At 35.6% G+C, this 144,179-nt stretch overlaps 3 protein-coding genes across 5 annotated transcripts in view; 2 read left to right on the forward strand and 1 right to left on the reverse strand.

The window, feature by feature from the left end:
• Positions 1-5,519: 5,519 nt before the first annotated feature.
• Positions 5,520-78,970, forward strand: LOC131033001 (uncharacterized). Of its 2 annotated transcripts, XM_057964105.2 has the most exons (7): positions 5,528-5,791; positions 18,827-18,916; positions 70,837-71,097; positions 77,263-77,372; positions 77,471-77,582; positions 78,329-78,464; positions 78,617-78,970. In XM_057964105.2, the coding sequence occupies exons 1-7, from the start codon at positions 5,690-5,692 to the stop codon at positions 78,718-78,720; spliced, it is 915 nt and encodes a 304-aa protein (XP_057820088.2). In that variant the 5' UTR covers positions 5,528-5,689; the 3' UTR covers positions 78,721-78,970. The 2 variants fall into 2 exon arrangements, with proteins under 2 accessions (XP_057820089.2, XP_057820088.2); XM_057964106.2 differs by lacking the exon at positions 18,827-18,916 and having other exon boundaries at positions 5,520-5,791.
• Positions 78,971-111,807: 32,837 nt separating this feature from the next.
• On the forward strand, positions 111,808-114,785 carry LOC131032981 (ribonuclease 3). The gene is made up of 4 exons (XM_057964080.2): positions 111,808-111,981; positions 112,101-112,256; positions 112,349-112,544; positions 114,133-114,785. The coding sequence occupies exons 1-4, from the start codon at positions 111,871-111,873 to the stop codon at positions 114,414-114,416; spliced, it is 747 nt and encodes a 248-aa protein (XP_057820063.2). The 5' UTR covers positions 111,808-111,870; the 3' UTR covers positions 114,417-114,785.
• Positions 114,786-142,342: 27,557 nt separating this feature from the next.
• Positions 142,343-144,179, reverse strand: part of LOC131033017 (1,4-dihydroxy-2-naphthoyl-CoA thioesterase 1) — a 1,902-nt gene continuing 65 nt past the window's right edge. The window contains exons 1-3 of one of the 2 annotated variants that reach the window (XM_057964122.2): positions 144,055-144,179; positions 143,740-143,931; positions 142,343-142,984 (exon numbers count right to left, since the gene is read on the reverse strand). The exon at positions 144,055-144,179 is cut by the window's right edge and continues 60 nt beyond it. In XM_057964122.2, the coding sequence (XP_057820105.2) occupies positions 142,805-142,984; positions 143,740-143,931; positions 144,055-144,179 (497 nt within the window). In that variant the 3' untranslated portion in view covers positions 142,343-142,804. Of the gene's footprint in view, positions 143,932-144,054 lie in introns of both variants that reach the window. The other variant, XM_059211355.1, reaches the window with a different exon arrangement.

Genomic DNA, 144,179 nt, shown 5'->3' on the forward strand with positions numbered 1-144,179 from the left:
ATCAAAATAAATTTGAAACATGCACACACATTCATCTATTAGGACCAAGAATTTGTCTAGGAACTTTAGGCCATAAGAAGACCAATCCCACAACCATCACCATTTACATGCATATATAAGATCTAGGATATTCTGAAAGCTTCTAACTCATCTAATGACCAACTCAACTACCTACATTCTTTCAAGGACTAAAAAACAGGTCCTTTCTAATGTTAGGGACTAAAACCAAGCACTTGATGTACGCACACCAAATTATAGCCTAAACTATCAATGTTTCTTTGTATTTAGGGAGCCACACCCAACCACCCAAAATGAGCATTTTGTTGCACATGACCACATGATGAAAACACTCAAGCACCATGCAGAAGGGTAGTTTCATGAAATTTAATAAGAGAATTAGGTCAACATTATGCTACATGTAACCACATGGAAAATCTATAATGCTCCACCTTTTAAGTTCTTGTAATATTATGTCTTAAAAAACAAGACCAACTAGAAGACTCCCACTCATACAAGGATTAATAATTAGTTGAGGTCTTCTTATAGTTTTCTTCAAGTTTTCCAAACTAAGAAATAAAAACAAAGGAATATCCAAAACCAAATTACCATTGATATATTACATGTACCAACATGAAAACACATGCAAACAACCTACAAGTCCATGCAACTCACAATCAAGAACATGGAAGAAATATACAACTCCATGCAAGTAAATACATCTCACATGCAAGCACATGGAAACCAAGGAACCACCTTGGCTCTAATACCAAATGTTAGGAAAAATATATTCAATATGCAATTCTAGTACCATAAGTTTTACTAAATAGAAACTTGATACAAATGCAAACAAGCTATGCCCATGAAGTGCAATCAAGTTACATATTTATTCACATATTAAACCTTACAACAAAATTGTAGATCTCAAATCTATGCAAATTTCAATAGCATAACAACATACAAATTGACAATTAGAAATGAATACATAAGAGAGAGAGAGGAAGAAGAGTAGACAAAACATACAACATAAGATGTACGTGGAGGAAACCCTTTTGGATAAAAATATCCACAAGTTACTCCAAAGCACCAAAATAATGTGTTATTTAGAAATAAATAATAATTAGAATGTACACTTCTAGGCAATATCATCATTTGATAAATTAGTGGATGCCCTCACCAATTTAGGATTGTAGTTCAATGAATGGGAACGCTAGACATTTGACAGAAATATTCCCTCTCTGATCAAGAATATTCTCTTTGAAGACCAACACAACTTTTCTATTAATCATGCTTTTGATTAATTTATATGCCTTGTGCTTTGATCCCTAGATTAGATGTAAATAGAAGTGTTTAATCTTTATCATTATGATTATTATTCATAATTATTTGATTATGACTAACCTTTATGATGCGAAGTTCCCTAAGTTAAATAAGACCTATCAAATTGATGTTATTTGACAACATGTGGTTGAAGATCCTGTTAGAAATTGAGATAAGTGAAAGGATATGAAAAATTTGAAGTTCAAATTTCTCATCATTATAAGGTAGCTTCTATGCTACCTTTCGCCCAAATGTTCAAGTGTGCCAAAATCCTAATGATGAATATGTATGCTGGGGATGTGTATGGAAGACCCCTTAATGGGATTGATTTGGATCACCTAAGTAAGGCAAAAGAAGGACATATTACATATGACATGGAAGGATTTACTATGGATTTATTACTCTGTGTGTCATGTGTAGGCTTTCCATATTAAGGATGGATTTCTTAAATAATCTTAAGGATTGTTTATAAATTATTCCGAACGATTTTTCCTACAATTATACTAAGAAAAGAGTTGGTTATTGTGAGTTCTTGGTTTTTTTAGAATTCTAAGATGGGAGGCTAGTGTCTGATGTCGAACCTACCACACATGTTTCATTGAAGAAAAATGTGGAAGATTAGAAATTTTTTGAGAGGGGAGGCCTAACTCCCTTTTTCAAGGCAATGAAAGGAAAATATGATGAGGTTTCCTCCTAGTTTATGAATAGATGAAAATGTGCAATTGGGTGGTGTTAGAATTGAAGTTCCTAAGGAATTAATTAGTCAAGTTACGGGTTTGAGCTACGAAGGGGAGAAAGTCCCTCATTTGAGCTAAAAGAATGCCTATGAGGACATTAAATTGTTCATAGAATATGGGGAGTAGATCGAGAGGTACTAGAATGAGTTTAGCCATGAAGACTTCCTTGTGATGTAGGGAGCTGTGACCTATCGCCTTATCAAGTACTTTACTTTGGAGGGTACGTTCACTACTATCCATGGATATCATTTTCCTCTTTTGAACCTAATTAGACACAATCAACCTGTTAATTTTCTGCACTTTTTGTTTTCTTCTTTGCAAAAATGTGTTGTGGAATGTGCTTTTCTCCCTCTCCACTAGGGACTTATGTATGCTTTGTATAATTATTTCCTTTTCGCTACCCCTCTTCTCAACCCCACACCTCCTTATAATCCATTGGCATCTCGACAAAACCCTGATCTCATTAAGGGAAGAAAAAAATATATTTCCTTTGCAGATGAAGCCTCCTCCTCCTCAAAAGCCAAAATTGTTAAAAATACCCTTCTTATCCCACCAAGAAAAAGAAACTCATCTTGGGTCAAGAAGTTTCCCCTCTGATTATTGATTTGGGACCATTAAATTTTCCTCCCTACTCCTCAAGGCAAAGGAAATTTTGTGGCCTCTACCTCTACTAAAAAAAAAAGAAAGATGAAAATTGGAAAAAAGGGAGGTTTTGTGAAAAACAATGTTGAATGTAGCCCAGTGGTGTCCCACCCCCCCTCTTTGGCAATTAATATATCTAATGGGGAGAATACAAAGGATGATGCCACTATGTCATCAAGAGAAAGAATATTTATGAGGTTAGCTAGACTCTTGACAGTTGTTAAGGTTGGTTCAACCCTTAAGAAAACTAGTTTTACAAGGAATAAGGATGAAGATTCTTGTGACCTTGCTTCCAAAGAGGATGAGAGTGAGGATAAGAGTGCGGAGAACTTGGAGGAACCACTGGACATTACCCCTAAAGACTCCCTTTCCCACTCCCCTCCTTATAAGACCCCCTCTAGAGAAGCCCTAGAAGGTCTAAATATCCTTAAAAATCATGATGATGTGGAAGAGGAGGCATCCAAAGAAAAACTAGAAAATGAAAGGATGACCATCAAAGGAGAGACTTGGAAAATTCTATTTTTTTAGATTGAAGACCTCTATGTCCAAATGTATAATATGGAAAATTCCTAAGATTGTATGAGATTTGCTAGTTCCAAGGACAAAATTGTCTCTTTTGAAAATGCCATGGGTAAAATTGTTGAAATTATGACGAAAAGGGTGATCACGAGAGTGGTGACTATGGGGAATAAGATTGAGAAGAGAGCTAAAAAGAAGGAAAAAAAGATAGATCAACAACTCAAAGGAAGGGCAAAGCGGCTACCATTGCTATAGAATGCGAGGATAGTCTAGAGAAGATGGAGATGACTAGGACTCGGTCTACTAGAGTATTGTGTGCTTTCTTTTTTTGGCTGCTTTTGTATGGTTGGTTGTTGTGTTGTTTGTTGTTCTAATGGTTGCTATTTTCAAAAGATGTTATTTTTTGACATAGATACTAGCTATATTTGTAATTCCTAAGGTTAGTTGCTAGTCAATTTTTGTTGGCTTGCCTGCCAAGCTTATCTAGTTGTTTTTATTTTTCTATGAATTGAATCGTATGGGTTAGAGACTCTTCCCATAGTTACCTTAATAAAAAAACATAGAAATATCATCTTGTTTCTCTAGAGGAAATCCAACATCATAATCCTACAATGGAAACTCCTCAATGCCTCTATCTCAAGTCCTCAATATATGGACTGAAGGAAGTCAATAAAACCACTAAAATGCATTACCATGGGCCCAAACAAGGTCCAAATATACTATAGTAAAAATACTCATAAACCATACCCTATTTGGACTCATTAAATAAACTATACTTTGTGATGCATCATAACATGCATAATAAGTGGGTGAAGATTCCTTTTCCACTTTTTAACTCCTTATAATGCATGCTTTTGCATGCATTATAGAATCCATCATAAGTAACTCCTTAGAATAGCTTAATGACATTAGATGCTCTTACATTTTTTCACACACACATCACATAAAGGTACATATATGTCATAATGACCAAGTTATAAGTGGGACACTCCATTTCTCAAATAAGGACAAAACAATTAATAAATATAAATAAATAAATATTTCAAACATTAAGATTACAAGATTCACGACACACCCAAACTCAAAATCTAAAATTTTGGGTAGTGTAAGAATGTTAGATTCACTAAGTAAAATGTGTAGTAAACAAATTTATCTTACATAAATATTCTAGATAAATTAATTAAACCACAATGATAAACAAATCCAACCTAGGATAAAGCATTAGGATAGGAACAAAAAACACATAATTGAATTTATGAAATTTAAATAAACCATATGGTAATATAGTTTAAAATTAAATGGAGGAATATATTGCTAACGATGTTAGGAATTAATTTGTTAATATACAGAAAAATAAGGGCTTGTTGGATGAATGCCTTAGAGTCTATAAACTAAATGTGTTTTTATCTAGTTTAGATCTATCCCTATTAAACTAGACTACATGCCTATAAAAGTGAACTTAACATGTGAAAATAACCCTAACTTGCATTATCAAATTGATAAAAACTCGATGCTTGTTTTATATGCACCTTAGTTTACTATTTATGTGTTTGAAGTATGGTGTTTTTGTGAGGCATTGTATGAGAGCTTGCTAAGTAAGGATTTGTTCTCCTTTGGTCAAGCCTCTAGGTAGACTAAATTAATGACAATGAAGTAATATTGAAGAAAACAAACAATCATGCAATATGTCTATGTTGATGATGCAAGCTAACAATACAATTTTGATGCTCCATGATGTTGTGATGACAATCTCGTGTGATTTTATATGGATTAAATCTATTTCTTAATGATTACAAGTGAACAAGGAGTGTCCTTAAATACAACAACATAATAAACACATTTATACAAATGAACACATTTATACAAATGAACACATTTATACAAATGTGTGCTAAGCTAGTTCACATCAACTAATAGGAGAATATTATTAATGTTCAAAAAAGTTTGTGGTTTAGATCTAAGCACATAGAAGTTACCTAAATCAATTCAACACCAACAAATCTAAATAAGAGTGGTAAATAGGAGATCTAGGTATTGAATTCATTTTCTAGAAATAAATAATGATGACAAGCCAATATAAGACTGTAAGCCAAATTTAACACAAAAATATTCTACTTGTAGTTTTTCTTGTTATTGCATAAATGATCAAAACATAAAAAAAATACATTCATAATTTTTTTTTTTAATGCAATCGAGAATAAACATTTGTAAACTTTTTTTTATCTAATCAAGAATAAACACTCCAGATTTTTTTGGCCACTTTATATTGACGACGCATGATCGTCTTAGATGTGAATAGTAGACCTCTTTCAAGCTTCTCTTTCTTTAGAACATGTGATGCATTTACATTTTAGTAAATTTTTTCAAAGATATTTTTAATTGTGAAATTTTCACCATTATAAGCTGAAAATCTTCAGGAAACTTTGCGCTGCAAGCTGAAACCAAAGAAGCCTTGCTGCCTTTTTAACACGCACATGTTGGATATGCTTCTGTTGGAGAGTTGCAGGAGTCTGACAATGAAAGGCGCGGAAGCAGAATCTAGCTGGAAGATCAATTTGAATCGCCAAATAGCTGAGGTTCGTAAACTGAAACAATCTTAATTTTCTCTGGTTGATACATATGGCACGATTTTATGGCAAAAAGCTCTAATTTTGAAACTAAACAGAACATGCATGGATTACAGAATGCAAAGAGAATTTGTACTATCCGAGTTGGTGTCATCAGTTTCTCTTTGGACAAATTGAAACATCAACCAATTTAACAGCGCCCAAAAGTATCAAGTGGTTATATGTTACTGCAGGCTGAATTGCTTTTAATACTCTTGTTTTACATGTGAAAATAAATGAAGTTAGGATTAAAAAAATTAGACTGGATTTGAGTATCATGATCAAACCATAGAGTATCTTGTTCTTTCCTTGACCCATCCACCATGAGCTTGAATGTTGCATTGACATTCAGAACTCTTTTGCTCTAAGGCAAATGCGAGATAAATAATGCCCGTAGTACTAGAATTTAGAAAAAAACTGGATCTTGCTTTTCTCTTAATCTCATTGATCCACATATGTATGCTAATCACTCATAGATCGGTACAAGCTGATCCAATTGGTTAGGGCAATCCTTTTGTCTAGTTGGAAAATGTGAGACTGTTGAGATTTTACCTTTTGTAGGGATAGGGCGGCTTTTCTTGCTTTTAAGGGTAGTCGCCTGGCCTACAGAGGCTGACCTTTATCTTCTGAGTTAGTTCTCTAGAATGGAGCTTTGGACTTGGCATCCTAGTAAATCTGGGTTTAGAGTTAAGCTTTACACCTCGCCAGCTCAAAATTAAATAAACTTGTTATAGCGAACCTACAGGCCAGCGCCTTCTCATAAGATTTGAAGTTTTCAAGAGCACTTCAAGATGAATTACAGTTTTGGGCAACTGCCACAGCATATTGTTGGTTTGATTTTTTGATTGGCATAGAAATGAATATATACATTGTCTTGCAGTGGGATATACCTGAAAATACTAAATGTTTGTGTAAGCTAATAAATATTTTAACCTGGCATTGAACAGCATAAGTGCTTTTGTGGCATACTAAGTCTTATGGTTTCTAAGAATGAAACTAGAACAAACAAGCTGTTTGAAAATTTGAATTTCTACACGACACTTTATACTCAAAAGCCTAAAATAGTAACTTTTTGTTCTAATTCTTTTAAAGAAAGCGCAAGCTTAATATTTTGGTAAATATCTGCCATAGACTTTTGCTAGTCTAAAGCTTAAATATTTTATGCAGAAGTTAGTTTTTCCAACTATTGCAAACTCTAGATGGAAAAGTTGAATGTGCCTTGTCTCAGGGATTTCCCCTTTTCAAAATTTTGTGTAATTCTTCCTTGATTTTGTGTCAACATGAAAATGTGGTGAAATTGCTTTGTTGTCGTTCAAATTGTGCTTTCACAACCCTTTTTTTCTTTTATGGCTCTTTGAGTAAAGCTTCGCCGAAAATATTTGCTGAAATTGCTTTGTTGTGGTTCCATTTTTGCTTTCATGACCCTTTCTTCTTTTACAGCCTTACGAGCAAAACTTCCTTGAAATCACAAATTCGTGACTTATTGTGGAGAATCAGAAAAATCACAACAATGGACCCCTTTTATCTTTTGAACATTTTTTAGCAAATGGATTCATGAAGTTGGAAATTGCTACTTAAACTGGGAGCATCAAAGACCTTGTTTCTTTTTCATTATGAGAGACTTCCATCATGCAACAACACAATACACAGTGGAGAATTGGAAAATAAGAGCAGATACATGACTTAGATTGAAGAAAATTGGAAATGCTCAAAGAAAAACGACACTTTGAATTTTGGGCAAAATTGCAAGGAAAGGCAAGAAAGTGTGACATAAATGGGGAAATTAGAAAGTCATGTAAAACTGGCCTTTTCTCCAAAAAGGATAGAAGGGTCAGTAAGACACAGAACGTGATTGCTCTTAATTTTAAATAAAACTCCATAATTTTTTGTTTCTTTTTGCATTATGATCTGATTTAAATCCAACAATAACTAACCATGGATAAATTTAAAAGGGAATTTTTGCTTTCTAATGTTTGCTTGGTATGATGTTATAACCTAATCTAAACGCACATGAAAACAACCCAGAAATACTATAGCAATAATTTTATTTTTATTTTTTATGTTTCTTCAAAAGAGTACACAAGCAAATTCAGGCTCATCAAACTGATACAACTTACTAAACATGACCACATGCACAACTAGACACTAATGGTATTCTAGATGTCGGTCTAAATTCTGGTATGCTTTAAGGGTTTATGTACTCAAGAACTCTGATCACTGCACTTGAAGGGTTTCGTCTCCAAGCGACAGCTACTAAAACACAATGTTCAGCCCAGGAATAAAATGTTTTTTGTTTTGTCATATTTTAAGTGTCTTTTTCTTTTCCTCCCAGCACTGCCTATATGATCTATGCTTCCTCAATCACAGGCAATCCCGTCCTCAGTTTATGACAGTCTAACAAACAAGTTACTTCCTCAATGGATGTAATTAACTGACAAATCCATCCTTATTTAACTGATGCAAACTGACACATCCATCTTATTTAACTGGAGAAAACTGACGCATCCACCTTATTTCCTATTTAATTGATCCTAACTGACTTATCCACCTTATTTCACAATATAATTGACCCTAACTATTCTTAAAGTGCCAGTTCACTCACATAATGCTGCAAGTTCAAAAACGGGACATTACGAATCCTCCCTTCAAATTGCTTGCCTGCAAGCAATGTTGTGCTGGATGTCTAAGTATCTTTGGTCTTTCCTAAGTACATCCTTTGTAGGTAGATTCCTCCAATAGACTAGGATCCAAACTCATTATACAAGAGCAATATCTTTCGACTTGAGAGAAGGGAGCTCTGTGCCATTTTCCACAAGTTATATCCTTTGCCATACTATTCAAATTTTGCAAGAATGGTCCGATTGCCGCTGACAGTTGAGGCTCAAAAATTTCTGCAGCTCCCTCAACTATGATAAAAGGTGAGGCTAGCATCTTTAAGATATCTTGTTGCATGGCTGCACGCTTGATGCATCAATAGTGGACCCTGAGAAGTCCTCTGCAAACTGCTTAGGCTCATACTCAACAATATACCCATTTGTTGCAAGCTGCTGTTCTGAATCATCAAATTCATACTCAATTCACATTGTAATGGCTCCATCTTTTCAAGCCTTGATATCTTGACAAATGTTTCTTCGACACTACTAGAAACCATTGGAATTCTCTTTTAAATATTGCATCTTTATTCAACACGCAATGCTGATTTTTGATTGTGTAATGTCCCCTTTTGTAAATGCCCTATTTTTTGCCATAAAATCACAATTTCAAGTATAGTAAGAAATGAAATAGAGTTAGAGATATCATTTACCAATTTAAATTGTTGAACAAGAGGGATTCTGGTTGAGGCCCTACGATCATGTTAGATAATGATTGAAGCATAATTCATAAAATAAATCTTCCCTACTAGGGTTGGGAACATTATCTTAATCATATTATATATCTAATTTATTAATGGAGTTCAACCAACAAGAGGTTAGAATAACGAGACATGATAGGGTGCCCAAAGCGATCCTCTACCCTAGGCCCAAGAGCGGATATACCATCCCTCTTGGCCTCATGTCTTCTGCCATCTCATATGAGATGGTGTACCTAGTGAAGTGTCCTACAGCCATTCTCCCTCATCATGCCATCCTTCTTCACCCTCTTATGATTGAGACTCCCTTGAGTTCATCCCAATAATTGATCAGTGTAGAGGTTGAAGGGGAAGCTACGATAGGGTGTGCCCCAAAGTGATCCTCTACCCTAGACCCAAGAGCAGATATCCTATCCCTCTTGGCCTCAGGTGGCCTTTCGCCATCTCATATGAGGTGGTGTGCCTGGTGAGGAGTCTATAGCCGTTCCCTCTCCTTGCATTCCCTTCCTCACCCTGCCATGATTGATTGTTGCAATTTGGAAATCATATTACTACTTATGCCTAATATTCACGGTGTTAATTGCATTAATATATATATATATATATATATATATATAATATTAGTATATAAGGATTCATGCATCTCTTGCTGCATAAAACACACACACACGCACACACACACATATACATATACATATACATATACATATACATATACATATACATATCTAGACATATACATATATCTACACATATGTGTGTGTGTGTGTGTGTTAGACAATTATTTCTGCATACCGCAAAGAATTAGAGCATCGCAGGTTCAGATCTGATCTGATCACTTTAATGAGAACTCCTGATCCGATTCCCTTTCTGCTGTAAATTCTTTATTTTTTGCCCTTCCTAGTTCTGCACTTCTCTGCTTGATCCTTTATTTATTATTTCCCCAAGGGATGCGACTTCATGAATGATACACCCCCTTGCAAGGGGTAGTTATTTTCAATTTATAGGCACCTGTTCATATTCAAAATTGGGCGCTCCATTAGGGAGGTTGGCCCTTATAAAATATTATCTTACCGTTTTTAACACCAACTGGGTGCCAAGATGGGATCAGCTAGAACAGATTTAATTTAATTTTAAACTGGGTCTGCCAGCAACATGAGTCCGCCCTGATAATCAATATAAATTTATTTAATTAAATGCTATTCAAATTCTTATTTGGGTGCCAATATAAAAGGGGGGCAGCCAACAAATTCATTTGTATTAACTTTAGGTGGGGCATGACAGTCCACCCTTCACAAAATTGTGCAATGCCAATTTTATCCAAATCTTTTCAATGTGAGGGTCCCTAAACTAACCCTTGGAGATTTGTCTTTATTTAATTTGGTTGACCTAGTGTTTGCACAATATTGTAGACATCTCTTAATGTTAAGGCTAGAACTTCATATATTAAGAAGAGGATTAGAAGCATGACACAAATTTATGACCTCAAATGCAATAAATTCACATCTTTTTGGTTCACTCTAGTTGTTCTCATATTCTAGATCAACCAAAAATAAGGATCTCATGATAATAGGAATATGTTTATAGTAATCATAGACAGTCATGGTTTAGACATACTGGAAACACATCAGGTATGAACCAAACACGAAGCATACACATAAAAACACGAAGTATACATGCAAATATACATATTGTTAGATCCTTCTTATTGACTAGAATGTATTCATTGATTTATCTTTACCCTGTAGGCTGGCAGAAACCTGGCTCTAATACCAATTTTAATGTTTTCTTTTGTAAATGCTCTAGTTTTTTGATTTTTCCCTAAAATCACAATTCTAAGTAAAGTAAGAAATGAAATAGAGTTAGAGATATCATTTACCAATTTAAATTGTTGAACGAGAGGGATTCTGGTTGAGGTCCTGTGATCATGTTAGATAATCATTGAAGCATAATTCATAAAGTAGATCTTCCCTTCTAGGGTTGGGAACACTATCTTAATCATATTATATATCTAATTTATTAATGGAGTTCAACCAACAAGGGGTTAGGATAAGGAGACATGATAGGGTGCCCAATGTGATCCTCTACCTTAGGCCCAAGAGTGGATATACCATCCCTCTTGGCCTCATGTGGCCTTCCACCATCTCATATGAGGTGGTGTACCTAGTGAGGTTTCCTACAACCGTTCTCCCTCATCATGCCATCCTTCTTCACCCTCTTATGATTGAGACTCCCTTGAGTTAATCCCAATAATAAATCAGTGTAGAGGTTGAAGGGGAAGTTGCAATATGGTGCCCCAAAGTGATCCTCTACCCTAGGGCCAAGAGTGGATATCCTATCCCTCTTGGCCTCATTTGGCCTTTCACCATCGCATATGAGGTGGTGTGCCTAGCGAGGAGTCTATAACCATTCCCCCTCCTTGAATTACCTTCCTTACCCTGCCATGATTGATTGTTGCAATTTGGAAATCATATCACTACTTAAGCCTAATATTAATGGTGTTAAGTGCATATAAGAACACACATACATGCACACGCACATGCCCACCCGCACCCGCGCCCACCCCCACGCTCCCGCGCGCGTGCGCACACACGCACACAATGTTCGACAATTATTGCTGCGTACCACAAAGAATTAGAGTATCACGGGTTCAGATCTGATCTGATCACTTTAATGAGAACTCCTGATCCGATTCCCTTTCTGCTGTAAATTATTTATTTTCTGCCCTTCCCAGTTCTGCACTTCTTTGCTTGATCCTTTATTTATTATTTCCCAAGGGAGGCAAATTCATGAATGGATATACCCCTTGCAAAGGGTAGTAACTTTCAATTTATAGGCACCTTTTCATATTCAAAATTGGGTGCTCCATTAGGGAGGTTGGCCCTTGCAAAACATAATCTTATTTAATTTTAAAACCATTTTTAACACCAACTAGGTGCCAAGATGGGCTCAGCTAGAACAGATTTAATTTAATTTTAAATTGCGTTGGCCAGCATGTTGATGTAATAGCGTCGGTTGTATCCTTTCATGGCCAACATAGACAACTAAATTGTCTAAGAGGCCTATCGGCCTTAGACAATTTAGTTAAATCAATTTGCTAATATTTATTAATGTGCGATTTGTGTATAACACATAACTCCCGCCACCCTTGTATAAATTGTGTTTGTTATGATGTAACAAATCTCTAACAAAAGGACGTGATGGTTAAATAAGAAGCCGACTTGTAGAAGAGGCGTGTTGATTGGAGACATCCATGCATAGGTATAAAGATGAGTCTCATCTCCTCTCATAAGCTTCGAATCAATACAACCATTACCTTCAGCAGTTCCTATCATCTACAGCAAGCAGATTCGCACTTCTCTATCAGCGATTCATATTGTGTGTATCTCCATCAAGGCTATCTACAGCAGTTTGAGGATCTTCAAGGCAGATCGTAGAATATAGAAGGTGGATTTATCAGCATAGACTGATATACAGTAGTGCAGATTCCTTACTGTTGTCTAGGGTGATCTTGTATCATCACTTAGCTTCAAAGAGTGATGCAACTTCTTGTAAAGACTCTTGTCTTATTGAAGGAATAAATATCTACTTTGTTGCTGGGTTTTTTTGCCTTCAAGAGGAAGGTTTTCCCAGGGTAATCTCTATGCAAGTGTGTAAATTTTGTTTATTTAATGTGATCCAAATTTAACATGGTATCAGAGCAGGCTTAAGAAAAGATCAGATCAGATTCATAGAATCAGGGTTATCCTCCATTATTGCCTTCGAGTTTGATTACATCTATCAATGTCAAGATGGTGAACGAACTTAAAGTTGAAGACAGACTTGAGGGTGCATCAATCTTCGTCTCTTGGAAGTTTAGAGTTATGCTTGCCTTGGAGGAAAACGAATTAGACAAATTTGTGGAGAAAGTGGTACCGGAACCAACCGAAGAGGATGAGAAGCTTCAATGGAAGAGAAAGAACACCAAAGCAAAGAAAATGTTGGTTGACTCTGTGAAAGATCACATTGTGCCAATTATCTCCAAGTTGACGACAACTTATGACATGTTCAAGACATTAGAGGAGATGTATGAGATCAACAACACGAGTCGAGCTCTTGCATTGAAGCAACAACTTCACCATATCAAGATGACGAAAGGAGAATCCATCATCTCATACTTCATGAGGATTACCGAATTGAGAGATCAACTTTCTACCATTGGACGCACTATAGATAACAAAGAATTAACCATGTTGGCACTTAATGGTCTTCCTTCATCATGGGAGTCATTTATACAAGGGATAAGTGCAAGATCAAATTTCCCTAAGTTTGATCAATTGAAGACAGACTGCATTCAAGAAGAGTCAAGATTGGCTACGCGAGGCATCGGCCAAAGCTCTACAAATGAAGATATTCATGTTCTTACCTCTCACTCCTCAAAGAAGAAGGGTAAGAAAGGACCTTTCAAAAGGAAGAAAGATAAGGAATCCAATGGTGCTCCTACATTCAAAAGAAGGAAGAATCTTTCAAAAGTCCAATGCTTTAGATGTGACAAATATGGTCACTACGCAAAGGAATGTCCAACTAGGCCTATGCCTCAAGCTTCCATTGCAAATGTTGGTGAGACTCTTCCACAAAAGGATTCAGATGGATTCATATTCTATTCAGCCCTTTCAAGTTATGTGCCTACCGATCACAATACTTGGTTAATTGACAGTGGTGCATCTCGCCACTTTACTGGATTTAGAGGACATCTAAATGATTTGGTGGAGAGAAATTCAAATGATCAAGTGATCATTGGAGATGATACTAGTTATTCCATGAAAGGAGTTGGGACCTCCTCTCTTCACTTAAGTTTAGGCATTTCCTTGCAATTGAATGATGTACAATTTGTTCTGAGAATTAAGCGAAATCTTGTCTCCATATCAGCCTTGGAAGACAAAGGATATTGAATTGCATTCGTAGATGGCAAAGTCCTTGCATGGCCGAAGAAATCAAACATCAAGACGGGTCAAGTCATTGGAGTTCGTCATGGATGTCTTTACAGACTTTGCACTCATCCTCCTCAAGCCTTACTTCATGACTCATCAAGTACTTGTGAGATTTGGCATAGAAGATTGGGTCACCTTCACTTTCGTGCACTACCTACAATGGAGAAGATGGTTACAGGCCTTCCAAAACTCAACCAGGAGCATGAAGGAACTTGCAAAGGTTGTGCATTGGGTAAGAATACAAAAGGTACATTTCATAGTAGTGAAAGTAGATCCAAATGAATTTTAGAGCTCATTCATTCAGAGATTTATGTGGTCCTATGTCTATTGCGTCCTTGAGTGGTTTCTTGTATTATGTTATTTTTATTGATGACTACTCGAGAAAGACTTGGATCTATTTCTTGAAGAGTAAAGAATCTGAAGAGGTACTTATGAGATTTAAGGAATTCAAAGCTCAAGTAGAGAACATATCCGGGAAGAGGATCAAAGTCTTGAGATTCGATAATGGAGGAGAGTACACCTCCGGTAACTTCCGTAATTTTGCATTGAAGCTGGGATTAAGAGGTAGTTTTGTGCTCCCTATAATCCTCAACATAATGGTGTAGCGGAAAGGAAAAATAGAACTATTGTGGAAGCAGCCAAAGCCATGATCCATGATCAAAATCTTCAAACTTCCTTTTGGGCCGAGGCCTCTAGAATTGCTCTCTATGTTCAAAATAGATGCCCTCGCCGTATTTTGGAGAATAAGACACCTGAAGAAGCATTCATAGGGGTGAAGCTGGATGTAAGTCATTTGAGGATCTTTGGTTGTCCAATGTATATACATATACCCAAAGATAAAAGGACAAAGTTGGAACCTTCTGGAAAGAAGAGAATATTTGTAGGCTATAGTGAAACATCAAAAGCCTACATGATCTATATTCCAGGGCAGAAATTGATTGAGTTAAGTAGGGATGTGATATTTGAAGAGGATGTTGCATTCAGAAAATCCAAGGGCATCCATGAGATGGATAGTGAAGATCAAGAGCCTCCTCAAAATATGGAAGATGACCATACCCCTGAGGTTCAAAGGGAAACTCATGAACATGAAGAAGATGATGATCCAAATGAGCCCTTGAAACCTACTGATGGGCCTACTGACATTGTGATTGGTAAGAAAAGACCTCTTTGGGCGAGGAAAATGATGCAAGAGGCTGAAAGTTTTTCAGCCCCAAGAGGAACATTTAGAGAAAGTAAGGGACCTCATAAGTTCTCTAGCTATGTTGCATTGATGAGTCAAATCATTGAATTAGAACCTACTAGTGTTGAGGAAGCTACTAGACAATAGGTTTGGAAAGATGCCATGGCAGAAGAGTATCAATAAATTATAAAGAATGATGTTTGGGACATTGTACCTAGACTGGAAGGTAAATCTGTTGTTTCTTCTAAATGGCTCTTTAAGATCAAACATGTTGCTGATGGTAGTATTGAGAAATACAGGGCTAGGTTTGTGGCTAGAGGATTCTCTCAGAAGGAGGGAATTGACTATGAGGAAACCTTTGCTCTAGTTGCCCGATATACTTCAGTCAGGACCGTCATTGCTATTGCAGCATCTAAAGGATGGAAGATTCACCAAGTGGATGTAAAGATGACTTTTCTAAATGGTGTAATCGAGGAAGAAGTATATATTGAGCAACCTGAAGGATTTGTGGTACATGGGAAGGAGTCTCATGTTTGCAAGCTGAAGAAGGTATTGTATGGCCTTAAACAGGCTCCACGTGCTTGGTACGAAAGGATTGATTGTTACTTGATGGGCTTGGGCTTCTCCAAGAATGATACAGATTCAAACTTGTACTTCAAGGTAATTAATGGGGAAGCATTAATCCTAATTCTTTATGTTGATGACTTACTTATCACTGGAGAAGATCATCTTATTATCAAATGCAAGGAGTTAGCTTCTGAATTTGAGATGAAGGATCTTGGTTTATTGCACTACTTCCTTGGGTTAGAAGTTTGGCAGAAATCTGATGGGATCATTTTGAGTCAGGGGAAGTACACCATTGACATTCTAAAGAGATTTGGTATGATGGATTGTAAGTCTATGTCCACTCCTATGGAGACCAACTTGCATAAGTTAAGAGAGGCTGCAACTATTTCGGATTTGGTGGATTCTACACTATACAGGCAGATGATTGGATCCTTGATGTACCTAGTCAATACTAGACCAGATATTTGCTATGAAGTGAGTGCACTTAGCCAGTTCATGTGTGAACTAAAGCAAATGCATCTAGTTGCAGAAAAACATATTCTGAGATACTTGCGTGACACAGTTGGATATGGCCTAAGATATTCTTCTGATGTGGACTTGAAGCTACATGGATACACTGATTCTGATTGGGCAAGGTGTGTCATTGATCGGAAGAGCACCTCTGGTTGTTGTTTTAGTTTTGGTTTTGCCATGATTTCTTGGTGCAACAGGAAATAGTCTTCAGTGGCACTAAGCTCTACAGAGGCGGAGTATATCACAACGTGTGTGGGAGCACGAGAAGGAATGTGGCTTCAGAAGCTTCTTGCAGGATTGTTTGGGCAATCCTTAGAGCCTACAATTATCCATTGTGATAATCAAAGTTAACAATACATAAACAAGTTTGTACCATAGAATGCTTCAGTAGAGTCCAATGGATCAAAGGAAAGCTCAAACGCACGAAAATCCATCCTTCAAAAGGTTTTTGATGATTGGGTTATTTACTTTCCATTTGGTGAGTTTGTGTATGAATATATCCCTTGGGGTGGTTTAAATCCATCTTAGTGGAGTTATATAGTATCCAAGTGTAGTGTAGAAGCATGTTGCAGAACTAGATAAGATTGTAGAAGCATGTTGCAGAATAAGATAAGATTGAAGAACATTTCTTGAAGCGAAGCTAATGTTCTTGAAGGCCTCATAAAGTAATGTTACAAGGAGATAGTGGCAAGAAAAGGCACAGCTTTGCTCTTTTGGCATTTTCCTTCATTACATTTTTCTAGGGTAATCTCTTGTGTTGAGCTTTGTGTTTTTGTGTGTTTTAGTTCACTTCTCACTTTCAACATATTTATGTAACCACCCACATTAATAACACTTAAAAATCATCACTGTTCTAAGGCAATTTCAAGTTTCTCAAGCTAACTACTTAGCGCATGGCTAGCTTAATTCATTGAGAAAATTTTACATAAATTGAGATTCATGTTGAGGAGCTAGCTATGAAATATCTATGTTAACTACAGATTATGAGATGTGGTAAACAGAGGATAGCCTATTTGTTTCACTAAGAAATTATGCTTCAAATCTGTTGCAGAGATTTTATATGTAGAGTTGAGATCTCGTTGCAACTCTAATTGGACTTGGACTAAAGTTGTTCAAGTTTGATAGCTTCCAGTCCATTAAAATAACCTTGTAGTGAAAGTTGATTGGAAGTTTCATATACTTAACCACCACCAGACCAGACATTACTTTTGATGTCAGTTTTATTTCTATGTTCATGGTTAAACTTACTAAAGATCGCTAGAGTTCAGCAAACAGGATCCTAAGATACATCAGATTGGCTAACACATATAGGTACATGTTCTGAACTTCTAAGGGTAACAGATTGGTTAGCTTCACAAATTTTGATTGGGTTGGTTTTTTTGTTGATGAAAATTCCAATTCAGATTGTAAATTTTATCTTGGTTCATTAGTGCTCGCTTGTTGTTCCCAAAGGAATCTATAATTTATTACTTTCGCTTTACACAACAGAGGCTTAGTATATTGCAGCAAATTCAGCTAGTTGTGAGGTAGTATGGTTTCACAAGATACCTTGGGAGTTTGCAGTGGCAGCAGGATGTACCTACGTAGGTCTTGTATGATAACAGGAGCACCATTTAAATGAACAGGAACTTGCTGTTTTGTACAGGACTAAGCATATAAAGATTCACGATCACATCATTTTGGTTTTGGTTATGGTTAAGCATGGTCAGATTGAGCTTGCGAATTGCCATATAGAGGAGCAGTTACCAAATATTTTCACAAAGCCATTAGCTCATGATTATTTCACCAGAACTTGTTGGAGTCTCTCCCCAAAGGTTGTTATGGGGGAGAATGTAAGAAATAATGTATTTTGATCTCATAAATGTGAGGAGATAATTATTGTTTATCTGTATTTCTTCTTCAGATAGGAGATATTATTAGCTTCTTATTTTAGTGATGGGGATTTTGTATTCATCTTCACTGTAAAGTTATTTATTAGTTTTTTCATAGTTTAGTGTTGAGGATCTTGTCTTATACTCACATGCCCGTGCTTATAATTAGTTATGATATTGTCTTAGCTTAGTTGAGTCTAGTAGTTACATGAGTTAGGTGTATTTCATATAGATATCTCATCAATTATTAAATATGCATAAATTTCTAATTTATGAATTCATCCATTTTTCTTGTCTTTAAAGTATAGTGCCAAATTTTACTAATCTATAACTATTTTGAGCTTTAGTGTAGATCTTTTCTTGTGCATGTTCATATTGAGAATTAACTCGGTAACATCAAGCTATCATAGACAATCAATATATTTGCCTTGTACATTGCCAAATTTAACAATTTTCATGGTAAAGAGTTTCCTTACATTCACATGCAAATTTAAAATTTATTTTATTTTATTTGCCATAAGAGCCATTGCATGTTAACGAAATGATGTTTTGTAGGTAGAGGTTATAAGGTCAATATATGGAGGAGAAGGGGAATTCGAAATGAACAGCTTAGAAGAAGCTTTTCTAGAAGCTCTCTCTAGCTTTGTAAGTGGATTTTGTTATAAATGGTGTGCGCTTAAAATTTGTCAGTATGTACTTGAAAAACACACCTGAAGTTAATAAAATTTGAGTTTTTGAGTATTCTAATTTGAGTTATGTATACAAGAGCCACTGTACTAATATATAGTACAGGGGCTGTATCTGGGCAGATGTTTAATATGCCATCTTGAGTTATGATCTTTGTTGAAAATTTTACTATCCACAAGAACATGGATTACCCAAATTGATATAATCAGTTAACTCTGATAGATTACTGCTTTTTTCTGAACTCAACCAAGATGTTTGCAGCACTAAGAAGGATTACTATGTTCACTAAAGGTAACTCAAGTGAAGGTTTCTTAGGATCAAGATCAATCCAACTTTATGTAGTCATAGACTCAAGGAAAACTTTTGTGGTTTACTTCAACTACTACAAATCCCAAATCTGGAGCACAATATGGGTGCATGGATTTTGGAAAAACTAACTCAATAGCACATAAAAGTAATAGATGAAACAAAAAATGTGATCTTCAAGAAGCTACTTCAAACTATTTTTTGTAATATGGCAAGTAGTTGCGATGATAACTTTTTATTGGGGGAGGCAATTTATTGTGCAAATTATATAGAACAGAGCTTCTACTAAGGCAACCAAGGGTATTGTGCCACAAAAAGATTGGTGTAATAAGCAAGTTTCCATTGGTCACTCATATCCTTTGATGCATAGTATGGGCACATATAAAAGATGAGAGGCATATGAAGTAACATCTGAAAAGTTTTGTATCTTCATGGGTTATTTGAGCCACAATTTGCATACTGGGATTCATTTAGACTTGGCAACCAAAATTTTTCTCTACTTGGGAAAAATTGGGCAACTTCAAAAAACACTTAAATTTCTTGAAAAACATAAATTTTATGAAAAATATAGTTATAAAATGAGTTTGTTAAACATTGGGGAAGAGTTTTCTATTAGATTTGAATACAAATAGAGTAAAAAATCACATCATTATGTGAATACAAGAGCTAGCTAATGACTATTGTGAATTTATGATGATTGTTTTTGAAATCATCATTGTATATTGCATTATATAGGCAAGTTACAAATTACAAAAAATTACAATTTCCTCTTCTCCATTCTAGTGAAAAATTGGGGAGTGGATCTAATTCTCACACTTAGTTGCAATTCTTTGCTTGGACTAGAAGGTTTCTCTTGCAACTCCCCCTTGGTACTTGTAATGTCCCCTATTTGGGAATGCCCTAATTTAGCACTAAATCTCAATTTCCAATTAAACAAAGCTGGGTTAGAAATACCTTTCACCTGATTGAAGCCCTGTAAAACAGGTTAGAAGCCTTTTACAACAATAATTCAATAAGCAGACCATCTTAATTAAGCATCATTAAGTTCATATCAGAAATACCAATTTAACCATAAGGTATTTAAATATTTTTGGGAAAGCTCAACCATAGGAGAGCATAGGATAAGGTGACTTCGATGGGGTGTCTTGGATTCTCTACCCTAGGTCCAAGAGTGGATATACCATTCCGCTTGGCCTCATATGGCTTGTGCCATCTATTTGAGGTGGTGTACCCAGTGAGGTGTCCACATCCTGTTCCCCCTCATCTTGCCATCATTTCCCACTCCCTATGATTGGACTTCTTGGTTGATTCACCATGATAGATGGATGAGGTTACAAAAGGGTGTCCTGGAAGCCCATCTCTTCTAAGTCCAAAGGCAGTACCCTCTGTACCCCCTTGGCCTCATGGGACCATCTGGTCACCACCATGAGGTGGCGTACCTAGAAGAGTACCCTATCACTGTACCCCTCTTGCAATCCCTCATTTCCTCTACCATAGTTGATTGCGATGAACATTCAGAACGTATGAAGGATCTCAGTATTCTACATATAATATTTAAACTTGCAGCAAATCATTAATCAGATATAATTAATATAGTGTACAGGAAACTCATACCAAACTATAATAATCAGTTGAACTTCTTGTGTATTCAATTTCCCATACAATGCCAAATTTTTCTTCTTCGATGGTGATTTCTTGAATGCTGCCGTGTTCCTCTTATACCCCTCCATTGGGTTTGTAGGGTGGTGACTTTCCTTCAGGGTTGTAACCAATGAGATGGAATGTGTCCATTGGACACCAGTGGCATCCCTTCAGTATCTAACTGCCTCTCTTAATTCATCCTTGTTAAATCTAATTAATCTTAATTGTTTTAGGGAAGATCGCTGTTAGGAAAGGATAAGGAAGGCGATCCATAAGACAATTATTGTTTGCTAGGCAGACAGTAATAATCATGATGCAATCATTGTTTGCTAGGAACACAGTAATGATAATGATCCACACACCATAATAATCACGATCTGTTCACAGTAATAATCATGATCTGCTGCTATTACTTGGGTCAATGTTAGGAATAAGAAACTATGAAGTCTTATTGTCGTAAGACAATTTCTTATTAAGATATGTTGATAATGGGCGTCAGATTGGGGGCATAAAAGTACTAGATGGCACTAACCACCTAATGTTGAGTGTCATCTACAATGATGTCATCCAATCCAATAGCTGATTTTGTTGTACCTCCACTCTCCATAACTTGCCTTTGTTGGAAACAATTGAATCACTCACGCTTTGATACCATGTTGAAGTGAGCACTCAAGATCATTAATTAGCAACATCAAATAATCTCCATAGAGACAAGAGAGAAGCAATAACATAAGATGCTATTCCATCTAATCAAGAATAAAATATGATTGTGATTAGATTGCATTATTAACAATGCTAGAGGTATGTTGTATATGCAAGGTAAGGTCATAGGATTAGACAAGATCATGACATTGTTTTAATCTTATGATATGAGATAACTAGCATAAACAAATATTAAATGACCTAGGACACAAGAAGTAAATGGGACAAGATATGATAAGATTTCATCAAGATGTAATGTTCCCAGTTGGGGATTGGATTATTTGGCGTTCAAGTCCTGCAAACAAACGTTAGTATACAAACAATATGAAAGATAGTTAAACATATATATTTATTTGTGCAATTATACAAGAAAGAATGCTATACGTTATTCTACATATTTAACAAATAATGTTAACTAATTTATTGTTGTCTATAAAAAAGGATACAATACTCAGTTGGACCTTACCTGGATTGACCCAACCCTTTATTGAGAAATTTTTCTCAGTTAGGAGCAACCCAGGATGTCATCCTCCTAAGGTCTCTATTTGGGATCTCTATTAATGAGTGAAATCATTAATGTTCTCAAAGCTTGGCAGAGATCCCACCTCTGTAATGTCCCCTACTTGGTTCAAGATAGTTTTAACCGTAATTAATCGATTTCCAATATATTTATAACTTAACTAAATCGATTAAGAGACAAAACTATCTTACATGAATCCAATCTAGGATGTTCTACCTTTTCTTTAGTCTATCAAGTACTAGCTATCTTACCATACTAAATAATTAATCCTATTTTTGATTTATAAATCATTTACACATTTATTAATTTTTAATTAATAAATGTTTATTATTATCAAATAATTAATAAATACTTTGTTTTGATGATTTAATAAATATTTATTAATTTACTCATTAATGATTACCTTTTTATTATATTAATATTAACTATAATTATTATTTTAATATTTATTATTATCCATCTTTATGTTATCCTCCATTGATCATTCTAATCATATAGTTACATAAATAAGTAAATATAGTAATGTGGCAGACAGATCTGACACATAACAGATCTGGTCTGCCATTCTTATGTTCTTATATATTGGCTTTACATATATTTCACTCTTATGCTAATATTATGTAATTTGCCTATCTGGGAATTTCCTTTATAAGTCTGCTGAAGATCAGTCTAAAGGAATAATTTCTGAGTTATATTCCCACATAATATCGTTAACACTATATAATAATTATAATTGCAGCTTTATTATTATTATTAAAACTATATTATTATTATTAAGTTTATTAAATCCTACATAAGGATGATATCGGGCTCCATATATTATGCATATATATATTAAGCATATTCCCGTGCATACCACAAAGAACAAAGATGCTACTGCCTGCCACTAAATAACAGTTCTGATCTGATCTGATTCATGTTCTTGAGATAAGTCTGATATTCATATAACTCTAATAGGTATACGTATGATGTGTAAATAAGGATTTCAATAACTTTATTTGATCATATGAATTGTCTTCAAATATTTATAATAAAAATCCACTTCCAGTTAAATGATACATTGGCCCGATTACACATTATATTCCTGATTTTGAATACGGATTATTGGTTGCAATCCCTAGATTGCTGTCTATGTTCCAATACTTGTCTATGCTGTTCCCGCCATACTTCACTATTTCAATTCTATCCTCCTCGGCGCTCCCCCCCGTGAATGATTGTAAATGTCTTCTTATATCATATTATTGGAATGATAAGTCATGATACCAAAAAACATGTCTTAATGGCATCTTCTTTCCTTAATGCTAATTGCACCACTAATCGCTGCATTAGATCCTTTACGTTAATCACCTCTCCTTTCATTATGTTATCGATTAGCCTTCTTGCTAATCATGTTCTTCTTAAACAGATCGCTAACTAGAATATTGATATTATTACGTACTTTCTAATTATTGATTAGATAATATAGTTAAAGGATGTGGAATTGTAAACATCTAATGGTAATCGGTATTGTAAGTGTGTGGCAGCCATTAGAAGAGGTTGTTGTTCTTGATCTCATTAATATTCCCTTAATTCTGTATAGACAATCACTCTTTCCTTAAATTGATAGTCTTTATGACTAGTCAACGATATTCAATGCTAATCTTAACCACTCCTTACTGATGCTCGAATCACTATAAGTGTCTTTCGTACCAATAATATTAATTTAGTGTTGCTTAATTCGAATTACTAATTTATTAATCTTAATTAATATCATTAACGATTATTTCCTCCTTAACATATCTTTGATGACCGCCGCCTTATTGCATTATAATTGTTTGATAGTTATTATATAAATAATAATAAATAATAATCATATATAACAATAATAATAATTAACAATCATAACAAATAATAATAAACATTAATAATTATATATTAGAGGAAAAATCGTGAAGTCTCATAAATGAGACGATTTTCCAATATTATTAAATGTTAATATTTGTTTTAATTATCGTATTTATTTAATCCAATATCCAAAGAGGGGTTATGACACAAGACAACTAAAACTTCTAGAAATATTCCTAGGACCTAAGTAAACTTAACACGTGAATAGGACCCACTAGGTGAACCAGTTAGGTAAAACACTCTATTCACACCAACACCCTACTTTAGTGCAACTTAGGGAGGAACAATCCAATGCAAAGATGCAGAAGATGGGTTTCAGCAACAAGGCCAATGAGGTATCCATGTATAAATGATCTCTCACAAGTACAAAAAATGAGAAAAACCCTGTTGGAGAAAACTCTTCTCCAAAAGAGAGAAAATGTGAAGGACTAATAAGCCTCCACAACAATGTCCCAAAAAACAATAGGAATTTGAAGAACATCATTGAAGCACAAAGAAGTTGCAGACAACTGTCAAATGACGACTGATACAGTGCTGTAATTGAAGAACCTTTGCTGAAAACAAGATGAACGTTAGGATCAAGAAGACAACAAGCTACACGAGTGGCCCCAACAACACTACTTGAACAATAATCAAATGGAAAAAAAGGCAAAACAGCTGATAGTTGAAGATACATATGGCACATGAATTTGCACTAGTGACCTCAGTGACACTACTCAACAAATGCAAGTTGAAAATACAAGTGACAATAGTTTGAAGAACATTGATCAATGAGGGTTAAAGGTTACCTCCACAAAGTAGGAATGCAAGAATGTCTAATAACTCACTTCAAAGTGAATACAAGGAAGCATTAGCACAAATAGTGTAATACCCTTTCATAATGCTAATTAGGGGGAGGCATGATAGGTCCAAAGAAGTGACTCAAGAACTATGTCACCATGTAGTGCATGAAGGAGAAGATACAACATCTAAAAGGCACAATAGAGTACCTGCAACTAAAAAAGGGTGTGCAAAAACAAGGCAGACTTGCATGAGGCAAGAGTCATAGAGATCCATTATTGTCATGGAAGGACACTCACTAAACAAAACTGTGACTGACAAATAACAAAGGCACTACAAAACCCCCCATGACACTTTATAATATAGTATGAGTACAATAATATGGCACAATATGATGTATAAAATCCCCAAAAATACATGTACAAGAGTGACATTTTATGTAATGTCCCCTTTCGAGGAGTAGTTGAAGATGACCTGTTTAGCATATTTAATTCTTGTAAGCTAATTTTGGGACATCGGGGAACAAATTATATTAATTAATTAAAGTTGTCCAATAGAGTAAATTTTTTGGATAGCATTATTTTAATAAAGTGACTTAAGTGAAATTAAAAAGGAATTATTAAGAGTCACTTTATTAATGTTTTTTATTGAATTATTTGATACGGGAAGTTCAAAAGTTTTTAGGAATATTCTAAGGAAAATATTAAAAGAAGAATTAGGAGCCCATTTGGACATGCTTATTTTTCTTCTCTATTGTGGATTTTGAGCTTCCTATTGGAGCAAACTCTAGAACAAAAATCCGAAGGGAAATCAGTTTCGGGGGTGAAATATCTTCCCTAGCTGGCTGCAGGTGGAATCATACAGGTTTCATGCTTGGACTGAACGATTGCACAATTTGTGAAGTCTTGCAGGCAAGAGAAATTGTTGGAGAATTGCAGAGGTTTATAGGAAAGTTTGAGTTAGCTGTTTGGTCATGAGATTTCAGATTGGTGGGCAATTGTGACCTTCCTATCTATTCACAAATCATCTGTAGAGCTAGGAATTGGAAAATATTGATTGTTTAGGGGTGTTGGAAAGGATTCAGCTAGTCGCCATTGACTTTTCAAGCTGGGTGTGTGAATCTCAGTGCTGGTTGAGGGTTTATAGCTGTCAAATATTGGAGAAAGGAAGGCGTGGAAGGTTAATGCTGGTCAATTCTCCTTTTTGCAGATGGACTTTGGCTTTTGAGAAGAAAAATAGTACCTTTGGCTGGGCGTTGAAGGTTGTGGGTGGCGTGAGCCTTAGGGTAAATTGATTTGAAGGGTTAGCAGCCATTTTACTCTTGGACATGAGGTTTGAGGGGCAGAAAAATCACAGGCACAGGTCATTATCCAATCTGCTGCTCATATATTGTCAGATTGTTGATGATTAAGGTTGTTTCAGTTTCTTTTAAGATCAAACATGGTTGTTCTTTGAGGTCAGATTCTTATTTACATGTATCTCTGTAATTTTGTCTTATGACAAGGGCCATTACTTGGAAAATATTATTGTTATCAGATATTTAAATCAATGCTATTCTCTCTTATTTCATGCATGAATGTCCAGGCATAGTTATGAATGTTATGTGAGTTCTTGCAAATAAGAAAACTACAAACAACAAACACCTTATTCATATGCATGCAAAATGTTTATTTAGTGAAAGTGGGAAAGTGGAAATTTTGGGATAAAATTGACAAGGATCTTAACAATGGTATCGGAGCAAGTGATCTTGCTAGCCTAGAGGGTTATAAGACAAGTAATTTTTTGAAATTGATTCATCAATGCAAAGGATACAAAATTTATCACTTATAGGAGAAGGAAAGGGGATCTCAGTTCAAATTTGGAAGAAGTATGGTTGATAGACATGAACAATAAATCCCTAGTACCAAAGAGATTTTAAATGATTTGGCTAGAGGATAGCTGCAATTGGTGCAGTTGATGACCCAAATGATGCAAATTGTTGGTTGAAAATTTTGTACACCTAGGGAAATATACAAAATTGTGGCTTCAACCATAGTGTGTCAGTAAAACTCTCCTAATTAAGGGAAGGCTCCCCTTATCTATATCTAATCTAAAACTAAACAGGATGAAACAACAGTCTTTCTTCTTTCTTGAAGAAAGCCAATATCCTTTTCTCTTCACAAAAAAGTGATAGCAAGTTAACTTAAAATAGTAAATATAGAAATGAGACCTTTTTGTGGGATTTTTGGAACATAAAGGGAAGCAAAGTTTCCATGAAGGCACAAAGACCTCCGTCACTTCCCCGGGACGGGAAAACAGAAAGAAAGCTCAAAGTCTTCAACTATCTATTCTCCTATCAGCCTTTTTAGATGATTTTCTGCTAACTAAGCACAATATGTAGCAGCTCAAAGTCTAACTACATGATGCACTTCACCTTACATGCACAAGTCTAAAAAATAGAAGTAGCACAAAGTCTACAAGATATCTTCCCACTTTAGCTTTCCACACTAGTTTCAGATATGATAAGCAGCTCAAAATTTGCAAGACCAAATTTGAAAACCAAACATATAACTCTAAATACAATTAGCAGTTCAAAGTCTGCAAGATTGAATTTAAATCCCTCTTTCACAATAGAACAAAACTCACAATCAACTCTAGAAAATGTCGTCACATAACAACTTGAATTGGCACAAAGTCTCAACACAACTTGCCTCTTTTATTGAAAGAAATCTGATTTACATCTAAGCTCAAAGTCTTAGAGTGCACATACAAATTGGCAAAATTTTGTTGCATTGCCAAAAAGATATCCATTACAATAGACCCCCTCAAGTATTTATAGAGGAGGAGTCATGAGAAAAAGGTGGGAGGATCCCAACTAACTTGAGAAATTCTCTCAACCACCAAGACTTATTCAATAACTAACTATGACTTATTCCAACTACAGTCCCAATTGAACACAACTTGTAGTTGCTTTACATGTAATTACAAAAGTGCAAGCAATGAGTTAACTTGTAATTACAAAGTTATTTTTTTTTTACATGTAACTTGTCAAAACAAAATTACAAATGCATAACTAAAACTATTCCATGTGCCTAAAGATGCGACTCTAACTGCATCATCCTTTGTCTGTGATGATCTTGATGCCGCTTCAGGATGCTAGAACTTGAAGTATTCTAGATCAGTAAAGGCATCTTGAACCGGAATGAGAATTTGCATCCTTAATGATTTTGCTTGGGGTAATACTATCTTTTCAGGAGGGAAAGGGTTGCCTTCCTCTTTTCATGTTATGACCATATTTGTCTTGAAAGCATTCTATGTTCTCAACCATGAATTGTTGTTGTATCTCTTCTTTGTATCATCCTCCAATCTTGAAATCTACTTGCAAAATAAAGCCCATTCCTTAATCTATTGATTTGGTAGGCCGTGTGTGCAAACCGGACTGACAAGGGAAGGGATAAATTGATGCAAAAACGGGCTCACAAATGAATTTCGGGTTCTGGAAGTTGCATTACATGTGTGGGAAAAACAAGGGCATTAACTTGCAATTGTGGAGAACAAACATGCAACTTCATATGTGTAATGGGTAACTACAAGTTTGCACTTGTAATTGGACCTTTAAAACTCATTTACAAGTGTTTTTTTTGTGCATTTTGGACCAATTTCGGGTTCTGGATGGTTGACTGCAGATAGACTTTAAATGGGGAAAATGAATGAAGGTGTGAAATGAGTGGATGAAATGGTGGGAATAGAGATCTTGATATGAGGGAAATGAAGCTTATGACCAAAAACAACAAGTGTGGATGGTTATGAATGCATTTTTGAAGAACTTTTCCATGTTGATCATATGAAAAATGGGAAGAACTTTTACTTGTAATTAAGTTTTAAAAACCTGATTTTGGAAGAATGGGTATTTTTCATCTTTGAAACTTGGAATTTTAACAAAAGATGGTTAAAATATTACAACCATAAAGGAAGATCAATTATTTTCATCTTACATGCAATCGGGTTTTTAAATTCCCGAATGCAAGTAAAGAGGGAAAATGGGGAAAGACAATGGAATTTGCAAATTGGTTTGCAAACTTGGAACAAAGGGGAAAATCTCTCACAAAACCGATTTTAGGCAAGAACAAAACAAAACATATAACTATCGTGAAGAGAAAGAATCCCTTATAGACAAAAGAAGAAGATTCAAACCTTAGCCACGTTTTTGAAAAAACGCCATATGTATCAAAATGCCCATCAAAAGCATGAAGAATCGGTCAAGTAAAGCAACCAACCTCCACGCCTAGGCAAGACAAGTCAAAACGATTTAGGAAAGACAAGATTCGTGGCACTTGAATGAGGCATATCGTGGCATTTTTCAAAAACGTTTTTGCTGTTAAAACACCATAAAACCAGCGATAATGTCTTCCAAATGGCATGAAGAGAGTTGGAAAATGCATGAAAATAGCAAGGAATCCAAAACGCCTTCCTCCTCCTAAGATTTCTCTACAAAAATCAGTGGAAATTGTCAACAAAATCCTCCAATATTGCTGGTCGGGTTTTTGGGAAAGAACGACAAGTTTCATTTTACATGTAATAGTGAAAATCGGGTTTTAATTCCCATATTTCAAGTTTAAAATGTTACTTTTCTCTCAACAAGGCAAAATCGGGTTTTAGAAATCCAATTGCAAGTTTAAAATTCCTCAATTTACACTTTATGGAGAAAATTGGGTTTTTTGGGCACAATAGCAAGTTTAAAATTGTCACTTTATTCCATTTCTAAGCAAAATCGGGTTTTGGAGAGAGAGATGCAAGTTATAAATAACTTGTAAAGGGAAAATAAAATCCCTACAACAAGTTTTAATAACTCAACACGTGTAATAGGGGAATAAAACCCCCATTACAAGCAAAAGACATTAAAATAGGGGTTTTTCAAAAGAATTACAAGTAACTTTTAAATCTGCAATTTAAAATTAACTTGTAACTTATCCAAAAAATCCCTATTATGACTTAAAAAACCAAAAAGCATCAAGGGGGACATAAAAAGTAAGTTACAAGTTCTTTTTTCAATAAAGTGCACTTGTAATTAGCCAAAAATTTCCCTACAAAGACCAAAACAAAGGAAATCATTAAAACTTGCAATTCAAGGAAAATTTCCCACCTGCAGTCAGGGAGAAAAAACCTGAAATTGAAGGAAAGACATAGCAAACGAACCTAGAATGCGATGAAATTTGAAATGTGGTTCGAGGATGGATTGAGGATTAAGCCAATCCAAGGATTAGGCAAAATTATGCCTCGAGAAGCATGCCATAGAATAAAATTTTCATTTTTTGACAAATTTTTTATGTAATGGTCCTTCATTTTTGAAAACAAAAATGAGGACAACACAAATAACAAATAACAGAACTCAGGGTGATCATGGAAATAATCTAAGTCACTAGTGTAAAGTTTTATTCAATTGCAATAAAAGAACATATTATATATGTGAGAATTTCATATGATTATATTGTCGAATAATCTGATTATTTTGTTGCAGGCAGAAGGAGAGAGATCATTAATATTTTTATATGTCTTCTCCAAATGACTCATGTCGGGCTTTATATGTTTTAGAAGACCGGTCAATAGATGTCTTGACCGGTCATGTCTTTTAGACATGACCGATCAAGGCACCTATTGATCGGTGCACATCCCGATTTCGGTTATGTTTGGTAACTAACATTTAATACTTAACACTCGGTTGAAACATTGTTAGTTATGATGCTTTGTTAATGGCCTGAATAAATGTTTATCTCGATAACAAATAGCATTACATATGCTATCGGGTTAATACCCCGATAGCATATTAATGCCGATTCATAAATGAATTGACATTAATATGCTATCGGGTTACTAGCCCGATAGCATTTAGATTGACGCTTAACTATGTTAAGCAAGTCGTCGATCTTATCCATCTTTATACAATGTCAATAGCCCGATAGCATTTAGATCTACACTTAACTATGTTAAGCAAGTCGTCGATCTTATCCATCTTTATACAATGTCAATATCATAATCATGATCAATGTTACAATCTGATAAACATATTCAGTTCGGAAAGCATAAATCAGATAATCTAATAGCATAGATGAGAGAATCAAAATAGAATAGAGGAGAGTAAAGGATTAGGAAAGTCTTATCTTGCAGAAGCTACTGATGCATTAACAACTAGGTTCGAATTTGAATTCGAAGTTCGACAACTTTGAAATTCGAATGAAGTTCGACAAGAAAAAAATTTGAAATGTATAAAATTCGAATTCAATTCGCGTTATGTAATTTTTTTAAATTTTTAATAAATATATGTAATATATCTTTTTAAATTGCCTAAATTGTTTAACATTGATAAATAGATTTGAAATCATTACATAAAGATGACACATTTATAAAATATAAACCATAGGAAACATATGCTTTCACGATTGCAAAGACGTTCTTTTGTCAAAAAGGTACAATAACAGTCAAAGACTTTAGAACTTTAAAATAACTGATGTGTCCGTGCGACCTAAATGCAATTGGCGACCTCAATGCAACTCGCGACTGCAGAAAAAACGATTGCAAATCGAGCAATTGATGTGTGTTGCTATGTTTGTCGCCGTATTTATTAAAAAAACTCGATGAAACCCTAAAAAACGCAAGGAAAAAACAACTTTTTTGCAAACACGTCATCCCTATTTTTCCGTATGAATTTGATGCGAATTTGATTGAATTTTTGGCGAATTTTATCGACTGTTTTAAGTTCAGCGAATTTTGAACTTCAAGGAAGAAATTCGTCCGAACTTGGTGACTTAGGAAATAATGACAATAATGGAAATGATGGCAACCATGGAGAAGGGAGTAGCACTAATATTCATTTATCAACTCCAGGATAGCTAATAGAACTACTCCTAGAACTTTAATGATTGAATTCTTAGAACCACCACCAAGAGATCAAGTAGGTCAACAAGAAGGTGGTGAAGGTTGGGCAGATTATTTAAGGGAGTACCAAACTTTGGTGGATGAATTTCATGTAGCTATGTCCTTAGGTGATTTTTGTGAAGTAAAAAAACAAACCAAGAGGAGATAGTGGAAACATGTCTAATAAGGATTTGTAACATAAGGTGGGTAAATTGATCATTCCTAGCTTTGATAGTTCGAGTAGATTCACTGCATGTTCATGGGTGCAAAAGTTAGATACATACTTTCAGTTTAATCCTATGCTAGAAACTGAGGCCATCAAGTATGCCACATTTCACCTAGATTGAGAGGCTCATGAGTGGTAGTATTGTGAGTTGTCGATCTTGGGTCATGCTAGTATCATATCCTATGCTGATTTTATACATAGGCTAATTGACAAGAAGGATCCCGAGCTACATTTTAGGGAGTTGGCATAGTTGAGGTAGGTGGTGTTAGTTGACTCTTACATATCAAAGTTACAAAAACTCTTGGTCATGGTGACAAACATCCTTAAGAACATGTTGATTGTTTTGTTTATGGTGGGACTGACAGGACCTCTTCAAGGTTGGGCCATAACATGGAGAGTCAGCTTCTAAAAACAAATTCCAGCCCAAACTATCCCCACCAAAGATAGATAAGAAACCCTTCCAAAGAGATTTACCAAAGAGGAACAACTTGGATGTAGGAATGAATTACGTAAGAAAATGTTGCGTTTCTCTTGCAAAGAACCTTGGTAGCCTAGTCATAGGCGTACGGAGAAAGGGAAGGTTCTTTATCTAGAGGTGGTTTCGAATGATGAAGAAGAGAAGATAGAATGAGCTATAGGTGACGAGATGGAGGATTTAGATGGAGAACCAACATATATGGATGGGCTTTCATCAAAGGAGGTAAAGAGGGGAACTATCGCTACTCTTGTTGGTACTCCTAGCTACAATTCATTTAGGGTACAAGGAGACTTACAAGGGCAGCGAATTATTGTCTTGGTGGACGATGGGGCGACCCACAATTATATAGATGTAGGTTTGGTGGCCAAGAGGGGATTACAGGTTGAGTAATTTGAGGGCTTCAATGTGGTAGTAGTTGATGGTTTTACTATGGCATGTACTAAATAGTTTTCTTAGTTGAGCATTGCCTTCGACAATTATACTGTTACCGATGATTTTTATGTTGTGGATATTGGAGATACCAATGCCATTTTTGGGGTTTAGTGGTTGCACTCACTAGGGAAGTACTCTCAAAACTTCTAGACCATGGAACTGAAATTTAGAGTTAATGGAAAGAAAGTGGTCTTAAGAGGTATAATGAGTGGAGCAACCAAGATCATGATGGCTCAGTGGATGGAGAGTATTTTCAAACATAGAGAGGTTACTTGGGCAGCCCAATTTTTGATTTCTTTTAAGATCCCTTTTGATGGTGATGAGCACTATCATGTGGATATTCAATCCGTAGTCAAGTGCCAACCATAATTCTAAGAAATTTGATAGTCAGAGGATCTCTGTAGACAAGTGCTCTCCTACACAACTATTTACAATATCGATGATGTTCACATTCTCTTCTTTTCAAACTTGACCACTTTTAAGTGTAGTAAGCCCAACCCTTGTGGCTCATGATCTTGATTCAAACATAAGGCACCTCGCATCACCTTCAATGGTTTTCACACAGGTTTACCATAAACTTGAACACGAACAAAAGTACAGTCATCTGTTCATTGCATATGGTTCTTTAGATTACCACTAACCATTTTAAGATCCATGAAGTACATTACACTACTGCCTTTTCTCAATACAACATTTTACACTACGAGATTACGCAACTCAGAGAAAAATAAAAATGAAAGAAAATGAAATGCCACTAATACAAAAGGCAACCTTATCATTAGTGGTCGACGAGAGATGCCATTGTCCTCCAACCTCTTGTGCTTCAATCCTTTGTTAAGTTTTCTACTCACTGAGCAAATTTGTCTTTGAGACTCAATTTTGGAATGCCCTTTCCCCCTATCCCCCTTAATGTGAACTTCATACAATAATTGAGGAGTGTCAGGTACCACCAAACATGCTCTCCAAAAAATATTGTTTTACATCATAATAAATAAAACCACCCCTCCCTTTTTAATACATATATTTAGTATTTAACGCTAATATTTAAACAAATAAGAAAGAATCTAAATGAATCCCCACAAAAAATTTAAAGGAAAGAGCTATTGATGATCACTTACCAATTAATCAAACTAACAAACTGCATATTGCAAGATTGGTCTCAGACAAATATTGAGATCTGCTTGATGAAGACTTGCAGAGAACTAATGTTGAATGGTGGATTTGCTAGATCAAACACTACAATTCTCAACAAAGGTCTGTGATTTTTCCAGCAATGAAAAATTTGACTAAATTGTTGTCTTCTCAAAATTTCATCTTCCAAATTAGCTAATGATAATGTAAATATGAAAGAAGTTGTAGTGCGCGACTTGGTTTAGCATAGAATTTTGATTTTTCCTCCTCAACATTTCGGCTTTCTTTGCCTGCAACAATTCTTTAAATCCTTGCTTTGTGATGCTATCAAAGCATTTATGAATTCCATGAGAGATTGGCTAAACCTGTGGTAAGATGCTTTCCTGTAGAATAGGGAATCAGGCCAAAGGCATCCAATTCCAGTTCATCTTCTAAGATTCTCCAAGAATTTGCAGTCCAAGATGGTGTTTGGTAGTGTGCTCTCTCCCTCAAAGATCATCCTGGCCATTGGAACTTTAAGCTCCATAATATGTCTCTTTTTTGGCATACAAATCTTAATGCTAGTGTTTAGTGTAAATGCTTTGTGGCTCAATCCCAGGCGAGAAATGAAAGAAAATTGTTAGCTACATGCCCTCGATAATGATTCTCAATAAGCCCTCAATACATTGGGTGAAGACATTTGATGCTCGACTCAAATGAAATGGATTTGTTATAGTTGCACTTTGATCAGTTTCAAAGCCAAAGGTATGCATGGGGGCTTCACATTTGAATCAATATCTCCTCCAAAGACGAGTATACAAGCTGGAATCAGTACCTTTTCTTCCTCAAAATCTTCTGTTGTCTACTTGTTGTGACGTATTCACACATCGCCCCATTGCAAATGGGGACCCCTGCTTTTTGCTTTCTAGGATTTGTTTTCTAGGTCTTTTAGGGTTTGTCTGTTAGCCTTTGCATTTTGAGTGTCGCCAGGGGATCAATAGGATGGTAGGCTTTGCTTGAGCCAGGGGAGTCAGCAGGTGCCCCAGAATTAGGGTTTCTTTGAGAGTCTTCCTTAGGGCTTGGTTTTGCTCTCATTGCTAATTGTGTCTTGCTTTGTGAGTGGATATCATTCTTGAAGGTCCGAGCTAGGTCGATTTGGTGAGTGATGAAGTCTGAAATGTCATCCTAATCTTCAAATGCCCTGAAATTTGGCTGTCTGGAATGCCCTGATCCTAAAATTTGGCTAAGTCTGGAATGTCCTGTTCCTGAAATTTGACTAAGTCTGGAAAACTGAAGAATCCTCCAAAAACTAGATTTTGCAATATAACTCCTGGAGGTTCGAAACCACTCTCAAACATCTTGAAAGTATATATGGAATATAACTTAAAGTATAAGAAACTTATACTTAAATGTTATATTCCATAAAATTATCTTGGCGGAGAGTCCAAAATGTCAAATTTCGCTCCTAACCCTTCCAAAGGGTCCAAAGCGAATTTCGCTCCTGACCCTTCCAAAGGGTCCAGAGCGAAATTCTCCATAAGACATTCTACTTTGACCAAAACCTAGAACTAATGCATTCCTAGGCTTGAATGAAGGCAAAAGCACTTGTTTGAATGAAGAAATGCGAAAAAATAAAGTCAGGATCATGGCCTAAGGTGAATTTCGCTCCTGACCCTTCCAAAGGGTCCAGAGCGAAATTCTTATTTCCTCTATTTTTCTCCTTAGCTTGACCAAGTTTGTAGACTTTTGAGGCAAAATTGAGAAGGTTTGATGCAACTTTGCCTTGGAGAGGAGATTTTAGACCTTGGGATGATGGATTCTAGCCTGGGAGAGGAATTTCGCTCCTGACCCTTCCAAAGGGTCCAGAGCGAAATTCTTCATAAGCCTCATTTGCTCCCTTGTTTTGGATACCAACCTTGTTCCATGGGCGAATTTGGGAAGGAAATAACATGTCTCTGCCTTTTGAGGTGATGGAACGTAGAAATGTGAAGGATTTTGGCCAAGATTAGGAATTTCGCTCTTGACCCTTCCAAAGGGTCCAGAGCGAAATTCACTATAATCCTCATTTGCTACCTTGAATGGGCTTAAAACCTGGTTCCTCAAGTGGAAAACAATCTATATTTGCCTCTAGGAGAAGATTGAAGTTTGAAAAATGAGCAATTAAAGCCTAAATCAAGATTTTCGCTCCTGACCCTTCCAAAGGGTCCAGAGCGAAAATCAACCTAAGACTCATTTCTGGCCTTATTTGACCAAATTGTGATGTCCAAAGCATGTTGAAAGGGGAAATGGACATGATCTTGCCTTTGAGAGTGTTTGGAAGTTGTGAAAATGAAGGATTTTAGCCAGGAAAGGAAATTTCGCTCCTGACCCTTCCAAAGGGTCCAGATTGAAATTCCTTATAAGCCTACCATTTTAACCTTTCTTGGACATGAAACCTTGTTCCTAGGGCAATGAAGGATGAGATTCTACCTTGCAAAGAAGTTTCAAGTTGAAAGAATGATGGTTTTGGGTCAAGAATGAGATTTTTCGCTCCTGACCCTTCCAAAGGGTCCAGAGCGAATTTTCTCAAAACCTCTCTTTGCTATCAATATTTTGCTAGATCAAGTGTGGGCTAAGGTAAATTCAAGGAGAAGTTGCCCCTGAGAGTGACTTTAAGTTGCTAGAAACCATGAAGGATGAAGGAATTGAGCCTAGAAGTGATTTTCGCTCCTGACCCTTCCAAAGGGTCCAGAGCGAAAATCCTTAAAACCATCTTTTTTCCAAAATTTGAGAAAAGCCAAGCTTGGACAAGGGTGTGAGAAGGCATTTGGATTGCCTTAGAGTGGATTTTGGTTGCCAAGAATGCAAATTTCGAAGCCTAATGAAAATTTCGCTCCTGACCCTTCCAAAGTGTCTAGAGCGAAATTTCTAAGATTCCCCTTTTTCTTTGCAAATCAAGACAAGATTTTGGTTTTTATACCCTGGAGAGGAGTGAGACAAGATGTTCTATGCCTTGGAGGAGATTTGAAGTTGAAAGGATGGCAAAATAGCCCTAAAACATGATTTTCGCACCTGACCCTTCCAAGGGGTCCAGAGCGAAAATCCTAAAATCTACCTATTCCTTTCAAATTTATGCTAAGCTATGCCTAGACCAAGATAAAAGATGCCCTTGTGATTGCCCTTAAGTCGATGGTTGTCTCCAGAAGTGATGATTCTAGGCCAGAGGAGGAAAATCGCTCCTGACCCTTCCAAAGGGTCCAGGGCGAAAATCCTAAAAACTCCTATTTTGCTTTACAAAATCAAATCAAACTTGGATTGGGTGAAAGAAGAGAACTATTTCCTAGCCTTGTGAGGTGGATTGAAGTTGGAATGATGAAAAATGAGCTACAAACAAAGAAATTCGCTCCTGACCCTTCCAAAGGGTCCAGAGCGAAAAACACTAAAACCATCCTTTTCTCCAAATTTTGTGCTAAGTCAGGCCTGGACTAGGGTGAGAAAAGCTATTTGGAATGCCTTGGAAAGATGTTTGACCTTCAAAAAATGTGAATTTTGAGCTAAAGTTGGAATTTCGCTCCTGACCCTTCCAAAAGGTCCAGGGCGAAATTCTTATAGGGTTTGTTCCTGGAGAAAATCTTGGGCAAGTTTCATGTTGATATCTTTTCGTTGATGATTTAAGTTGAAAATGCTATGTTGAAATGAATTTATCATGTGTCCTTAATCATCTTTTTGTTTGTCTTGCAGTTAAAAGGCGACCTTCTCCAGCCCAGGCCAGGACAAGGACGACCTTTTCGAGCCCAGCATCAACAAGGACGACCTTCTCCAGCCCAGCATCAACAAGGACGACCTTCTCCAGCCCAACCTCATCAAGGACAATCTCTTCCAGTCCAACATTTGAAGGAAAGACAAGGTGGCATCCTAGTCATCACTCCTCCAGTCGGGTCGGTCCACCTCAGCGTGTCCAGATTCAATGTACCTGACTCATGGGAGATGGCACAAACTTCGATGTACCTACCCCGGCTATCCATTGGTCGAATATTCCAGAAAAGACATGTGTCCAAATAATGCAATTATATCATTGGTCAGAATTAAGTTTGTTGTAACAAACCCTAATTAGGGTTTCATTGTAAAATCTTGGCCATTGATCTCAAATTGATTGGAGCCATCGAATTGTATTGAGGGCACTATATAAGCCCTGGCTCCTCATTTGTAAAGGCTAATAGTTAGTCATGAATAGTTAGAAGGTGAATAGTTAGTAATAGAGGCCAGAATAGTAGAATAGCAATTAGAGTAGATTAAGAAGAGAAGGCAAGACATTGTTGCCTTAATTGTAAAGACTTCTTTTCATTGAAGATATGGTGGAATATGTTGTTTCTTTGCAATGTGCATGGTCTCTTGTTGAATCTTCATTTTTGATGATAGATGATTAAATTGAGTGAAGAAAATTGTTGAATGCACCTGTGTGGAATCTGTCTAGTCCATACCACTAGCCTCTTACTGATGGTAAGTGCGCCCTGCGTGGTCAACTGGCATAAAATGAGCTTAATCTTAAGTCGTTACACGTCTATTGTTCATACATTATCTTGAATGGTGATCATTGTCAGATGGTGTACGATTTGAACATATTGGCAGCATCCCTTAGAAGATCGCATTGAGTTGGTGTTGAATTGTTCAACCTGATTGTGAGACCCAGCCCAGTAGGACTCCACCTAGTCATTCATCCATTTTCTCGCATTCTAGGTAGTAGAGTAGACATCCTGAACCCTGCATCTTTTGTCATTTGTTTGTCTTCCAGTTAGTTAATAGGACTTGTGATTCCAGCAAATCAGACATTTAGGTCATTGAGTGTAAGTCCCCTTGTGATTCCAGCAAAATCACATCATATCGCGAAGAGCTTATCCACGAGTAGAGAACCTACATAACAGAACCTTGAAGTTTCTCCGATTGATCCTTTTTGCGATATCTTCAGCATTCGGAAACTTTATTCAAGAGAGGATAAGATACCTCTGGGTATTTTATTCTGTGTTTGGTCGTGTACAAAATACACATCAACACTACTCTATGTTAAAAATGAAAAAACAATCCACTCTCCCAAATCACAAGGATTTCCACATAATCAGGTGGGAGAATGATCTCACTAACCCATTTTAGTAAATCTGCTTTGATACCATAATAGATTTTAGAGCTGCACACAAAAATAGGATTATTTTATTTTTTGATATTATCTTGCGTTCAATACACATTAAACTTATATAGGGATTTGATCTCCTACATTACAGTAACCACTCCCTAATAATGTGAGTTGTTTTAACAAATCATACTGTTAAGGTTCAGTGATCAGATTTAGGTAAATTTAATTTCAGAATTCTTGAATTATATTGATCACAGTAAATGGATCAGTCCTTTATGCTTTAAGTTTTGACAACTGATAAATTTAATAGGCTGTCAAAGAATCATATGAATGTATTTCTGGATATGATGATATCGCACCCCTGCTGTAAATTTGTCAAATATAATTGATGATGAACCGAAACTCAGATTGACACCGAACTGTGCTGAAGGAATGTATTTTTTCTTGTATATATCAAATGCCTTACAAATGCCATTGTAAGGCATATGTATATCGAGATCAAAGGTCGCATTCATGAGGAACACGTCCCTTCAAAATCGTGTCCCTTTATGATTCAATATACACCGATTTGTTATCATAATCCAATACACATCGATTGGTTAATCAAATTGTAATTGCAATCTATCATTTGTTAGTTATTATTATTTACGATTTGTAGTTTAATTTTCCTCAATCGATATGCAATGAACATAGGATAGATATCGAAATGCTTACGAGATGACACCGAGATTTATAGTTGATCGATTTACAATGACAACTAGATCTGAAACGTATATTACTGATATATAGTTATTACTAACAAATTTCCTACCGAAGCTATATATATTTAACACTCCCTCTTAGCTAGGAAGGAAATTCTTTTATCCTTCAATCAATAATCGTTCCATTTATTGTGGAAGAGAAAGATATCACCTCACTGTGATATCAGTGGTTATGGCATATCCATGGATTTCACGTCACATGATAGCCACCATAATCACCTAATGTAATATCCACCAATATGGCTTGTCCATAGATATCATGTTTCATGATATCCACCATTATGGCATCTAAGGATATTACTTCATGGCATGTCCACAGATATTAAGTCACATAATATCCACCATTATGGCTTATCCATGGATATCACGTCTCATGATATCCACCATTATGGCATATCCATAGATATTACTACTAGAGATATAAACCATTATGACATATCCATAAATATCACACCCCATGATATCCATCATAATGGTATGATCAATCAATATCGTAAGATCATCACCTTACAATAATGATCAAATGTACAAGTGTTCACTATTGAGAGATCGTCACCTCACATTAATGTTCATAGGGGCTCATCAAGCACTAAACCAAAATTTTCATGGAGTCACACACATGACATCCACCATGAACCATATCAGAGAGTGTAGATAAGGGCTTTCTCCTTAAGTCTCTTTCAAAGAGAAATGCAATCACAAGAGTTTACACTTTAAAACATCTTTTGAAAAGAAGAATACATTAGTGAATAACATACCTTTCCACCATATCTCTAACATAGTGATACTTGATCTCCACATGCTTTGACCTTTCATGAAATACAAGGTTGGAGTTTGCATCACTCTTGGTGTGTTCCAAGCTCACCAAGTATTCATCTATCCAGGAATATCATGACCTAGAAGTCAGCATAAAGGCCTTCAGCCTACATAAATGGGACTCCATCTCATGAATCATAGTCCTTTGACTGATCACTAGAGAAACCATCTTGACATGGTCCACTCCCTTTGAACCAATATAACCAAGATCATCGGATATCAATAGAAGCACATCTTCTTAGCTGCTCCCTCTGTCACGGAAGCATCCCCTGCTCACATGGTCCCAATCATGGAAGATATCTTTCTTTAGGAGACTCTTATCATTTGGTATGATCCTCATACGGTTGGAAGTGCTAGATCCAAAACCACCATGGATCTACTGTCATAAGTGTTAATTTTAGTACTTTCAGATTGAATAAAACTCAAAAAATTAGATTTAGATTAATTAATTTATTGTTTTCAGACTTTAAGCGTAATAAAGGAAATGAAATACTAAAGACAATGCACAGTTACCCTGGGAAAACCTCCTAGGAGGAAAAACCCAGCCAAAGGATCCTCAGATCTGATTTATGATTTAGAATTCAACAGGACATTACACACTTATCTGGATTTACAGCCACCATGAGGGAGGAATAATTAGGTTACAGTCCTCCTTATCTGATTACAGCCCTTTAATGGAGTCTTCAATATTGGATGATGATTTGCTGTCTCTAAGGGAGTTCACTGCCTTCAATGTAAGGTCTGCTGCTGTTTGATTAAGTTCGCACCCTCCTATTTTGGGTCTGCTACAACATGTGAGGTTCGCTGTTTGCTGTTTGAAGTCTAATGCAACCCTTATGAAGTTCGCTGCCACTATATGGAAGATTTTGATATTGTTGAATGCATAAGTATAAGATTCGCTCTTCACCGAAGATTATTTTGTCAAGATGAAACTTGATTGTGCTAATGAGAGGAAAATGTTGCATTTATAGGAGACATATAGTTTCCTAATCATGTCGGCCTCCTTTATACTTTAAACCATATTATTTATTGCTTTCCTTTTAATTTACCTTGATAGGGTCGGTCCTATCAAGGAGGCGTGTTTCTCTGAGTGTGGCGTGCAAACCTTAGTGCCGTGTGGTGATGGGCCTAGCTCTATATGAAGGGGGCGGATTCCAATGTTGCCTAAGGCAATAGGAATCCGCTGGCCCTAATTACAACCAGCACTCCCTCTTAATTAGGGAATAGAATCATAATTATAATCTTCCAGCTTGCACACAAGCATAGACTGGATCCACCTTGCATTGCTCATAGAGGGTGGAGAGGATCCTTTGCTTACCATCTTACATTGTCCGCAGAGGATGGTCATAGGTTACAATACCATCTTAGATTGCTCGCAGAGGATGGTTTAACAATTTCAATACCATCTTACATTGCCCGCAGAGGATGGTTAAAGTTTATATTTCTCCCTGAGAAGTTTACAATACCACCTTACATTGCCCGCAGAGGGTGGTTAACATTTACAATACCATCTTACATTGCCCGCAGAGGATGGTTAATAATCACACTTCTCCCTGAGAAGTTTACAATACCACCTTACATTGCCCGCAGAGGGTGGTTAACATTTACAACACCATCTTACATCACCCGCAGAGGATGGTTTAAGAATTATGCTTCTCCCTGAGAAGTTTACATTATCACCTTACATTGCCCGCAGAGGGTGGATTTATACAATACAAAGTATCACTGCACTAGAGACTCCCTCTCAATTGGAGATTCATTTTCCACAATACCAAGTCTATCCCTGAAGTACACAAACTTCACTTTTGCTAGAGGCTTGGTAAGAATACCTGCAACCTGCTCATCAGTGTTGACATACTTACGCTATATGGCACCTCTTTGCACCATGTCCCGAACATAATGAAAATGAGTTTCCACATGTTTTGACCTGTCATGAAACACTGGATTGTTAGACATTTTAATACAACTCTGGTTATCACAGTGAATGACTGTAGGATCCCATGGTTGACCAAACAGTCCAGCAAGAAGCTTACGAAGCCATACTGCTTCTCTGGAAGCTACACTTGCAGTAATATACTCAGCTTCAGCAGTGCTCAATGCCACTGAGGATTGTTTTCTGCAAGCCCAAGAGATCACTGCAGAACCCAAGCTAAAGCAAATACCAGAGGTACTTTTCCTGTCTTTGACGCTTCCAGCCCAGTCTACATCAGAATAACCTTCCAAGGTTATTGGAGTGTTAAGTGGATACTTCAGCCCCAAACCAATAGTGCCTCGCAAATATCTTAGGATATGCTTGGCAGCAACTAGGTGAACATGCTTGGGTAGGCTCATGAATTGGCTGAGAGCATTCACAACAAAACATATGTCTGGTCTAGTATTGACTAGATACATCAGAGATCCAATCAATTGTCGGTACTCGGATGGATCTGCAAAATCAGAGTTAGCTGCAGAAATACTCAACTTCTTTAAGTTAGATTCCATAGGAGTAGACATTGGCTTACAATCCATCATCCTAAATCTTTTCAGAATGTCAATAGTATACTTTCCTTGACTTAGAAAGATTTCGTTAGATCTTTGCCATACTTCTAAACCTAGAAAATAATGCATTAGACCTAAATCTTTCATTTCAAATTCAGAAGCTAGATCTTTCTTGCATCCAATAATAAGTTCATTTTTACCAGTAAGAAATAAGTCATCCACATAAAGAACTAAAATCAACATTTCATCATTTGCAATTTTAAGATAAATGTTAGGGTCAGCATCATTTTTACGAAAGCCTAGACTTAACAAATATTTATCAATTCTTTCATACCAAGCACGAGGGGCTTGTTTAAGACCATAAAGAGCTTTCTTTAACTTGCACACGTGAGTTAATCTATCCTGGATCTCATATCCCTCAGGTTGCTCAATATAGACTTCTTCCTCAATGACACCATTGAGAAAAGCAGTCTTAACATCCATCTGATGTAGTTTCCAACCCTTAGCAGCAGCAATAGCAATGATCGTTCTAATGGAGGTATATCTAGCAACAGGGGCAAATGTTTCTTCATAATCTATGCCTTCCTTTTGGGAAAAACCACGTGCTACAAATCTAGCCTTATATTTTTCAATACTACCATCAGCATTATGTTTAATTTTAAACAACCATTTAGAGGGAACAACGGATTTACCTTTGGGTCGGGGCACAAGGTCCCATACATCATTCTTGATGATTGACTGATATTCTTCATCCATAGCAAGCTTCCAGGCATGATGACTTAAGGCTTCTTCAACATTGCAAGGTTTAGTTTCAATGAGATTACACATTAAGGAAACATAGTTGGAAAATACCTGAGGTCTCTTAGATTCACGGAAGGTGCCACTTGGAGCAGCAAATCTTTCTGCTTCTTGAATGGTGTTTCTTACCCAAAGTGGCCTCTTTTTGGAGACGATAATGTCACTGGGAATGTCAGTGGGATTCATGGGCTCAGGGGGATCATCATGATCCTCTTGGGATGGAGGTTCAACTTGCTCCCTCTGAATCTCAGGGTTAGTATCAACATTTGTATTTTGATTAACATTAGATTCATCAATAACACAAGAGCCTTTCGATTTCTTAAAAGCAATGTCTTCTTCAAATGTAACATCCCTACTTACCTCAATGTACCTTTGACCTGGGATGTAAATCCTGAATGCCTTGGAGGATTCACTGTATCCGACAAGCATGCCTTTCTTTCCGAAGGGTTCCAACTTTGATCGCTTTTCTTTAGGTATATGAACATAGACGGGACTTCCAAAGATTCTGAGATGACTGATGTCTGGTTTGGAACCTGTGAAAGCTTCTTCCAGGGTCATGTTCTTTAGAGCACGATGAGGACATCTATTCTGTATATATATTGCAGTTCTAGAAGCCTCAACCCATAGAAAAGTCTGAAGGTCTTGATCGTGGATCATAGCCTTTGCAGCCTCCACAATGGTCCTATTCTTTCTTTCAGCGACACCATTTTGTTGAGGATTGTATGGAACACAAAACTCCCTCTTAATTCCTGATTCAACGCAAAAATCATGAAGGCTTCCGGAGGTGTACTCACCTCCATTGTCAGATCTTAAACATTTAATTCTTTTACCAGAGGAGTTTTCAGATAATGCTTTAAATTCTTTAAATTTACTTAACACTTCATCAGATTCTTTAGATTTCAAGAAGTAGATCCAAGTTTTCCTAGAGAAGTCATCTATGAAGATTACGTAATAAAGAAATCCACTAGGAGATGCCATAGACATAGGACCATATAAATCAGAGTGAACAAGTTCTAGTTTGTCTTTAGCTCTATTTTCGCTTTTATGAAATGGACTTTTAACATTCTTACCAATAGCACAACCTTTACAAATGTTATCATGAACTTGACTGAGTTTAGGCATACCTTTGACTAACCTTACAAGCGATGGAAGAGCTTGGTAATGTAGATGTCCAAGTCTTCTATGCCATAGCTCACAGGATTCCGGGACCTCATTAATGGGGGCTTGAATAGGGTTAGTAGAGAGCTTATAAAGACTATCATATCTATGACCAATTATACGAGCAGATTTGAAACTAGCTTTCTTAGACCAAGCAAGAACTTTTCCTTTAGAAAATGCAATTTGATAACCTTTATCTTCTAGGGCAGAAATGGAAATTAGGTTTCTTTTAATTCCAGGAACAAACAGTATATCACTGAGATGTAATGAAATACCAGAATCTAAATTTAGAGAAGTAGAACCAGAACCTCTTACCGAATAACGAGCGTCATCACCAATTACCACGTGAAGACTGGTATCCTTTTCTACAAGACCTAAAAGGTGGTCACAGTAACCTGTGATATGTCTGGAGGCACCACTGTCAATCAACCATGTATTGCTATCTGAGGGAATACTGTTAGATAGGGCAGATATGAATAGGAAGTCATCATTGTTTTCTAAGACTCATTTAGGTTAGCTTCACTTTGGTTAGGGTTAAACTGGCATTCCTTAGCATAGTGACTGAATTTGTCACATCTAAAGCATCGCACACGCGAAGTATCTCTTGGTTTCTTCCAAGGGTGTTGGGAACTAAAAGGTCTTGATTCCCTATTTCTTTTAGGATAAGGTTGCTTCCAATTACCTTTTTTCTTGCATTGGGCAGCAAGCATGTGATGCTCATCTACATGAGGGCTCTTGGATTGACCTTTTGTGAAGAGGCGAGACTCTTCTTGGATGCAATCATTTTTAAGACGATCAAGTGAAGGTAGCTCAGACCGGCCACTTATGGTTTGGATAAATGATTCCCAAGAGAAGGGTAGGCCATTAAGGGCAATCATGACAAGGTCTTTGTCTTCCATGTCATGACCAATTAAACCTAGCTGATTCTATAGTTCAGAAATTCTCATGAAGTAGGAAATAACAGAATCTTATTTAGCCATTTTGATATTAAGTAGTTGTTGTCTTAACGTAATTGCCCTACTAAGATTGTTAACTTCATATGTACCTTGAAGATGGCTGAACATTTCCCTTGTAGTGGTGAATGAGGCAATAGAGGTGACGAGGTGATCTTTGACTGAATCAATGAGGATCTTCCTGGCCTTGATAGCATCCTTTTTGAATTGTTTTAACTCAGCAGCATCCGAGGGCTCAATTAGCTCTTTTTCTTCTATGAATTGGAGGAGGTCTTCTTCCTCGAGAGCCAACTTGATTCGAACTTTCCATGCAGTAAAATTTAGATTCCCATCAAGCCTATCTTCAACTTTCAGCCCCATTGACCTGATTTGCAAAAACTATAGCAAACTGAAAATAAAGGTGAACTGAATTTTAAATCTGAAGATTGATCTAACCAATTAGCTCTGATACCATGTTAATTTTAGTACTTTCAGATTGAATAAAACTCAGAAAATTAGATTTAGATTAATTAGTTTATTGTTTTCAGACTTTAAGCATAATAAAGGAAATGAAATACTAAAGACAATGCATAGTTACCCTGGGAAAACCTCCTAGGAGGAAAAACCCAGCCAAAGGATCCTCAAATCTGATTTATGATTTAGAATTCAACAGGACATTACACACTTATTTGGATTTACAGCCACCATGAGGGAGGAATAATTAGGTTACAGTCCTCCTTATCTGATTACAACCCTTTAATGGAGTCTTCAATATTGGATGATGATCTGTTGTCTCTAAGGGAGTTCGCTGCCTTCAATGTAAGGTCTACTGCTGTTTGATTAAGTTCGCACCCTCCTATTTTGGGTCTGCTACAACATGTGAGGTTCGCTGTTTGCTGTTTGAAGTCTAATGCAACCCTTATGAAGTTCGCTGCCACTATATGGAAGTTTTTGATATTGCTGAATGCATAAGTATAAGATTCGCTCTTCACTGAAGATTATTTTGTCAACATGAAACTTGATTGTGCTAATGAGAGGAAAATGTTGCATTTATAGGAGACATATAGCTTCCTAATCATGTCGGCCTCCTTTATACTTTAAACCATATTATTTATTGCTTTCCTTTTAATTTACCTTGACAGGGTCGGTCCTATCAAGGAGGCGTGTTTATCTGAGTGTGGCATGCAAACCTTAGTGCCGTGTGGTGATGGGCCTAGCCCTATATGAAGGGGGCGGATTCCAATGTTGCCTAAGGCAATAGGAATCCGCTGGCCCTAATTACAACCAACAATAAGATCAAGCCCTAGGCAGGAATATGATCATCTTGAGATTTAGAACAAAATCCCCTTTTAGTATGCTCCCTCTCACTGAGAGAGCCCTCTTGTCTCAATCTTGGCTTTGTAACCCTAGATGCTATCATTACCAGCACAAGTGCCTCTATGGCTTTCACAAGTGAACTGTTGCACCTCTGCACGTAGATATTTGTTTTATAAAATTGGAAATGCAAAATCTCAAAATCTCCACTAAAGTCCTCTGCATATTCCTCCTAAATTTTAATCTTTTCATTACAAATAGAACTTCAAAACTCTATAGCTTGGAAAGCAACAAACTGTGATTCTAAAGATGTCCTAAATGTAAGGGACAAATTTCTCATAGTAAATTGAAGAAATTTAAAACACAAGATATCCAAATCCAGCTGTCGTAAGCGAACATCTACTGACAAAGTTGTTTCACAAATAACACGCATAATGTAATTGCATGAATTAACAAAAAAACTACATATTAAATTCATGAACATTATTCAACCTAAAAGAAAACTTATCTCTTTCAAATCAAAATATGAATCCATCTGAATCCTTTTGTGGAATAGTCTCACCAACATCCGCAATGGAGGCTTGAGGCATAGTCTTGGTTGGACATTTCATTGCGTAGTGACCATATTTGTCACATCTAAAGCATTGGATTTCTGAGATCTTCTTCCTTCTTTTGTGCGTAGGAGCACCATTTGATTCTTCATCTTTCTTTCTTTTGGAGTGTCCTTTCTTACCCTTCTTCTTTGAGGAGTGTGCAGCAAGAACATGAATATCTTCATTTGTGGAGCTTTGACCAATACCTCTTTTAGCCAATCTTGACTCTTCTTGAATGCAGTCGGTCTTCAATCGATCAAACTTAGGAAGTTTAGATCGTGCACTTATCCTTTGAATGAATGATTCCCAAGAAGAAGGGAGACCATTGAGGGCCAACATGGTTAATGCTTTACTTTCAATTGAGTGACCAATGGTGGAGAGCTGGTCTCTCAGTTCTGTTATCCTCATGAAGTATGAGGTGATAGATTCGCCCTTGATCATTTTTACATGATGGAGCTGTTGCTTTAATGCAAGAGCTCTACTAGTGTTATTTATCTCATACATACTTTCTAATGATTTGAACATGTCATAGGCCGTTTCCAATTTTGAGATAATTGGTACAATATGATCTTTCATAGAGTCAACCAACATTTTCATTGCTTTGTTGTTCTTTCTCTTCCATTGAAGCTTCTCATCCTCTTCTTTTGGTTCCGGTACGACATCTTTCACGAATTCGTCTAATTCATTTTCCCCCAAGGCAAGCATAACTGTAAACTTCCAAGATTCGAAGTTTAATGCTCCTTCAAGTCGATCCTCAAATCTAACACCATTCACCATTTTGATGCGTAGAAGGGAGTTGAATAATTCGAGGATAAATAGAGGATGGATTTGCCTATATCAATCTGATCTGATCTTTTCTTATGCTGGCTCTGATACCATGTTAAGGTTCAGTGATCAGATTTAGGTAAATCCAATTTCAGAATTCTTGAATTATATTGATCACAGTAAATGGATCAGTCCTTTATGCTTTTGACAACTGATAAATTTAATAGGCTGTCAAAGAATCATATGAATGTATTTCTGGATATGATGATATCGTACCCCTGCTGTAAATTTGTTGAATATAATTGATGATGAACTGAAACTCAGATTGACACCAAACTGTGCTGAAGGAATGTATTTTTTCTTGTATATATCGAATGCCTTACAAATGCCATTGTAAGGCATATGTATATCGAGATCAAAGGTTGCATTCATGAGGAACACATCCCTTCAAAATCGTGTCCCTTTATGATTCAATTTACACTGATTTGTTATCATAATCCAATACACATCGATTGGTTAATCAAATCGTAATTGCAATCTATCATTTGTTAGTTATTATTATTTACGATTTGTAGTTTAATTTTCCTCAATCGATATGCAATGAACATAGGACAGATATCGAAATGCTTACAAGGTGACACAAAGATTTATAGTTGATCGATTTGCAATGACAACTAGATCTGGAACGTATATTACTAATATATAGTTATTACTAACAAAATTCCTACCGAAGCTATATATATTTAACACATACACCTACAATCTCTACATATGATTCTAATACTAACAAACCTATTGCAAATAACAAACCATGTGAACATTAACTCCTAACAACCAATATGGGTTGTTCGCCATATTGAAGGGTAAATTATTATCGCACCAAAAATTTGCTGCTGCCATCCTAGCTTCATGGTGTTTTTCTTTATTCCGAGTGGTACCTTCAAGTGAAGGTTGTGCTCCTGGAACATTGTGTGGATCAAAGAAATTCGGTGATGACGAAGGAATTTGGCTAGAAGTAGAAAAATAACTCTCAAGACTCTCGCCTTGATAGATGAATGTGGATGACAAAAACTTGGATTTGGGCCACCAAAGGAATCTGTAGGCATAGAACTAGATACATTATGACTAATCACTGCTGCTATTGCTTCGTCTTTTGCTTTTTTTATCTAATAGTCAGCAAGTAGAGCATTGTTTTGTCTAGCAATATCTTCCGTCGATGTAGGGCATATCTTCGCATTTTGTTTAGGTATTTTAGCAAGGTGGTATTTTAATCAAGAATTCCACTTGTCATCCATTGCTTGCATTCAGTTTAAGCTATGTGGCCCTTGACAGATCCCGACATCCCTTACTTCCATGCAAGATCTTTTCTACCACTTGTTTGTGTTGACTTTAAACTTGACATTTGTGCCCATAGGGTTTGCTGAATTTATAGCTTGAGGTTTGAAACTCGGCGAACATTTAAAAATGGTATGAAATTCGTAAAAAAATGCATTAATATTTGTATGGAAAAAGCGACACATGCATTTATGGACTGTTCTGTTAGGACAGCAACTGTTGAAGACTCATGATCTGTATTTCTTCCTTGGGAAAGCGATAATGGTGGGAATGGTCTCTGTTTGATAGTTCTTCCTTCTTTCATTCAATCACATGTTAGGAATGTCATCATCATCATGTGCTTCATGAGTTCATGCTTGCCTTTGGTTGAGTGATTACTGTTTAACTGGGGTCCTCTAAGCATCTGTGTCACTGTTTTGTAGACATGGCCTTACATCAAATAACCATGATCGTTTATTTGGGAAACCTTCTATTGTGCATTAATTTGTTAATATGGCTGTCCTAAACTTCTACCTGCCATCATAGTGCATTTGAATCGACTTGCTTACTTCTAGAGAACATATGCTTTAACTTTTCATGAAATCCACCACTTGGATAACAACAAACTGCTGCACAGTCTAACTAAAGTAACCAGTCTTCTATATATCTGTAATGTTCTTATGCTTGATCTTAATATGATTGTCCTTCGTTGCATTGGATTTGAATACTATTATCATTTGTAAAGATAATACAAGGAGCTTTCTCAGATTGTTTGTAAAGAGTCACACTCCTTCATAATGGAGCGCTGCCATTTATTTTAGTTGCACTCTTAGATGACCACTGCCTAAATATTAATATTAGTCAGCCTCCTTATTTAATCCTATGTACCTTGGTTGGCCTTTAATAAAAGGTTATAATCTTGGATCGTAGTCGGACGCTAACAATGAAATGTTAGTATAATTTATTTTATCTAATTGGCCCTTAATTCAATTGTTATTCTTTAATCTCAGTCGGTCCTAGCTTAATTGCTATAAAGGCTACGATCTGAGTTTTTGAAGACTGCAATTTTATCTTACAAAGGCTGTGATCTCATACACTGGTAGGGGATATGACAAGTGTGTGATAGGAGGATGTTAACCTTTTGTCAACCTGTAGGTGGCATCACTATAGATAGGTTGCCACTTCCAACAACTAGTGAGCATGTGGTGGCAGCTAGTTTAGGTTTTTTTCAAGTTTTTCTATGTTTAATAAAATTCTGCCACGCATTCTCTTTTTTTTTTTAAATTAATGTTTACGAAAATTGACTATTATTTTATTTTAATTAAAAAATTAACCTTAAATAATTAGAATTTCATATTTTTATATATTTAATTTAGATCTCAAATTAATAATGTATCAAAAATAACAAATTAATAATGTATCAAAAATAACAAATTTAAATATTTAAAGAATTTTTTTAACTCATATGGTATCAACTTACACATTTTTTTTCTGATAGGTAATGGGCTGAAGCCGTTAAGGTGTACATACCCTACCCCCTTGTGGGATTTGAACTTGTGACCTCTCTTTCAAGAGCACAAGTTCTCCACCACTAGGCCAACTCAGTCTGTACAATTTACACATATTTTTTTATCTAATATAATTTTATTTTAATATTTATAATTATATGTTTTTTAACTAAAATTTAATGTAGTATTATTTTTTTATATTTTTAAAATTTAATTTAGTATTATTTTTATAACTTAGGTGCTTTTGAACACTTAATAAACTTATGTTTAACTAAATTGATAAGTTTTAATTTTATTTTTAAATTTAGATGAAAAAATTTAATATATTTTTATTTTGTGTTTTTAAAAATATATTTTAGTATATAATGTTTCTAAAGTTATATTATGTTTTTTAAAATAGAATTTTGATTTTTTTTTTCATTGTGTTGTTAGAGGTAAAACTAAATAAATTATATATTTTGTTTTAATGTTTATAAAAATAAAACGTAGTGAATGTTTTAAATATTAAATATTATTTTTCTTTTAAGAATTTTGTAGATATATTATTCATTTTTAAAAAAAATATAAGGCGAATTTAATGTCGATTTTTTTTTGAATTTTTTCTCCTCATCAAAGTTCATTCGAATTTTATTGTTGCCAAACACAAACTCGAATTCAAAACTTGTGACTTAGCTTGACATTGCTATTTTAACAAGAAAAATAAATTAGTAGGGTTTTGCAAAAAGTGAACAACAAGAAAAATGATAAGCATTCATTTAAAAAAATAGAATCCAAAAATAAGCTAAAAGTGTTAGGAAATGAGGGGTGAAGGGAAACGGAAATTTTTTTGACAGCATTTCCCCTATTTTTTCAAGTTTTTTTAATTTTCAAATTAAGAAAACAAAGAAAAGGGGAATAAAAATTACTTGTGAGTATTTGAATCCCAAATGCTTGTCTTCTTTGCTCTTTCCCTTGCTATGTCACTGTTTAGACCCTGAAATGGACGAGTCTGAGCAAAAAGTTTAAAAAAGCAAGTCTTTTGAGTTTTAAGCTGACTAGGTGCGGCTCAAGAGGACTCAAGAGTCTAAGCCCAAGACTCGGCGAGTCCTAGCTTGAGACTTGGTTGGGCTTGTTAGGACTTGAGTCATGAGTCCTGCCAAGGACTTGGCGAGTCCTCAAAGCTTGGATACAAGTACATAAATAAAAGATGAACTATGAACAAAAGGCCACCAAAATTGATGATCAGCATAAAAAGTTACCAGATAAATTTAAAGACCAAGTTTCCTTTGATGGGTTTTTCTAATGTTTCCTTTTTTGAACTAAGTTGAATCAGTGGGATCTGCAACCTATCTTCATTTCCTATAGGTTGAAGGGAGGATTTATAGGGAATAATTTAATATTAGTTTATTAAGTGTTCAAAAGCACTTAAGTTATAATGTTGAAAAAGGGCACTTAATTTATTATTTTTACTTTTGGTGAAAAGGCAAATAAAAAATCATGAAGTGAAAATGTTGAATATTCATATAAAAATATTAGTTACTAAAAGGTAGTTAATAATTAAAACAGAAGAAGAAATGAAATTTGAATATTCAGGATAAAATATTAATAAAGAAAAGATTGGAGAAAAAGCAATTCATTCAATCATGTGTCAATTTTCAAAAAGAAAACCCTTGTGTAGAGCTTTGGTTCAACATTTGACCTTCATGATGGAAACCCCTTTGGAATTCTAGGAATCAAAAGGCAACAAGATTTTTTTTTTTTTTGAAGGTTGGCTTCACTCAGAGGTCTCATTTGGGCATCACAGGAATTCAGATCTATCACAAGTTGTATGAAGATCTTTATTTAGTTTGCAGGTGCACTTTAAAAAAAAATAAAATCAAAGAGTATCTTTCTCTATTGGAAATAAGAGGATTGGATCTAGCCATACCCTATATTCCCATTCACAGTTTCATACCATTTTATAGAGGACTGAATTAGGGTGGTTTACTCAAGGGAGGTCCAAATCTGATATTGTATAAAATCCCTTATGATTTTATACCAACTTTTTGCAATCTTCCCAGTGAGCATTTTGTCAAATAGTTTACATCAGAGTGAATATGGAAGGTTTCTGTTGTATATCTGTATATTGTGATTGTAACGATTTCGTTTAACATCCACAAAACTTTGGCATTCACAGATGAAATAACAAAATGTTGCCAAGACTTGTTTAACATATTATAAATATATTTTCATTGAATTTCCCCTACAAAGAATAACAAAAATAACTATATCAGCTGTTTTGATTACAAAATACAACTGCAGGATTATAAAATTGACCTTAAAATCAGATAAACAGGGTACTATTTACCATAGTTGGAAAACTCGGACTCGCTGCGGACTTGGTAGCCCACAAATTGGACTCTGACTTGGACTCGGAAAAAAAAGAAAACCGTAGTTTTACAAAAAAACAAAAAGAAATTAATGCATTTAGAGAACATAAGAGCCATAATTGAAACATTACACATGTCATATGATCTCCAAACACTCAATATTTGAAATTTCATCATTCATGCTCATAGTCTCAAACTTTAAAATGTATAACAGCTGCATATGTTTATAAATGTTTACAAAATTACATATAATGATATGTCCAAATGTGAAAAGCAGCAAACTAAAGACTACATCTTCCTCTTTCCTCTCCTAATATAACTCAATTTTTCAGGCCTTGAACTAGTAGGTGCTGAGGTATCTAAATGATGAGTTGATTCTTCTTTTTCAACATCAAAGTCCTCGTCTTCATCCTCCTCCATTTCATACAATGCTGCTGCTTCTGCTTCTTCTGCTGCTCCTCTCTCTAATTCTGCAAGATCTTCTTCAGTAAGGAGGACATCATCACCATCATTTTGTTCATTGATGGTCCAATCACCATATGGATCAATTTCATCCAAGTCAATGGTCTCATGTGAAACACCCTCCACCTTTTTAGTGTGAAGGCGAAGGTTGTATCGAATGAAGACAATATCATTGAGGTGCTTTTGGGTCAACCTATTTCTCTTCTTTGTGTGAATGTTCTCAAATAAATTCCAATTCCATTCACACCCAAAAGCACTACATGGCTGGGACAAAACATGGATGGCTATCTTTGAAGATTAGGCGTGTTAGCACCATAATTCTCTCACCATAAATATACAAAAAATCATATAGAATATTAGAATTGAGTAAAAAATGTAACAATCAAGTTTCTATTTTTTTTCTTGTAGTATTGAACTAATTTTTTTACGTGGTTGTTTTTCTCTCCTGTCAATTGCTTGTTGTGAAGAGAAGAGTCTCCCCTTTGCACCCTTGTAGATCTTGAAAAATGAACATTTCCAAATTCATAAACAAGATAGCTCTTTTGCTTCTTTCATCTTGTTTCCTCACCTTCTTCAAACCCTATAGTCCTATTTTGAGCAATAACAAATGACTTAAATGAGGGAAAGTGAAAAAAAATGTGTTTTAAGTCTAATTATGCGTTTCCAGCAAATGCCGAGAGTCGTGATGAAGGAATCGTGAGTTCCAATATCAGACTCATGTTGAGTCCACTGCAAAAAATTGCGAGTCTGTTAAATGGACTTGGCTCACGAGTCCATGGCGAGTAGACTCAGCTTGCCAACGGACTTGCGAGTCTTGGCGAGTTCACAAAGCTTTCAAACTATGCAATTCAATATAGAATTCATCTTCACATCTTATTGATCCCTTTTATAGGTTCCTCGCCACTCCAAGAGCAAACGTCAAGCTCCAAAAGCAACAACATTCCCTACTCCACTTCCAAAGTCTCCAATCTGTCATCAAAGATACACATCTCCCTTGCTACACACTATCCAATTCCCAAACATCTCTTTTTGTATTAAAATGGTCATCAAATGTCCTTGACTTGGTCTCATGTGTTCACACTAGCCAAGGATCAAATTGACCAGTGAAAACTCATGCCCAACTAAAGGAAAGAATCTCACACTTGCCTGCAACTTACTCTATGTCACCCAACAATGTAGAAATATCCAACACCAATCCTTTTGATGCCAAGCAACTATGTTAGGAGACAAGTCAATCAAAGATGAACTCTTATTTATCAAAAATCGTGCACAATGTTATTTGCCCAAGCTCACAAAAATCATCATCTAGATCTTACTCTTCATCCACCAATAAAATATTCAATTGCCTAGCAAGAAAAGATTAATAATGGCATTTCCACTTGATCTTGACAACCTTTCAAAATCTTCAAAGTCAGAAACTTGTCTTGATACAAGTTTTCACAAATTTCAAAATCTTCCAAACATTGACTCCAAGTGTGAGTGGCTCCACTTGCAACAGGCTAGGATAGATCTTCCAGTACCGAAATTAATTTCCCTTAGGGTTTTCGTACTAGGGTTTTGCTATACAAGAAGCTATCAAAATCCATAACAGAGAAAATAAAACCAAGCAGAAGTGAATGAGCATCCAAACTCCTTTTTATATTTTCCCTTCAAATATTCTTGAAGGACTTTTCAAATTCCTGCTTAAAATATTTCATAGAAGTACATCAATAAATTGACATTTCCACTTAGATTACTTATAAAATTAATTAAAATAAAGTCATTTGTAAAATGTCACTTTATTAGACAAGTTTAAATAATTAATTTAATTTATTCCCTTATATTCTAACATTAGCCTACATGAATTAAATAGGCTAAATGGTCACCTCCAACCACTCCTCGGAAGGTGACAATATAGTCCTCCTTGAAATTACTTGCCCTCAAGCAAATGTAGATTAAGATGTTGTAGAATTTGTTCACTTGCCTAAGTGGCATCCTCAATGGGCAAGTCTCCTCATTTCGTGAGATACTTCTTGATTACTTTGCTTCTCAATTTCCCCCTTTTGACATCTGGAATAGCATTATTAACCAATCTGCCCTCATCCAATGGTGGAAACTTTGGTGATGATGAGATATATTGAAAGATGATGGTTGGTGTCAACAAAAGCATTTACTATAAATAGAAGTGTTCTTCGAGGATTGTGAACAAACCCAAAGAAACCAAGAAAAATCGGTGTTAAATAGCACTTGCTATAAATAGCAGTGTTCTTCGAGGATTGAGGAGAACAAACCCAGAAAAACCTAGAAAGTTTTGTGCCAGATGAGCATTTACTATAAATGGAAGTGTTTTCCGAGGATTGAGAACAAAACCAGAAAAATCCAAAACGCTACAAAGAGTGTTGTCATCAACTAACATCTGAATTGCTATTGGAAACCAAGAGATTGTACCCTGAGCCCTCCAAGAACGTTGGAACACTTCCTGCACACCTAGGAACTTAAGGAAACACTTGAAAATTATCCATCGCTCGCAGAACATGATGGCATAAAATGGGGACATTAGAGTCCTCCCTCCCTAAAGATTGCTTGTCCTCAAGCAATGCTAGCTCATAAATTGGTTGATCTTGGATAAAATCAATGAGACTCTGGGATCTTGAATAAGTCTAGGAGGTTCTTGCACAAGTGATCTCTTGAAATCCTCTTGTACGAAGAGCAACCAAACACCCCAAAATCTTGGTCAACTCCTTAGCAAATTGCTCTCCATAATCACAAATCCGTGGCACCATAGGAAAAAACTCGAGATAGTTAATGCTAATTTCCTCATTGTCAACACCTTACACCCTAGCATAATGGCTGTCACTGAAGAGTAATTTGTTGTCCCAACCATAAGTGCAAACTGAAAACAAGAAATAACTACTTATTGATGTCCAATTACCCATCCAACATTGACATTGGTTAGCTGCAACACCTATTCCTTTTACGTGAAACCAAAAACTAACCCTTTCAAGAGGCTGAATGGTCTGAATATACTTAGATCTGCAGCTGTTCAAGTCTCATTTTTAAATTCCATCACCCAGAAAGGACAATAGCTGCAACATTGAAAATCATCAACCAAAATAAAATTCCTGATCATTTCTTTGGCTAAAAATGGCTTCCCAAGAGTCACCAACTCAGTAGCGTACCATATTTTGCTCAAAACCTCTCTCCAATACACTTTTATGAACACAAATGGTTTTGTAAGATGACTGTATAAAGAGGTAGCAGCAGCATTCTTTTCATCGTTTTGATCCATATCCTCTCATGGTATGCCTCTCTCGTCATCTTTAATTCCCAACAACCCATGCAAATAATCGTGGGCACAGGTACTCACCCCTAAAGTGGTTCCATCATGTTGAGGCCCATCAACATCTAAGTTAGAATAGTACTCCTCTCCCTGTGGTGACTCCACAAAGTCATCCATCATAATCCATCATAGGAAGCAAACCATCAATAGGAACCTGTTCTTCCCTTAAACTGCCAACATGCATCTCAAAGTCCCTACATTCCTTGTGTTCTGCCAATGAGATAACAAGAAGTGACGTCTTCATGATGCAAGGGACGGTAGGGCTATCATGGGATGTCATATCTCATATGTAGCTTGGTTCCACAAACACCATCTGATGCCTAGTTATGAAAACTAGTGGTAGTGTCTTCGAGATGATGAAGTCTTCATGCATCATAATATCCTATGTGAATACTTCATATTCATTCAAAATCTAGGTTACCGGGTTCGCCTCTGGGCCCCCCTTGTACGGGTCCTGGTTCGACCGGGTCTGTGGTATGGGTCCGGTTCGAATTGGGTTTGACCAGGGTTCGAAAAACCCAGAGGTGGTTCGAACCTGGGCGGACCCAGTTGAACTCGGGTGGCTGGGCAGCCCATAAAGTCCAAAAATAATGCAAATTTAATTTTTGTTTCAATTCCGCCTTGTAAAAAGTGAAAGTTATAACGTAAAAGTGACTTCTAAAACATTTTATTCACTCATTTCACCTCATTTGTGTTGCAAACAAAAGTTTTATGAGAGCAGGTTGAAGAAAGGGTGAACAAAATTCGGTTTCCAAGATCAAAGAGGAGTTGAAGACTGATTTTTGAAGCTTCAACAAGTGTTGCAGCATCATTTCCATACATTTTCAAGCTTCCATTGGCTGCAAGAGGTAGGTTTTTAAACATTTTTTTCCAACTATTTTTGCTTCACAAATTGTCAAACATGAAACTTGAATTTTTTTTCATTATTTAGTTTTTGTTTTTGAATATGTTTATATTATTTCTTGCCATAGGAACTAGAATGACATCTACATCTTCCTCCATTGGCAATGAACAAATAACTGGAAAACAAAGAAATGATCCAAATTCTCCCTTATGGAAATATGTGGACATTATAAAACAACTTTCAGGAGGTGGGGGATTCCGTTGGAAATGCCATGGATGTGATATTGAATGTGATAGTTCATATTATCGGGTGGTAGGCCATTTGTGTGGAATAAAAGGAAGAGGCATCAAAAAATGCCCTGGAAAAAATGGTAAACCTATACCAGATGAGACAGTGATGAAATATATTAGGGAGCATGAGGCGACAGAAGAGAGGGAAGGCCGTAGATTGAACCAAACTGCATCAAAGAAAACAAAGGGAATGCAAGGTCCTCTAATCCCAGTATTGTAGTAGAATGTTGTTTGTAATTAGGGATGGCGGATTCCAATTGCCTTGGGCAACATTGGAATCCGCCTAAGGGGGCCAGCCCCTTCTCCAACGTGTAGGGCTGGGCCCTATACCTCTCGACATCTCCTAAAGACTCCACGCTACATCTCCACCCTACATTCAAGCCTAACACGCTATCATGATAGGGCCAACCCTATCCCAATACATTTCACACTAAATAAATTAAAAGGTTTTAATTTATAAGGCAAGCCGACATGTTTAGGAGTATTGCTCCACATATAAATAAGCATAAATCTCACATCACAATTCACTCATTTAGTTTTCATTCATGCGAAATGCATATGCCTGGCTAATGCGAACTTCAGGGAGAAATATTACATCTGCACTTACAACAATTACCTTTACCACATCAGCAATTTACATCTACTAGTTGAGATGTGAAATTCATCATTAGGAGTTAGTGAACTTAGTGAATACACAACGAATTCCTTGAAGGTCTGCAATCTAGGTTAAAGGAGCAGCAAAATGGCAGCATCCATCATTCATGTGACAGCAAGCTAATCTTGAAGGCAGCTACCTCAATCTGCCATCCCTCTTGTGACAACAACATCTGAACCTACAAGTACTTGAGATAAGTGTTGTAATTATTACATAACTATAATCCATAATCAGATCTAAGTATCTTTTCTGGCTGGGTTTTTCCTCCTAGGAGGTTTTCCCAGGGTAACTGTGTCTTGTTCTCAATTTGTTCATTTCTATGTTGTCACTAATTCCAAATTCTTTCAGCTAATCAAACTAATTAGAAACTAAATATAAATTTTGAGTTTATATCAATCTGAAAGTGTTAAAATCAACATGGTATCAGAGCTATAGGCTAGATCAACTTTCGGATTTCAGAATTTAGTACTCCTTTATTTCCAGATTGTTGTCTCATTTGCAATCAGGTCAATGGGGTTGAAAGTTGAAGATTGGCTTGATGGAAATATCAATTTTGTTGCATGGAAGGTTCGAATCATGTTGGCTCTAGAAGAAGAAGATCTTCTCCACTTCATAGAAGCGAAAGAGCTAATTGAACGTACAGATGCTGCTGAGCTAAAACAAATCAAGAAGGATGGTGTCAAGGCCAGAAAGCTCCTCATTGATTCAGTTAAAGACCACCTTGTCACCTCCATTGCCTCATTTACTTCTGCAAGGGAAATGTTTAGTCATCTACAAGGTACATATGAAATTAACAATCTCAGTAGGGCAATTACCTTAAGACAACAACTACTTAATATCAAAATGTCAAAAGAAGATTCTGGTGTTTCCTATTTTATGAGAATTTCAGAACTAAAGAATCAGCTAGGTACAATTGGTCATAACATGGAAGATAAGGACCTTGTCATGATTGCCCTAAATGGTTTACCACACTCATGGGAGTCATTTATTAAAACCATAAGTGGTAGAACTGAGTTACCTACCCTTGATCGCCTTAAGAATGATTGCATCCAAGAAGAGTCTCACCTCATCAGAAGAAGGCAAACCAAAAGTCTTCATGTAGATGATCAACACATGCTTGCAGCCCAATGCAAAAAAGGTGGAAATTGGAAGAAGCCTTATCCAAAGAGAAATAGGAAATTCAGACCATCTAGTTCCCAACACTCTTGGAAGAAACCAAGAGATACCTAGCGTGTTCGATGTTTCAGATGTGACAAGTTTGGTCACTATGCTAAAGAATGTTAGAATAACCCTACTCAAAGAGAAGCCAACTTAAATGAAGTCTCAGAACAAAATGATGACTTCTTATTCAACTCTGCTCTGTCTAGCAGCATACCTACAGATAGTAATACATGGCTGATTGACAGTGGTGCTTCTAGACACATCACAGGCTACCGTGATCATCTTTTAGACTTAGTAGAAAAGGATACCAACCTTCACGTGGTAATTAGTGATGATGCTCGTTATTCGGTAAGAGGTTTTGGCACTACTTCTTTAAATTTAAACTTTGGTATTTCACTGCATCTTAGTGACATCTTGTTTGTTCCTGGAATTAAAAGAAACTTAATTTCCATTTCTGCTTTAGAAGATAAAGGTTATCAAATTGCATTTTCTGAGGGAAAAGTGCTTGCTTGGCCTAAGAAATCTAGTTTTAAATCTGCTCGTGTAATTGGTAATAGATATGATAGTCTTTATAAGCTTTCTACTAACCCTGTTCAAGCCCTCATTAATGAGGCTCCCAAATCGTGTGAGCTATGGCATAGAAGACTTGGACATTTACACTATCAAGCACTTCCCTCTCTTGAAAAGTTAGTCAAAGGTATTCCTAAACTCAGTCAAATTCATGATAAAACTTGCAAAGGTTGTGCTATAGGTAAAAATGTTATAAATCCCTTTCATAAAAATGAAAATAGAGCTAAAGATAAACTAGAACTTGTTCACTCTAATTTATGTGATCCTATGTCTATAACATCTCCTAGTGGATTTCTTTTTTACGTAATCTTCATAGATGATTTCTCTAGGAAAACTTGGATCTACTTCTTGAAATCTAAAGAATCTAATGAAGTCTTAAGTAAATTTAAAGAGTTTAAAGCATTAACTGAAAACTCCTATGGTAAAAGAATTAAATGTTTAAGATCTGACAATGGAGGTGAGTACACCTCCAGTAGCTTTTATGATTTTTGTGTTGAGTCAGGAATTAAGAGGGAGTTTTGTGTTCCATACAATCCTCAGCAAAACAGAGTTGCTGAAAGGAAGAATAGAACTATTGTTGAGGCTGCAAAGGCTATGATTCATGATCAAGATTTGCAGACCTTCCTATGGGCTGAGGCTTCTAGAACAACAATATATATCCAGAATAGATGTCCACACCGTGTTCTAAAGAACATGAGCCCTGGAGAAGCCTTCACAGGATCCAAACCAGACATTAGTCACCTCAGAATCTTTGGAAGTCCCGTTTATGTTCATGTGCCAAAGGAAAAGCGAACCAAGTTGGAACCCTCCGGGAAGAAAGGCATGCTAGTCGGATATAGTGAATCCTCCAAGGCATTTAGGATATACGTCCGTGGCCAAAGGTATGTTGAGGTAAGTAGGGATGTTACCTTTGAAGAAGATATTGCTTTTAAGAAATCAAAAGGTTCTTCTGTTATTGATGAAGCTAATGACAATCAAGACATGAATGTTGATACTAACCCTGAGATTCAGAGGGAGCCTGTTGAACCTCCACCTCAAAAAGAACATGATGATCCACCGAAGCCCATGAATCCCACTGACATTCCTAGTGACATTGTTGTTACCAAAAAGAGGCCACTTTGGGTAAGAAACACCATTCAAGAAGCCGAAAGATTTGCTGCTCCCAGTGGCGCCTTCCGTGAAATCAAGAGACCTCAAGTATTCTCCAACTACGTTGCATTGATGAACAATCTCATTGAATCTGAACCTTGCAATGTTGAAGAAGCCTTGAACCATCATGCTTGGAAGCTTGCTATGGATGAAGAGTATCAGTCAATCATCAAGAATGATGTTTGGGATATTGTGCCCAGACCCAAAGGTAAATCTGTTGTTTCCTCTAAATGGTTATTTAAAATTAAACATAATGTTGATGGTAGTATTGAAAAGTATAAGGCTAGATTTGTAGCTCGTGGTTTTTCTCAAAAGGAAGGCATAGACTATGAAGAAACATTTGCTCCTGTTGCTAGATATACTTCTATTAGAACTATAATAGCTATTGCTGCTGCTAGAGGTTGGAAGTTACATTAGATGGATGTTAAGACTGCCTTCCTTAATGGTGTCATTGAGGAAGAGGTCTATATTGAACAACTCGAGGGTTATGAGATTCAGGATAGAGTAACTCATGTGTGCAGGTTGAAGAAAGCTCCGTATGGCCTCAAACAGACTCCTCGTGTTTGGTATGAAAGAATTGATAAATACTTGTTAAGTCTAGGTTTTTGTAAAAATGATGCTAACTCTAACATCTACTTTAAGTTATCCAATAATGAAATGCTAATTCTAGTTCTGTATATGGATGATTTATTTCTTACTGGTAAAGATGAACTTATCATTAGATGTAAGAAAGAATTAGCTTCAGAATTTGAAATGAAAGACTTAGGGTCTAATGCATTATTTTCTAGGTCTAGAAGTATGGCAAAGATCTAACGAAATTTTTCTAAGTCAAGGAAAATACACTATTGATATCTTGAAAAGATTTAGAATGATGGATTGTAAACCTATATCTACTCCTATGGAATCTAATTTAAAGAAGTTAAGTGTTTCTGCAGCTAACTTTGATTTTGCAGATCCATCAGAGTATAGGCAGTTGATTGGATCACTAATGTATCTAGTTAACACTAGACTAGACATATGTTTTGCAGTGAATGCTCTCAGCCAGTTTATGAGCATGCCCAAACATGTTCATCTTGTTGCAGCCAAGCACATTCTAAGATACTTGCAAGGCACAGTTGGCTATGGGCTGAAGTATCCACTTAACACTTCAATAACCTTGGAAGGTTATTCAGATGCAGATTGGGGTGGAAGCGTCAAAGATAGGAAAAACACTTCCGACATTTGTTTCAGCTTAGGATCGGCAGTGATCTCTTGGGCTTGCAGAAAACAATCCTCAGTGGCACTAAGCACTGCTGAAGCTGAATATATTGCAGCAAGTGTAGCTTCTAGGGAAGTAGTATGGCTTCGCAAGCTTCTTGCTGGGCTGTTTGGTCAGCCTTGGGATCCTACAGTTATTCATTGTGATAATCAGAGTTGTATCAAAATGTCTATCAATCTAGTGTTTCATGACAGGTCAAAACATGTGGAAACTCATTATCATTTCATTCAGGATATGGTGCAAAGAGACGCCATTCAGTTGAAGTATGTCAGCACTGATGAGCAGGTTGCAGATATTTTTACCAAGCCTCTGTCCAAAGTGAAGTTTGTGTACTTCAGAGACAGACTCGGTGTTGTGGAAAATGAAACCCTGATTGAGAGGGAGTCTCAACCTTTGTGATACATTGTGTTGTATTAAACCACCCTCTGCGGGCAATGTAAGGTGGTATTGTAATCTTCTCAGGAAGAAGTGTAATTATTAACCATCCTCTGCGGGTAATGTAAGATGGTATTGTAATCTTCTCAGGGAGAAGTGTAATTGTTAACCATCCTCTACGGGCAATGTAAGACGGTATTGTAATCTTCTCAAGGAGAAGTGTAATTGTTAACCATCCTCTGCGGGCAATGTAAGATGGTAGTAAAGATCCTCTCCACCCTTTGCAGGCAATGTAAGGTGGATCCAATCTATGCTTGTGTGCGAGCTGGAAGATTAAAATTACGTAGTTCCATTATATGCTTGTGTGCAAGATGGAAGACTACAATATTCTGATTATGTAATCCATACTTTGCTTGTGTGCAAGATGGAAGATTATGGTTATGTTTCTCTTCCCTAATTAAGAGGGAGTGTTGTTTGTAATTAGGGATGGCGGATTCCAATTGCCTTGGGCAACATTGGAATCCGCCTAAGGGGGCCAGCCCCTTCTCCAACGTGTAGGGCTGGGCCCTATACCTACCTCTCGGCATCTCCTAAAGACTCCACGCTACATCTCTACGCTACATTCAAGCCTAACACGCCATCATGATAGGGCCAACCCTATCCCAATACATTTCGCACTAAATAAATTAAAAGGTTTTAATTTATAAGGCAAGCCAACATGTTTAGGAGTATTGCTCCACATATAAATAAGCATAAATCTCACATCACAATTCACTCATTTAGTTTTCATTCATGCGAAATGCATATGCCTGGCTAATGCGAACTTCAGGGAGAAATATTACATTTGCACTTACAGCAATTACCTCTGCCACATCAGCAATTTACATCTGCTAGTTGAGGTGTGAAATTCATCATTAGGAGTTAGCGAACTTAGTGAATACACAGCAAATTCCTTGAAGGTCTGCAATCTAGGTTAAAGGAGCAGCAAAATGGCAGCAACCATCACTCATGTGACAGCAAGCTAATCTTGAAGGCAGCTACCTCAATCTGCCATCCCTCTTGTGACAGCAACATCTGAACCTACAAGTACTTGAGATAAGTGTTGTAATGATTACATAACTATAATCCATAATCAGATCTAAGGATCTTTTTTGGCTGGGTTTTTCCTCCTAGGAGGTTTTCCCAGGGTACCTATGTCTTGTTCTCAATTTGTTCATTTCTATGTTGTCACTAATTCCAAATTCTTTCAGCTAATCAAACTAATTAGAAACTAAATATAAATTTTGAGTTTATATCAATCTGAAAGTGTTAAAATCAACATAGAAGACCACCCCTTCTTTGCCACAAATGAACCTCAAAGTGAACCACCCTTGACACGTAAAAGAACAAAGGGGCCTTTAGAAACTGCATTCCAAAATGGGAGTAGAGACAATGCTGACGAAGATATAGTAAGGTGCATTTATGCAAATGGGTTGTCATTCAATGTTGTTCGCTCCCCATATTGGAAGCAAATGATAAAAAGTGTTAATGAGGCTCCAAGAGGGTATAAGTGCCCCAGTTATGAGAAAGTACGTGGAACATTATTGGAGAAAGAGGTGAAGACGGTTGAAAATGCATTGAAACCCATAAGGGATTCATGGGTTGAGACAGGTGTAACAATTGTTTCAGATGGGTGGAAAGATGCTAAAAACCCTCCCTTGATCAATGTCATAGTGGTGTCCCCTAAAGGGGCAATGTTTTTGAGAGCTGTGGATTGTGAGGGCCAAATAAAAGATGGCCAATTTATTGCAGAAATTCTCATCTTTGCCATTGAGTCTGTGGGACCCCGCAATGTTGTCCAAGTCATACCGGACAATGCAAAAAATTGTAGAGTTGCTGGTTTGTTGGTTGAGAAACGCTATGATCACATCTTTTGGACACCTTGTGCGGTACATTCACTCAATCTTATGCTGCAAAGGATTGGGCAAAAAATAAAATGGAGCAGAGATGTGTATGCAGAGGCTGAGGACATCCAGATGTTCATCACAAACCACCACATGTCTCAAGGGATTTTTAGAATCTATTCGAATTTGGAGCTATTGAAGGTAAGTGAAATATTAATTTAATTTTACATTTTCTGATTTTTTTAAATTTTCAATGTTCATAATATCATTGTGTAAGCTATATTGTGTATTCTTCTTTAAAGTCTGGCTTTATTTCTCAATCATTTGGCATTAATGTGTGTTATAGGTTGCTGAGACTCGTTTTGCATCAAACACAATCGTCTTAAGACGACTTGTGAAAGTTAGAGTGGCACTATGCAATATGGTGATCAACACCAATTGGACTATATGGAAGCAGAGTAGCACTGAGAGGGCAGAAAAAATTAGGGATAGAATATTGAATGAGAAATGGTGGGATCTTGTTACATATCTCCTAAGTATCACTGAGCCCATCATGAGCATGATTCACTATACAAACATGGATAGGCCTTGCATAGGTGAGATTTATGATGGCATTGACTCAATGCTTGAAAAAATAAAGATCACTATAAATGAAAAAGAGAATGATCCCCTGGAGAAATTCTTCAAAGAAGTGGAAGTAATTATTGTAAAAAGGTGGAATAAGATGACCACTCCTTTGCACCTTCTTGCCTATGCCTTGACACCTAAGTACTATAGCAATTAGTTTCTTGATAAACCAGGAAGGATTCCACCATAGAGAGATCTAGAAGTATCTGATGGGTACAAGGCAGCATTTCTTAGACTATATCCCGATGATGATTTGTGAGATGTTGTTACAAATGAGTTCATAGAATTCACAAATGGGAATGGTCTAAGTGTTGATGCACTTCGTCATAGATCAAAGAAGGATGCTCATAGCTGGTGGTACTTCCATGGCACATGCTTACAACACCTACAACCCCTCGCTATAAAAGTTTTATCACAAGTAAGTTTAATTAATTAAAATTTTAAATTTACAAGTTTTAGTTTATTTATAGTTTACTTTGTCTTCATAGGTTGCTAGTTCATCTGCTTCAGAAAGAAATTGGAGCACATACTCTTTCATCCACTCAGTAAAGCGCAATAGGCTGCTATCAAAAAGAGCGGAGAATTTAGTATATGTGCATTCCAACCTACATCTTCTTTCACACAAACAACATGACTACACACAAGGGGAAACGAAGATGTGGGATATAGAGCCAGAGCATACTGATTTGGATGCTCTTGCTTCTCAGCTTCTTGCATTGACACTTGATGACTTGGAAATTGAGCCAACTTATAGTGCAAGTGCAAGTGGCATTGGCTCATTTAATGTCAATGTCAATGAGGAGGAGGAGGAGGAGGAGGAGGAGGAGGAGGATGAATTAGATGATCCATTTGATGATTAAACTTTAAGTTTATATTGTTGAAAGTTGAAACAATGATACTTGAATATTTTGTCATTTTGATATTAAACTTGATGTATATGATGCTATTATGGTATGATCATGATGCTATGATTACAAGTTTATGTTTGTTTTGTTGTTTATATGATGCTATGCGACATGCAAATTTTAATTCATGCTTATAGGCTTCACAAATATCAAAATATATATATATATATATATATATATATATATATATATATAAAATTTACATGTTTTTGTACTAACGAACCCAAACCCCTTTTCAAAATTTTGCCGTACTGGCGTACCGGGTTCTTCGAACCCGAACCAGTGCCCGAACCCGAACCAGCAACCTAGGTTAGAATCAATGAAAGGATCAACATTCTCATCATACCTTTCAATAGGATCATTCTGGAAATCACTTTGATAGGTTTCTTGCATCTCCCTTTCCTCTTTTGAATTGGTCTCACTGAATTGATCTAAGTATTTATCCAAGGTTGTTGTTTTGAAATTTCCAACAAGCTCAAACCTGTCATTAATAAGTGCATATCCTTAAATAAAATCATTTTGAAGCTCCACACCACATGCGTTTAGAATTAAGACATTTTCTACTACACAGGAAAGTTGTGAATGTCCATATTTCTCAAATTCAGGTTCATTAACAGCTTCAAAATTGTTTGATGCAGATTTCTTTTCTTCCTTATGCTCCACTTTCATGATTTCTTCCTTGGTCTCATCATCATTGTGTTGGAATAAACATTTGATAGAAGTTTAAGATTCACTTGAGGCATAAGAGTATCCATCAACTTCGTTTTTTTAATCTTCATCGATGTTTTCTTCATTGCTCCAATTTTTGTGGCTTGGTGTCCATGATTCTTTGCATGCAAAACAACCATTCTGTTTTCTAAGTTTGTTTCTAGTTACATTAGAAGTGCCTATGATTTGTGGTTCATTGGAAGTTAACCTCTAAAATGTTAAATACAGCTTCAATTTTTCTTCACACTGTTTAACAACATTTTCAGCCAACACATGTGCTGTTGGTAAAACTTCCTGCTTATCCTTGGCCAACAAAACTGATGAGTGATTGAGTAATATTGTCACTTTCATTCAAACTCAAAGTCATAATGGTCTGCATAGAAGTTATAACATTTTCTGCATGCTTCCTATTAACAGTCGCCAAGATTTTGAAACATTTCAAGAATAAGATCTTCACAATCAAGATCTATCATATTAACACATGATCTAATTTTTGCAACACTTTCTAAAATTGTTAACCCTCTTAGCAAGAGGACTTCTGATATCATCCAAACCTTGAAAAATCTCTATAATCAGCTGAAATATCTCCTTCATGATACTTCTGTTATAAGGATTAACTTTGGAGTTGTTATTTTTGTAATTTCATTAACATGAGAAGTAACTGTAGGCCTCACATCTTTATTTGGGTGTCTCATAAGCTCTGGCTTAGCCAAAGATGTCACTGATGGAGTCATAGCATATTTCATCCTTATAGAGTCTAGCTGATCTATCATAACAAAACAACTCTCTACTTCCAAAATGCAAAGTAGATCATCCTTTGATTGGAGTCTTGCCTGCCCTGTATAGCTTCTTCTCCAAATCTTCCTTACAGTCACCATGCTTAACAAGTTGGAAGAATCAAGGCTCTAATAATTCTTTGAATGATAATCACTGTTAAAATTCAAAATATGATATTGCTGAAACTGTAATGTAGCCACTTACATTGTCATGCAAAGTTGCAAACAACTGAACATTGACACACCATTGCTGAGATTGACATGTAGCCATACCACTGAATGTTTACATACAACTACTGAAAGTCTGTCAAACAACTGCTGAAACTTACATGTAATAGATGCCGGTGACAAAAGATCGTTACTTCTCAATAGGCTAGAAAGAAAACCAGCTTTGGTACCACTGTAAAGTACCCAACCATGTTTTTTTTGTGCTTTTTGACAATTATTTGACAAGATGACAGTTTGTGATAGTAAAGCATAGACAGAATTTACAATTGCAGGTGCAATGTAAGAACACAATGCATATTCCAGAGGTAAACCAGCTTATGGTTAACTTTTAAGATTTATGATAAAACTATTATAAATTCAGTACAATTGTTTGATAATACAGTATATATATTAAGCTGAGAGTTAACACAAATTTTTACCTTTAAATTTGATGTGAACAACAGCTTGCATACATGGGAAATCATAAATTATTATACAAACCTTCAAAACCAAAAAAACCTTAATGGCACACAACAATATTCACAAATTTATCACTTAAGGGCAAAATTAGGTATTTGATGCTTTTTAATTTATAAAAAAATGTTAAAAAAATCTTTTTTTTTTTTATGAGCAACCCTTGGGTCCCCCTAGGATTGCCCAAGGTCCAGCCAAGGCACCTTGAGTTGCACAGCAAGACCCACATGGAACTTGGAGTTCTTGGGGTGGACCTTGGGCGAACCCTAGGATGTCCCAGATCTAGGCCTGGCACTGAACCCTGCTACATAGATAGTAACATGGTTAGAATAACCATCAATAAGGAACATTCTAATGAAAATTGGAAATCAAATATTGCTTTCATGGAACAGTCTATTAGAAGCTGTTTACAAATTAAGAGTTAAATACAAAGCATTTTCTTAATGCATTTGTTTCTGCTTTTTTTCAGCAACAAAGATGGAAATTAGATGAATAAAATAAGTGAGTAATGATTATCAATAATGAGATAACCCCAATGACACAAGCTAAAAATATTTTATGACCCTCTAAATTGAGCTCCTTAATGCAGCAGGAAAAAGCAATGGTGCTGATATTAGGAGTCGGTTTCCAATAAAGAAAAGATATTTTTATACTTTCCATCACTCTTTCTTCACTTGAGAAAGGGTTTGGACTCTTTAATATATGTTCATCTAAAGTGCATGAAATATGCTAGTCATGATGGTAATTGCGACAGATGGTAGATTGTATTTATGCTACTACAGTTTTTGTCTTCTACTTATAGTATGAAGTGAATCCATACTGGGGATTCTTGAACATGCATTAATATTTTTTTTAATGATTATGTGTAAACAGACATATCATTTCAATCAAAGATAAAGCTAAATGATGGTCATCTATGATGGTCACTTCCTGACCTTAGTAACTTGAATTATATCAACATACTTTCTGTCTAGTTTACAAGATTGTTTTTTTCTTTGTATGTTATCACTGATTGGAAGACCAAGATTGACTGATATGTTTTTTTCCTCTAACATAGTTTAACATTAGTCAATTTGAACAGAAATATTTTTATCCCATTGAATAGCTACTAGCATATATTGCTGTCTGAAGACTAATAGCAAGGTTTCTCTTGAAATGTACATATGCAGCTTTGTTCTATATAAAAGACCTAGATGTTTGGCATAAGGAAAAAACACCGAATGGCAAGGACCATAGAATACGTTTTGCTACACAATTACTTGTCAACAGTTGCCTGTTTTCATATTCCATTACGTATATTGAAAAGAAAAATTCTTTGCTTTCTAAAATGCTCAATCTCTTTTGTCTGTTCAGGCTGATGATGATGCCATTCCAGAATCATTTTATATATCTTTCACCATACACTTATTATCAACAGAGATGGGTGGGCATCATGTGAGTGTTGGTTTTTCTATGCCACGTGGTTATCCAGAAGAACAGCCTGTCAATGTCACTGTTAACTGTGTGGGTGAGGTTTCAAGGTCTGAGCACGAGGTCATCAATGTTGGAGCTAGAGAAGTAGCCCATGAACTCATTGGTCAGGAAGCAGTCTTGCAAGTGCTTCAAAGAGTGCAGGTGCCTATTTATTTTAATTCAAAGAATACTTCTAGCTACAATATTTAGTATCCCCCCTGTTTGACACTCTTTTGATGATGGTCCAAGAGATCAAGTTAGCTTCAAAGACTTGTTTAAATATCCCTTTAGTAGTGTTAAAAAAAGAACCTAACCAAGGTAGAAATTCATGTGGCCTCGTGATGAATTGTAACTTATTTAGTTCTATCAAATTGTTTATCATTCTGATTTCCGCATATATGTTGTAATTGACTGAGACACATATCAGGGTCTAGATTAAGGCTTTTTTTATATTTCTATATTCAAGGCTAAGCAGTCATCTTACATGGCCTGCATGAACATTTCAGAGTGAAACTTTCTTTGTTTGATGCTGCGGCATGGCACACATTGATGAAAATATATTATAGGTATTTTCTCTGGGTCAAACACTGTATTGTGTAATGCCACTTGCTGAAACATATACTTGTTTCCTTGTCAGCTTTCAAATTCCTTGAAGGTAGCTGGCACTGTTGCTTGCTTTCAATTTATCATTAAATGGGTCTAACTAATATTAATTTTAATGTTGTTACTTATCTTGATTTATGGTACCCTGGAGGTTACACAAACCATGAAACATGATATTTTCCCTTTGTTTTTTAATACAACATGCTTGAAGACTATGATATCGCATTTTAATATTTTATGCCATACATTTTTTTTTCATTTTAAAATCCAAAATTTTCTTCCATTTTATGGGATAACATATAGTATACAATAAAAATGGATGGCATAGCACCCCTCAAGTTCACATGCCAGTTCACGCCAATATAAGAGGATACGAAAAAACAACCATAAGATAATCTAGAAACTGTTATGGCTCAGTATTTCATGCATAAAGGAGAATATTCAAAATCTAATAAGTGCACAACAACCATTAAAACTAGTAACATACAAATATGTAATGAATAACAGGCCAGAAGTGATTTAAGGAAGCCCTCAAAATTATTAGTGTAACATTAATGAACGATTAAAATTCTTAAATATGACTAAAGGCAGTCACACGGATCCCCCTTTTATTAGTCATAATGTAAGGATACTTGAGGATTGCAGAAAGGCATTAAGTGTAATATATGGAGCAGTGTACTAACATTGAGAAGAGAAAATGATGATAACCATATACCATAACTAGTGAATAATTGACTATGCTGGCTAGATAAAAAAGGATGCATGGGCTAATTGAATGTAGTGGTAACATTATCCCTGGGTAATTGCTACTCATAATTCTACATTTTTTCTGAGTTGGTAACTTATCCTTGAGTGGTAACCTTTGGCTTAGATGCTATGGCTGAGGGTTATATCTTTTGTCAAAGTTCTATGGGACTTGCATCTAGCCCCATCCGGTTACATCACATTTAGCTACTCAGATATTGTACTTTATCCACTTTCAACATTTTATCATGTATTGTGTATTTGAACCATAGTTTCAATTCAGAAGCCCATTTTCTTTTATTACTTGAGTTCATCCTGTCATCTAAAATATTAGTATAAACATTAGGGAAAGGCTCATGGATAACATGAGTTCAGGTTGGGATTTTTATAAGTTACACTTGATCTCTCTGTCTAGCTGTCACTTCGTAACACATAGGGGTGGGCTATAGCATGCATTGCCATAAGTTCAACCCCTAGCTTGAGGTGTACATGACTGCTTCAAGGCATCCAAGAAGTTGTTGAATGGACCCTGGTGTTTCTTTGTAGATTCATCACTGCCTGTTGCTTTCCCTAAACTCTTTGGGCCATCATCATTACACCTTTTATCAATACTTCTAAACATTGATTATTTTTTATTATTTATCATTATTATATTGTTTTAGGTGTGACACTTCTTTGATACTTACCAAAGTGGAATACAAGTAATATGGACAGGCTTTTTGTCATATCTAAAGTTCATAAATTAGTGGGAAAATCTTTGTTGATGATTTTCTTGGGTGTTCTCGATGTGATATAGATGACACTTCAATAAGCTATTATGTACCCCAAACAGAAATACCATAAGGAAGAGCAAAGCTACAAAATTCAGAAGAGGTCCATCTGGCATCACTAAGAGAACTCAATACAATATTCTGGTACAGTATACACAGATCTCAAGATGCCCTTAACTGTTTTTTGGAAAAAGCATATATGCAGATCATAACAACACTACAAAAAGAATGCAATAAATAATGTTATGAAGTTATTATTTGAAGCTGATAAGTTTGGGGATTTTAGGAGACTTAAGAAGATGATATTATAGTGAATCTGAATTTCATAGATGGCATCAGATACCTTTGAAGTATGCCAAACACTAAGAATGTGTTGTCACTGTTTTCAAGAGTGTGCCTAATTTTAGTCATACACTATCATGGTAATGCACAAGGCAAATATATGTTCAGCAGCAATGATTGTTTCAGATGATTGCCAAATGCTCTTTACATTAGTTGAGGGTAGTTTTGTGTAATAGTAAGTTTTGAGTTCTATTTGAGTACCTTACTGTACACCTTTATTCAGGAATGGGCTGATGAAGAGTAGCTAGGTAAGGGCTTCAAATGATCATGGCTCTGATATTTGCTTCATCACACTTTTGTGTATTTGCGTGTGCATGAAAGATTCTTGGTTATTGCAAAGGGTTGATTGGATATGTGTTATCTATTTTATTATCATTGGTGACATGGATAAGTATTTGCATTTTTGGGACCTGACTTGTTTTGGCAGAATATTGTGATGATTATTTTACTGGCAACGTAATGATTCACAAGGTCACATATGTGATACTAAGACTGCCTATTGACTGTGATTTGATTCTGTCATTACCTTTAGCCATTGGTTGGATCCCTTGGTTCTTTTGGCATATCCAAATGATGGAGCGCTCACAGGCATTGAGTTTGTATCAGCATCATGTTTTATTGAGGTAACATTGGGTTAATGTGGCCATGTTATACTTATTGTAGGACAACAGTCATTTGAATTTTGTTTTAAGAAAATATGTTCAAATTAGATTTTTAATTTTGTGGTATTTGACTTGTGCGTGTCTTATTAAGTCATCTCAATATGACATCCATGAGTCATCATTAGACTAATGATGACTCAAGGGGTGAATATCTGTTAAAAGAAAGTAAACCCATAAAATCTAGGGTTCAAATTGCATATTAAATATTAAAATCTTCATACGAAGTAAAGGTTGGGAAAAGACAGTATCCATTATCGGATGGGGTTGTGAGTGAGCTCTAACAGAGCCTGTGCTATAGTCGGTATGATAATCTATGGAACTTTCTTGAGCCCCAGTGGAGGCAATACTACAATGAGCTTGATATTCTATGGAACTTTCTTGAGCTGTCATGGAGGCTCCATATTCTATGGACCTCTCTTGAGCTTTCATGGAGGATAGATATTCTATAGAATTCTCTTGAGCTCTTATGGAGGTTATGTTACAGCTGGCACACTGTTTGAGCTCTCCTGAGCTCTCATGGAAGCTATGCTACATGTTGTACCCATACAAATTTTTTCATGTCATCTCCAGTTTGATGCTGAATCTTTGTTTTTCACTCAAGCCAAGAATCATGTTCCAGACTTTATTTCACTTATCTATGTTGTTTTTGTCTTCTTTCTTCTATGATTTTGCAGGGACAATGAAAGGAAATCCTCAAATACATTTCTTAGAGTGAAGAATGACATTTTAATTTTAAACAATGAAGAGGTGAGACTCATCAAGCCATTGAAAGAGTGTTTCCTAGTTGAAGAGACAATGCACCATTGAAGATTTCTGAAATGAAAAAAGTACATGCAACAGCCATGAATGATTATAGAGCTATGTAAGGAAGAATTGGATTTCTAGGTTTGGAAAGAACTTGCAAGTTAGAACAGTTACACACTTGCCCTAGGGAAACGGAATCAAATTTTGAAGTCAAGTCTGAAGAGGCATGCGCCACAGGGTTGTAGATAGTCAAGCTAGGGTTTTAGGTTTAAAAAATGCATAAAAGACATGGTCGTGTGCCTGAAATGATGACAAATTAAAAGTTTTGAATCAAAATTAGCAAGAAAGTTGTGCACCTATCTAGGGCATTTAAAAAAAAATGTTTATCAAAATCACAACCTAACTGAGTTGAATGCAGGACATGAGATAAAATAAAATTTATTTGGTAAAATAGTGCTCATGAATAGAGGCGCATGCCTAACAATGAGTAAAATGAACTTTTGCATGCCAAGTTCACACAATAGTACTAAGGTACACAGGTTCTAGAAAATCACAACAAAATCTTGAAGTGAAAATCCCAGTGCATAGATGCATGCTTGAATTAAAAAATAATAATTTACAAAATTGAGTTCAAATTTACAGTGTGTAGGCGTGTGCTCAACATAAGGGGATGTTCTTTTCATTTAAAAATCAGTGAATGCATTCAGAGGTATACACCTATATACAGAAATATGCATTTGAATTGTCAAAGTTGGATTTACATTATAGAGTGCACAACTTTGTAAGAAACCAACTAGCGTTTATTAATAGCTGTGATCTATATGTAGAGAAGGCATCCAATTTTCAAAAATAGAAAATCCACTAGTAATAGAAGCTCAATCAAATCAAATAAAAAACAGTTTTAAGTATGCAAATTCAAAAGGTAAAATTAAGATCTTTGTATGGATCGTCAAGGGCAGAATTAGAAGATATTTTGTGATCTTCGTACTGCATCACAGCAGCTGTGGCATTTATTATCCCAGTGGGTTTAAAATCTGTCCAGCGTTCCTAATTCCTACAGAATTATATGAGTGTTCAGACATACCAACAGATTATCTAAGCATAGTATTCAAAGTTGCAAGTTTCAGTGAAAGGTTTGATGCTGAGTAGGGTTTGTAACCAGCAGGGGTGTGATTTCATTCTCACATCAGCAGGGTCTTAGAAACCAACAAGAGTTGAATTTTCTGTCATATCAGCAGCAGTTAAAGAAGAGTAGCAGCAGGGGCCTATATCAGATTTGAAGATGGCAGTGATCAATATGACAAACACCTAACTTCAATAATTTGTTGAATTTAGGTAATTTTTTTCCAGTCATCTACGGTGGGACGTTTAACATTCATCAACAATCATTGTATTATCACTGAAAAGTGCTTGATTTCAGTATGTCATCTTTAATATCTTTAGCATAAAATGTTTCTTATGCCAGGCTTTTCACATTCAACAAAGATTTAACTTAGAACATTAACACTTTCAAACAAAGGCAGTGCCTTGGGTACATAGTTGACTTTCAGTGCCTATTTTCAAACAGCCGGTTGATTTATCACATTATATTATTTACAATTAGTCCTGATAAAAAGGGATGTCCCCTCCAATTATCTAAGTCATTGAGATGTCTGAGATGTTAGGAACCTCATCTAGATCCCTAGGGACACATCCCTGTGTAACACTAGTTTGAAATGGATTCAATTATGATGTTAGTGCGATTAACTGGCTTGTTGTAAATTTGTCTAGTCTTGTAGACAAATTGAAGATATTGTTCAACAAAAAAATGAGTTTGAATGGTTCAATGGATTTCCTCCAAAAAGAATAGGATAATATATCTTCTTAGACACTTGTAGGCAGCCTCCCATGCTGTAGTAGTTTAATGTTGACTGAACCTTCATCTAGAATAAGGCTCTTAGCTAGCATTCAAATAAACCTTTGACCATTAGTAGAATGAGATCACAAATTTCCTTTCCATTTAATAGTTCCCCCAATTTCATTATTGGCTACATCTTTTATAAATTAATGGTTGTTTCTAACCAATGATGCCCACTTGTATACTTCCTGCTCTGTAGGGAAAAATGGATGCCAAAGACTTGATGCTTAAAATGTTGTTTTAAAATGTAGATCCTTGATATTTTCCCTGCTTGGGATGCTCTACCATCCCTGAGATGGTCAAGGGATACGAAGGCATCCTTTTGCTTGCCTTAAGGATGGTAAGGCATCCTTGATAATCCCTCCAAAAGTGAAACATCCTTGGGGATGGTGGGTGGACATTTTAATACTGTTTTGTGCATAGGGTACATTATATTACATATTATTCCACATGAATGAATATTTATTAGCATTGCAGAAATGTGGGGGGATATTTTGCCAGTGTTGTGTATAGGTACGATTCACCCTATAATGCATATTGATTCTATTTTTATGTGAGATTTCAGGACATGTCCCTGAAAAAAAGCAATGAAACCATTGGAAAATCCTCTGGAAACATTGACGGGTCGATCTCTAGTGTCCATAGACTCTCACATATAAAACGGGTAGTTATATGGTATACTGATCATCATTCTCATCGTATATCATTGATTTCTGAAAGGAATTGTTTTCATTTTATTATGAATTGATGCAATGAAACTTGGGTTTTGATAGGTTTCACCACATAAAATCATTGCAAAAGAGGAAATCCATATTGGAATGGGGTAAGGAACTCAATCTGGGAGGATACTGCAAACCTGGCTTCCCAGGGATTATTATTGTTGAGGTTTGTATAAATTTTTAAAAACCTTTTTTTCTGTTTCAGTTTGCCAAAGTTATGCATAATTTTCTTCTATGGATCCCTTCCTCTCCCTTTTCACCGTTCTTGAAGACAGCTAAATTCACACTAGTTAAGAAAACCCATGGCCATGAAAACAAGTGACGTGTAAAAAGGACTTGGCATTTTCTGTTCCAGGAAAGCACTAATGCATTAGATATATTTCTAACTAGGTACAGGCCAGGTAAACAGAAGTTTGAAGGACTTAATAAATTATCTATGATGAACCACACGTATATACATGGGATGTACTGACACATTCTCAAAATTTTATCTGTTCTAATGATCAGAAGTGCTTGGAAAGTTCCGAGTAAGATAGATTTTATGACCATAAGAAAATACAATTTATTTTCCACATTGTCTTATTCTAATAAAAATATTTATACCTACCATTCTGATGCAGATGACAGGCCTGGCTGCATGTTATCTTTATGCCTGCTGATGTTGGCCCTTGCTTTGCATCTCTAATTATAACAATAATATTTCCCTTTTTATCTGACATCTGCTTTCAAATATTAACCTTATCATTTTTAGTAGTACTCGATAGTGAAGTTATGGTTCCTGCAGGAGAAAATTTGGTGATTTGAACTTGTGACTACCAGTGTCGATCTTGCCTAAGATTGCTTATTCCTATGATATATTGTCCCCTATCTTTCATTTTAGTTTTTGCTATTAATTTTTTGCTTCTTTTGGAGGGTGAAAAATGCGATGTGGATACATATGTCAAGCAACTCCAAAATCTACGATGGCAAGCTATTTCTGTTAGAGGAGAGGAACAAGAGGAAGTGAAATGCGGAGAGGAAATTGATAATGCAAGGCGCTTCTTAAAGGGTATGATTGCATATGCTATATATTCATATGTACTAATTACATGAGAATGCCGTTTGCTGTGAGTCATTAAATACTTGTGTTTGCTCCATGATTTTGATTGGGTGGTACTCAAGTAGCAAACTAATGACCTGGTCATATGCATATGATTGTAGGAGTTAAAGAGCTGGATGAGCATGGCATGTCAGAACTTGGACGCCTTTGTCGAGAGGCAAATCTAGAGCATCTTTTTCTGAGTGCTTTAAAAATAAATCGATGACTGAATTGCTTCAAAGGTCATGGAATATCTCAGTTAATTTGTAAACTTGAAAGAATGGTCACTGACAGCTTTCATGGCTTTATATAAGTGTGAACATAATTGCAGTGCTAGCCATTGTTTTCAAAGCAATCGGTGTTTTTGTTCATAACAAAAACAGATCAACATTGATGCTTATGGGAAGATTAAATCTGAAGTTATTGTTAATAAAATCCCTTGTTAGAGGCAATAATATAACTATGATTGATAGTAAGATGCCATTGTATGATTTGTCATGATTCCACTGGTTCCAATTTCTACATCTCATGATTTGTCATGAAAATTAAAATATTTTTAGATTAAGAAAGAAAGAGATTCAGAACATCTGCAGAGTTAATCTTTGTTGGATTGTGACTCAACACGACTTTATAAGAACTTTTATCGTTTCTGAATGTCATGATTACTATGAAATATTTCCACGACATATGCTAAATACAGAAAAGCATTGAACCTGCCAGTATATTTTGTACTACAAATAGTAACTAGCTTTTATTCTCTCCTGGATCCACTTCCCATGGATATCTATTTCATTTGGAGACATGGATAATTTTATCTTGCCAATCCATAAGTTAAAACAAAATGTTGGGAAATTAATCTTACAATCATAGAAAAACTTAGACTAACTAGAACTCAACGATGGATTTCACCTTAAATGGTCTCTGCCTTTGGGTTGCTCTATTATTATTTATTAACCAACATTTTTCAAGAATACATTTTTTTTTTTTTTTTGATCAGTAAAGCAGAGCCGAGTCCATATATTGGTTTTAGTTAAATAGAGTATAAACATACATGAATGATGTAGGATCATAAACTTGTTGAATGCAACTGAAACCATTCTCTGCACTTTCGAGAATAAAATTTCAAAGCAAAACAAAAACCCTATGCATCATCTTCTATCATTCCAAAAAACTATCAAGTTTATGACATCGAAGGTCAAATTAACTTTAATAAGTTTAAGTAGCAGGTTCTCAACTACAAGATTAACAAAGATTTTTTACCATAATTTTATAGCCAAAAATTTAACAAAGACTAGTGTCCAGCTATAAGCATCGAAATGTCTAAAAACAGAACCAAAATATAAAACCTAGCTTTCAAGTTTCATCAAGGGGCACGGCTAGAGGAGTCGAAGTTCTGCTTCTTCCTCGACCTCTGCACGGAGGTCGGCCTCGACCGCGACCAGACCCACGACCCACACTTTTGGCACCACCTCTTCTACCCTGTTTGGCTCGGGGTTCCTCTTCTTCGGCTTTAGGTGGTAGGATTCCATTTAACCTTGCAAATAAGATAAGTTCTTCTTCTCTGCCCAAGTCTTTTGGATTCTCACCCATGAAACACCACTTGAGGTATCTGAGCCCCACTCCAACAAATGCCCTATGTTTGTCCAGGTCCTTACCTTTCATGTCTAGCAGGAAGGGGTAGTACTTTATTAGCTCCCCATGGACGTTGAACATAATTCTTTCACTTGGCCGAGGGGCTCTAGATTCACGAAGCGCCTTGTTAAGAATTTCTTGGAATTCTTGCAGGATTTCCTTTGGAAATAACTTCTTTGTAAGGATCCATATGGCTTGTTTGGCTAGTTTCAAGTCCAGCAAAGAGGCGATGAACCTGGATGATATGTTTGTGTTGGCTCAAAGATACTCCTCCTTATTCAAATGCCCGCTGCCCAGGATCATTTTAACCGCCAAGATGACCGAAGGCTCTGTGTGGAGTAAGAGTTGCTTCAGCCTTAAGTCTGTTATTCTTCTAAACGATACTTGGTGCGTCGAGGCTGAGAGAGAAATAGGAGTGTCTGCTCCAAAGCAAGAAGTAGGCCTTGGATAAACACTCATGATAAACCCATATGGTTCCTCACCAAACATGATTGACTAGTGTAGAGGCTTCGGGCAGGAGAATGGATTGAATCAGACTAATCTTTGATGGGATTTTTGGCAGATTAGGAAATAATAATGGCTTGCAGTATATGCAAAGTAGAGCCTGGCGGGCACTCTCTTTAATGCCTAATTATGAGGAGTTGCTTGCATTAAATTCGCCTACAAAGGTGGCAGAGTATATTTGTCCCAGAACGTGCCAAATCTCCTTGCTCTGATATGATGATTGTCCTGTCGACAACACATTCCTTGAACTCGAAATGACGGCTATCACTAGCTGGATTTCGAGAAGCGAAAAAGGAAAGACTTGTTTTGAGAGTGCATTAGGATGACGACACTGTGATTGGGCTCGCTTTATTGCCGAAATAAGGTGTAGATTTGAATTCAAAAAAGAGTAGTCGTTCCCCAACTTGAGCGCCTAAGCTAGACCTTAGTTGTAATTAAGGAAAAGAGCCTCTATTGGGTCTACTCGCTTATAATGAATCCCTCCCTTCCACTCATCAAACCCAAGGGACACTTTCCTACTGTTTTGACCTGTCCCTCTTGTTCAAGCTACCAAAATCCCTGGCCCCACCAATGAATAAAAGTGCTCTATGCTGCTGATTTAGAGAAGGCATCTGCTACTGAATTTGCTTCTCTGAAGATATGTTTTGCTTCATAATGCTCCAATTTTGCCAGATTTTCTGATATATTGTCTAAAATTGCCTGTAGCCGCCAATTTGGGTTTTTTTTCCTTTTGATTGCATTGATTGCTATCTCCGAGTCTCCCTCCACTGTGATGTTCCTTAAACCATGCTTAATGCAATCCATCAGTCCTAGCTGTAAGGCTTTGAATTTTGCTATATTATTAGTGTTCGGTGGTATCGACTTTGCCATTTTCCCTATGATTGATCCTGAGTGATCTCTAATTACATATCCTGTGCCTGAGGGGCCTGGGTTGCCTTTAGAGGCACCATCAAAGTTTGATTTTAGCCAACCAAGCTTTGGAGGGGTCCAGATAGCTTCCTTTCTAGAGTTGGATTTTTGCCCAAAAGAGGGAGGAATCCTAATTCCCTGCCAATTTTTCCTTATGCTTTCATCCCAAGAAGATAAAATTTTGGGCGATTCCAATGAGAAAACTATTTTGCAGTTTATTGTATCCACAATTGTCGTTTTTATTGAGTTGAGGATAGATTCAAACCTTCTGGCTTTGTCTTCAAATAGCCTACGATTCCTTTCTCTCCAAATTTCCCAGACAAGGCATGATGGAGACACTTCCATAATTTGGCTCAAATTGCTTTCCTTCACATTTCTTTCAAGACACTTCCAAGAATCCCTCCCTTGCACTCATCAAACCCAAGGGACACTTTCCTGTTGTTTTCACTTGTCCTTCTTGTCCAAGCTACCGGAATCCCTGGTCCCACTAATGAATAAAAGTGCCTTGTGCTGCTGATTTAGAGAGGGCATCTGCTACTGAATTTTCTTCTCTGAAGATATGTTTTGCTTCATAATGCACCAATTTTGCCAGATTTTCTAATATATTGTCTAAAATTGCCTGTAGCCACCAATTTGGGGTTTTTCTCCTTTTGATTGCATTGATTGCTATCTCCGAGTCTCCCTCCACTGTGATGTTTCTTAAACCATGCTTAATGCAATCCATCAGTCCTAGCTGTAAGGCTTTGAATTTTGCTATATTATTAGTGTCTGGTGGTATCGGCTTTGCCATTTACCCTATGATTGATCCCGAGTGATCTCTAATTACATATCCTATGCCTGAGGGGCCTGGGAAAGTGCTTTCCATAATTGATTCAAGACACTTCCAAGAATACATTTCTGAAAAATGAAAGATAGATGTAAAATACCCTCGAATCTATTAGATTAATATAAACTTTGTAATAATAATGATAGTATTTCAGCGGTTTATTTTTGAGTTTGTTTTTATTATGTTACTATGAGCACATTATTATAAACACATTTTTTACCAAGGTTATAGGTTAGGAGATTCTTTCTAAATTATAGGATGATTTGTTTAATTCTTTGTCTAATATTAAACTTTTGTACAATGTAATACAACATTTCTGATTAATGAAAGATAGATGTAAAACTACCCTCGAGTCTATTAGATAAATTTACATTTGTAATAGTAATAATAGTATTATAATGGTTTACTTTTGAGTTTGTTTTTCTTAGTTTACTATGAGCACATTATTATAAACACTTTTACTTAGGTTAAAGGTTAGGAGATTCTTTTTGAATTATAGGATGAATTGTTTGATTCTTTGTCTTATAATAAACTATTGTACAATGTAATATGCAGGGTTCAACAATATAATTATTCTACCATGACCAAATTTTCATTTTATTTTAGAGGTATCTAATGTACCTTGAATTTTTCTTAAAGTATTGTGCTTAACTTGATCTGGTCTATATTCTTGGAGTCGATTATCCTATTCAACTCTTCTTCATATATATATATTTTTATCATGGAGAGAATTTGGAATATCATTGAATCTCGAAAGTAAATTTATCAAGACATAATGTTATAATGTTTTGAAGGATTGTATTAAGTTTGATTTTAATTGAATGAAAGCACTTGCCAATTATCTTTTAAATTTGAGTTTATGTTTTTACAAAATAAGCCTTTACAAAAATCTATTTATTTTATTGTAAAAATCATTTTCTCAATCAATTTGATGTTAAAGAAGCAAGACAAAGTGAGATGCACTAGTGAAACAAACACATTTTTACTAGAATTATGGCATTAACGATTCAAAGACATTTGTTGGTGTTACTAATAGTATTTTAATTTGTACCTTTCAATGCAACACAAAACTAAATAGATGTACAATAGAACCCTTTTTTTGAATTAAATGGAGAAGCTACTTTGAAAAAAAATAAAAATCTAATCTTTACAACATATACTTCATATTTACAATCTTTACAATATTTTGTGAGGTAGGTCACAACATGTCCAATAAAGGCATTCATCATGCAAGTAGAAGCATGGTCCATAGCCTCATTAGAAACCCATGGTCCATAGCCTCATTAGAAACCCCCAAGGTAATGTTGGAGTAATTACTGGTGGAATGGATCTTATTCAAAAAATGGCGAGAAGCATCTATGGGAGAAATGGATTTAGATTAATTTCCCTTAGAACCAAGAGAATAGGCCCTAACGTGAGATTCCACCCCGTTTCAAGAACTTTGAGATTTGTGCTTAACCATGAGTTAAGAAAGATTGGGTAGGAGAAAGGGGGAATGCACAAAGGATTAATACCCCAAAGTAGAACTACCCTCATTTGCCCTTGAATATTTTATAGCCCTAACAAGGTTTTTTGGATCTCCAATGGACTAGTTTAAAACAATTCTTATAGTTTGAATTAGAAAAACCCTAATGTAGTTGAATCATAAGCCTTAAAGACCATCTAGGTTGCATACACAGTGTAATGAGTTCAAACCACCACAATTGGAGGCTCCCCAAAACCATTGACCAAAATAGACCCCAAACCGACCTTTGGTCAAGGACAAAACCTTTCATAGCCTCTAAATTGGAAATGCCATAATGGCTCCCCATAGAACACTTCTTGATAGCAATAGGGATCTTCCCCTATTCCATTTGACAAACTTCTAGTAGTAGATTGCAGAGTAGTTTTTTCTCATTCTCTTCCACATTGTGCAACCAAAAGTTCATGTCTAAAAACCCTTCACTTATATTGTTGTCACTATTGTCATCATCATTAAAGTTACCATCATCGAGAGACAACATAGATGCCGCAAGGATTTGTGCATACCCATCTAGGGTAAATGACTTTGCCTTTTCTTTTTCCTTCTCATTTTCTTTTGTTGTCATCATCATCCTCTCATAAAATTTGGCGTTTGAAGCTTGTTAATGCTCTATAAATAAGCCACATGTTAATATCTTGTACAATTCAAGTTTCATTCAAATAAGACATATCAACATCTTAGATCATTAGGGTTCCACATGTAAGTATCTTATATGATTTATATGCTACATGGTTATAAATAGAGCTACACATATATCCATTGGCCATTACATGATTTATATGCTACATGGTTATAAATAGAGCTACACATATATCCATTGGCCATTACATGATTTATATGCTACATGGTTATAAATAGAGCTACACATATATCTATTGGCCATTCCCCCTTTTAGGTATGTTAAAAATATTTATATCTTGCTCTATATGAGATTCTATTTACTTTTCCTCTAGATTCTTATCTAAACCAATAAAAAGAACAATGGAAAGCTTCTCATTTTGTTGTAAATAGGGTCAAGATTCATTTTAGTTAAGGGAGCACTTCACAATTCTCAATCTAAATATAACAAAACACATTACAAGCATCACATGCCTTTCAAATTATGAGTTGATAATAGAGCATGGATTTATAGGAATGATCAAATGTTAAGGGCCATTGCCATCGTAAGCTCAAACATATTCAATATGGGTCATATACTATGCATTTAAACTTGATCTACTATCTAAACTAGGCATTCATGATGTACTTAATTTTAATTGATTGAAAAAATATGTTCTCTTATCCTAAGAATAATATTCATATTTTCAGCCTCTTATGAATGTAAACAATGTACTTGATATGTGTCCACATGCTACCCAAGATATGACTACCACTACATAATTAATCTGTCCCAATAGTACAATGCCAACCCAAATTAAGTAGGTTTTATAGCACTCTTTTTTTGCATTTGTTTCCCCATTTTGAGGAGAATCAAAGACACCCTATAAAAAAATAAAAAAGACTTAATATCTAGGTTAGAAAAAGATTAAAGACATTTAGATTAGAAAGTATATTAAAATATTTCAAAGACCCATCATTTCTTGACTAAATTTCTTGTACATTCTTAAGCAATTTATTTACTACTGATAAATTTTCTCTCAAAATTTTACCTTAAAATCATCTACTTTTAGCTGTCCTAATAATATAAGATAATAACATCTCATGTTTACTACAATTATTTCCCACCTAACTTTTTCTTTTGTATCGTTAATGTAAATTTAGATTCTATAATAAAAATAGATAATAGAATATCAACCCTACCCATAAAAATATATCCATTATAACCACTTTCACATGATATTATAACCATCATTAATCAAAACATTGAATACACCTCAAAATAAATTTGCACTTTCTCAATTATTATATGACTTAAAATTATATAAATTTTCCAAAATAATACAACACATTAGTGGGTCGCAGATGCAGACTACCCACTTGATTATTATTTCCCATCTCACATTCATGATAGTGTTCCACTTAATTTCTTTGGGGATTATGTAATGATAGTGTTCCTTCCTCTCATTCCTACTATTTCACTGCACTATATATTGGTGGCTCAACCATTTGGATTTTTTACGTTAACAAATTTGCACAAGCAATAATCAACTGGAATGATGGACCTTGTTGGTGTAGTGTTATGATTTGGCCATCATGAATAGGGGAATTTGTTTAAATTTTTAACTGAACTATTCTAAGAGAAAAGGTAGTGCTTACAAATCTTACCTAATAAAGATTTGCTTTTAGAATGCTTTTATGAGGAGGAAATGCTTTAAAAAGTAACAATATTTTTAACTTTAAATTAGTTACTTCTTTACTATTATTTTTATTATTATAATTGTTTTTAGTAATTATTTGTATGAGAGTTTTGATAAATTGGAAGTAAAATCTTGTATGAAAATTGGAGCCTTATTATATTTGAGGTTATATATATGTAAAGAGATGGTTTACTTGTAATTTAGTTCTCAAGTTAAGTTAATTATTGTTCAACAATTTCTAATAGTTTTCATTGTTATTATTATTGTTGTTGTTGTTGTTGTTGTTGTTGTTGTATCTATTATTATTTTGTATATATTAGGAGAGATGATGATTCAACTATGAATTTTGGAAAGCAAAATGAATCCTTCAACAACCTCGACATCTATTTGAGATTTTAGTGTTTCATCAAACTCCTTCAAGAGTAATTTATGATAAAGATGAAGTATATGTTTGTTAGCCATTAAAGGAATTTATGATACTGAAATGATTTCACACATTTTGATAGCTCCATCCTTATAAACAATATTATTTTCAAATGGATCAAGTTATAAAATTTTGAGTCGTCTTTTGAAATATTTTAAAAATAAATTCTATAGAAGAGCCTAGTTTTCTAGCTTAAATTGACTTATTTTGATGAAATAGTAATGCCACAAAATTGATTAGTCCTAAACTATTTGTGTATGAAAAAGAGTTTGTTGGAGAACCTCTTCTAAGACATAAACATGTTAATATCTTGCTTTGACACTTTTAAGAGATTGATTCCAAGATCTAATTTATCTTGATAGTTTTGATTTATAACTTTATTGGTAGGATAATAGTCCTTTCATAATCCCATTTGTTTAGAGTAAATCTAATGGTCCACTTCCAGGTAGGATGGGTTTCCTATAGCACTTCAAATAAATGGTTTGTTTAATCCTTGTAGTGAACAAAAATAATCTTGGTGAGAATATTGTCTAAATCTATGTTAGCAACTTTAACTTGCCCATTTCGTTATGGATTCTATGGGGTGAAAATTTATAGTGTTGAATGTTATATTATTGGACCAATGTTGCAATTAGTTAAAAAATGAATTATGGCTCTTGAATATGATATGGTCTCACAAGACACAAAAAAATGTGAATATTTCCATTTTAAATAATTTACAACCTTTTTTGCAATTGATATAACCTTGAAAAGTCAACATATTTATTAACATGATTAGTACACACAAGAATACATTTATGAATAGAAGCCATAAATTCAAGTCACCATTTTATCAAATGTATCAACTACTATCCATGATGAAGAGACATTTCATTTGAAGGTGTGAGCCTTCTAATAGACCAATAGTTGTAACACTAATGGACACAATAAATTACATCCCTATGATGGATGAGAAAATAATAACCATGTAAAATGTTTATAGAAATCCTCTAGGAAGAAACCATCCTTTACATGCTTCATCATAATAAGCATGAAGAAATCATCTATTTGAATACATCTCCAAGCATCACATGCTTGGGACTAAATTTTAAAAGGTTTTTATTTTTCAAATGAAAGGTCTACTCTAGTAGATCAATCTTTGGTATTCCTTAGTGAAAATATAGTAGAAACTTATCAATTGCTAGATACTTAGAAAAGTCTACATTTCATGGAGTATGCACAAATAAAGAAAATAGTGTTCAATAAGAAATGTATTTAAGTGAATGGTTGGTTCTTCTCACTTGATACAATATTACATAGAAAACATGTGACTATATTTTCATGACCAATATTAAATATAGATATGTTGAGTTATTTCTTATTATTGATTGCGCTCTGCAACTAGGCGATGATCCTCGGTGGTGCCACTGGTTGTAGGATGCTACCACGTGCGAGGGCTCCCTGACCTTGTTGGGAAGCCCTCGAATCATTTACTACTCCCCCTACAATAAATGGAGCCGAATAAAGAAGGCCCCAATAACCTAAAACAACCCATTCCTCCTTTTGCGAATGGTCGGGAGCATCAGAAAACCTTTAGCTAGGTAGTGGAGGGCAAGTGGTTTTCATTCCTTGATGATGCAAAGTTTGAAGCTGCTCTCCACCATGAAGATGAAGCCAATCTCGCGGGATCACAAGGTGAGGTCTACTCCTCCAAACCCATCACCATTAAACCTAACAACTCAATGCTCTCTGCCATTTCTTCTGAGATTTCTAGACTTAGGGATTTAGCAATTTTTTTCGCTTCCTTTGATGTAAATAACTTACCATCTCATCAATATATGAATAAATGGCTGCAAGATGTGTGGGTCAATAAACTAGGGTTTCAGTTTTCGTTTTGTAGATTGATTCAAAAGGGCTCGTTTCTAATTTTTTTTGACAATAAGGAAAGCCAAAGCAAAATTGTAAATAAGCAGTTTTGGTCGGTAGGGAATTCATCTTTTAGGGTTGTCCGTTGGGACCCCGAGGCTTGTAACGATGAAATTCTTGCCCTTTCCTGCCCAAAATGGATAACCATTAAGGATGTCCCGGCTTTCCTCTAGTCCCGTGTTGATAAAATTGCGGAACCCTTGGGGAAAATTGTAAAAATCAACTCTTCTCCCTTGGTACTCCCTCATCTCGATGCTAGACTTCTCATTGCCTTGAAACTAGGTATGGTGTACCCTGCAGAGATTGTTATTCGCCTTAACAATAAAACTTACTGTTGTCCAATTGAGTATATGGGTGGAATAGATGCCTGCCATTTTTGTAAAGTTAGCGGCCATTTTAGAAGTAAATGTCCATTATTATCAAATAAATCTTCTAAGGCTAAGACTCGGGCCTCCGGTCCCCCCCCCCCCCCCTGTAGCTAAAGTCGCGCCCTCTAAACCTACCCCCTCATCCCCCCTCATGTCCCTTCCTCGCGCCCCCCCCCCCCCACCCACCCACATCTCCTCCCTCCCCCTCTCCGCTCCCCCACAACCTTCCCCCTTCCTCCTCGACGCCCTCAATGGCTAACTCCATCCTAGACTACATAAATGCTATCAAGGAGGCCCTCGCCGCTGCTTAGCCTCCCCCCTTTAACCCCTCTGAAACGGTTGATACCCCTGCTCATCTCTCAACCCCGAGGACCCTTAATGCCCAACAACTTGTGATGGAAAAACTGAGAAAAGTAGCGGAAGCTAGGAAAATTCTTGAGCAAAACCTTCTCAATTAGAAAATGGAAATTGAAGCCTCTCGGCGTCAGTTACCTGACCTTGAGGACATTGATAGGGGTGTTCCAGATATAGTAGACACCATTAAAAGAGCCTTGGCCCAGGACCCTGAACTACCCACTTGCAAAGAACTCATTGGACTCAATACTGAGGAATCCCCTACCCTACAAGGGGAAATGGGAAGACCTATGGTGGACGAGGAAACAACAAACCCTCTAGATGATTCCATTATTTTAGAGGCTTCCAGGGGAGACCCTGCTAGTGATGCCTCTTATACTACTAGCACCCCTATTATTGACCTGAAGGCAGAGCCAACTGCAACTCAGGGTGTGGAATCCATCATAGATCCCTTCACTCCTATGCACACCAATTTTGAACAAGGGCTGGCAGTTTCACAAGATGGATTTACTATGGTTAAACACAGGAAATCTAGGAGAAAGAGATCTCCTAAAAACAACAAGGATAGTGCTAACAAGAAGGAATCCCTAGGTCCTGAACAAATCTCTAAGGCAAGGAAAAAGAGAGGTAGACCCTCCTCTTCTATTGCATTTGATGCTAACAATATAGCAAACAAAGAGGATTGGCCCAAGTGTTTTGAGGGATTTAAATCCCAAATTGACCCACCCCAAATAGGTGAATCATGCTGAAATTAATCTCCTGGAACATCAGGGGCCTTGAGGCCCCTGATCGAAAGTACATCATAAAGAGATTTCTTAATGCACACAAGAATATGGATTGCCTCCTCTTGCAAGAGCTAAAAGTTGTGGGCTTCACCCTGCAAATTGGTTTCAAATGTATTTGGAGGGAGGCTACCTCTTATTACACTGACCATACCAAAGGAAAGGGTGGCTCAGCCATACTCCTTAGTCCTAAATGGGCCAACAAAGTTGTTAACTGGGGACAATCCCCTTGTGCTAGGGCTATATGGGTCTCTATTCAGATGGGGAACCAAAGGTTTGGAATCTGCTATATCTATGCCCCAAATGACTACAGAGAAAGGGAAGAACTATGGAACTGGCTAACCAGGCTAGAGGATATTCCTTGGATTATTAGGGGAGACTTCAATATGGTTGAATCTGCCAGTGATAAAAAAGGGGGCAACAAATTTGAATGGAAGGGAATGGAAAGGCTTCAATGGGATAGAATGATCAATAAACTGCATCTCTTTGACCCTATTGTTGGAAGAAAAAACAATTTGAACACTATATGGTACACCTGGTGCAACTATCAACAACTAAATAAAAGGATCTACTGTAGACTGGACAGGTTCTACTTCAATAAATCCCACTTTGAGATTGACAAAGGCCCTACTGGAGATCATTACCATGTCTCCCCATTTACCCTTTTAGATCACCACCCAATAATAATGGGGATTGACCTCTCCCTAGCTGCCTCCCCCTCCTCCTCTAGATCTCCCTCATTCATCCTCAATACTAGACTCGTAGAAGATGAGGACCTTCGCTCTGCCCTGGCCTTTATCAGACTGTTTAACAAAAATAATATGAACCAACTCTCTAGTATAGATGAATGGAATGCAAATATTAAAACTTGGACCATCCTTTGTCAAACAATGGGTAAAAAGAAGGCCAAGGATGCTAGGAGGATAGAAAGATTACTCCAAGAGGATCTATGTATTGCGGAAATGAATCTTCAAAACTCCCCTAATGATGAAAACCTCACTTGCACTCTGATGATAGTCAAAGATCACCTCAGGAAGTTTCATAACCAAAAAATTAAAGGACTAAAAACCAGGTCCAAACTAAATTGGTTGGACTCGAGAGACAAGGGTTCCAAATTCTTCTTCCATATGCTCAAAGTTAAGGAGGTGAAAGAGAATATCAATGCTATATGGAACAACAACACTCATATCTCAGACTCCTAGGGGATCCTAAAATGCTTCTCCCACTATTATCAGAACCTTTTTACCTCAGATGAAGTAAATGGCGACCATAAACATGCTAGAGAGCTCATAAAGCAATTGACCCCACCCAAACTTAATGATGAGGACTTTGAGCTTGTAGGGTGCCCTATCTCAAGAGAGGAAATTGCTATGGCTATCTCCTCTATGGGAAATGACAGATCCCCTGGACCAGATGGATTCACAGTGGAGTTTTATAAGAAAAACATCGAATGGATTGTAGGAGACCTTCATGACCTATTTCTGGAGGCTATTTCCAAAGGAACCCTATGCAAAGAGATCAACCAAGGGCTTATCAAGGTCATCCCTAAGGAGGGAGACAAGACCTTGATTAAGAACTAGAGGCCTATCATGCTACTAAATGTATCCTATAAAATACTGGCCAAAGTAGTAGCAAACAAGTTAATCAGAATACTGCCAAAAATTATTAACCCTACCCAAATAGGATTTGTTAAAGGCAGGTTTATCCTTGAGAACTTGGCGACCTGCTAGGAGTCACTTGAATGGGCAAAGGTCTCCAGCCAGAATGGGGCTATGCTATTAATAGACTTTGAGAAGGCATACGACATGATAGAATGGGGGTTCATAATTCAGATGCTAGCTAGTCTGGGCTTCCCGGAGTCCTTCTGCAAGATTGTTCAAACACTACTTAGTGATGCCAATGCAGTTGTGGAAGTAAACAGATTAAAATCTGATAACATCATTCTCTCCAGATCAATCAGACAGGGGTGTTCTCTTTCACCGACCCTATTTGTCCTGGCTGCGGATGCTATGCACTATATACTAAAGGACTTCAACCTATCCCCTAGGGTCAAAGGAATTTCACTCCCTAACAGAGAAGAAATCATTAATATCCATTTTGCGGATGACACAACTATTCTATTCTCCCTGGAGGAGGAAAACCTAACACATCTTCTTCACAACATTGAGATCTTCTGCAAAGCCTCAGGCAGTAGAATAGCCCTTCATAAATCTACCTTACTAGGATGGACTGACTCCCCTCCTATCTGGTTGTCTAACTTTGATCTAAAGTGGGGAGGCCCAGATACCATAATCAGATACTTGGGAATCCCCTTCTCTGTCTCCCCGAACTTGAAAGAAATGTGGGAATGGTTCAAAAATAAGGCTGACAAGAAGCTCACAAAATGGAACCGGAACTTCCTGTCCCTAGCATGTTGTTTTCAGGTCTGTCAGAAACTATTATCTTCATATAACATATACTGCTCCTCAGCCTAGTTATTCAACAATTACCAGTTCAACTATATACAAAAACAAATCAAGAACTTCCTCTGGTCAGATGGGAAGGGCAAAAGGAAGCAACATGCTATCAAATGGGATTGGTGTATCAGATCTAAGATGCAGGGAGGTATGTGCCTCAAAGACCTCAAACTTCAAGGGATTGCTTTGGTTGCCAAATGGATTTGTAAAGCCCTTGATGGAAACAAACCCTAGAAAGTGCTTCTTAGAAATAATATTCAACGCTCCACCCCAAAAACTAGAAAAAATGGAAGAACCTACCCATTGGAGACTTGATTGCTGCGAATTTTGAGGTTTCCCCTGCAGGGTCAGAAGTCTTCAAGTCTATATGGAAGGCTTGGAACCATGATAGACAATACATCAGCAATAAAGACATCCTAGATCAGAAGGGCTCTCTCAATCTAGGAAGGTCTATATGGTGGAATGTTCTACACAATGGGAAACAACTTGCCTATCTTCAAGGATGCTCTGCCCTCAAATGGCACAACCCGGGAGTGATCACATTTGAACAAATTCTGGAAGATGGAATTTTGATCTCCTGGGAATCTCTCAACTCTAAATTCAACCTTCCCCTCTCCTAGGCCAAAACCTATAGTATCCTTAAGTCTTCACTTGCTCTCATTCTTCCCTCTCCTATCCCCTCCTCTACCTCCCCTCTAGCCTCCCTCTGCTGGATAGATGGCTCTCCCCTCATGCTAACCAAGGCCAAAATGATTTACTCCGCCCTTTCTGACTCTGTGGATATCCTTGACTACCTTAACAGCTCCTGGAACCTATCCTGGGGATCAAAACAATGGTATACTAGCCTCTCGAGATTCTGGTCTAATCTGACTGAACCAAAAAATATTTTTTTTGCTTGGAGACTCCTGCTTCACAAATTGCCACTTAAGGATAGCAATGGTGACCCCCTACTGTGCAAATTTTGCTGTATCCCTGAATCTGTATACCGCATTTTTTTTTTCTTTCATTTTGCCAAAGAAGTCTAGAATTTGTTTGGTATCTCACTTAATAACAATTGTTTTACTGTTGATGAGATGGTATTTGGTTATGTTAGAGGTGGCAAGAAAAATGCTAATCTAATCGGGTTTGCTCTCTCCTTGGAAATTTTGTGGATCATTTGGAAATTTAGGAATGATGATGTGTTTAATGGAAAGAGTAGGAACCTCACCGAGTCTCTTAGGAGACTCATCCACTACCTTGTTGCTATGCAGGTCACAATGGTACTAAGACTGGAGGAAGACAAATTTGACAGGTGGCTAAAGAATGGAACTACCCTCGTCTTCATTAGAGAGCTCTCACATGGCTTCACTTGGGATCGCATGGGAAGCAACAAAACTCATTTTGAACAGGGGTTGATGAGATTCATGCAAGAGATGGAGGCACGACAACAGAGAGAAGACTTCATTGAGCTGGAGATGGAAGGACTACCCTCCCACCCCTTCAGAGATCAGTTTGCCGAAGGAAATGTGCTAGTCTGGTGCGAGGGAGAGCTAGGTTGGACTGCAAGGCTCCCCCCCATGGGCAACACCAATGATCTTGATTCCTCCTTTGTGTTTAGTTAGCTATATACCCCATGATGCATTTTGATATGTCTATCATTTTGTATAATTTTGTAACTCAGCTCCAATGTATATGAACTTATATCATGACTCGTGATCCCGCCTGATATAGCTCCTACAATTTATGTTTTAACTCTATAGCTGGCTGCAAGGTGTCCAACCAAGACTCTCGAATTTTGTAACTGCTGTTTATATGATGCTTAATAAATAAATAAAAAATATATAGATATGTTAAAATCTTAAAGCAATAATAATTAATGAATAATTCTTCCATTTATTAATGGTTTATTTATTAAGAATCCTAAAAACATGATACCAATTGATGCATTTCCCAAATTTATTCATTCTATATGATAATTAAATAAATTGTTTCTAAGTTAACATGTAAATAATTTTCACATGAAATATTCTTATTAACATAATAAATTACATAAGTGATGGGGCCATTTTTTCCCCCTAAAAGTACTAAATTTGTATTCAAGGCATAAGCATGCATGCAAAATATAATTTCCATGATTCTCGTGCTTTTCTTTTGTGCTTTCTCATTCATATGATATGTATTATATTGAGTGTTTCATTACTATATTATGCGATTCATGTGCTATGAGCCATTGCTCTTAACTTGCTAGTGAGTTTTGTTGTGCCATTAAGGTATTTCTCATGATTTTTATTTTGGCATCAATTTCTTGACTATGTATATGTTAGATCACTTTAGTGTTTTAAAATTATGAATTATTGTTTAGTATGCATCTAGATCATGTTAATTGTAGATGATTTTTAGTGAGATTTTATAATCTAATATCATGTGTTAATTATATGGTGTGAATAGATGATTTAATTGAATTGTAAAATTTATGACATCGTGCAAATTTATCATTTTCTTTGGTTGATATTGTATATTAGGCATATGCACAAAATTTTTTATTGAGTGTGAAAGAAATTTGTATGCATTTGAACATTGGTTAGTATGTGGAGAATATTGACATGGATATTACTAACTTTCTAGTCCTTTTATCATTGAAAACCATAAAATCCATATCCAAATCAACTAAAATTCTAGATCCACATGTGGTAAATCCATGAACGTGTCTTCTTGGGTGATTTTATTCATTGTTTATGTGCTTTCTTGGTATATGCAAAATAGTTAATAATCCTTTTAAAATATTAATAATTCAAAATTAATTATTGGAAGAGACAAAAATAGTTGTTAAGTTAATTATTTAGAAGTACTAATATTGTGTGTTTAGTATCATAAATTGTATCCCTTTATAATTTCACACTTAGTTTGGACCCACTTTGGTGGTTGTGCTTAATGTACCTAATTCATGTATAATTGTGCTTCATTTTAGGACCATTTCTGGTAACTTGGTGCATTCCCCTATTCATGACCTTTGTTCTAGCTTAAATTGCTAGGACTATGGCACCCATTGCCTCTATTCTTGACTAGAGTACCTAATGCCCTTATCCAAGCACTTGGACCCCAAATTTTTAAATTATGAATTTTGACTTTGCAAATAGTGGGAAATTACCCTCTGATGTCAGCCTTATGAAAAAATTAAATCTAGAAAAGTGTCAGTTATAAATACAAGTCCCTCTCTCATTTCAAACATTACCTATTAAGAACCAACATAATTGAGCATTCAATCAAACATATTCAAGGAAACTAAGCATAATTCTACAATCAAGGAATCAAGAATTCTAGCATACATAATTGTTTCAATAATCACGATCAATCATTATGTGTTCCTCCATCATGAATGCATGCATTAACATCTTTCAAGCAATATCAAGCCTAGGGTTTCACATCTAGGGTACATCATTTCAATTATTATTTTACCCTTTGTCCTTTCTAAAGGAAAGATCTCTTTTCAGCAATCATTCTTGTGGTTGCGGGGTGGGGAATGCCAACACAAGGTTGGACTTAGGCAAATCCTGATACAACACAATTTTTTTTCTCCTTTTCCCATGACAAGTTCAAATTTGAATGCAAAGAGCACTACAACTGTGCAAAGAAGACATTGATGGACACACTTAGACTTTGAATGAGAAGAAACATGTGCACTAGGGTTCCCTCCAATTGTGTTAGACGCTTTCTAGCCAAATTTTGTTGAGAAAGATATACAAGATCTTCTAATCAAGAATCTAGAACATTCTATTAACTATAGGCATCTCAGATTGGTGCACTCTCCAACCATGTGTGGAATTTTCAACTCCAAATTTTAGCTCTATAGGTTCCTTTCTACACCATCCTTCTAGATTTATGTTATTGTGTCAATTTCCAGTTTTGTCTTTTGTTGTTATTATTGAAAGTTATCAATTCCTCATTATTTAAAATAGATCTTGCATTCTCAATTTCAATCACGTAATCAATTAAAAAGGGAACAATCAATCAACATGTTTGGATATCCTTTTAGGACTAAAGTTGAACCTTGTTTATTGTTCATCAATGATCTTGTGTAGAAATTTGAGATCTTAGTTTGCATACATAGGCTAAGATTCATTGCCACACGATTCCATTTTGGTGAACCCAACATATATTATACTTACAAAATTTATGATTTGGATTTTTAAATCTAATTTATTAGGATTAATTTTTTAGATTTAGATACATTCATTTTTTAAATTTATTTCTTATGTGCTTGCATTCATTAACTAATCATAATATTGATATCTCATATTACTTAAATAAGTGGTTTTAATAGATCATAATATTGCTATATCACACAGTTTAATCATTTGCATCAATGTTGTCATTGTATATCACTTAATTAATTGGTTAATTGATTTTATCATTGTAATTTCACATTACATTTGAAATAAATTTTACGATAAAAATAAAATCATAAACAAATTTCCTTTCATTTCCTCTTAGTTTTCCTCTATTTATTTCTTAGAACAAGTGTGTTTTTTGGAGCTTATACTTTTTTATGAGTTACAAACCCATTGTTCAAAATTTGAAATCCATTTGAGAAGAAGTTATTGACTCATGGATTCATGTACTCTAACTAGTAATGGCACTGTTGAACCTGAGTTGCATGTTGACTTGTTCCCACCAAGGAGCTTAGGAGCGCAACCTTGCATTGAAATCCAACAAACATCTTGCCTAACATAAATGAAAATCATTCCCCTAGCGCTTCTCATGATGAAGATGACCCTTCAATTTAAGTGTCTATTGAACAATTTTAGAAGCTTGACAAGGAATTGGGAGCCCTTCAACAATTTGTGAGTATATAAAACTTGGTTGGAGAGGCATTCCCCTTGATTGAGATTTTGGGGAGATTGATACAAGGTGATTCACATGTTGTGTATCTTCTACATAGCATAGCTTGGATGAAAACATGATGACTATAGCTAGTTGCATAGAAGTTCTTAGATATACTGCTACTCAAAACCAAGTTGAGATCTAAGTGATAATGCCCACAACCATACTTTACATTCCTATATGTACATCCTCTATTATGTCTACCATTGTGCAAAATGGTAATGCCATTTCATGTTAGTAATAGGTCTAATCCTATCAACCATATGCCTATGTGCCACCTTCCTCCACTTTACCTTTTGTTTCTCAAAACACCTACCAAGAATTTATACCTCTCACTTATCATAAAGTTTCACATACCTACCATAATACCTCTTCCAAACCACTCTCACTATCCAAATTTTCACAAGGAAATTCACCCAAAAACTATGTCAAAAATAATTATTACAAAATGTGTCATCATTACAACAACAATTGGCCAACATAAGCCAAACCCAATACCAGCTAACCCTTCCATCATATTGCACAAGTAGCCACTTTAATTTGTCATCCTTAAGACTCCCATCTCACAACACATAAAGGTACCACAGTTTGAGGAATACAATGGGAAAGGTGATTGTAATACTCACATGTCTACATTTATCACTTTATGTAGAAATTTCATATTTGAGTATGCACTTCTTGCAAAAAATTTCCCTATATCCTTGAAAGAAATTGATTTGGATTGGGTTTTCTCTTTACCTAGTAATTCAATTAACAATTTTTTACTATTGATCAATCAAGTTTTAGAACATTTTCAAAATAATATTGGGCCACAAGTTACATTAATTAATTTAGTGCATTGTAAACAATGTGTTAAAGAGAAAGTCACTAATTTTATTGGTAGTTATCGAAATATGTATTCACAAATTTCTTTTTCTCTGAGAATATGTTAAAATATGTTTAATTGGTAATTTATAGCCATACATTAGAGATAAGATTTTATTCATGAAATTTGCATTATTAACACACATATGCATAACACTTTTTGATTATAAACTTTGGCTAGTCAATATGAAGGCTCTATATCTATGAATTGCTGATAAATATAAAAATGCCCCTCAAACTTACCAAGGCTTTAAGAATTAAAAAAATAACTTTATCAAGATAAACACTCATTCTTTTAATAATGTGGAAACTCAAGTTGTTGCTACAACACCTTCTATTGTAGCTCACTTTTCTTCTAGACCAAAGAACCACAACTTTACATAGCTTTATGAGTCCTTACATTCCATTATGATTCAATTATTAAATAAAAAATTGATTAATATTTTCCCCTCCATCCCATAGATACCTCCAAACCATTTTCTCCTTCGTTTAACCTGAAGGCTTTGTGCCAATATCATCACACTCTTGGACATGATATTGAGAGATGTATGCATCTAAGACATGAAGTCCAAGAACTTATTTACTAATATTGTATAGGTGGATGGTGTGAATGAAAAAGGGAATTAATCTATAGTACCTTCTAATGAGAACTTGCAAATCTTTACCTTGATCCTTTTCCTTCCCATTCAACACATGTTGTTGATCCTAGTTCAGATCACATAGACATGGATTATCAAACTAATCATATTGAACATATGGTGAAAGAGATAGAATATTATCCTAAACAAGAGAAACCTAAGCCTAAGCGAATATTATCCTAAACAAGAGAAACCTAAGCCTAAGCTTGAACCTAATATTATGTTTACCCCAAGTGATAGCTCAATAATGACACCTAATGGACCATAATGCATTATTGCTAGAATTGATGACAAACCCACATATCGAGTGCTCATTGATCTAGTATGTATAATTAATGTGGGTACAAAAGAATTTGTTTATACATATAAAATATATCAATGCACTTTATGATAAATCTAAAGTCTTGATTAAGGTGCATGATCGGTTCCCTTGTGCTACCATTAGTTCTATCACCCTTCAAGTTAAAGTTGAATCCAAAATCTTAGGTTCCATTATCCCTACCTTAGATTGATTTCATGTGAAGTTATGTCATACTTGGGTCACCTCAATGAAAGAATTCCATTATATAGTCCATACGTGTTTAAAGTTCCCATTTGAATAACAAGCACAAATTATATTTCATAGTCGGTTTGAGCCCTTGTCTAGATGCAAATTCTTTACACTTAACTACTTTTGGCCTCCACAACCTCATCCCATTAAACCTCATGAAGATAAATTTTTACTTTCAATACCAAAATTTTAAATCCAAGAGAATAGTTGATTTATTCTTGGTAATTCCTTGGGTCCCACTTTGACTGCTACCTTTAAGCATTCTTCAATGTCCATGGATATTGAAGTAAATCTTCCTACTCCATAGACAATGAGTGAACTACATCTTGGAATAGTAATCTTGCCTCTTCCTAGAGTGTCTAATGTGTATATTGTGATTCCATCCACCATATTATAAAGGACAACAAGGAAAATACCTACCACCATCTGGACCTCCTCCTATCTCTCAATATTTAGAAGTTCCTTTCGCTCTTGCTTGTTTTCCTAGAGAAAAGAAAGAAAAATCGATATTGTATCATTGAGTGTTACCCAACCTTATTCTATTAAATATTTGAATCGTAACTGATGAAATAATAGTGCAAAATAATATTGTTGAAGATGTCATGTTAAGGCTTATGATCTTGTTGTAAGAAGTGAGCATTCCCCTAAGAAGTCAAATGTTGATTTGGCTCAGTATCCTTAACATTCTTTTCCTTGACCCACTCCTAGATATGATTCTTTCCTTACCCAACCTCATCTAAAGATAAAATTGTTGATTCCAAGGGATTCGTCTCCCCCTCCTATTAAACCATCCATAGTATGGATGATGATTCTGATGACATGGTTGAAATTGTTAAAAATGATGTTGAGCTATCTATGGGTTTTTTCTAAAGCATTAACTTTAGCTACTAGCGACAGATAGCGTGATCCTTCCTTAGGGAATGGTCCATGTTTGGAACTTGAAATAGATCCTTGCACTATACTATTCATAGATCCTTTAGCATATTTCCTACCATCTCTTTACAATGATGAGCAAAATTGGGAGGCAAATATTTTTCTATACTAGCTCATTGGTGCAATACCTACGTATTTTTGTGTGTTTTCTTACATGTGATGTGATTCCTTATGATGTGTTTCTTAGTGTGTCTTTTTCTTGTTAGGTTCTCTTTGGATGGCCCTTGAGGATCTTTTGCAAAAGGATACAAAGAGATTGATTCTATTGTTGCATTCCTCTATTTGTATCTTAGTTCTATATGTCGTGTACATGTTTTGTAAATGTTCTTTTGCATTGTATTTTAGGAATGATGTATATCGTTGAGGCTTTCTGTTGTCTTCCATGTTGATCCAAAAACACCCTTTGTACCTTCTTATGTGCACTTCCTCTTTTTCACTCATAGTTCCACTGCATTTGGGGGATGAGGTCAAATCAAAACAATCATATTGATAAGCATAATTTATATTATGCACATACAAACCATAGATTAGTGGATTCTTTATGCGCTCCTACATGTTTTATATGAGATTATCACTTTGACTTGCCTATGTTTGGGGGCATTCCATTGTTGTGATCCGATTTTATTTCAATGGATACTACCTTAAAGTAATTTATCTTGGTTGGTGTATGAAATCACTTTAAGGTGAGGGCATACCTTTCACTGTGTTCCACATTGTGGACACACCATGAGATTGTTTTGTACACTTTGATCACACACCACAGACTTGTTGTGCCATTGCAACACCCTTGTGTAGTCTTCTATCAAGAATATTTAATAAATACATAATTTTTCTTGGCCTTGTAATCTTATTTGGTGTGAAGCTCACCTAGCATAACACAACTTTCTAGCCATTATGGGACCTTTAGTTGCATGTGAGATACCTAGCATAACCCAACTTTCTATCCTTGTGACTTCTTGTAGATCTGGATTCTAGTAAGAATCTTACGATCTTAATAGCCCTAGATGCCTTTCTTTGTGTGTTCTAGTAAGTATCTAAGGACCTTACTAGTCCTAGATGTCATGCCTTTTTTATATGTCTCCTAGTGAGAATTGAGGATCTTACTAGTCATAGATGCCATACCCTTTATGTTTTTGCATGCTCCATGCATGTAACCAATGATGATCATTTTTCTTATTTTTTACTTGTATTTTATCTTGATTTCATAGATTGATAAGATCCTAAATATTTGGGGCTACTACCTTGCCAAGCTTGGTGTTGTTTTGTTTCTTTGATGTCTTGGCGAAAGAATATTTTGGTTGTCCACGCTTTACTAAGAATATGAGTGCAATTTTATACTCATGCTAAAGTGGCAACTAAATGTAGTAAACTGTATCAGTTCTTTATAATTTTACACTTACTTTGGACCCACTTTGGTGGTTGTTCTTAGTGTACATAATTCATGTACATAGATAAGTAGAACAACACTACACCATGCCTTAGGGAGGTGTGAAAAATTTGAGGATCCTAACAATAATTCTCTTTGGGCATTTTCGGGTAGACTTCCATGAAAAGACATGGTTGTTGTTGATGCATTAAGACAATTAATTGAATTTTTTTGGCATGACAACACAAGAGTTTCACCCAATCAAAGAGATGTTGTTAGAAGGTGAATTGGATCAAGAAATCATGAGCCACATCCAAAACACTTTTTGTATATGACTCAAACACAATTTTATGAGAAATTAGTTCAAACATATCCTCAAATAGGAATTAGTAAAAGGTTTTTTGAAATGAAAAAACCCTTTTATGTTAAGATAAATCATGCACGCACGACATGTTGTAGAATGGATATTGAATTTTCCATGCATTATGATATATATCATCATATATGTTGTACTTTGCACACTAACGATGTTTTGCAAGAATGTGGTATACAAGTACCTCCAAAGTCATCAATAGATTTTATTTCAAGTGTATTATGTCAAAGAGATATGCACCTTTTATAAGATTATGTGTTTGAAAGGTTCATGTGCTACATGGGGTGGTTTGCAAAAGTTGCAAAGATGTATACATTTAGAGAGTACACATAAAATTGGAAAGGCTCTAGTCTCGTATGGAAAATACAAGTCTATCACATATGGGGTTAAAGATGGAAAAGAGTTGAAGATATGTGAGTTGGTGAGTCAAGATATACCTGTAGAAAAGTTTATTAGTATTTTTGAGGAGAAAATAGTTTATGAATACATAATGCATACACATAAAGCATGATGGTTGGATGAGAAATTCAAGATACGTAAGGATACATTTCCTCTTGGTACCATCATCTCTATTATAGATTGTGCAGATAATTATACGCTACAACCTCAAAATAAAGTGCAATCCCAATATTACCACTCTCAACAAGTAACTATTTTTGTACACATAGCATTCATGCATGCACATGCCAACATGGAACATGATAGAAAGATAGTAAGAGAATATCACTTCTACATAAGCGACGATCATAGTCATTCGACAGAGTTTGTGCAAGGATGCTTTCAACTCTACCATGAGAATTTAAGGGAAAGGAATATCAGATACAAACAACACATCATATGGTCGGATAACTACACATCACAATTCAAGAATGCAAGGATGTTATATTGGTTGAGTAGGATGCATATGAGGACTGGTGTAAAACATTTTAAAATTTTTAGTGAGGCAAGACATGGAAAGGGAGAGCATGATTGTGTGGGTGCATGTGTAAAAAGAGCCCTTGCTAGAGAAGAACTAAAGTATGAAGGAAATGCTAAGTTAATAGATGCAACAACCATTGTGCAATGGTGTAGCTCAACAATTAGACAAGGTAATCAAGGTAATTATACTATTTCTAGATATTTTTTGTTGATACGTGAATTTGATGTTGCAGACTATATAGATTGTTGTACAGTTACAAGATCGAGTGACTTGCACTCATTTAGAACCTCATATACAAGCTCACCAATTGTTTATACTAGAGAGATTGTATGATTTTGCTCAGATATGGATTTTTTGTGGGAAGAGTGTGAATCACATGAGTGGGTTGATGGAGTGTGAATTTAACATGAGTGGGTTGATGGATGGTATTGTAGAACTTTAGTTCTATTGATACATGTCAACTTTCCAAACCACTGTACAATTGAACCAAATCAAAGTTTATGTGGATTTTGACCATGTATATGACAGAGTGCAACCACGTATTGTGGCTTATTACTTAGTTATTGGAAAATTTTAACTCATTTTATTTCATTTTACACTATTTTTGGTAGTAATTTATCATTCAATAAAATGCAGGTCATGTGTATGTGGTTATTGCTGATGAAAATAATAAAGAAGGCACAAATTAGCTTTTGTGTCATTGTATTGAGGCAAAAAAATTTGACAACCACAAGATCATTGACAAAGAGGGTATTGAGTACCCAATAGGATCTGCTGTTGTAATAGGAACATGGCTTAGAAGTTACCCTATGAAGAAATATGATGTTTGGTTGTTCAAGGACTTCAGCACAGACATGCATATTCTTCATTTCTCTAACCTTCTTGTTGCAATGAATATTCAGTTGATTAAATATCGTGGTAGATTGCTCAATAAGAATTTATGGGAAGTTTGTGAATCTAACCATGAGGCAATACTTGACACAATAAGGGTTAGAGCTGATCCACAAAGTTCATTAGATTGATTCTATAAAAGGGTAGAGTGATTTTGTAAATATTGTATATATCCTTGGCAAAATTTGATATATAGATGGTCATGAGTTGATTCGTACCTATTTAGAGGCCAACTTTTGTATATAGACGGCCATGAGTTTCTTTGTATGTATTGAGAGGCCAAATATTGTATAGAGACGACGACCATGAGCCGATTGTATGTATTTAGAAGCCAAATTTTGTGTATAGATGGTCATGAGCTGATTTGTATGTATTTAGAGGCCAAATTTTGTGTATAGATGGCCATGAGCTAATTTGTATGTATTTAGAGGCCAAATTTTGTATATAGATGTCCATGAGATGATTTGTACCTATTAAGGGGCCAAATTTTGTATATATATAAACAACCAAATGATTATAAATGCATAAATGAAAATTTGTGATAAATTTGTATCTATGATTCTACTTGAAATTCATGCACTATACTTTTGTTAATATGTAATTCATGCATTATTATTTTTTCAATGTGTAATTCATGCATTATTATTTTGTAAATGTGTAATTAATGCATTATTCTTTTATCAATGTGTAAAGAGATGACGCTGTGATGGTAGGGTGTTGAACGTTTGAGCAACTTAGGGACCCAACTGGGACCATTCCTAGCATAAAAATGCCCATGCAGACATGCTCACACTAACGTTTCATGGATACAACAAGCATAACAAGATTTACCCTATCTTACAACTTTGCATTGTGCGCGATTGACGATATTTGCATCAACAAAAATTCATTACTCTAAGAAAATGGATTTGTTTCTTCACAATCAATAATAGATTATTCTAGAGGGACCTCACATGACCTTTTGGGTTCAAATGAATCATTCATATGTGCCTCATATTTCAAGAAACAACCTGTCAAAATTTGACAATTTTTTGAACTTAGGGCACTCATGAGATGGTGTTGCGACGGTAGGGTGTCAAACGTTTGTGTGACCCGGGGACCCAACCAAGAGCATGCCTACAATAAAAATTCCCACCTAGACATGCTCGCATTGACGGTTCATGGATACGACAAACAAAATGAGATTTACCCTATCTTGTTACTTTGTATTGCATGCAACTGACGATATTTACATCAACAGAAAAATCACTGCCCTAACAAAATGGATTTGTTTCTTCATATTTTGAGATAGGTTATTGTAGAGGGGACTCATGTGACCCTTTGGGTTCAAACAGATTATTCGTATGTGCTTTGAATTCCAAGAAACATTTTTTCAAAGTTCAACAATTTTTTGAACTTAGGGCACTCATGAGATGACGCCACGATGATAGTGCACTGAATGTTTGGGTGACTTGGAGATCCAACCGAGACCATGCCTAGCATAAAAACTCTCACTTGGATAGGCTCGCACTAACAGTTTGTGGATACGACAAATAGAACAAGATTTACCCTTTCTTATTACTATGCAGTACGTGTGACTAATAATAATTGCATCAACAAAAAAATCACTTCCCTAAAAAAATGGCTTTATTTCTTCACAATCTGAGATAGGTTATTGTAGAGGGTCCTCACATGACCCTATGGGTTCAAATGGATCATTCGTATATGACCCAAATTTTGAGAAACAACTCATCAAAGATCGATAATTTTTTGAACTTAGGGCACTCATGAAATGGCGTCATGACGGTAGGGCACTAAATGTTCGGGCAACCTGGGGACCCAACCAGAACCATGCCTAGCATAAAAATGCCTACTCGAACACACACATGCTGATGGTTTGTGGATACAACAAATAGAACGAGTTTACCCTATCTTGCAACTTTGCATTGCTCGTGACTGACGATATTTGCATCAACTAAAAAATCGTTGCCTTAAGGAAATGGCTTTATTTATTCACAATCTAAGATAGGTTATTGTAGAGGGGCCTCACAGGACCCTATGGGTTCAAACAATCATTCGTATGTGCCCTGGATTTTGAGAAACAACCCATCAAAGTTCAACCAATTTTTGAACTTAGGGCACTCATGAGATGGTGCCATGATGGTAAGGCATTGAATGTTCAGGTGACTTGGGGACCCAACCAGGACCATGCCTAGTATAAAAATTCCCACTTGAGAACACTCACATAGATGGTTCATGGATATGACAAACATAACGAGATTTACCCTATCTTGCAACTTTGTATTGCAACTATTGACAACTTTTAACAACTTTTGAGAACTATTGAGAACTATTGACAATTTTTCACAACTTTTGACAACTTTTGACAACTTTTGACAACTTTTGACAACTTATAAGAACTATTGACAACTTTTGACAACTTTTGACAACTATTGACAACTTTTGACAATCATTGACAACTTTTTACAGTTGTTGACAACTTTTGATCTCAATGATCATAAAATTTGGTGAAGTTGTTGAAGGCAACCAGATTCAATACTTGAAATTTAGATAATACCAATTGTCATTCATAAGTTCCATTGAATTTCAATATCATTAATCTATAACATGCTAAATTGTTCATAACTTAGCCATTCATAATTGAATATACATTGTTCATAAGTTGTTCAGAACATAACCATTCTTATTCAAATGAATATACATTATTCATAGCTTAACAATTCTTAAAATGTTAATAAAATGTTCAAAGTATGAAGATATGCACACAACAAAAAAATTAGATCGAATATCACCTTTTATATACATCCAAATGTAGAATAAAAGTTTTACCAAAATGTGGCATATGTGCCAACTCAACAAAATGTACAAAAAATGGCATATGTGCCTACTCAATATTATAAACAAAAATGACATATGTGCCAAATCAATACAAGTTTTACAAAACTGTGACATATGCCATCTCAAGATCGATATACAATGGCCAATACTAACAATATATAACTCTAACAAATCCTATAGTTGTGGTGGATCATAAAAATTGAGCCTGTTTGAAGTACTACGTGGCTTTGTAGATGCCCGTAGAACAACAATTCAAGCAACAAGTTAGATTACTTATGTCAATAATAAGTTACAGTTGTCAAATTAAAATCAAAATAACTATATTGTACTATTATTTCTCTACTGTAATTGAATTGTTGATTACCTTATGATGTGTTTTTTTTGCTGAAATTCATTTTGCAAATGATGGTCCCCTTTGATGATTAAGAGTCCTACCAAATCGGTGAGGTAGAGGATCCGTGTTATGCTCATATCAGGAAGGGAGCTACACTAGTTAAACTACAATCGACACAGGTTTTACACACACACACACACACAGATATATATATATATATATATATATATATATATATATATATATATATATATATATATATTAAAAAAGTTAGGGATCTCATTTAGGATGAACTTGTATTGTAGTTTTCTCAAAAAATATAAAGGCACCTCAAGGTTATTGCAAGGAGGTTGGTCAAAGACCATCCACCACCTATCCAAAAATTGTGTTTTCATGGCCATGTGATTGTACTAATGTATAGGAAACCTCTTTGATTTAAGAGGTAGGGTCTTTTGGGTTTGGGGATCAGTGAAAAGAGCACATATTTGTGCTTTTCTTATTTCTTTATTTTTTACAGGATCATATGAGAGACCTTGTGCATAATAGTTGTGACATGAGTTTCTATACACATCCCATTCAGTGACTTGTTTTGAAACTTTGTCAACACTATCCACCATTGTTTCTAGGGCTTGGGCAAGGTCTGCATGGTGTTGGTGTTATGATGCTTTCAATCTAGCCACTAGGTTGGAAATGGTTACCCTATTTTATGCTAGTCGACCTATGGTTTATCGAAGGATTAGGAGGGTTACAGGGCATATTTTTCTAAGGAGCGTTGTTTTGTTGAGCATCTAATATCAAATTTAGAAAATAAAATAAAATAAATCAAAAATTTAAAAATGGTAGCAAAATTCAAAATAGAGAACAATAAAAATGCACAAATCAATTATAAATTAACCTCTTTGACGACGTGGAATTCTTTTTTGGCTTATAAGGCTAAAATTGTGATCGTGGTTTGTACACTATAGCTTGGTTGTTGTTCATTTTTTGTGGAGGCCACAGGTAGAATGATCCCAATCGTTTTTTCAAAAAAAAATTATAATCAGAAAAACGCAATCGGGTTATTAAAACTAAAACACCACGATCATGTTAATAATAAAATTAGTAACGCGATCAATTTACTAATAAAATTAATAAAGCGATCAAGTTATGATTTGGATTTTCTTGACCGTAACTCGATCGAGTTATTTTATTTTTTAAATAACTCGATTGGGTTATGTTTATTTTTTATTTATTTTTAGATGGTGTCCAGTGAACTTACCTGTTATAAAGAGGATTATAATTACCATTTTTAGTCAATAGACTTATTTATTTATGCATATAATCTACAAGTTAAAAAAGATGGATTGCTAATATTCCTTTGTATTTAGCAAGGTGAAATTTGTAAATGCTTTAAGCTATAGAATTTTGTTTTAATGGCAAAGTTATAAGACATTTTCAGAATTCTCGTTTTCAGAAATTAGAAGATGTGCATTGTTGTTGGGTAAAATCATATCCCAATGGGACAAAGAGGTCTATAGGCTTTCTCAATAAAAAGATATGCCTAGTTGTAATTTTTTTTGTTTTCTTGTTAAAATTTCAACCAATCAATCATAGATATTCTAGACTTATAAATGGCTTTCTACCACTATAAGTTGATCATAATGATAAATTTTCAATATAAGACGCCAGGCAAACATTTTGTATAACTTTTTAAAATATTTAATTTCCACATTCCATGTATTTTTTGAGAAATTAGACAATTGTGAGGGAATCCTAGGTTTTACACTAGAGAATTGAGTTTTCTAGTGACATATACCACCTCCTTGAGGTAGGATTCCTATAATTATTTTTTTTCTAGTAAATGTTTAGGGTCCTATAGATATCTCTATGATACTTGATTTTTTTGTTTGTAGGAATGCTATGTTTTGAGAAAGGTATTCATTACTAATTATTTCTAGAACTTAAAAGTGAAATAACTAATTAAATATGCATGATTTTGAAGATTTATTTGAATGGTTGGTGATATCTTGAGTTTATTTATCATTCTCCAAAATTTTATAATAACTTGATAAGTATCTATGATTTTTGAAGAAATTTATGCAATCTTGTCATTCTTACCTTCTAAGAAGTATTCAATTTTTGTGAATTTTCCCTTTGGGATAATTTATAATGAAACTGTGTGCTATATTGATTATTATTATATTATATTATAATATAATATAATAAAATAAGGACATAATTTAACCATGCACTCATTAGAGATAAAAAATAATTATTGCATGTTTTCAAGGTATAAGTATCTAGATACTAGTTGCATGTATGGTTTTCTATAATAAAATAAAATGATAATTAATTATTTCATTATGATTTCATATCTTTGATTCAATGATTAAATTTTTTATGCATACCTATCTAAATTGTTCAATACCTTTCTCACTCTCTTGAGTATATACCTTCCTCAAGAATATGACTTGCAATGGTATTAATAAAATAATAATTCCTTATGAATTAAGATAAGTAAGAAAATATTAGTGAACTCCTATTATGCTAAGAAAATATTCATGTGCTTATGCTTTAGAAATTAGTTGATGAGAATTGAATTTTCCATGTGTGTAAATGGTGATCATGTTCTCTTTCTATGTATAACAAGATGATAAAATGATGAATGCATCTAACGATAAAATGGGTGGCTCTATATCTCATGATTATAATCTTATTATATTCTTAATATTTTTTTATCTTTCTAAGTGTAATAAGGTTAAACATTTATGACATACTTAACCTTCATTTTTTTATTTCATTAGTCCAATCTAATTAAGGTGGATATGTTTGCCCCTATATAAATAAGGAATAGAAAGACTCTTTCAAACAGAGCCATCTATTTTTCATACAAATCAATATCTGATAAAAAACACACAATCAAAAAATCACTAGAAAACAATTATGTTATACAAATTTGTGTTTTTGATAAGATGATGTTTTGTATGAAGAATAGCCACCGCCCTTCCAAACCATCATATGTTGTAATATTGAATTAATATTATCAAAATGTAATTTTGAAGGTGACCCTCATATAATCTAATATTTTAGTACTTTTTGCCTATATTTCCAAGAATTATCTTGATGGTATCAATGAAATAATTTGGGTCAAGAATTTAGTTTTCTCCAAAACTTACAAAATACTTGTAAAGGAAATGACTACACCATTATTGCAGTTGAATAAAAAATTTGAGATATTAAAATTTGAGTTCAATTAGGATAATATTACATTTTAATTTAGATGGAGATTATATTTTAATACATTGTCTTTATAAAGCCACTATTCTCTTGTAAACAACTACCCAAATTTCTTTATGAGAATAAATCCAAAAAATAACAACTTACTCTAAATTTATTTAACTACTAACATATATTTATTTATTAATATTATTTAAACTAATCTATAAAGATGTAATAAACCAAAAATCTCTAGGGTTAGTAATGGATAAATGTTGTTTCAATGTTGTTATGAATTAATTGCAATTAATAGAAAATCAAATAGTCTCAATTTGATAAATGTGTCTAATCTTGATATGTCATAAAAACTATTCATATCCATCTCAACTAGAGAAGCTGATCTCAACTACTACAAATCTAATTTGACATGTAGAATTAATTTAAGCCATGTTGAATTGATTTGATATATTTGATAATTCAAGTGATGTCTAAATAGACTGGCATTAAGGAGCCTTGCTAACTCAATAGGTGAATTAGTTCTCCTAGGTCAAATTCCATTGTAGACTGAATTATCGATAATAGAAAGATCAAGGATATTATTCATAGATATGCAAATGACATATATGATGATGATATAGATTTGAGTCTTTTAATGTTCTTAAGTTTAAAAGTAAAATGGTTTAATAATTCTTTAATTTTATTATCATGTGTTTAAGTGCACAATGAATGGTTTTAAATACCATGAATATGTCATGCATAAAACATGTGCTAGCTCATCTCATAATAGATAATAGAAGGTTTGAGGAAAGTAATGAGAATTTGAATTTGAATTTAGAGTCTTGAGATTTAGAGATCATTTCTGAGATCATTTATATGATCTTAAGATTACACTATTCAATCTCGCGCATTTTGAAGAAATAATCTCAAAGAATAAATGATGATCTCAAAATAGATAAAATTTGAAATTTAAAATGAAATTCGATAAATATCAAGCCATAATTCAAACCTAATTAAAAAAAGACATGTTCAAAAGTCTTACACACATTGTTCATTCCATATTTGTATATAATATTATTTGGCACATCTAGGCTGGCGAAGAACATCACTAAAAACGACTGAAAATAACATGGGTATATGCTTTGGAATAGTACATCATGTACCAATCAAGAACATAAATGTTGTTAATATAATAGAATGGCAGGCATTGTCAGAATGATTGTATATCACAGTAAAAAAAGTTGTTTAATGGAAGAACGTGTATGGATTCCCTGTTATAGATGAAGATTATGGAATAAGAAACTCGATTTGTAAAGCATATACCCATTCGCACTGATTCGGGTCTGTAAGGCGTATACCCAGCGCACTAAGCTTGGTTTCCTCAAGGCAAGAAATTAGAAATTGGTTTCCTTAAGAGACGCGTGCAATACATCACGTACCAATAATAATAACAGCAAGAGGGACCACTACCAACTCTACCAAATTTTATATAATTTTGTCCCGTGAAACTTTCAATGAACTCGTATTTAGTTTCATCCAAAACTGTTTACTGTACATGGAATCTGGATAAAGACAAGCTTGTTAGTCAACCCTCAAAAGCATATAAACTGAGCTCATCACCATTGTAGAGGGTAAAAGAATGATGGGAAGTTATAATCCTTTGTGCCTTCTCATACTTGTAGTGCTTTCATTTGAGTTCTGGGCTGTTGCCACGGCCAGTTCCTTCGATTTCTATTATTTCGTGCAGCAGGTATGAAGTCATATGGTGGAGAAAAACATCTATTTTTTCTCCTTGATTTTTCAATGGTTTTGTTTTAGATATATGTTTGGTTGGCTAAATTGATTGGGATTGGTGAGCTATGAATGCAGTGGCCAGGATCCTACTGTGGTACAAGAAGAGGATGTTGTAATCCTCTCACTGGGAAACCTGCATCGGATTTTTCCATTCATGGCTTATGGCCAAATTATAAGACTGGAAAATGGCCCCAGTTTTGCAATCCTTCTGATGAGTTTGACTTCTCAGAGGTGATCTTTGTTTTAAGCATTGCCCATTTCTGTTTGACTTCTGTGTATTTACTGTGTATGTGATGTTGATTTATCTTCCTGTTTTTGTACAGATCTCGGATTTGGTGGGGGAGTTGAATAGTTATTGGGGATCGCTGAGCTGCCCAAGTAGTGATGGGCATACATTTTGGGGCCACGAGTGGGAGAAGCATGGCACTTGCTCTCTCAATCTGAACCAGCATGACTATTTCCAAAAGGCTCTTTCTTTGCGACGCAAGATTGATCTTCTCACTGCCCTTAAATCTGCAGGTCGTTTATCTTTTCCGAAAGTAACATATGCCAAAATTAATAGCAGAAGTTTAAGTTTTTATTTTTATTTTTAATTTTTTTTGGTTATCTAGAGCTTTATATATTCTAGGGCAGGAGCGGTTCAATTATTCTTCATGTTCTAATATCTGTTTATTGGATTTCGTTAATTAAAAGTATATTAAAAAATTGAGTCAATAGCAGTCCACTGGTATATCTAGTAGCTAGAAAAAAAAATAGTAATTAGAAAGTTGTGCAACTTTATTGATACCAATAGCTTATTATTATTGGGGCGTTTGTGTAAAAGTATTGGATCAGTTGTGCAAATTTTGTGGTGGTCAAAGCAGCAATAGAGAATACGTATCAGATATCAACTGGAAATGACCATATTTTGACCCTTGTGCACATAACAAATCTCACCATGTTCATTGTAAATACCCAGAAACCAACAATAGCTATAAGAACTTAAGTTGCATATAAGTAAAACAAAAAAAATCATCAAAATCTGATGTACTGTTCAAAATTTAGATTACACCGAGTTAACTATAAGAACTATTATACCCTTCCCTCTAAGATGCCAGCTATTTAAGTTTTTTCTCCATCTATTTTAAGGCTTTTCAGATATTCTGTTTCCACCTTATGTTTTGTTATTTGGGATTTGGATATTCCAAATAACAAACTTTAGGTTCCAGGCTTCCAGCTATTCAAACTCTTTCCGTCGATTATTCTCACACTTTTAGCACAGTTTCGTTTAACATTGCTTGTCATTTGGAATTTTCAATATTCTATATAACAAACTTCAGGTGCCAGTTGTTTTGTCTCAAGCAAATAGCGTGCTGGTTTAAAACAAGTTAACTTTCCAGATTCAGTTTGCTGACCTTCATTATGACATGGGTTAAGCTTTTCCCAGCTGTTTAAGCTCTTCCCCATGTATTGTGATGCATTTTAGATACGTGTAACACTGTTTCTGTGGCCTTGTTTGTTATAGGTGTTCTAGACATTTTTCTTGTTGAAGATCTTTCTATCTGGGTGTGGTTAGTAAGCTGATCAGCAGTTTCTGAGTGTTTATCAATTGGAGAATGATGGTTTATATCTTGCATTTCGGAGTTCTTGCTCATTTCAGTTGGACTTTATCGAGAAGAGTAGATTGTTAATCAAAATCAGAAACCCAATATGAACTTTATAACTGGTAATGCTGCAATTTTGTTAGATGAAGCAATAATGGTGCTAGATCTCAGAATTGAACTCCCCACCTAAACGAAAATAATTTAAAAGATAGTAACCATTAATTTCATAAAAGAAATATGAAAAGACCTTTCCACCTATTCCTGCATATTTCAGATTCCTAAATAGCACTGTTAACTACTCCATATAACAAACATGAATGCGTGCTATTTAAGCTCTTTCCATCCATTCTGCTGTATTCCAGATATAGGTGTAACACTATTTCTATGGTATTGCTTGTTATTTGGGATTTGAAGTGTTCTATTGAACAAAATTTAGGTGCTTACTGTTTAAGTTATTCCCATTTATCTGATCCACGTAGCACTGTTTTCTCACCAACAAAACACCCATCTCAACATATATGCAGGTATTAGACCGGATGGAGGAGAATACAGGGTGAGTGATATAAAAAAAGCGATTCGGAATGCTCTTGGCGAGGATGTAGGAGTGGATTGTAACAGAAGCGAGGAGGGCGAGTATCAACTGAATGAGATATACGTTTGCGTTGATAAATTTGACGCTTCCACAGTTATCAAATGCCCTGTTTACCCACACAGCAAGTGCCCTTCTACTGTTAAATTTCCTCTTTTCGGAGACGAGGAAGAGATTGCATCTTCTTCAGATCAGACAACTGGGCCAGACAAATGGTAGGTTGAAGACGTCCACTAAAAACAGAAATACGAATCTAGGCCTGCTCTGGATCAGGTTTCATCTACAATTTAGTACCTATATGATTTGTCTCTACACCAATATGTCTTCTACCACCACCATAATCTTCGGTATTTGTTGTTTTATTGTACCTTATTTGGGGTGCTGTTGAAATGCACCTTAGGATTTTGTTGTATTGAAAGAGAAGGTTTATGATTTCTTAAGAAATAGTCCAAATCCATTTGGCAACCCAAAAAATAATAATTATTGAAGACATATCATACAAACAATGCAGTTGTGTTTATGATGTTGATGTAAGGGTGCATTTTGTAATTTAATTCTAGTTAGTAGATGCTTTATGATTTTGTTTCACATATTGTTATGAAAATCTATGTTAAGTTCATGAGTAAGTTAATGACTTAAGATTTTTTTTAGATGCAAGAAATTGAGGTTTTCTTACACATAATTTGATGGGTAATGGTAAAATTTTGAATGGGTCATCTTCAAAAATGAAAAATTGGATTTCAAAATAAAGTCTTGAAAATACTACAATATTGTGTAGTCTAGAGAACAAAAAGACAATTATGACCTAGTGTAGGAGGGTAGGGATCTAATGGTATTTAGACTTATCATTTGATAGATCCTTGGCTTAAGATGCATCACATGCAAGAATATATCTTTGGGATAGAGATAAAAGTACATTTGAAGATTACATTTTTTAAGAAGGATAATTTTTTAAGAGACAACAATCGTGAATTCAACGTAGTTTGATGAGGGAAATGTCATTCATAATTTACATAGTGGTGAATTCGCAAACTACTTTAGCACATACAAGACAAGGAATTTTTGGAGGAGAGGGACTACTAGTTGAGTTTGTGTAGGAATGTCAAAAGATTTTTAGAGTGTTGCAGAACCTCTAGGTAGCAAAAAGAGTGACACAAACTACAAGGTTGTATAATTAATTGCATATGGCAAATAAGCCATGGGAGGAACTATCCATGGATTTTTTCATGGAATTATGATGGTGTTCAATCATTCCCTTACTCTTTCCTTCTCCTTATGTGCCATTTCTCTTTCTTTTTTCCTAGCACATGTGGATGGAAAGAAGATCTTCCTAGAAGATTAGCAAGTCACCAATTTCTATTTCTTTGGCTTTAATTGCCCCTTCACCACATAGCTTCTCTTTTTTTTAAATATTCCTTCCCACACTTTCTATTTTTTTGGCTTTAATTGCCCCTTCTCCACATAGCTTCTCTTTTTTGAATATATTCATTCCCACACAATCTACTTGGTTATTCTTCCTTACACCTACAAACTCTCCTCATTTAAATTTGGCCTCTTCACACACATCATGCCTCTGTCTCAAAAAATATCATAAAAAACCTTCTCAATTATTTTGATCACCACAATTAGGTGAGTTAAAATATTCATTGTATCAATGTGGGATTTTCTTCTTTCATCTCTCACTCAAACATTAAATTTGAGTGGGAAAATTAGTCAACTCGTGAAGAAATAGACACGGAAATTTCAAATTTATCCACCCCACATACTTTGTGTAGTTGGGGTTTAAAGGCAATTATTGATAGATTAAACAATCTTGAACTCAACAATCAAATCACTTTAAGCTTTCAAAGCTGGCAAGGGAGAACATGTATGCAACTCCTGCAATTTGTATGATGCACCTACATTAAAATCTCAAGTTTACAAAAATGTGAGCCCTTTCTCATTGTCAAAATTGCATCCTTGTGGCTCATAGATGGTGTGACTACAAGTAAAATTGCCACTATATCTCTATACATTTTCTTTCATCTATGTGCCTTTAAAATGAGCCACTCTTTTTCTCCATCTTTCTACTTACCATGCTCCCAAATCTTCTTTATATACTGAACATGTTTTTCACCCTTTGCTAACACAAATCACTTTTTCTTCCTTAAACAATCAATATTCTTTCACAACATATGAGAGTTAATCAAAATTTCATAGATCAAAACATAATAAATAATTGTAAGAAGCTCATCAATGCATGGTTCTCCTGAAACTTCCAAAATATTCTTCATTCATTGGTTGTAGCCCTATAAATAGATTTGTATCCTTTAGATCCATGCATATTCCTTTTTTCCTTGACTTCATTCACCATTTGTTATTTTAATAGTCTCCCTTCTCCACACTTTCATCTAATCTTTTGTGTAAAAATCTTGTTCCTTGGGCACAAAGTTATTCTCTAAATTAAATTTCACATGAACTATCAAATCAAGTAGTCTTTCAATCAACTCCTCTTCACCTTGATATTCATATGTACTAAAAATGATATTCCTCTTCTTTGGTATCTCTATGATACTCATCAATTTACTTTTATTTTAACAAGCTATTCACACCAAAAGATAGTTGTTAACTTCATCTATTATATCTACTTTCCACACCATGTTTTTATCATCATGTGTTATTACTACTTGTAACATCTCTCCTATAGCATCTTGTTCACTCTCTACCTTCACTTGTAGCATTATAGAGTCTCTACTATCAACATATGGATAATGTTTCCTCTTCTTCAAAATCATTCCATGGTACTCATCAATTTACTCTTCTTTTAACAAGATCTTCACATCAAAAGATGGTTTGTTAACTTTACCTATCATATCTACTTTCCACGTCATGTTTTTATCATCATGTGTTATTACTACTTGCAACATCTCTCATTTAGCAACTTGTTCACTCTCTACCTTCACTTGTAGCATTATAGAGTCTATGCTATCAAAATATAAATATGCACATTCATATCTCTTTATTGTAGCTACTTCTAGCAATTTAAAATTTACCATACCATCACTTGCAACATCACATTCACCATTTTCTTACATCTCCTTGTATCTCTTCAAATATCATCTTTTCAACATTCACGACTTCAAGTTTGGTTGCTCTTAGGTACTCCTTACCTAAAAAAAATTCTTAGGCTATTTATCACCCTCTTCTAAATGGTAGTTGCCAATGAATTAATGATATGCTTTATTCCATTCTTCACTAAAGTATTTAAATATTTCCCTACCATTATAGATAGCTCTTGCATCGTATTTCCATGATCTTTCCAAGAGTATATGACACACACATATAGGGATGATGTTACACCACCCCTTATCTTTATAAGTGCCAACCTAAATTTTGTTTAAATATTGTTCATTAATATTTATTATCTCTTTTTAGCTAAGATACTCAATAAGAATTTGGTTGAAGTACTCTTCTCAACCACTACTTTTCTACCATCTCAAGGGATACAAAATTGTATGTACTTCCACTATCAATTATGATCCTGCAAAGGTGTTAGATTTGGATATCATAAATATTTTTGGTATTAGAATGTTGCTCATAATATCCTCCTAAAATTTCATCAAAAAAGTGTTGGCCACTATTAATCAATTGCTACTATCCAAGGTTCTCTAGTTCTTCAAAATCTAGTTCAATTTGTCCTAGTATATACTTGATTGATCTATATTTATTCTCTTTTGAACATATCACCTGCACACTAAAGAGAGGAAAAATGGTGTTGGGTTGATAGGGGTATGCATCAATCAAACCCTTGGTTTGGAATTATCCCTTTAATAAAAATAGATGAAAGGAAGGATCTAAAGTAAAATGTTGAATACACAATATTATACTTGAAGCTTGATATTGTTGATGATGCAAAGATATTATATGGTCTTTGATAAGACCCACAAATATTGATGCAATAACATGACATGACAAGGCATAAAAAGTTTAATCATGAAAACATGATTGTGAGAAGATTACTGCAACTTGCTGCTCAATAATGCTTTGATTTGAATAAATTATCTCATAATACTTTCTTTAGAAGTTGATTGGAATGTTGTGATATGAGAGAATCAAAATTAATTAGGAAAAATAATCTTATATAGGGTTCCCAAGGTATTTCATAAATAAGTTTGACTCTGAATGGTCATATTAAAATATTGGGATCGGAAAAGAATTGGTGGGAATCGATACACTGACATATTTAAAAATGGGCCCAAATTGGGAGGACTATGGCACCTAGCAACCTAGTCTATTTAGAAAGGAGTAAAACAAAGGTGGAGCTAGTGTACACAGGTTTAGGGCTAATACCTAGATCACCATACCATCACATGACATTATTTTTGCAATGTAAAACTAGAAATAGTCTTGGAATAGAGCTAGGAGAATACACACTAAGGAAAGTTCACAAAAAGGAGTGTGAAACTCTAAGGGGTTATAATTTATAGCACTACAAAAACTATGTGTCTCAATCTACTCTATGTAAATCTGCAACTTTATGTTGTCAAATCTATAACCTGCACATAAATAAGATAAAAAAAAATGGTTGTTCTATATAGGGTCTTACCTAAGTCAAATTCCATGTTGGTGTTTCCACCTTCACAACAACTATGATGATAAAAAGAGAGCTTACCACTAGTAGGGCAGAGGCTAAATTTGAAATGAAATGTTGAATTGACAAGATTATACCTTAGAATTGATAATAGTAGTGATGCAATTCTCTTTAAATAATTCCTCCAAGTGTATGCAATAAAATGGCAAATCATAACAAAATCCATCATAAAAACATACTTGAAGATAAGTTGTTGTAGCTTAATTCTCATTGAATTCAAATATGCCCATGATGAAAGAATAATTTCTTTTGAATGGAAATAGAAAAGATGATAAAATGAATTGGAGATGATGCCTTTATATAGGGTTCTCACTTGCTATTTTCACTTTTAGTCCATCTTCCAACATTCATATCAAAATATTAGGATTGGATCACAAATAGTGCGAATTGACACTTGAACATGTTTGAATTTGGTAGTCCACCTAGGAGAGGAAAAAATATAGGTGTTTGCAGAGTCCACAGGCTTAGGACATTGGATCGGGTCACCTCATGAGCATATGACAATAGTTTGGGTATGAAAAGACCAAAATAGGATGAAAATGACCTAGGAGGCACACTAAAGAAAGGGCACAAAGAGGAGTGTGAAATTGTAAGGGGTTACAATTCACACCACCATAGTTTAATATCATAAACAAACATACTTGATGGCACACTTGGCTTGAGTGCTTGGGTATAGTGTGAGCCTCACAAAAGGGTGTTTGCATGCACATGTTTGATTATGCTAGTGTAGAAAATGCATATTAAGCTATTGAAAACCAAGAAGTACATTAAAGAAACTCATCAATGATTAATGAGTAAGACTTATATGTCAAATATTATAACTCATCCTTTTCTTAGGTGTAATAACTCATTTTCATCGTTGGAAGGTGAACAAATTTTTCTTGATTTAGTTTATAGCACACCACATCTAGAAGATCAAGGAGCTAGCAATATTGACATTAGAGAAATATTGATGGAGGTCACTAGAATCTTAGTGATAGATTTCTCATAATTTCTATCATGTTAAGAGGATCCAACCTAAATGAAAATGGGCCTAATTTATAAAACATTCAGAGCCTCTTGATTGGTTCTATATCTATATCTATTTGTCTTTCCATCTCTATCTCTTCATATCTCTCTACCTTTATATCTCTCCCTCTCTTTGTCCTTTTATATCTCTCAATCAATTGAATTCATGTACACGACAAATGTATGTAAATAACAGACCAATTTTTTCTCTAATTCACATTTCATACCTCTTCGACATACCCATTGCACACCAAAGTGCGATTTCTAGTCATACCCCAATTTAGATACTCTCATTGAAGTTCAACTTCCTATATTGTGCTTTCTAGCCTTAGAATAGTAGGGGGCTAGCCCTACTATTTGCCAAAGGCTAGAATAACATTGTAGTTGTTTCTGAAGGCAAATTCTATGCGTCACATGCCCAGGGGAACTATGATTCCCACCCATTTGTAATAGGTAACTTTAGTACAAGTGAATAGAATAAATTCTTATATTTTCACATGTATTAATATTATGTTATCTATTTTGATATGTACTCTATGCATCCAAATCAACTATTGTTCAATTTTCACTTGCTATACATATTACATCATTTTTTATTTTTTCCAAATTTTGAGTACTTATGAACTTGAACATGAATCAAATGTTAAAGTAGGATACACGATAAATGAATTAGTAGATAGACAAGATACTTGAGCATGATTTCTTACAATTTCTTTGTGTTATAATAGAACAATATTGGACATAGTTGCATAGAAAAATTTATTAATGGTATTACAAAACTTGTGCTTGAGTGACATGAAAATGTTTAAAGCATTTTATTTGTACCAAGTGTAAGATCGATAATGTATAAAAGGATATCATAATTGTGAAGTGATGTAATGCCCATGTCATTTAGAACCTTATCCACATGCAATATACCTAATTTGGTTGTTGACTATTGATTTGACTAATTTGTACATGTATTACCTAACATAATGGATTGCTAATCACTTTGATGACACGAGATGTTCTTAGTTGATCTCTTTACCTTAAATCACATGTGTTGAGATAGTTGAAGGTGATATAAGCAGAAAATAAAACTTGATATATTGATATTCATTCAAGATAACCATTACAATGCTACGCATTGGCTAATAAAGCCACTGATTTGTCCAAACAACTGACAAAACTCTCTTACGAGATTAACTCCCAAAATAACTAATTTATTATTTACTATAAACTAACCTATGTTAATATAATATGCCAACATTCCCCCCTTATTACATTAATTCGAACAAGATTAGAAAACAAAACTTGATATTTATATTCATTCGGGATAATCATTACAATATTGCACATTGGCTAATAAAGCCAATCCCAAATAACTGACAAAACTCCCTTATGAGTTTAACTCCCAAAATAACTAATTTATTATTTACTATAAAACTAACCTATGTTAATGGCAAGTTGGAACACATTTTTTAGGGTAATCATTTCTTCCTTTTGGACACTGGTTCACTATTGATGGATTAACATATTACAATAGTCTACATTAGCACTTGGACATGAATCATTTCTCTCTCATTATTGTATCCTTGCAATGCACAGATAAAAAAGTCTCTTTTGGTCTTTTCATGCCATTATAAGAACACAAGGATCATAATGCTACCATCATGATAGATTTGAATGCATTCTCTTACAACTCTTCAAGCACGAATCATCTTGAAGTCATGCCCACGCAGTTTATCTGATATCATATGAAGGAGATATAAGTAGAAAATAAAACTTGATATATTGATATTCATTCGGGATAATCTGTACAATGCTACACATTGTCAATTAAACCCATTGATTTTCCCAACTAACTAACAAAAATCCCTTATGGGATTAACTCCCAAAATAACTAATTTATTATTTACTATAAAACTAACCTATCTTAATGTAATAATCCAACAATAGTTAACCTATTGTTTATTTATGAATTGCTAAATTCAACAGAGCTTCAATTATTTATGTAATAAAGAGCATGGCAAGATCTCAAAAGGTGAGATGGTTGGATATGACCAAATACAAGAAAAAAGCTTAGGGGAAGAGAGGAAAGGTTTTTGAGAAGATAATGTCCTCAACACCATTGGGTGTCCTCAACTTTTATACATGGACATATATAGAAAATTTGTGTATTTGACACATTGATTCAACAATAAATTTTTGTGTAAATTTATACATATATTCCATTTTTTCACAAGTTCCATTTAACTTTTTAGGGGTGCCCTTGATTATAATTCATGTTTATTATCATTACTTGTTTTAACTTAGATTGATCTATCTAGGTTGACATGACTATACTCATAAAATTATAATTATCATTGAGCTACTACTTTCATGTGCTTTAGTGAATGTTCGTAATATTGTAGCTCGTTCCATGTAACTTCTAGCTTATCCATAAGTTTCATACATGTGTATATACTTTAAGTGATCTATTTATTTTATATTTAAATATTTAAATAAACATATTTTTGCTAAGTTTATTTCTTTATTCATAACCAATTTAAAGATGATTTCATTTTTGTCGAGCAATGTTTGATAAACTTTGGAATTCCAAAAATAAACTATCTTAATATAAATGAACTCATATATGTAATGTAAATAAAACTCATGTCTATGCAGTCTATGTTCATATGAACATGTGCAAACTATATCATATATGAACCATGTAATCATAACAATTTTTGAAAACATGAAAATATAAATGAACTCATGTATAATATTTAATTTACTCATGTCCACAATATAACATAAACATGTGCACAATCATAAGCAAACATACACAGATGAATAAGAAAGCATACATATCATAAGAAAATATGTAATCAAGTCCACAAATGTATGATATGAAACATAAATATCCACAAATATAGATCATTGCACATGCAAACATATCTATAAATGTATCATCAAACATGTAATCAAGTTAAAAAATACTAAGTATCATAAAATACATGTGCAAATGTTTACAAATATCTAGAGAAATGTCCACAAATGTCTTTAGGTGGCAAGGTCACCATGCCACCTCCTAATTGAGCATCCCTTGAGTGAGAATCTTGCTTTGATGGATGCATCGAGCCTTGGAGATAGTACAATATGTATATCATAAAAGTGCACATGTTAAATGTTGAATAAAAAACTACATATGTATATCATAAAAGTGTACATGTTAAATATTGAATCAAAAAATACATATATATACATGTGTACAAATTAAATAAATGTGTGTGTGATTTAAAAATTTTAAACTCACATGTCCACTGGCATTAGTAGCATCAACTAAATCACACTTGTGTACATTTTTTGTCCTCAAGAGAGGAGTAATAAGAGCTAGAGCTATCTACATCTATTATATTTATATTTATATAATAAATATTTACATTACCTAGCTAGATATCATTAGTAAAACTTATTTAAATAATTAACATTTTTAAATCACATGCGTGCACATATTGTTGGCAATATGGATGAATTGATTATGTGTTGCATTGATGTTTTGTCATTGATGTCAACACTAGCTATTATGGTTTTGGTTACCGATAGAAGATCTAGTGTTACTGACAGAAGGGACTATCTGTTGGACACTTATGACATGTTTAGATCAATGGAGTATGTTTGATTTTATGTGTTACATGAAACTGGAGCATGTTGTGGTCAGTTGGTATTGACTTGGTAATCGATGCTATCATACACTCTTGTAAACCCTTACCGACATGGGTTTAAGGTTTAATCGACAGAGCTTTCACTGAGAAATCTTGACAGAATGCATAAGTGGTGTTGGTACAACTTCTAGATGGATTTCAGGATGTTGAAGATGTTCTTTGATTGTGCCTCAATTGATTGAAGACATTTCTTTGGCGTGGTGGACCCAAGTTAGGTCTGATGACTATCTAGGTTATGGACTGGTATCATGTTAACGTGTTCGCTACACGTTACTGGGATGATTTATGGATTGGTTATTGTTGTTTTGGTCTCAAGCCGACATGACATATCATTGTAATATAGATGTATGTAATGATCTTATTTTAATATCTTTTAGTGTCCAACTGAATTGGTTTAGGCCTTAGGATCGGTATAAATTGATGTAAGATCTCATTGTAGATCATGGAATGTGAATGGAAATGTAATATCATATGCGGAGGAGATTTGGCCGATCATAAGTGATTGACTTGGGATTAAGGAAGAGGTCAAAGGCATGCGGTATTGAGCTTAACCGGGACTGTAATCAGGCATGGTAGATGCTATCTCTAGCAATTCATTATTCTAGATTATTGTCCATTTATCTTGAGGTGATTATAACCTCTCTGTAGTCAGTGAGACTCTTTTGTAATGAGCAATACGCTCTAGGCAGTGTGCCTTACTGCATGTGCAGGTCCCTCATTGTATCACATACTTTCTGCAGAAGTATCATTTGAATGTGGGTAGGCTTCCCACCATGGTTTTTCCCTTTCCGGGTTTTCCATGTACAAATCATGGTGTTATGTGGTATGGTTGCATTGTGTTGATTATCTGTTCTATTGTTAAGTTTTATTGCTTACCGGTATCTATTTCTGCTATTCCGGTACTTAATATTTATGTGATCCGGTTAAAGGTTATTAAGTGGTTTGGTTGATATAATCTGTTAACAACTTATTCACCCCCCCTCTCAGTTGTTCATCGGTTATCCTAACACATACATACATACATACATACATACATACAAACCTGTGTATCAGGTGGCGTCAGATTCACTACAATGATTGTATCTACCAAATCATCCACATCTATCTCCTTGACATGATTCACAACTATCTCCTTGACATGATCCACATCTATCTCCATGATATGATCCACATCTATCTTCATGACGTGTCATAGTAATGATGAGTGCAAGGGACTACACATATAAGATTGCATCAATGAAGAGTCTAAATTTAACAACATATCTATATAACCTAACAATCTTATCACTTGTAACCTCTCCAAGTCAACTGAATCTAGGTCCTCATATGTATGATGCCCATCACTCATTGAAGGATCAGTATCCTATGTATCCACCTATATAGTAGTTGAATGATCTATAGGTGGATCATGTTGTGCTCTAGAGTGCTGCTAGGGTGATGAGAATGTTGGGATCCTAAATGTGGATGAAAAACTCTACCCACACACTATCTAACCAAGTGTAAAGGGATCTAAAGCTCTACTAAAATGAAATCATATTTCTCCAATAGATCCTTAGGCAAACAAGTCATTATAATTCGTAGAATATTGTCTTTTGTAAGACCATGTATTTATGTGGGTAAAAGGATGCTAATGATAGAAGAAGGATCATCAATATCACCTATATATGATCTCGAACATGGATGTCTTTATTGGCAACAAGGAAGGAAAACTAAGAGGGGGGGGGGGGGTGAATCAGTTTTCACCGGATTAAACAATTTAAGAACAATCTTAGATCTAATCAACAACAACAAAAATAAAGATAAACACAATAACAACAACACACATAGCACCAAGATTTTGGTGTGGAGAGCCTGGTTAAGGGAAAAACCATGGTGGGAATCTACCCACAATAAGATGATACTCTGTAGTAGTATGCGAAAATATTACAATGGGGAATGCACATGCATTCAGAAACACTTCCTAGAGCTCACTGCTCAAAATATGATAACCTGGAAGGATACAACATACAGGGAAGGTTCACTACCTTAAAATACCATTCATACTAAAATCCAGTTATGATGAACTGAAATATTAGCATCTCCTAATGCTTGATGACGGTTCCGATTTAGCTCATTTGTCTGCTCTGCTCAATACACCACACTGAAAGATGAATTTTCTTATTCACACATACACCAATCTCTAAAAATGCAGACACCACACTCCTCCTCAAACTACATGAATATAACACCTATGTATACAAATCATCAACCTTGACTACAAGGTCGACTCAACCCTTAACACCTAATTACAAAATTACATCACATATACATATAAATCAACCACTAGACCAATACAATATCATAAATAACATAGCATGGACCCAAATAAAATCCTCTAGTATGCAACACCATCAAAAATCTCACCAAGATCAATCGCAACATGCTACACCACCGAAAATACCGCATATCACGAAGAATATCACTAGACCCAAAAGATCTTCAATACCACACACTATGATCAATGCGGACCATCAAAATAAATAGGACACGACCGTGAAACACCAACAAGCACGTTAGAACCATCCACAATAGCTGCACCAACACCACTTAATCAAATGTTCATCGATCAACACACTAAGACTCAAGAACACTTAACAATAACACTTCAGACTAGAAGGATAACTTACGGAGTAACAAATCATGAACCATATGAAATGAAGATACACATGAACATCCCAGACACTCTCCCAAATCCGCAACTCAAGATCAAATTATATCAGAGCACAATAGATCAAATACCAGACTCTGCTAACCACTGAACATAAAAATGAACTAGATCAACTCCATGTAATCGTCGAAGCACCATAATATAGGAATATGTTGACATCAATGACAACAACATATCCTAGCAGAAAAAATATCCAACAATCTCTCACTTTAGCATTGATGACAACATATGAATGTGAAAAACAATCAATGCAAATGAACAAATCAACACCAACAGTCACCAACAAACTCCCCCTAAGATCATGCACACAAACGTAGTTTTTCACATGCTTCTCTCCCCCTTTGACAACAATGCCAAAGATAGAAACAAATCATGCTTCTCTCCCTCTAAGAAGGACAATCTCTTCCCCTTAGGATAAACTCACAAATTTGAATCACCCACTGACTACTCTAGCTGAGGAGCAACACCAACTCATCAATCTGGATAAGAAGATAAGACTTTGAAGTCCACTGGATTGATGCATATCAATGCATCTAGTTCTCATCAGGAGGGGAAAATACCACTAGCTTGTCTCTCAAGTAGACAAATGTATCTACAGGCAAAGGCTTAGTAAAGATATTTACAATTTGATCCTTTGTAGATACATACTCCAATCTGACTTCTTCATCACTGACTTTCTCCCTCAAGAAATGATACTTAATTGAGATATGCTTTGTTTTAGAATGCAATATTGGATTCTTGGAAATATTAATCGCACTTGAATTATCACAGTATAAAATAGTAGGATCATCATAAACAACTCTAATATCCTTCAACATTTACTTCATGTAAACTACTTGAGTACAATTTCTAGCATCAATAATGTATTTAGCTTCTGTAGTAAATATAGCATCTTGTTTCTTACTGGACCATGAAACCAATTTATTTCCTAGAAAGAAATCTCCATCAGTAGTTCTCTTCCGGTCATCAACATCACATGCCCAATTAACATCAGTATAAGCACATAACATGAAATAATCATTCTTTGGATACCATAAACTATAGTCAATTGTCCCCTTCAAGTATATAAAAGTCCTCTTCACAACAGTAACATGATTCTCTTTAGGATAAGCTTTAAATCTTGCACAAAGACAAACAACATGCATAATATCTGGCCTAGTCTGAGTCAAGTACAACAATCCACCAACCATAGATCTATACAAATTCTGATTAACATTCTGAGATTCATCATGCTTAGACAACTTGCATATAGTCACCATAGGAGTTCCAATAGGTTTAGAATTAGATAACCCAAAATTATCTAGCAATTCCTTCACATACTTAGATTGAGAAATGAAAATGCCTAAATTGTCAATTTGTGTAATCTGCAATCCTAAGAAAAATTTCATCCCACCTATCATAGACATCTCAAATTACTTTTGCATATAATCAACAAACTTCATACTCAAATCATCATCTCCTCCAAAAATAATGTCATCAAAAAAAATTCAACAATCAAAATGTTGTCATTATCAACCTTAAAGTACAAATTACTATCAACAGTACCTTTACAGAATCCCAACTTCATCATATACCTGTCCAATCTAGTACACCAAGCTCTAGGGGCTTGTTTAAGTCCATAGAGTGCTTTCTTCAATTTTCATACCATGTCTCCATCATCTGAGAATGAAAACCCATCTGGTTGCTCAATGTAGATTTCCTCTTCCAAATCACCATTCAAAAAGGTTGACTTAACATCCATCTGATATGCCTTGAAATTCTTATAAGCAGCATATGCAAGCAATAATCTAACAGATCTCCAATTCTAGCTACAGGAGAAAAATTCTCCTCATAATCAATTCCTTCCATCCGTGAACATCCTTTACATACCAATCTTGCTTTGTTTCTAACCACTTCACGAGCTTCATTCAGTTTATTCTAGAACACTCATTTAGTGTGAATCACATTCTTGTCTTTAGGTCTCAAAACAAGCTCCCATGTATTATTCTTCTCAATTTGATTCAAGTCTTCTTCCATAGATTTTATCCAATTGTCATCTTTACATGCTTTTGCAACATCTTTAGGTTCAATTTTGGAAATCAAACATATTTCTTCAGCAACAATCATTCTCCTTGTCATCACACCTTTATTTTTATCACCAATAATCTAATTTCTAAATTATTCAATCTTATATACCTCGGAGTCTTCTGATTGTTCTGATTGTCAGGGTCTTGAACTTCTTCACCAACAACAGAAATATCCAGATGAACTGTCTCTACCAGAGCATTCTACTTTAAGATATCACTCTACACAGGATTTGAAACAATATTTTGATCATCAAAATCATATATGTATGCTCTGATCTCCTTTCCATGACATCCATCAACCTTCACATTTGCACTTTCCACTATCTTCTTCAATCCTTTATGTAACATCAGTAGGCCTTGCTCTTAGTAGAATAACCCAAGAAGATTCTTTCATCGCATCTTGCATCAAAATTTCCTATATCCTCATCTCTTTTGATATAACATTTGCTTCCAAAAATGTTGAAATATCTAACTGTGGGAACATGACCAAACCATAAATCATAAGGAGTCTTACCAGAATCACCTTTTATATGCACTCGGTTAAATGCGTAAACAACATTACTAACAACTTCTATCCAAAAGGTTTGTGCAAGATTTCCTTCAATCAACATAGTCCTAGAAGCATCCAAAATAGTTTTGTTCTTCCTTTCAACAACTCCATTCTGCTGAGGGGTTCTAGGAGCAAATAACTGTCTTCTAATTCCATTCCTCACAAAATGAATCAAACTCACCAGATGTGAATTCTCCTCCTCTATCAAATCCCAAACACTTTAGTTTCAATCCTATCTTAGTCTCCACCTTAGCTTTGAATATCTTGAATTTATCTAGTGCTTTTGATTTCTCCCTCAGAAAGGTAACCCACATAATGCTAGAATAATCATCAATTGGCAACATGAAATATCTCTCACCCTGCATGCTTCTCAATCTTGTAGGACCACACAAATAAGTATGCACAAGATCTAAAAATCCATTAGATGAATACAACTTACTCTGGAATGTACTTCTTGTTAGCTTTCCCAACCGACATTCTTTACATACCAAATTAGATGGCTTCACAATATTAGACAAATCTCTAATAGCTTGAGTAGAGCTTATTCTTATCATGGAGTAAAAATTAACATGACACATCCTTCTACGCCACAACCAACTTTCATCTATCTAAGCAATCAAACAAATTTTCTCACCAACATTCAAATGAAAGATATTACCTTTAGTCTTAGTCCCTAATGCAATCTCTATACTGGAGGCATTAGAATCTTGCATTCACTATTCTTGAATTGGAAATCACATCCCTTGTCAACCATCTGTCCAACACTCAAAAGATTATGCTGCAAACCTTCAACATACAAGACATCTTCGTATTATGCTTACCATTAAAATAAATTGAACCTCTACCATGGATCACACAAGTTTTATCATCTCCAAATCTCACTATACCACCATCATACCTCTCCATATTCACAAATTTGTTTGTATCACTTGTCATATGATGTGAACAACCGCTATGAATCACCCATTCATCTTTCTCTTCAATCTTAGTAGCCAAATCTTTCTCGTCAACAATATAGTTTGTAGAATTCACTGGTACTGGATCATCTTCTTTGATAGCAATAAATACAAATTCATCTTCTCAATCCCCATTCTCAGATTCTTCATCTATCAAACCTTCATCAGCAACATAATAACATCTCTTACGATATGTGAACTTCTTGTTAGTCTTATAGGGCTTATCATACTTATCATGCTTCTCATATCTATTATGCTTATCAAATCTATCATGCATTTCAAATTTGCCATGCTTAGCATACCTAGACATTCTTTCAGGACACCTAGAGGCAAAATGTCCTATCTTATTACAAGAGAAACATTTCAAAGGTAACTTTCCATTATACTTACCGACTCCCTTAGGCAATCTTCTAGCAATGAGGGCTTCAAGCTCATCCAACTCTCATTCTTGTTCTTCCATCTCTCTTTTCTCTTTCATATCTGGAAACCCAACATGAACTCTCTCCTGGATCATACTTCTTCCCGGATACAGAGGCTTTGAATGCAGTCTCAAATTTTTCATGTGATTCTCCAAACTTGCTCAACTCAAAAGCAACAATCTTACCAACCATCATGTCCCTTGTCATAGTAGTCACACTTCGGATCTCATCAATAACAACTACTTTAGGCTTGTAAGAAGGAGGCAAAGATCTCAGCACTTTAGCAAAAATCTCATCTTCTTCAAGAGTTCCACCAACACATCTGATACCTAGGACAAGTTCATTCACCTTAGCCATAAAGGTAGATATGTTCTCATCTTCTCCCATCTTCAACATCTCATATTTACCCTTCAAACTCTACAACTTAACAACTTTGACATGTTTATCACCTTCATACAAGGTCTCTAACTTGTCCCAAATATCATGTGGAGTCTGCAAACCCATCACATTAGTCATCTCTTAAACGGCCAGGGCACTCAACAATGCTTCCTTAGCTCTTATGTTATGTTCAGCATCCTTGATCTCAACAGTAGTAACTGGTCCATTGTGAGAAACATTATAGGTATTCTTTGTAATCCTTTAATACTCTTCTCCATGACATTTCAAGTGAACTTCCATTCGGTCCTTCCATACAATGTAGTTATTTTCATCAAATTTTGAACTCTCCTTCTTGAACACATAGGTTGCCATCCTGGATCTCCTCAAGTGGTCAAGCTTCTTCTGTGGGATTTAGCTCTGATACCAATTGTTGGCAACAACAAGGAAGGAAAACTGAGAGGGGGGGGCTAAATCAGTTTTCACCAGATTAAACAATTTAACCACAATCTGAGATCTAATCAACTACAAAAAGAATAAAGCTAAACACAATAGTAACAAAACACATAACACCAATGGCTGCGTCTCTTCCCACTCAGGGGGATTTTTCAAAATTTGAAAGAAATGGTGTTGTTGGGCAATCATATGTCCTTCCTCCTATGGGGGATTTGGGGGGCCTGGGTGGTAAGGGCTCTCTTTCCTCCCGCCCCTCTACAATCAATACACTTCTAGTGCCTCCGATAAGGGCGTTTCCTCCCATCCTTGGGCTGCTAGTCTGCAAGGTTTAAGGGATTCTGGCATGCTACTGAACAAGGTTGTGTCTGCTAGGTAGGATGCCCAGAGGTCTCGACTTGGCAGACAACAGTTTGGAGGGTTCGTCCCTGTTGCTAATGCCATCTCTGTCAATCTAAAAGATGATACGATAGAGGAAATCTCTTATAATGCTTCTATTCTCTCCCTGCATGGTGTGATTTATTGGTTTCAAGGTTTTTGGCCTTCCCTCCCTTTGCTGCACACATGGATCTCGGAACAATGGGAGCCCCTTATTACTAGTAAAATTCATATCTTCCCCATGGCTAAGGGGTTTTTAGTTGCTAAGTTTGATAAAGCTTAGGATATAACCAAAATCCTATGTGATCATTTTTTTAGGTGGGAGGACAAATTTTTGCTAATGATTAAGCCTTGGCACTTTGATTTCAACCCTTCTATTGAAATGTTTAATAAGATTTCGACTTGGGTTAGGTTACCTAATCTCCCCCTTCATTTATGGAATGATTCTGTTTTAGAGGAAGTGGGTAAAGCCCTTGGAGATTTTTGGATGGTGGATGATGAATCCTATGATGTTTTCTACTCCACCTTTTCCTGCATATTGGTTGATATGGATGTTTCAAAAGGGTTGCTTGCTGAGATTTTACTTAAATCTTCTAAAGGTTCTTGGGTCCAATCTTTGGACTATGCGGAAGGTGTTTCAAAACTGGTCATGCGGGTGCACAATTTGGCTTTGAGAAAAAGGCTATGATAGCCACTTGGTGGAAAGGCACTTCTCATCAACATTATATGATTGAGAATAAATCTGAACAACCTAGGATCTTTTTAGAGGTGGTTGCTAGGGAACCACAGGATCTTGGGGTTTCCTCTCTGGATGTCACGGTGCTTGAGTCTCCTGCTGAAACCCCTAATGTGAGAATGAATTATCCTCGAGAGGCTAATTTTGGAAATATAACTCTAACTCTTAATTTTGGTGGCCTTTCTGATATGGCCATGCCGACAGGGAAGAATACAGATGCTTATTCTGGGGCTAAGGCTACTGGTTTTCATTCACAGAATAATGGTGGGCTGGACTGGCATGACATGGCAACGCAAGTGGAAGAGGGTTGGATTTTTGTTAAGGGCAAAAAATCAAAAATCTCTAAGCTTCCTTTTGACATGATTCTCCTCTCCCACAAGAGTATCTCTATAAGTAAATCTTGATGGTTCTTGTTTGGGGGCTGGTTGCAGGTTAGCTACAAGCTGTCCTTTTTGTAGCTATGTGGTTGGCTGCATGCTATTCTTTTTGCAGTCTTTTGTTCTAGGTTGCATGTTCCTTTATGTTCATTTTGTCTAGACAACTTTCCTGTAGTGGGTTCCAGATCCTTTCAAAATCTTGTTGAAAAGGGTTTCGGGTCCCTTCAAAACCTATTTTTTCTCTAATAAAAAACACACAACACCAAGATTTTGATGTGGAAAACCCGATTAAGGGAAAAACCATAGTGGGAACTTACAATAAGATGATACTCTGCAATAGTATGTGAAAATATTACAATGGGGAATGCACATGCATTCAGGCACACTGCCTAGAGCTCACTGCTCAAAATATGATAACCTAGAAGACTACAACCCACAAGAAAGGTTCACTACCTTACAATAACATTCAGACTACAATCCAGTTATGATGAACTGAAATATTAGCATCTCCTAATGCCCGATGACAGTTTTGGTTTATCTCATTTGTTTGATTTGCAACAATCTTTGTTTAATACACCACACCGAAAGATGAATTTTCTTATTCACACATACACCACTCTCTGAAAACGCAGACACCACACTCCTCCTCAAATTACATGAATATAAAAAGCATTATACTAACTACAAGGTCGGCTCAACCCTTAACACCTAATTACAAAATTATATCACACAATACATAAATCAACCACCAAACCAATACAGTGTCATAAACAACATAGCATATACCCAAATCAAATCCTCGAACACACAACACCACCAAAAATCTCGCCAAGATCAACCACAACATGCTACATCACCAAAAATACCTCATAACATGAAGAATATCACCAAACCAAAAAAATCTTCAATATAGGTTAGTGCAGGATCATGGGGGTCCAAAAAGTGGCAATGTGAAAAAAATAGCCTTTTCCACTCACATAAAAACGCAAAAATTCATGTTGACTTTTAGCTTGGCCTGGGTTTCAAAACACCTTGGCATGGTAAATACCTGGGCAAATTGGATATCCAATAATACCGATATCCAATAATATCGGATATCCGATTTTTATAGGTAATTTTAAATTAAAAAATAAATTATATATTATATATTATATAATACATTATATATTATATATTATAAAATACATATATATAATATAATATATAAGATATTATATATTATATAATATATAATATATTATATAATATGTAATATATAATATATTATTTTTTTTGATCGGTAATTGGTTGAAGCCTGAATAGCTTTTGACTTGAGCTATGAACCAGTGGGGACACAGTTGGGGGCCCCATCCCCATTACATATCTTTGAATTATTATTATTATTATGTTTGATTAGATTGACCCCAAGACCTTCCCCATTCTATGGAAGGCCAAGAGTCACAACTTAGAATTCCACTTCAGATGTCCCTATTGGGAATTGAACTTGGGTCTCCACAGTGAGAACCCAGTGTTTTAACCAGTTAAGCTCAACCCCTTGGACAATATATAATATATTATTATATTATATAATATATTATTATATTATATTATATAATATTATATAATACGTATATATAATATAATAATATATTGTTATTTTAAAATAATTTAACTATAAAAATTGGATATCCGATTTCTCTGAGACAATAAAAGATGATTGTGATAGCTCGTGGGTTATTTTTTAGCCATGGGCTGCACGAATTCAAGCAAATTTGATATCCGGTTGGACCCGATATCCGATTTTGTGACCCAAATTTGTAAAAAAATCCAATAAAAGGTAGGATTTTTATTGTTTTTCATTATTTTCATTCAAATTTTTGCCTTTTTTTTAATGTTTATTTGTTTTTTCATTCAAAATATGTTTTTTTCATGAAAACTAGGTTTTTAAAAATCAAATACAAAATTGTTAAAATTTGTTAGCTAAATTCAATTGATCGTTCTTCTCGTCATGATCATGAACCGTCAGTTCTGACATGTCTAGTTAGGTATTCTTACCCTATACATGCTCCTATTTTTCCCCCCCACTCGGTCAAACGCTCGGGGTCATACCCTACCGGTGTCATCCCTTGAGCGCTTTAAGTGCTAAAAATTGTCAAACTTTGACGAGCCCTAACTCAGAATCCGTGGCACCTGCGAATGATCCATTTGAACCTACAGGGCCATGAGAGGGGTCCCTACAAAATCCTATCTTAGTTTTTCAAGATTCCCTACGGTTTTATTAGGGCAACATTTTTCAGTTGGCAAAAAAATCGTTAGTCTCATTCAATCAAATGTTGTCACGTGGCTAATTTCTCATTCTGCTCATTCTGATCACGAACCGTTAGTTTCGACATGTCCAGTTAGGCATTCTTACCCTATTCATGCTCCTATTTTGCACCCCCACTTAGTTGAATGCTCGGGGTCATACCCTACCGGCGTCGTCCCTTGAGCGCCCTAAGTGCTAAAAACTGTCAAACTTTGACAGGCCCTAACTCGAAATCTGTGTCACCTACAAATTATCCGTTTAAACCTATGGAGCCACGAGAGGGGTCCCTACAAAATCCTATCTTGGTTTTTCAAGATTCCCTACGGTTTTATTAGGGCAACATTTTTTTAGTTGGTGAAAAAATTGTCAGTTTCATTCAATCAAATGTTGTTGCATGGCCAATTTATCATTATGCTCATCATGATCACGAACTGTCGGTTCTGACATGTCTAGTTAGGAATCATTACCCTATGAATTCTCCTATTCCCCCCCCCCCCCACTCGATCGAACGCTCGAGGTCATACCCTACCGACGTCATCCTTTGAGCACCCTAAGTGCTAAAAATTTTCAAACTTTGACGGGCCCTAACTTGGAATTTGTGACACCTGTGAACGATCCGTTTGAACCTACAGGGCCACGAGAGGAGTCCCTACAAAATCCTATCTTGGGTTTTCAATAGTCCCTACGGTTTTATTAGGGAAATATTTTTTTAGTTGGTGAAAAAATCATCAGTCTCATGCAATCAAATGTTGTCACATGGCCAATTTCTCGTTCTTCTCGTCATGATCATGAACCGTCGGTTCCAACATGTCTAGTTAGATATTCTTACCCTATGCATGCTCCTATTCCCCCCCTCCCCCACTTGGTCCAACGCTCGGGGTCATACCCTACCGACATCGTCCCTTGAGCGCCCTAAGTGCTAAAAACTATCAAACTTTGATAGGCCCTAACTCGGAATCTATGGTACCTACAAACGATCCGTTTGAACCTATGGGTCCATCAGAGGGGTCCCTACAAAAGCCTATCTCATTTTTTCAATATTCCCTACGCTTTTTATTAGGGCAGTATTTTTTCAGTAGATGAAAAAATGGTTAGACTCATTTAATGAAAAAATATAGATAAACAAGCATTACATTGTAGACACATAATGATCATCAATATTTCCATATATTGAATTGTAGTATTGAGATTGTCAAGAGCATGTCTATATGTAATGTGAACAAAAATAGCAATCTGGATTGAATTGTAGTACTGAGATTGTACCTCATTCTGTGGTTGCAATGTATAGTTCTCTGCAAAATCAACCACTGATACAATAGTGCCAATCGGGAAAGAGTTCTTACACATCCTGAATTGTTGATCCAACCACTAAGACCTATGGGTGTGCCTTGCATACTTGTAGAATTGTTTTTCCTTAAAATCCAAAATAAAATCAACAACACTCACTTCTCTTGAGACTAATTCGCATCTAGAACCCTCACCTCCACTCTTCAAAGTATATTTCACTGTCTTGTATATTTTTTTCTCAATATAATTCTTTCCAAACTCGTGTTGGCTGCCCTCATGAAAACATGAAACAAACTTTGACAACCCACCACATTGTGAGTACTTCTCATTCAAACAATCATTTCTATAGAAATAGAAGCCATAATCTCTAGGGCATAAAAATAGATCTTTCAAGTCTCTTGATGATCTCGGAAATAGCATTGCACCACACTCCTACAACATCTCATTAGTATGCATCGTAGAATGAATATGGCATAAAAGTTCATGGTACATTGAAAACTCCACATGGTACTTGCAACAATTATTATGAATCTTAAGAGGTACACAATAAAATGGCTTCAAAGATTCAAAGGCCCTTTGTGATATTTTAAAAGTTGGATGTACTTCATAAATTTTTTTGTAGAACATTATTTGGCTTGATTCCAAGAAATGTTTGGGATGCGGTGTGCGGTTTCGGTTGCCGATTCTTAATTTCAAAACATCCTTTACATTGATACTCTAGAATTAGAGTGCCAAAATCATTATATCTCCTCCTTCACATTGTTAGTCAACTTTCTATCAACACGTGGAAGCCTCCCACCAAAAGCCCATGTATCATGTTGAAGTGGATCGTCAAGTCTTTGTCTTCGTGCAAGTGCTCTATCGAAAGTTTTATGGTTTATGTTCAAATCAACACAAGTTTGTCTCATTTGATGATCCTTCCTCAATTGATGGCTTACTAAGGAGGTTGTAATCACTCTTCGAGCGACTCTCTTATCTCTTTCCTTTGTATTCTTTCCAATAGAATTGAGAGCATTAGATAGATTTTTGACAATAATCAAATTTCTCTCCATCTTCTTGTTCATTCGAATCTTCAATGTGTTTAGCAATGGTCTCATCTTTATCATCTTTAGCAATTGAACAAAAAGTTGGCATTGCTTGGTCAATGTCTTATTGCTAAAATTTTGGTCGAAAAGTTGTGTAGCCCACAATTGAACGGTTCTTGTTGACCTCTTGCCTTCAAGATTCACAATAATGTTCTCATCAATTTCAAGTAACCATTTTGGGGTTCTTGAAGGTCTTGGATTTGGAATTTGTTTTTAATCCATGAGAGGGTGTTCATTTATGAAGCAATTAGGTGTTACATATTGTTCACTTGGTTGAGTAATTCCACCTTCAATGTCAAAGTTTTCCACATTTTCACCTCAAATGTCAAAATTTTCCACATGTTAACCTCCTATGTCAAAATTTTCTACATTTTCACCTCCAATGTCAAAATTTTTCATATTTACACCAAAATTATGGACACCTTCATTGTCAACTCCCAAATTTTCACATTCCATTCTCACATCATGTTGAGCATTTTCATTATCACTTTCAACATTCTCAACATGTTCAACATTTTCACTTTCAAAATCTAAATTTTCATTTTCAATAACTTGCTCAACATTTTCAAATTCAATTTTCTCTTTACTTGAAGTAACATTAGCAATATTTAACATACCTTGTCTTCTCCTTCTATGACCTTCTCTATCTCTTTCTCTATACACTTCAATTTGGTCATTTGAAAGCTTTCTTTTGCGTTTAGACTTCCGACGACTACTACTCCCCATTTACCTCCACAAAGATGCTCCTAAATGATTGACAATGTAAGATTTGACTTTAAGAATCTCTCAAAAGAACAAATTTGTCTCAACCTGTATGAAAACCCATGATTGTCGACAGAAACCAGAATGTAAAGAATGTGGGCCGTTGGAATCCACAAAATGGCCCACAAGGCATTTTTTTATTTATAGAAATCAGATATCTGATTTTAATGCATAAATTTGGGGTCCCAAAAATAATTCTCATTGTCGTCTTTTTTTTTACTGTTGCCATATTAATGGCAGTGGTCCAAAAATCGGATATCCGATTTGAGTACTCATATTTAGAGAGAGAGATTTGGGGAGAGAGAGAGAGAGAGAGAGAGAGAGAGAGAGAGAGAGAGAGAGAGAGAGAGAGAGAGAGAGAGAGAGAGAGATTAGGGGAAAGGGGGAGAGAGAGAAAGATTAGGGGAGAGGGGGGAGAGAGAGATTAGGGGAGAGGGGAGAGGGGAGAGGGGGAGAGAGATTAGGGGAGAGGGAGAGAGAGATTAGGGGAAAGGGGGATAGAGAGATAGAAATATTAGGGGAGAGGGGGAGAGAGAGAGAGAGAGAAAGATTAGGGGAGAGGGGGAGAGAGAGAGAGAGATTAGGGGAGAGGGGGAGAGATTAGGGGGGAGAGAGAGAGAGAGAGAGAGAGAGAGAGAGAGAGAGAGAGAGAGAGAGAGAGAGGGGAGAGGGGGAGAGAGATTAGGGGAGAGGGAGAGAGAGATTAGGGGAAAGGGGGAGAGAGAGATAGACATATTAGGAGAGAGAGAGAGAGAGAGAGAGAGAGAGAGAGAGAGATTAGGGGAGAGAGAGAGAGAGAGAGAGAGAGAGAGAGATTAGGGGAGAGGGGAGAGGGGGAGAGAGATTAGGGGAGAGGGAGAGAGAGATTAGGGGAAAGGGGGAGAGAGAGATAGACATATTAGGAGAGAGAGAGAGAGAGAGAGAGAGAGAGAGAGAGAGAGAGAGAGATTAGGGGAGAGGGAGAGAGAGATTAGGGGAAAGGGGGAGAGAGAGATAGACATATTAGGAGAGAGAGAGAGAGAGAGAGAGAGAGAGAGAGAGATTAGGGGAGAGGGAGAGAGAGAGATTAGGGGAGAGGGGAGAGGGGGAGAGAGATTAGGGGAGAGGGAGAGAGAGATTAGGGGAAAGGGGGAGAGAGAGATAGACATATTAGGAGAGAGAGAGAGAGAAGAGAGAGAGAGAGAGAGAGAGAGAGAGAGATTAGGGGAGAGGGAGAGAGAGATTAGGGGAAAGGGGGAGAGAGAGATAGACATATTAGGAGAGAGAGAGAGAGAGAGAGAGAGAGAGAGAGAGAGAGAGATTAGGGGAGAGGGAGAGAGAGAGATTAGGGGAAAGGGGGAGAGAGAGAAAGAATAGGAGAGAGAGAGAGAGAGAGAGAGAGAGTATGGGAGAGGGAGAGAGATAGATTAGGGGAGAGTGGTCATATGACCCCTTATGACCCATAACGACCCAATATGGTGTCATAAGGGGTCATATTGTGTCCTAAGGGGTCATATGTTGCCTTAAAGGGTCATATAACATAATATGACCCCTTAGGACACAATATGACCCATAACGACACAATTTGGTGTCGTAAGGGGTCATATGTTGTTTTAAGGGGACATGACCCAATATGACTCCTAACAACACCATAGGACACCATAGGACACATAACAACCCAATATGGTGTCATAAGGGGTCATATGTTGTCCTTAGGGGTCATATGGTATCCCAAGACCCCTTAGGACACCATATGACCCCTAGCGACACCATATGGTGTTATAAGGGGTCATATGACCCATAATAACATCGTATAGTGTCATAAATGGTCATATTGCGCCCTAATGGGTCATATGGTATCTTAAGGGGTCATATGACACAATATGACCCCTTAGGATATAATATGACCCATAACAACACAATTTGGTGTCGTAAGGGGTCATATGGTGTCCTAAGGGGTCATAGGACACAATATGACCCCTTAGGACACCATAGGACCCATAATGACCCAATATGGTGTCATAAGGGGTGATATATTGTCCTCAGGGGTCATATGGTATCCCATGACCCCTAAGAACACCATATGACTCCTAATGACACCATATGGTGTCCTAATGGGTCATAGTGTGTAATAAGGTGGGAAGATGAACCATTATTACAATATAAAAAGCAATGCCAATATTGCTTACAAAAATTTGACACCTAAGGGGTCATATGGTGTCCTAAGGGGTCATAGGACAAAATATGAACCCTTCCCCCCTCTCCCTTCCTCCCCCCTCTCCCTCCCTCTCCCCTAATCTCTCTCTCTCTCCCTTCCCCCCCTCTCTCTCTCTCTCTCCCCTCTCCCTCTTCCCTACTCTCTCTCTCTCCCTCTCCCCTAATCTCTCTATCTCTTTCCCCCTCTCTCTCTCCTCTAATCTCTCTGTCTCCTATCCCCTAATCTCTCTATCTCTCTCTCCCCTAATCTCTCTCACCCCCCCTCTCTCTCTCTCTGTGTCTCCCTCCACAATAGTTGCATCAACACCACTTAATCAAATCTTCATCGATCAACACGCTAACACTCAAGAACACTTAACAACAACAATTCAGACTAAAAGGATAACTTGCAGAGCACCAAATGACGAACCATCTGAAATGAAGATACACATGAACATCCTTGACACTCTCCCAAATCTGTAATTCAAGATCAAATCATATCGGAGCACAATGGATCAAATACCAGACTCTGCCAACCACTAAACAAAAAACCCAACCAGATCAACTCTCTGTAATCACCGGAGCACCAAAACATAGGAATATGCTGACATCAATGACAACAACATATTCTAGTAGCAATAATATCCAACACTCTTATCAAATATTGGCAGGCACAATCAAAATATACCCTAGCACGACCACAATTGCAATATCAATAATAGTGTCAATTGCTTCCGTTTGGGAAGCAATGACAACCTGGTCTACTATGGGGCCCAAGGATGGGGGAGATAATAGGCGACTTCTCACCAACCAAGGCCCTATAAGCTGGAGCCACTTGATCTTCTCTACGATAAGGCTCCTTGTTAGCAACCCTACCACACCCTTGACCAAAATATGCTAGTAGATCACAGTAGTTGACATTGAGGCCCAAATGAACCTCAAGATACAACTACTGTGTAAAATATAAGGGAATTTGGTCATTATTTGGACAAAGACCATGTGCAAGAAGAAAACGAGGGTAGATCAAAGGGGCCATAAGATGGTCCACACATCTAGTAACCTGATATGCCATCACCTTAGGTTTACCCTCATAGTATGGAAAGAATTGGGTTTTGATGGCTTCTTTGGGCACACTAAGCTGAATTAAGGAAAGGGAAACATCGCCAAATACATCTTGCCACATCTAGGCAAGAATAACCTCTACTACCCGAGGTGAATAATTACATGTATCATGAAGTTTTTGTCTAATACACTCTAGGCTATATAAAATGGATATGCAACTCTCCTTATAAACCTATGTAGTGCTTATGTCAACTAGAGTAGATCTTACTATATTAATCTCAATATTAGTACATGAAAAAGGACTGTTAGGTGGCATCACTGCATCTACCATAGGTACTTGAACGAGCAATGAAGTTCTTGCTTTAATCTAGAGTCATACCATGTGATTTAAATAGCAATTAACTAATAACATTGTAAAATCCATGTACAATAAATAACATAAAGCCATTTAACATTTGATAGAAACACATACATATGTAACAATGAATCAAAATTTATGCACACCACACATTTAGAGCAATAAGGGAACTTCATACATGAGTAAAATTATAACGCAAACCAATATTTTCAATCATCCAACTAAGTTATATAATAGATTTCAAGCAACATGGATCAGATTTGATCTAATACATACTAATGCTACGAGATTTCCACAATCCATATTATATACTGGTATTTTTTTTTGGATTCGATTGTGTATGTATTTTTTATCATCAACATTTCGAATCAAACTCCGTGATTCATCATCAAGATGAAAAAGAATTCTAATACATACTTTCAAGCAATTAAATTTGAACTTGATAAGTTTGTAATATGTAATTCTAGTACAAGTGAATAGATATATTTAATGTTTTCATATCTATCTTTTTTTATTTTTTATTTTGTTGTGTACTCTATGCATCCAAATCAACTATTGTTTAAGTGACTTATTATAGATATTACATCACATTTTTTTAATAATTTGAAATACATACGAACACACGAATCACATGTCAAAATAAGATATACAATAAATCAAATTAATAAATAAATGAGATACATAGATAATATCTTGCAAATTTCTTTGTGTTCTAATAGAACATTATTGAACCTTGCTTGCACACAAATTTTTTTTTAAAAAAAAAAATTAATTAATTTTGATACTTATACTAGTGGCATGAAAATTTGATTATAAGCATTGTAATTTTACAAAGTGTGAGATCATAATGTGTAACAGGAAAGCATAATTGGGAAGTGATGTAAGGCCCATCTGAGGCAGAACCTTATCCACGTACAATAGACCTAATCCGATTGCTGACTACTGATATGAATAATTTACATGTATTACCCAACATAATGGATTGCTAATCGCTTCCATGACATAGGATGTTCTCAGTTGATCTATTCATTTATGTATTGCTAAATTCAACAGAGCTTCAATTATTTATGTAAATCACAACTCCCAGGTTCGACCCGGGCTAAATTCCCCTCAATGAGGCCACCACTTCAATGCATCTGCTGCTGCCAATCGCCCCTAAAATTCACATTCCCGTCCTGTGCAGGATAAAAAATCTCTGGATTCCTTGAACAGTCATTGTATTGAATTTTGAAGTGTTCAGCATCATCCCCCCCCTATAACTTGGCTAACCTTTTGATGGCGTCGGTAGCACCGGATGCAGACTTGGGAACCTGCATACCTGATAAAAATGTCACCCTTGAAACTGCCATCACAGACTTGTCGGGTAAACTTGAAGAATCTATTTTTGAAGAAAAAATGGACTCGGGAATTTTCCACAGCTTCACTTCCCATACCTGGCACAACAAAAACTTACTGCTATCAAACGAACAGGACACAACTTTATTAAAACTCCCTTGTTTTTAATTAAACGTACAGGAATTTGCATTTAAAGAAAAACTGATTGCTTGAATCTAATTTTTCACATTCGCTGATTGAACCCCTGGTAATTAGTTTCTGTTGCTTTTAATTTCATTGCTCATGAGATTCTTTCCTTATGTCTTTTTGTGACTGTTTTTCAAAATGCTCAGGATTCCTTTCAATCCTGTTTTTTATCGGTTTCAAAACATTCCACTCCACTCAATTTACAGGATCGAATTATTGAATCAGCTATGAAGGCAAAATGAGTGCCTGGATCTATGAGCATAACAGACAGCAGGTAAAAGAGAGGCCCAAAAAGTGAAATTCAAAACTCTTGGAAAACATGGATTAAATTTCACCTCTGTAGTAAGAATTAAAAACATTCACATATCTAATTTAGAAACAATAGCAATCATAAAAAGCAATATCAAGAATATTCAAAGGATTAAATTTCACCTCTGTGGTAAGAATACCAAAAGAAATATATATGGATGTGATCAGATTGTGGATCGCTGTTATTTTTAGAAAATAGAATACAAAAACATTCACACAATCTAATCCAGAAACAACAGTGATCATAAAAGACAATATCAAGAATACCCAATTGAAAAAATGGTAATAGATTCCAAAAATATAAATGAAAAATTGGAATTGCAGTATGTATAGATTGATGAGGGAAGTTGGAAGCAACCTGGACTCTTTTCCCAACAACAATGGGTGTGGCCTGTGCATAGACATGGTCTCCCAAAGCTGCAGCCCTGAGATGATTGATATTGAGCTCAATCCCTGCAATCCTCTGAAACCCTGAGGCAATATGTGCTCCCATGCTGGCCAGACCCTCTGATACCAAAGCAGACACCCCTCCATGTAATACCTTGAACGGCTGCAAAATACCCCAATTAACAAACAAACTCATGACAAAAACACCCAAATCTTGAATGGTTCTAATCCATTTTCACCATGGCAATACAGAATAGGTAAGAATTGTTGATTTGTAATAACCCACCTGGCAACACCTTTCTGTGACTACAAAGCGCCCTGAAACACACTCTCCATTCACCAATTCAATCTTAAATCCGAATGCCTCAAGAACTGCATCTGGTTTGTTTGATTCTGTTTCGCCTTCTGACA

This window comes from Cryptomeria japonica, chromosome 9, assembly GCF_030272615.1.
Source record: "Cryptomeria japonica chromosome 9, Sugi_1.0, whole genome shotgun sequence".
Taxonomy (NCBI): domain Eukaryota; kingdom Viridiplantae; phylum Streptophyta; class Pinopsida; order Cupressales; family Cupressaceae; genus Cryptomeria; species Cryptomeria japonica.

What these genes read in the sequence shown, in the direction of transcription:
- LOC131033001 (XM_057964105.2), top strand. Translation starts at nt 5,690, where the DNA reads ATGTTGGATATGCTTCTGTTGGAGAGTTGCAGGAGTCTGACAATGAAA. An exon ending in TGAATCGCCAAATAGCTGAG is followed by an intron (nt 5,792 to 18,826) that starts GTTCGTAAACTG and finishes GATGTTTTGTAG; the next exon opens with GTAGAGGTTATAAGGTCAAT. An exon ending in TAGAAGCTCTCTCTAGCTTT is followed by an intron (nt 18,917 to 70,836) that starts GTAAGTGGATTT and finishes TTGTCTGTTCAG; the next exon opens with GCTGATGATGATGCCATTCC.
- LOC131032981 (XM_057964080.2), top strand. Translation starts at nt 111,871, where the DNA reads ATGATGGGAAGTTATAATCCTTTGTGCCTTCTCATACTTGTAGTGCTT. An exon ending in TCTATTATTTCGTGCAGCAG is followed by an intron (nt 111,982 to 112,100) that starts GTATGAAGTCAT and finishes CTATGAATGCAG; the next exon opens with TGGCCAGGATCCTACTGTGG. An exon ending in ATGAGTTTGACTTCTCAGAG is followed by an intron (nt 112,257 to 112,348) that starts GTGATCTTTGTT and finishes GTTTTTGTACAG; the next exon opens with ATCTCGGATTTGGTGGGGGA.